At 34.3% G+C, this 108,422-nt stretch overlaps 17 protein-coding genes and 1 long non-coding RNA gene across 29 annotated transcripts; 12 read left to right on the forward strand and 6 right to left on the reverse strand.

Moving 5' to 3' along the window:
* Positions 1 to 3,976: 3,976 nt before the first annotated feature.
* On the reverse strand, positions 3,977 to 5,355 carry LOC140809916 (uncharacterized). Its single transcript, XM_073167700.1, has 3 exons — positions 4,858 to 5,355; positions 4,469 to 4,774; positions 3,977 to 4,305 (listed from the first exon to the last, which is right to left on the reverse strand). The coding sequence occupies exons 1-3, from the start codon at positions 5,246 to 5,248 to the stop codon at positions 4,121 to 4,123; spliced, it is 882 nt and encodes a 293-aa protein (XP_073023801.1). The 5' UTR covers positions 5,249 to 5,355; the 3' UTR covers positions 3,977 to 4,120.
* A 2,456-nt stretch (positions 5,356 to 7,811) lies between these two features.
* Positions 7,812 to 13,052, forward strand: LOC140834463 (KH domain-containing protein At4g18375-like). Its single transcript, XM_073199391.1, has 8 exons — positions 7,812 to 7,930; positions 8,636 to 9,212; positions 9,572 to 10,000; positions 10,084 to 10,341; positions 10,714 to 10,980; positions 11,085 to 11,152; positions 11,505 to 11,574; positions 11,753 to 13,052. Exons 2-7 carry the CDS (start codon positions 8,637 to 8,639, stop codon positions 11,551 to 11,553), a joined length of 1,647 nt encoding a protein of 548 aa, XP_073055492.1. The 5' UTR covers positions 7,812 to 7,930; position 8,636; the 3' UTR covers positions 11,554 to 11,574; positions 11,753 to 13,052.
* Positions 13,053 to 13,378: 326 nt separating this feature from the next.
* On the forward strand, positions 13,379 to 13,898 carry LOC140809926 (uncharacterized). The gene is made up of 2 exons (XR_012113200.1): positions 13,379 to 13,526; positions 13,559 to 13,898. It is a non-coding gene; the product is annotated as an uncharacterized lncRNA (long non-coding RNA).
* A 1,577-nt stretch (positions 13,899 to 15,475) lies between these two features.
* On the forward strand, positions 15,476 to 16,454 carry LOC140809932 (casparian strip membrane protein 1-like). The gene is made up of 3 exons (XM_073167718.1): positions 15,476 to 15,738; positions 15,830 to 15,953; positions 16,081 to 16,454. Exons 1-3 carry the CDS (start codon positions 15,521 to 15,523, stop codon positions 16,312 to 16,314), a joined length of 576 nt encoding a protein of 191 aa, XP_073023819.1. The 5' UTR covers positions 15,476 to 15,520; the 3' UTR covers positions 16,315 to 16,454.
* Positions 16,455 to 31,276: 14,822 nt separating this feature from the next.
* Positions 31,277 to 32,734, forward strand: LOC140809941 (NAC domain-containing protein 92-like). The gene is made up of 3 exons (XM_073167728.1): positions 31,277 to 31,683; positions 31,774 to 32,051; positions 32,139 to 32,734. Exons 1-3 carry the CDS (start codon positions 31,506 to 31,508, stop codon positions 32,634 to 32,636), a joined length of 954 nt encoding a protein of 317 aa, XP_073023829.1. The 5' UTR covers positions 31,277 to 31,505; the 3' UTR covers positions 32,637 to 32,734.
* An 8,354-nt stretch (positions 32,735 to 41,088) lies between these two features.
* LOC140834531 (transcription factor MYB16-like) lies at positions 41,089 to 43,300 on the forward strand. Its single transcript, XM_073199519.1, has 4 exons — positions 41,089 to 41,384; positions 41,465 to 41,594; positions 41,947 to 42,217; positions 42,614 to 43,300. The coding sequence occupies exons 1-4, from the start codon at positions 41,252 to 41,254 to the stop codon at positions 43,214 to 43,216; spliced, it is 1,137 nt and encodes a 378-aa protein (XP_073055620.1). The 5' UTR covers positions 41,089 to 41,251; the 3' UTR covers positions 43,217 to 43,300.
* Positions 43,301 to 44,691: 1,391 nt separating this feature from the next.
* Positions 44,692 to 48,143, forward strand: LOC140809950 (uncharacterized). Its single transcript, XM_073167739.1, has 6 exons — positions 44,692 to 44,893; positions 46,216 to 46,428; positions 46,533 to 46,625; positions 46,771 to 46,869; positions 46,951 to 47,107; positions 47,880 to 48,143. Exons 2-6 carry the CDS (start codon positions 46,270 to 46,272, stop codon positions 47,894 to 47,896), a joined length of 525 nt encoding a protein of 174 aa, XP_073023840.1. The 5' UTR covers positions 44,692 to 44,893; positions 46,216 to 46,269; the 3' UTR covers positions 47,897 to 48,143.
* A 2,240-nt stretch (positions 48,144 to 50,383) lies between these two features.
* On the forward strand, positions 50,384 to 54,832 carry LOC140834597 (cystathionine gamma-synthase 1, chloroplastic). Its single transcript, XM_073199643.1, has 11 exons — positions 50,384 to 50,934; positions 51,268 to 51,371; positions 52,017 to 52,090; positions 52,194 to 52,362; positions 52,706 to 52,765; positions 52,862 to 53,065; positions 53,162 to 53,248; positions 53,438 to 53,545; positions 54,022 to 54,117; positions 54,235 to 54,353; positions 54,541 to 54,832. The coding sequence occupies exons 1-11, from the start codon at positions 50,487 to 50,489 to the stop codon at positions 54,662 to 54,664; spliced, it is 1,593 nt and encodes a 530-aa protein (XP_073055744.1). The 5' UTR covers positions 50,384 to 50,486; the 3' UTR covers positions 54,665 to 54,832.
* A 1,620-nt stretch (positions 54,833 to 56,452) lies between these two features.
* Positions 56,453 to 59,081, forward strand: LOC140834676 (SPX domain-containing protein 4). The gene is made up of 3 exons (XM_073199766.1): positions 56,453 to 56,819; positions 58,116 to 58,281; positions 58,386 to 59,081. Exons 1-3 carry the CDS (start codon positions 56,547 to 56,549, stop codon positions 58,859 to 58,861), a joined length of 915 nt encoding a protein of 304 aa, XP_073055867.1. The 5' UTR covers positions 56,453 to 56,546; the 3' UTR covers positions 58,862 to 59,081.
* A 1,908-nt stretch (positions 59,082 to 60,989) lies between these two features.
* LOC140834749 (ARF guanine-nucleotide exchange factor GNOM-like) lies at positions 60,990 to 67,034 on the reverse strand. 2 transcript variants are annotated; one of them, XM_073199970.1, is made up of 3 exons: positions 66,775 to 67,034; positions 65,473 to 66,341; positions 60,990 to 64,888 (listed from the first exon to the last, which is right to left on the reverse strand). In XM_073199970.1, exons 2-3 carry the CDS (start codon positions 66,196 to 66,198, stop codon positions 61,244 to 61,246), a joined length of 4,371 nt encoding a protein of 1,456 aa, XP_073056071.1. In that variant the 5' UTR covers positions 66,199 to 66,341; positions 66,775 to 67,034; the 3' UTR covers positions 60,990 to 61,243. The 2 variants fall into 2 exon arrangements, with proteins under 2 accessions (XP_073056071.1, XP_073055991.1); XM_073199890.1 differs by having other exon boundaries at positions 65,473 to 66,285; positions 66,775 to 67,033.
* A 578-nt stretch (positions 67,035 to 67,612) lies between these two features.
* Positions 67,613 to 70,431, reverse strand: LOC140834870 (chorismate mutase 1, chloroplastic-like). The gene is made up of 6 exons (XM_073200088.1): positions 70,108 to 70,431; positions 69,051 to 69,270; positions 68,894 to 68,980; positions 68,633 to 68,776; positions 68,068 to 68,160; positions 67,613 to 67,974 (listed from the first exon to the last, which is right to left on the reverse strand). Exons 1-6 carry the CDS (start codon positions 70,269 to 70,271, stop codon positions 67,738 to 67,740), a joined length of 945 nt encoding a protein of 314 aa, XP_073056189.1. The 5' UTR covers positions 70,272 to 70,431; the 3' UTR covers positions 67,613 to 67,737.
* Positions 70,432 to 72,704: 2,273 nt separating this feature from the next.
* On the forward strand, positions 72,705 to 76,145 carry LOC140835060 (uncharacterized). Of its 5 annotated transcripts, XR_012118849.1 has the most exons (8): positions 72,705 to 72,867; positions 72,953 to 73,412; positions 73,664 to 73,802; positions 73,933 to 73,994; positions 74,175 to 74,313; positions 74,449 to 74,658; positions 75,680 to 75,736; positions 75,820 to 76,145. XR_012118849.1 is itself a non-coding variant. In XM_073200421.1 (6 exons), the coding sequence occupies exons 1-6, from the start codon at positions 72,765 to 72,767 to the stop codon at positions 74,584 to 74,586; spliced, it is 1,041 nt and encodes a 346-aa protein (XP_073056522.1). In that variant the 5' UTR covers positions 72,705 to 72,764; the 3' UTR covers positions 74,587 to 74,662. The 5 variants fall into 5 exon arrangements, 1 of the variants encoding a protein (XP_073056522.1); XR_012118846.1 differs by having other exon boundaries at positions 75,680 to 76,145; XR_012118851.1 differs by lacking the exons at positions 75,680 to 75,736; positions 75,820 to 76,145 and adding an exon at positions 74,898 to 75,029.
* Positions 75,013 to 77,519, reverse strand: LOC140834950 (phosphatidylinositol 3,4,5-trisphosphate 3-phosphatase and protein-tyrosine-phosphatase PTEN1-like). 2 transcript variants are annotated; one of them, XM_073200292.1, is made up of 8 exons: positions 77,229 to 77,519; positions 76,812 to 77,125; positions 76,555 to 76,731; positions 76,207 to 76,320; positions 75,824 to 76,012; positions 75,496 to 75,723; positions 75,308 to 75,409; positions 75,013 to 75,231 (listed from the first exon to the last, which is right to left on the reverse strand). In XM_073200292.1, the coding sequence occupies exons 2-8, from the start codon at positions 77,094 to 77,096 to the stop codon at positions 75,103 to 75,105; spliced, it is 1,224 nt and encodes a 407-aa protein (XP_073056393.1). In that variant the 5' UTR covers positions 77,097 to 77,125; positions 77,229 to 77,519; the 3' UTR covers positions 75,013 to 75,102. The 2 variants fall into 2 exon arrangements, with proteins under 2 accessions (XP_073056393.1, XP_073056311.1); XM_073200210.1 differs by having other exon boundaries at positions 77,284 to 77,518.
* Positions 77,520 to 80,261: 2,742 nt separating this feature from the next.
* On the reverse strand, positions 80,262 to 83,682 carry LOC140835207 (cyclic nucleotide-gated ion channel 2-like). Its single transcript, XM_073200696.1, has 8 exons — positions 83,514 to 83,682; positions 82,800 to 83,424; positions 82,169 to 82,384; positions 81,773 to 82,089; positions 81,584 to 81,695; positions 81,270 to 81,506; positions 81,087 to 81,173; positions 80,262 to 80,976 (listed from the first exon to the last, which is right to left on the reverse strand). The coding sequence occupies exons 1-8, from the start codon at positions 83,552 to 83,554 to the stop codon at positions 80,494 to 80,496; spliced, it is 2,118 nt and encodes a 705-aa protein (XP_073056797.1). The 5' UTR covers positions 83,555 to 83,682; the 3' UTR covers positions 80,262 to 80,493.
* Positions 83,683 to 85,676: 1,994 nt separating this feature from the next.
* On the forward strand, positions 85,677 to 88,057 carry LOC140835266 (uncharacterized). Of its 5 annotated transcripts, none has more exons than XM_073200777.1 (2): positions 85,677 to 85,857; positions 86,774 to 88,057. In XM_073200777.1, exons 1-2 carry the CDS (start codon positions 85,755 to 85,757, stop codon positions 87,586 to 87,588), a joined length of 918 nt encoding a protein of 305 aa, XP_073056878.1. In that variant the 5' UTR covers positions 85,677 to 85,754; the 3' UTR covers positions 87,589 to 88,057. The 5 variants fall into 5 exon arrangements, 4 of the variants coding, with proteins under 4 accessions (XP_073056878.1, XP_073056915.1, XP_073056949.1 ...); XM_073200814.1 differs by having other exon boundaries at positions 86,819 to 88,057; XR_012118888.1 differs by having other exon boundaries at positions 85,716 to 85,857; positions 86,811 to 87,043.
* A 385-nt stretch (positions 88,058 to 88,442) lies between these two features.
* On the forward strand, positions 88,443 to 91,257 carry LOC140835456 (uncharacterized). Its single transcript, XM_073200972.1, has 6 exons — positions 88,443 to 88,809; positions 89,652 to 89,801; positions 89,981 to 90,239; positions 90,343 to 90,561; positions 90,649 to 90,791; positions 90,869 to 91,257. The coding sequence occupies exons 1-6, from the start codon at positions 88,534 to 88,536 to the stop codon at positions 91,202 to 91,204; spliced, it is 1,383 nt and encodes a 460-aa protein (XP_073057073.1). The 5' UTR covers positions 88,443 to 88,533; the 3' UTR covers positions 91,205 to 91,257.
* A 7,580-nt stretch (positions 91,258 to 98,837) lies between these two features.
* LOC140835652 (EID1-like F-box protein 2) lies at positions 98,838 to 101,385 on the forward strand. 2 transcript variants are annotated; one of them, XM_073201109.1, is made up of 3 exons: positions 98,838 to 99,349; positions 100,280 to 101,049; positions 101,139 to 101,385. In XM_073201109.1, the coding sequence occupies exon 2, from the start codon at positions 100,289 to 100,291 to the stop codon at positions 101,030 to 101,032; it is 744 nt and encodes a 247-aa protein (XP_073057210.1). In that variant the 5' UTR covers positions 98,838 to 99,349; positions 100,280 to 100,288; the 3' UTR covers positions 101,033 to 101,049; positions 101,139 to 101,385. The 2 variants fall into 2 exon arrangements, with proteins under 2 accessions (XP_073057210.1, XP_073057171.1); XM_073201070.1 differs by having other exon boundaries at positions 98,841 to 99,132.
* On the reverse strand, positions 101,156 to 107,287 carry LOC140835528 (probable galacturonosyltransferase 14). The gene is made up of 6 exons (XM_073201040.1): positions 106,513 to 107,287; positions 104,961 to 105,016; positions 104,685 to 104,840; positions 103,535 to 104,125; positions 102,770 to 103,072; positions 101,156 to 102,352 (listed from the first exon to the last, which is right to left on the reverse strand). The coding sequence occupies exons 1-6, from the start codon at positions 106,742 to 106,744 to the stop codon at positions 102,071 to 102,073; spliced, it is 1,620 nt and encodes a 539-aa protein (XP_073057141.1). The 5' UTR covers positions 106,745 to 107,287; the 3' UTR covers positions 101,156 to 102,070.
* Positions 107,288 to 108,422: the final 1,135 nt, after the last annotated feature.

Raw genomic sequence — 108,422 nt, forward strand, 5'->3', positions numbered from 1 at the left:
AACCAAACCGAGGTCTGTACGAAGTATGTGCTTCGAGGATCGTCTTTGGATGTTTATTTCACAGGTTACAACGGAACAACCAGTAGTGACTTAGCACAAGGCACTACTACAGCGAACTGAAAACGTATTCTCACTTAATCACTAAAATTTAACGAAAAACAAATGGAAAGCTAAGAATATGAAATGCAAGAAAATGCTTGAAAGAGATAAGATTTTCATGTATATAAAACGAGAAAATGAGCGCATTATTTATAGGAACTCAAAATGAACACCAAGAGTTATGCAAGATTAATTGACTCTTCTCATTAACTCAAAAAAATTAAGAGTCAAAAGTTTTTAATTAACTCAAACATATGGAAGTCAAAAGTCACTTCCACTATAATGAGCCACAACTAATTCAAGAATGTAGAGAGCCAAAAGACATTTCCTTATTCATGAGGCATTATTTTTATTCAAATTATAAATTTGATTCAAATTTCCAACAATTCTCCACATGAATGAAAATTGATACAAATCTTTGTGACAGAGTTCGACACTTGAATCCTGCATGAGATATGTATGAGTTACCCTTTGAACCTTCCCTTATGAATTATATTTTCTTTACTAGCTGACTAGTAGACATGATGTCCTTGAACTATTCTGCCGTTTATGTAAATTAAGATATACTTTACATAAGATTCTTACTGATATTATTCGGTTATCATGATCGTATTCGTTTTGGTTATGAACACATGCCTGGTTCTGGGATAGGGTCTAGAATTGAGCAAAACAATTCTTTTGAAGCAGCCTCACTTCTCTCTCACATAGATGATTCAATATTCTTCTCATCAGAATCATTAAAAGCAGTAAGTTTATCCTCAACATTCATTGTTTCATAATAGGAATGAACTAGGAATAACCCCCACAGTGATATACAAAATCAGTACTATTAGGTCATCCCATTGAACCTAGTTCTTGGTATCTCCAGCAGTGTAGATTGAGTTTTCCTTCACACCAGTTTATTCTATAGGCTTGATCCTCATTCCCCTTGATGATTTCGCAACTAATTCTCTGTTTAATCATTTGGTTAGCGGATCCGTTATGTTATCCTTTGACTTTACATAGTCAACATAGATAACTCCAGTTGAGAGTAGTTCTATAATGGTATTGTGTCTATGACGTATATGCCCAGAGTTACTATTATACATATTATTTTGTGCCCTTCCAATCGCAGATTGGCTATCACAATGTATGTTTATCGCCGGCATAGGTTTTTCACATCCTGGCAATAATTGACGGAGCCATTCAGTCTTTTAAGCACATTTTTCGAGAGCTATAAACTCATATTCCATCATGGATTTGGCCATTACAGTCTGTTTAGAAGATTTCAATGTAATTGTTGCACCTCCGAAAGTGAATATAAATTCACTTGTAGATTTTGAGTTTTTCATATCAGATATCCAGTTAGCATCACCTTATCCTTCAATAAAAGTGGGATATCTTGTATAGTACAGTCCAATGTCACGAGTATACCTTAAGTACCTTAGCAATCTGATAATTGATTTCCAGTTTTCAACTCATGGATTACTCGTGAATCTACTCAATTTTCTTACTGCATAAGCTAAGTCTAATCTTGTGCAACTCATTAAGTACATCAGACTTCCAATTACTCGAGAGTATTCTAATTGAGATATACTCTCACCTCGATTCTTTGATAGATGTTGATTGGTGTCTATCGAGGTTCTAGCCAATGCATAGTCATCTTTATTGAATTTCTCAACTATTTTGTCAAGATAATCTGATAGACTTAGAACTAGGCATTCAGATGTTCTAAGAATTTTAATTTCAAGAATCACTCGGCTAAGCCCAATTCTTTCATGTCAAATCTTGAGTTTAACAACTCTTGGTGGATTTAATCATCTTATCATTACTACCAATGATAAGTATGTCATCTACGTATAGACATAAAATGACATATCTATTTTCAGTATTCTTTATGTATTCATGACATGGGTCAAATTCATAAATTTAAATCCATTTTCTATCATGACTTTATCAAATTTTTCGTGTCTCTGCTTTGGTGCTTGTTTTAAGCCATACGAAGACTTCATTAGTTTACAAATCTTATTTTATCGTCCAGTCGTAGAAAATCCCTCAGATTGTTCCATGTAAATTTCATATTATAAATCTCCATTTAAAAAAGCTGTCTTTACGTCCATTTGGTGTACTTCAAAATTTTTGCAAGGCGACAATCGCAAGTATCACACGAATAAAGATTATTTTCGATACAGGAGAATATGTGTCAAAGTAAAGCGCTTCACGTTGATGGTAACCTTTAATTACCAATCTAGCTTTATACTTATATATGGTTCCATCTGATTTCATTTTCCGTTAGAAAATCCATTTACAGTCTAGTGGGTTTCTTTCCAGAAGAAGATCCACTATTCTCATGTATGGTTTTGTAAAATATATTCTATTTCGGAATTGATAGTCTATTTCCATAGGGACTAACTTTTAGCACATTCGAGTCATTCGAATCGGTAGTCACGTCTTCAAGAAACCATGTAATGAGTATAACAAATTATCTTTTAAGTTTGTTGCACAATATATCGAACGATAAAGTACAGTAAACTTTCGTGAAAAAAAAACAGTGAACAAAATGGTGAAGAAATACAGTAGAGCAAAATTTAAAGTAAACCAAACTGATGTCTGTACGAAGTACAATGTCCTTATAACATATTTGGCTCATCACGTATGTGCGTCGATGATCGTCTTGGACATTTGCTTCTCAGGATACAACGGAACAACTAGCAGTAACTTAGCACGAAGTACTACTACGACGAACTGAAAACATACCTTTACTTTATCATGAAAATTTAACGGATGCTAAATGGAAAGCCAACGATATGACATGCAAGAAAATGTTTGAAAAATATAAGATTTACATGTATATGAAATGAGGAAATTAACACACTATTTTATAAGCTCCAAAATGCACACCAAGAGTCACGCAAGATTAATTAACTCAATTAATCTTCTCGTTAACTTAAGAATATGAATAGCCAAAAGTTTTCCATTAACTCAAGAATGTGTAAAGTTAAAAGACACAACAATAATGAGTCACGACTAACTCAAGAATATGGAAAGACGAAAGATACTCTCATATTCATAAGACATAATTTTTATTCAAACTCTAAATTTAATTCAATTTCCAACGGATAATTAATATCAAGCTCCTTATCCACTAATATGCATAATATTAACTTGTATATATTTATTTTTTTCTTAGTCTACATTCGAACATTAACACAACCGAACTCACTTTCTTGATTTGTTTGTATTGAATTTTTTTTAGAGTAGAGTTTATTGTTTGAATTTACGTTACATTTGAAATAACATTCTTCCTATATTTTAATATAATATATTTAAATCATCAAGTCAACATATTATATCATTACATAAAAAATATTGTTACTTTAGATGTGTATAGACTTATCTCATTTAGGGATATTTGGGGAAATAATTTTGATCAAATTTTATTTTAAAAAAATAAAATCTCTAAATATAATCGAGTGTTTTCAAATATATATGGAAAAATCATTTTTTTTAAAAATATTCGAGGAATACTATTTTAATAAAATAAGGCGTGTCCAAATCCAGGATCCAGACAGAGGAAATGCGCGCTATGATAAATTTAGGAGGATTGAATAGACAAAATTTTATATGAGACGGTCTCATGGGTCGTAATTGTGAGACGGATCTCTTATTTGGATCATCCATGAAAAAATATTATTTTTTATGCTAAGAGTATTACTTTTTATTGTGAATATGGGTAGGATTAACCCGTCTCACAGATTAAGATATGTGAGACGGTATCACATTAGACTAACTCGATTTGAAAATCTGTGAGACGGTCTCACATGAGACCCCTTTGATTGAATATTAATATTTTCAAAAATTTAAACTTTTTTCAAGAAGATGGACGCTTTTCCCCCATTCCCACTTAAAATCTACTGCTAGACAAATCAAAAGATAATAACTACAAAAACCATGAACTTGAAACTTGAAATTGCAACTTATCTACCCTCCGGCTCACACGATGTAATAAACAACGTAAATATAGTCGTTATTTTTGGGTTGATTAAGAGACTCCAACTCCAAGAAAATCTATGAAAGTAGGTATTGTTGCACTATTCTGATCACAATGGCTCTGTCCAGCCGATGATGGCTGATCGGTATATGATATTTCAGATGTTGACAAATTCTTCTTTGTTATTGAATCCTGCAACAATATTTCTCTTTTCATACGCCATCTCCCTTCCCGGCCTGCAAATTTATGAACAAGATTTCTTTTATTCATGCTTTGATTTGATTGAACTGAGTACTTATGATATTCTGAATATTATTAGTATCGTATTAATAGAAATCGATATGATAAAGAGGCATGCATGCAATTTATTCAGTGAAAATAGGTGGAAAGATGCAAAACCAGATATTGTTGCAGAATTTTCATCCGTATTGAATCTTCTTCTGTAATAATTTGTAGAATGAGAACTCCCTTTTCCGAGTTTCATGCATGATTTTGATAGCTCCCTGTGACTCCTGGCCATCACAACGTGCCAGTGATTCTTCACTGCATTATCTGTTCTACCTGGAAAAAGCCTGGAAATCAGCGCCCATTTGTTGCCGTGTTGTGTTTGAGCCGCCATTAATCTTTCCTCTTCTTCTTCACTGAAAGCTCCTTTATTGATCTTTGGGTCCAGCTGATTGTGCCATCTTAACCTGCAACTTTTTCCTTCTCAAAATATCAAGTAAAAGATTACAGAGAAAACAAGTGAGTCACATTGTTTTGAAGAAATATCATTAAAAGATCATTACCTGATCTTCCTTTTAGTGTTTCAGCTATGAGGTTCCAGTTCTGCGGGCCGTACATGGCTACAAGTTCTCTCAGTTTGGTGTCTTCTGAAGGTTTCCAGTGCCCTCTACAACATAATTTTGACTGCTTATTTTTGAATTTTTTGCAATTTCCATCTGAGTTTTGCCCATCGATCAGGTAGACGAAACCATTTTTCTTAGATTTCCCGCCGCAGGCTTCCGTTGCAGCATCATCAAACATTCCTAATCCCCCTCCCTTCAAACCGCGTCCACATCTCCTTCGAAAGTCCGCAACTTGTTCAGAATCCTTGAAAGCATCGACAGGAAAGCCCATTTCACAACGTTGGCTGTTGGCGGCGGAGCAACCATTTTCTTTGCAGCGTTGCCGCGGCATGGAGATGAAATTATACGCACACAGGAAAAATGGAAAAGGGTTGAGCTAAAAAAGGCAAGAAAAACCGGCTTATTTAAGAGCATGAAAACAAAGATGGAATTATTTGAGAAAGAGAAGGAGATTTATTCACAGAAATCCACACGAATACTGAGCTCGCAGAGAGGAGGGCCTGCCACCTACCTGGCTCTACCCAGTGGGCAGTAGGTTATAGGTATGACCCCTAGTTTGACTTATTATTACGGACTCCATAAATGCATTGTGTACCAAAAATGGGTGCAGTCTGCTTAAATTTTTGGATTTCACACGATATTGGTTGGTTCCCCTTTTTGAGGTTTTCACCAGTTTTCAAGCGGTCATTTTCCTGTGTGATTAATTTTTTAACGAAGCTGGAACTAGCCATTGTTATCTTTCGGTATATACGAGTAAATTTACGTTAATGTAAAAATTTGCAAATCAATTTAATCAAAATAGACCATATTTAGTCCGACAAAAGAGTAATTCTAAGTATTTTGTGAGGTAGTCTCACGAATCTTTATCTGTGAAACGGATCAATCCTACTTATATTCAAAATAAAAAATAACATTCTTAGCATACAAAGTAATATTTTTTCATAGATAACTAAATAAGAGATCTGTCTCACAAAATGCGACATGTGAGACCGTCTCACACAGATTTTTGTCACGACAAAATTGTTTGCTACGAAGAATCGAAATAATAATAATTGATCAAACACTCACATAATCTACCAAAGCACGAGTCATACATCTCTGAAAGGGTCTGTTTGATTAATTAGTACTAGTGTACCGACGCACGCGTTGCGTGCTTGTATAATATTTTTTATAATTCATTTGATTTATATTTAAATGAGGATCATAATATAACTATAAGAAATAGTGAGGGACTAAACTGTAATTTTGATAGATAAATTAAAAAATAAATGAAAAAATAAAAAAATAAAAAAATGATCTCAATAGGAATTGAACCTTAAACCTAAACCATTAAGAACAAAGACTCTAACCGCTAAACTACATATAACTTACATAAAACTTTTAACATTTTATTAATATATATAATTAATAAAACAGACCATGACACCAAAGTTAGTTACTATAAGTGCCTCACCCTTAATAGATAGTAATAGATGTTGTTTGCTTGATCGAGTTTTTTCTTATTTTTAAGTGATTTTTCTATATATTATTTTGTAGTAGATTATAAGTAAAAATAAGAAGTACTTGTAAATAAAAATGTAAAACTTATATAAGTTGAAATTTGAGTGGTTGGAGAAGAATTACCATCAAATATATTTTTTAGTAAAATGATAATAATATATTTAATCTATACATCATTTATTTTTTTAATTATCTAAATTTTTTTGTCCACATCATCGACAATATATTTATATAATTATTATTACATTTTGAATATTATTACAATTATATCTCTTCATTCGAAGTATTTTATTTAATTTTTAGTATGTATTTTATTGTTTAAAAATTAGATGCCAAAAATGTTAAAATTGCTCGACATGATCCGTCAACTGCGGGTTCGGGTCGGGATGGGACGTTGACCATAACTTATCAATTCTGGGTCTATATTTTAATCCATTACGGGTTTATTTTTTTACTATTGGGCCAGCCCATTTTTGTAGATAGAAAACAGCCTGGCACGGTTCGTTTAAGAATTTAAATTCATTTTATTTATCTTGCACATGGAAAATGCATCTCACTCAAAAACCGCCAAAAATTAAAAACTTCGAATTAGAACTATTTATATTTATAAATCTTAAAACAGATCGAACTGAATCATGAAATTTTGTTATAATTTGTAATTATTATTTGGATAAGTAATTAAACATAATATAATTATGTTATTTATATAGATAATATGCTAATTTTAAAATTGAATTAGATATTGTAGTTATGTGTAAATTATATGAAAAATATTACTATCTAAATGAATATGTTATTTATGTAAAAACTAATAGGTGTTAAAAAATAGAACTACTAAAAGTCCCAACATATATATAAATATACTAATAAAAGATGTACACGTTGTATGTGTTATTATTATTTTTAATTTAATCAAATAATACTGAACAATTAACATGAAATTATTTTTAATTTAGAAGAGTTGTTCGATTTAAAATAGAAGTTTTGTTTAGATTTTTTCTATATAAAATATGGAGTGACTTGACTAAGTTTTTAATAAAGTAAGAAAGATAATTATGAAATTAAATATTTTGGTGTCCTCTAAGTATAGTTAGTCTAAGGATCTTAAATTTAATAATATAGTATATAAGTATATACCGTATATATAATATAAATAGATATTATAGATATAAATATTCATAGAATGACTATAATGCCTCAAATTAAGAATTTTGTTTTGAAATTCTATAAATTCTTAAGTAATAAAAAAATTATGCAACTTTCAATCTATTCTAGTTAATTATAAAATTTTATAACAACCAATTCTAAAATAATTAATTATAAATGTAGAATTATGAGAATTGGCCTAGTTTTTTTGTTTTTTTTTTTGTTTTTGAATATAATAGTAAGTATAATTTTGTTAATGTCTGGTCCGGTCAAAACCCTAGGTACTTTCTCGCACCATTGCTGAACTTGCTGTAATCCCTATCTCGCTCCCGAATTCAACCCTCCAGAATTGTTGTGCGATCCAGAGGTATAATGTTGCAATAGTTTCAATCTACATGTAACTTCGCGTATACATCGATTATTGCTGCGTATTATCATTATTATTAAATTTTGGATGCCTCGTTCACGTCATCCTGTGATTCTTGGATCTTTTCACCCCAGAATTCTTGAGTAATTATCTTTCTGCGATGCTAACAATTGTGCTTCTTCTTTAACTATTCTTCTTTGTTCTATTGTGGGTCATCCGCTTATGACTTTTGGGTAGACCACTAGAGGGCGATGAGTCGATTCGTAGTTTTGTGCTCTCCGAAGTTTGGGCAATGCTCCTTTGTTTTCAGTCGAGAGAAAAGATTGCTGATTTTTTTAATGAATCTATAAATTCTAGTTTCTAGGATTACGTGCCTGTTTTTTCTCTTCCCAATATCCGGCAAGACATGAGCCTTTGCATAGGTAACGCCCCAATACTCTCATGACTTTCTCGATGCAATGGAGATTATTGACTTTTCTGCGCTGGTGAAAAGTTGTGATCTTGGTGGGCTGTTGCTTGTCGTAACAGTTTGGGCTCCTGAAAACCTTAATTTGGTGTTCTTTGGGTTATAAGTAATTCTTGGATTGAGATTCCCTTATTTGGATATGTTATCAACCTTCTCAATGCTTTAATGTTTACATATGGTTATTTTTCTTTATCTGTTAATCATGTGCTTGTTTGAATGTTATTAATATCTAATATCAGGATGACCGGTCAGAGAAATAACTATGGCAAACGACCTCATTCCCATTCTGATTATGCTGAAAATAATGGGAATAAAAGAAGAAATTCTGGAAGCGATAAAGATTCGTTTCATATTGGTTACGATGACACAGTGTATCGCTATTTATGCCCAGGGAAGAAAATTGGAAGTATTATTGGAAGGGGAGGAGAAATTGTTAAACAATTAAGAATTGACACTAAATCAAAGATCCAAATTGGTGAGTCTGTTGCAGGATGCGAGGAACGAGTCATTACCATATACAGTGCTAGCAAGGAGAGTAATGACTCTGATGGATTCGATAGTCATCTTTGTCCCGCTCAAGATGCCCTTTTTAGGGTACATGATAGGATCATTGCTGAGGATGCGATGGTTGAGGACTCAGAAGAGTACCCACAAGTTACAGTTCGACTTCTGGTACCTTCTGATCAGATTGGTTGCATAATTGGGAAGGGTGGACAGATAGTTCAAAACATCCGCAGTGAAACTGGGGCACAGATTCGAATTGTAAAGGATGATCATTTGCCAGCATGTGCATTGCGTTCAGATGAACTTGTCCAGGTACTGTGGAGTGCGGTGGCCTACGTAAAGCCACATATTCTTTTGTTCATATCTTGGTTAAATATTATTTATAGTTAAGAGCGATATGGCCGGGACACTTTTCATATTCTTGGAAGTTACTACGTTACCTTGGGATGATTTGGTGATTTATTTCAGTTTTTCTTTTTTTAGCGTCATGTTGTTTCTTATTCTCGTTTGCAATGCTAATTTTTGGATTGTAGATCGATGATGTTCTGAGTTGCAGTCGAGTATCAATTGGTTCCCGTCATTGTTATTCCTTGTCGTTCTTGATAAATGCTTGCAATTCAAGTCAAACCATTTTTGAGTCCAATTATCCTTCCTCTTTCCTTGCCATGTAGATATCAGGTGATGCTTCTGTGGTGAAGAAAGCTCTGTATGAGATTGCATCTCGCCTACATGACAATCCATCTCGATCTCAGCATTTACTTTCTTCTTCTGCTCGTACTGGGTATCCTTCTGGTGGTTCAGTATTGGGTTCCAGTGCTGGTGCTCCAATCATGGGATTAACTCCACTTGTTGGGCTCTATGGGGGATACAAGGGTGAAAGATCCGAGTGGCCTCAGTCTCTTTACTCAGCTCCTAGGAATGAAACATCTTCAAGAGAATTCTCAATTCGCTTGGTGTGTCCAACTGCTAATATAGGGGGTGTCATTGGCAAGGGAGGCACAGTAATCAACCAAGTAAGGCAAGATTCTGGGGCAACTGTTAAAGTTGATAGCTCTGCTGCTGAGGGAGATGATTGCTTGATATCTATCTCTGCAAAAGAGGTAATTTTTAGTTTAATTATCTGATTCGAGGTTTTGGTATATTAGCTTTTATTTTCACTTATTCTTGTGCTGTGTTGGTTCAGATTTTTGAAGATTCATTTTCTCCGGCAATCGATGCTGCTATACGATTGCAGCCCAGGTGCAGTGAAAAAGTCGAAAGAGACTCTGGTCTTGTTTCTTTTATGACCAGGTTACTTGTTCCTACTTCTCGAATTGGCTGTCTCATTGGAAAAGGAGGGTCCATAATTTCGGAGATGAGGAAAGTGACCAAGGCTAATATTCGTATAGTGTCGAAAGAAAACCTGCCTAAGGTTGCTTCTGAAGATGATGAAATGGTTCAGGTGAACTGATAGGCATTGTTGTGGTTTTTAATAATTAGCATTAAGTGCACTTTCTAGGTTTAAGCGTAATGGGTGTCAGCGTGTACCCTTTCAATTTGTTAAGTAACTGGTATTTTCTTTGGAATATGTTTGATTGCTATTGCATTACTCTATTTTAAGTTTCTTAATATTATCTCAATTGCTAGAGTAATTATGAGAAGATAAATTCGGTGTATGCTTTTAATGTCTCTGGTCTCTCCCCATCCTTAGCAGAACTAGTGTAAAATAAAAATTAGCCATGCAAATGAGGAAGAGGAAGCACAACCAATGGATCATCTAGGACCGTAATAGAAATAATTGAATGTAGCTGATGTTGTGCTTTACCATTCGCAGATTTCTGGAGATCCTGATATTGCCAAGGATGCTCTTATACAAGTAATGTCACGTTTGAGGGCTAATGTTTTTGAGAAGGAGGGCGCTATGTCTACATTGATGCCTTTTGTCCCATATCTTCCAATATCAGCAGATGGTTCAGACAGCTTGAAATATGGAAACAGGGATGCTAAGAACCGTGAGCGAGGGTATTCTTATTCTGGTGTATATGGTCGTGCTGCTGATTTGGCACCAGCGGATAATTATGGTAGTTATGGCGGTTCCCGGGTAAATTATTTTTCACATCATAAATAAAACTAAAGCATGAGCATACAGCTTGTTCATTTATTTTATTGTTCTGCATTGTTATCACATTTTCCCGCCATCTGCAGAGTGGTAGCAGCGGCAATGCATATGGAGCATATGGAAGCTATTCCTCAGGGCGATCTGTTGGTTCTGGGTGAGACTTGTTGCATTCTTTTTTGTTTATTCACTCTATGTCTTTACCTTTTTGGTCTTTGTATCAGAGGTGTAATCAGTTCAAGTATTGATTGTGTTCTCCTTGAAACTTTATAAGGAAAATTATTTACTGGCATGGACTTTATCAAGAGTTTCTGTCCTTGAGTTTGTGCTAGATTAGATTTCCTAAATGACCTGATTATTTCATGTTCTCTGTTGTTGTGGGCTCTGTTTTTTTTTTTATTCTCACTAGGGAAGTTGACTTACAATCATCTTAAAATGCATAACTGCCTTATCTGTCATTTGAAACGTTTAAATGTTCCCAATCCCTGATTTTCCATTTCCTTAACCAGGTTTTCTGCACGTAGTCCTGTTTCACGTGGGAGAACCTACGACTACTAGAGCATTGTAGTAAAATTACAGGTAGACCATGATATCACTTTTCATATTATGTCTCCACTTGCTTCCGTTGCGCTTATCAGTATTTGAAGTAACATTGCAATGAAGCATTTTGACAACTTGCCCCGATTGTCACACCCCTGATCCAGTTGACTGATTCTATTATTTTACCTTTGTTTCATTTCCCTTCGCAATATAACAGCTGAGATATCTGAAGCCTGAAGTCAACCACTTGCCTATATTGATGAAGCCACCTGCCTTAACCCAAAGACCAGTTGATAGAGGGTTTCGATTAACTGATGGCCCACCTTGATGCTTTTTTATATGAGGACCAATACCTGAAGACTCTTCCCTTGAAACACGTATTGGTACCAAACATCACCAAGCTTAATCTGTAGTTCTCCCAAGAACCTGCTGCCACTCTCTATTTTACGTTTTTCAACTGATGTATCAGATGACTTCATTCTTCTCAGCTGTATGTTTAGGATGATACATACTTGTGGTTTCCTGTAGAGTCAATACTAGTTATTTCTCGTGTCATGTGTCGGCTTATATGATTGCATCTTTTATCTTGAGCGTTTTTGCAGATTTTCGAACATTGCAATTTGAAACTAATCATTGGGCATTTGACTCAATTTGAAACTAATCATTATTGTTGTTTATTCTTGGGAAGCTTTTTGTCTATTTTGTTTGAGCGTCAAGGTAATTCTTGTTATGTCAAAAAGGATTTCCAAGATGGATTTGAGAAGAATTAGGCTATGATTGGCTCAGGATCTCATCAACATTCAGTCTTTTAAAAAACAAATCGTTACCTGTTTTCTAAGTACTCAAAATATATATCTGCATTTTGGGGTTAATGGACTGTAGAGACCGGTTGTGATGTCGGCAGGTAAACTTGCCTCAAAATTATCACGCACGCGTCGACAGTTTTGTCTCTTCTAGTGTCCACCATAGGCCTGGTAAGTTGTTAACAACCCCGACTCCCACCCAAATGGGGTTTTGGTACACCATTCCTGCATGTCTGAAGCTGTGGATATATGCATGTATGAGCATATTTTCATTCTAGTAATCTTGTATAATGCATATGTGTGCATATAATATTCGTACGAAGGAGGTTGTATATTTTCGGATTCAAATTGCATACATGGGCTTACCACACTGACGACTTGTATTATCTTGTATATTACATGTGTGTGTGCATATAATACTCGTACGACGGTGGTGGTATATTTTCGGCATCAAATTGCATAATCGGCTGCCACACTGAGGATGTTTACCTTGTATGTTTCTATGAGATTCACGGTGAATATCCTGCTTGTGGATGTTCAGTTAAAGCAAAGAACAATGCAGTGGGAAAAAATAGTTACTGATGACGAGGGAGTGCTTGCAACCTGAGATGATCGATACACTTGTTCTCAGATCAAATTCTTATTGAAGTTGCTTGGCCATATACTCAAATCGCTATATTGATATTTATTTATTTCTCGAGGTATTGATCGATAGTTTTTCCTGTGTTTAGTTTTGTCTTTAGTTTGCTGGGTCGTCGTATTCTTTTGATAGCTCTGAGAGAGTTGAGTGTCGATTATTTTTACATTCAACGGGTGATACTTCTGTAACCGCGGATATTACATAAATTTTGAAAGAGGTGATTGATTAGAAGCAAGCGTGAAAGAGTCTGTCTTAATTATGGTTCTAGTGTTTACTGATTAATTTTTCAAACAATTACTATCAATTTTGGTGAATATAATTCATTATTGCTTGATAATGTGATATCATATCGATCAAAATCGACACCTATAGAAGTAAATCGAATACCTTTTTCTGGGTAACAAATGTGAGCACGAGTTATGATTGAAACCCTACAAATTTTGAAGTACTCATCCTAACAAACGAAGTTAATTCTTGTTTATACTATGTTACACAAACCAAAGACTGGAGAGAATATATGTTACTCTTTCGTGTGATATAACGTGAGGGTCTAAGATAATAGTCGGCGAACTCTCCATAGCGGCTTGTAATATTATTTCGAAACCAAATATACCACAAGTCAGTACTAAGCTTTAGTAAAACGTAAGCATGAACACAACATTTGGTGGTCAAATATCTGGCTTCCAAAAATCTTTAAGTTACAGGCACAAAATGGAGAACAAACGCAATAAAACTAAAATTATTATCTATTTTCGAATGATAGAAAATAAGAACATCCTTCGAGAACAAGCTCATCAAACAGGGAGAATACCTTCTCTAACAAGAAGACCAAAGATCAGAACTAGCAATCCGACCGTGATACACTGTGTGGGAGATACGAAGGTCTGGGAATAAGCAGAAAGCGTGATCACCGCACCTACGATTCCGATCAGAAACGCGCTTTTGTTTTGATCCATCTCTTTCCCTCTGCTCTGGCTCCTGGATTACAATCAAGATCACAAGTAGAAGGGAGGGGAATGAAGAATCGGGACTTAAAAAGTTGTCTGAAAGTCAACTCTTTGGGAGCTATGAATCTCGAATTTAGTCTATTCGATGGTTTGGCTCGGGCGAAATGACTGTTTTCTCCTTGTCATAGTTGACTTTTCCTCTATAGTAGAACTAATTAATCCGTGTGTGGCTAAGCTTTATATTTCCCCATCACAAACCAATGTAATGAAATTGTAAGTTTATTATTTTGGTTAGGCGACAGATTTGATTTAGGAGAAATAAAGCACGATTTGGGCTGGTGCCGTGATAGTCGTAGCAACGTCTAAAATGAAGGTTTAACGAAAAATGTATATCATATACCGTATAAAAATCAAGGTTTTAAAAATATTTATCGTACCGAAAATTTTCTATATGAATAATTGACATATCGATTATATAGAAATCTTGTGGTATGATATCAGTATATATTGTTTTATACCCAAAAATATATTATATTATTTAATTTAACTTTATTATTGAAAAAAGTTATATAGATAATTTAAATTATATATATTATTTTGATATTTTGGTATATATCGAAAATTTCAAATTTCATACCATTAACACTCTAACAAAAATTTTAGTAAATTCGATATTTTTTTATTACTATAACCTTGGTATATTTAAAATGCGATATTTTTTTCCACCTCATACACAATATAATTTAGCGCTTTTCAATACAAATTTCGGACCGGAGGTTTTGATATAATCATTAATTAGAAAACTAAATATACGAAGTTATAAACGAATTTAATTAAAAAAATAAAAGATCGTGGTCTTTTCTCGGCAGATTGATTCACCAACCGACTCGCGATTGGCAAGAAATATATAATGGTTTAAGTACAGATTGTCGATAATAAAATAATAGGAAAGTCATGATACACGGTTCACACACGTATTACGCTTAATCCTTATCAAAGAGAGAAACATCCCCGCAACAATTTATGCATGTTTTCTCCATCATTTTTATGTGTAGCATTAATTTCTTCCTTTATAAATATTGTAAACACTGAATAAATACTTATCATATATACATCAAAATAATAAGATATATAGATAACAAGTATTGTCTCTGTGTGTGCGTGTGTATCTGTGAGAAGATTGGAATTAATTTTTTTTTTTTAGGAAATGAAGATTGGAATTAATAGATATACATAGATGTAACAAATATATAGAAGTAGAAGTGTAGAACCAATTATTTCCATTTTAGGTATTGGACCAAACCTTTTCCTTTTCCTTTTTCAAGGTTAGAACTTCTAATGGAGTTGGAAAAGTACAGCAGGTAGACTTAACTTAATATGGTTCTGTAGCAGCTTTAGCAAGTAAATTATTTACTACTCCACATCTTGTTTCGAGATTCTGCACAAATACTAACCTGCTACGCATTTCTTATCACTCTTCCACGCATATAAATTCTCATATCAGGTAAGGTATTGAATGTTACAGCAATTTTTATTAACTAAAAGGAACCTATTTTTTTTTTCTCAACAACTAGCAACGTTTATACTCGAGAAAGATGAAGGGAGGCGTGCTCGAACTCGGTGTGAAGGAATCTTCAGCTCCAAGAGCTGGGGTGAATCGTGGAGTGGCTGTTATAGATTTTATCCTGAGAATTATTGCGCTTATTGCTACTTTAGCAAGTGCTATTTCCATGGGGACAACTGATGAAACGCTTCCGTTTTTCACTCAGTTCATTCAGTTTCGGGCTGAATACAACGATCTTCCCATGTTCACGTTAGTTATTTATTCATCTTGAAGAATTTATGATGATAATTTATTTATGCATGCATGAATATAATCTTGATTAATGAATTAATTTCTGCAGGTTTTTCGTGGTGGCGAATTCTATAGTAAGTGCGTATCTTGTTCTCTCTTTGGCACTGTCCATCTTCCACATTGTAAGAAGTGGTGCACAAAACAGTAGGGTTTTCTTGATTTTCTTCGACGCAGTAAGATCCCTTTCTTTATTTCATTACATTCATAATTCTTGTCCATATCCAGACTATGTAACTTTAATAACTATATATGATTAAATATTCAAATGAAAAGGGATTTTCTCAAAATGATTTTGTGTAGGGAATGTTGGCACTTCTGAGTTCTGGGGCATCAGCAGCAGTAGCAATAGTATACTTGGCACACAAAGGGAACACAAGGACAAATTGGTTCGCTATTTGCCAACAGTTCAACTCCTTCTGTGAGCGAATTTCGGGGTCGCTGATCGGATCATTTGCAGGCATGGTTGTTCTCGTACTCCTGATCTTGCTGTCCGCTGCTGCTCTCTCGAGACGCGGATTCAAACCAGCCGTGTGATTTTTCTATTGCATGTTGTTTCAGTGTTTTGAAGAATGCATGTTTGTTGTTTGTGGAGTATTATTATATATGGTTTAATATTTTACAGTACTGTATTAAAAACCTCATCGGATGAAGATTGAGTCTGAGCTCTTTTAGCTGTACTTGCATTGTATCCATGCATATATTTTCGTGAAGGTTGTAATGTTGTATGCTAAACCAATACTTCCAACGCTAATATTAGGTCAGTCTCTTGTAAACCTCTACCTTGATGGGCTATTTCCATCATCACGATTGGGTTAAAGTATCAACTTTTTTGCAGCCCAACCCAAGCAATAGTAGTCTACCATATTTTAAGATTTAAATCTATGGGAACATAAATTCATAATCCCTCTTTCCATCGGGTTCATACTATATACAAATTTATTTATCAATTATTTACATCGAATTATTTGCCATGATTTCAAAAGCCAAACCAACAAATTTGCTCCCTGTAATTATATAATATACTCGTGTAATTTTTTTCCGCGGTGATTCACATCATCACTCGATTTTGTTTCAACAAAATATTGTAATCATAATTTACATAGTTGGTGATATCCTCTCCATAAGAGCTCGGGTCATGGATGATCCGTGATATTAAATCGATAACCTAAATCAGGGTCAATCTGCAAGAAGAGTTCATCATAAGCCCGACAGATGAATACCTGGGACAGACATCTTCTCCCCAGGCTACCAAGTGCCTGGGGTCTCATATAAGTTCCCGGGCGGTTTTCAACCCGGGCTACCTCGAGAAACGCATATCACTCGAGTACATCAGTATGAACTACCTCATGGTTGACAATCATTATTGTCAGAACCACAGGAGTTGGCGTGTCAGAACAACTTGTCAGAAGTAGAGTATGGACAGCCATCTTACCCTAAGTAGTAAATTGACACTGAAAACAAGATAATCATGAGATTTTTTTCTATAAATAGCATGTATGTTTCACATTTGAAGAATCTTTCGGATACACACATTATGAATTTTGTGTCTTCGAACACTCACATATATTTTCATTTTCCTTCATCTTCAACCTGATAATTTAAGCATCGGAGTGACTATACCAGACACTCTCTAGCGCCCATTCACAAGTTCATTTCCTTGTTGCAAGTTACGTTTGAAGCCATAGTTTACGGAGATATACCTTCACCATATATAAGATAGATCTTCTTGCTCATCTTCTCAAAAAAAAAACTTTTATCAGATCCAGTAGATTGTCCCGACCCAGCTCACCCAATTCACATGGATCACATGAATAGTTTATATCGGTATTTAATTTTTGCATGATACATGGCCACATTTATCATTTCTGATATATGATCCAGTGCTCCACGATCATGACATACGGTATAGTTTTTAGAAAATAACGTGAAAGTCACAAGTTCAAATTCCAATGAAAAACTGAATGTTACTTAACTTCCAATTTGTATAGATTTTGACCGTGTCCGGATTTATCTGAGAGACGAAGAAAGGAGGTAATTCTTTGAATTATGGTTAAAACAACGTCCTTACGTTAAATTTCTCCACCATTTGTTTTAGTAAGTTTTCCTCTTTTTACGCGCCAAGTTTCAATAAGAGCCTTGTGATAATCAGTTAGTAACATTGGGGATGGGGGCGTAGTTTAGATCGAATTCAAATTTCTTTTTTTTTTTAAGTCACTTTCTTGTTAGGAGAAATTTGTCACCTCACCACAAGTGGCGACTGTGGCGTGATTAATGAATAAGGTTTTGTTCTTTTTTTTTAAATTTTTTTTCTAACTTTTAAAACGGAAAACAACATTACGTTGTATTTTCATTTACTCAGTTTAAATTTTCATTCATCTTGTTTTTTTTTTTTGAAAAAAATCATTCATCTCAGTAAAGTACTTCTTATGGGATTATTTTATGATTCAACAATATTTTTAAAATTTTTAAATATACACATAAATTCATACTAATAAAAGATAATTAACAAACAAACTAGCTAGTCACATGTTATTATTGAATCTTTTTTTAAAAAAAAAAACTTATAAGCTACAAAAATACTGAAAACAAAATCAAATATACAAAATTGAGGACGCCTACGTTACTTTAATTACAAGCGTCAAATTTTGTTTTTGTTACACTGACTTTTAATTTTCGACTATTTTCCCATATATCTTTAATATTGCCACTATCCTCTTGGTCCAATACCACCATGTGCCTCAAAAATAAGACACGTCTCGAGTTTGGAATCTTATAAACCCCCTACCCCAGAATATAAATTATAATCCTAACTCTAGAAATATATCACAACCATGTCTCATTTATATGGTCAAAATCGGAATAATTACAGTTTCTAATTTTGGAAAGACAACAATGGGCTGTCCCTTCACTCGTTTTTTTAGGTGGCTTCGATTAAATGTATCTAATCCCAATATCTATCGCATGTCAAGATTCAATTTGTGTTCATTGAATCCGTAGCATATAATTGTGAGTTGTATATACACCTAAATGTCTGGTTCATTTTACCATCACATCTGTGAATTATTGGAACGATATAAAGCAAACTAGCTACTCTTGTTTTTTTTGTGTGGGAACAGTGCAAGAGAGGAACTCTATCAATATTCTAGGAGAGCATATAGAGTTCCCTTATAAGCCAACATTTTTATTGTAAATTAAATTATACTGAAGAGTAATCATGTTTGAATGCCCGATATTTTTATGTCTTTAAAATTTTAATATTTGCTTATTTTTCGGACATCCTGTGTATGAAATAGGATTGATAAACACATCCGTGGATGTCATATGGTCAGCAATTGATCCGTATTTGATGGAAGTAGTTTAGGTCCACTTTGATAGTTATATTTGATTTGGAGAGATAGGTTTGATAAAATGATTTCAAATGACATTTATTTTTTGCGTATTTGAAATCCACGACTATTATTATTGAAGCTTTATAACTTAATATACAGTAGATTAGAAATTCACTTCAGTTTTCTTCGTTCATTAATCAAAACAAAGAATAGATTTTAATTCTATCAATTCAAACACAACGTTAGATATATCTACGACATCAATCTCTTAAGTTTATGGATGTTTAGATTCTTCGGCAAATTGAGGAGCTATAGTTATTTTTGCTATTTTAAAGGATTTAAATTGCATGCTTAAGTTGTAACTTTACTAACAACTTCAAGTACTACCTCCAACGTTGTTGGTTATAGATATAATTGATAGAAACGTGTTTTTGTTTACTACGTTTTTACTTCTTCTGTACCTCTTTTACGGTTATTAGTTGAGAAGCTTATATCATTGTAAAAAGGATTTTTACTCCACAACAGATAAAAAAAGAACAATTTTGTTCCTTTTTCCTCTCCATTTAACATGGTATCAGAGCGTAGGTATCAATCCTACCTCTTAATGCGATCCAAGATCTAGCTTGTTTTTTTTGCTGAAATTTGTTGCAGAAATTTTGTAATTGTGAGGCGATTTCTCTAGACGGTAATCAGGAAAATTGATCGAAGCATCATTTGCTCGAAATCAGCTGAATTAATCAGTGAATCGAATCATGGCGAATCAAGGTACTTTCAACGATCCTTTATTCTTGCATTCTTCAGACACACCAGGAATGAATTTGGTCAATGATCAGTTGATTGGAGTAGAGAATTACGGAATTTGGAGTCGAGCTATGATAATAGCGTTACGGGCTAAAAATAAGATGGCATTCATAGATGGCTCCTTTCCACGACCTGTGGCCGGACACAATTCGATTCATCAGTGGGAACGGTGCAATGCGCTGGTTCTATCATGGATTATGAATACTGTTTCTAAGGAAATTTATGAAGGAATAGTGTATTCGACGGATGCTTCGATGGTATGGAATGACTTGAAAGAGCAATTTGATAAAGTGAATGGTTCACGGATTTTTTCCCTTCACCGTGATATCAGTCGTTTGACTCAAGGAAGTAGTACAATTTCTGCTTATTATTCTAAACTCAAGCATCTTTGGGATGAGTATGCTTCATTGGTTACACTTCCTTCGTGTGAATGTGATACAGCAAGGAAGTATTTGATTCATGATCAGCAGCAAAAATTGCTCCAATTTCTCATGGGCTTAAATGATAGTTACATGCCAATTCGTAGTCAAATCCTTATGATGATACCACTTCCAAGTGTTGGACAGGCTTTTTCTATTATATCACAAGAGGAATCTCATAGATCATTGATTTCAGTAAATCCTCCACCAGCAACTGTATTTTACTCCACGCAATACAAAGCTGAGGAACCAAAGAAGAATATGCTTTATTGTGACTATTGCAATTGGACTGGACATACGAAAGCCACTTGCTATAAACGGGTGGGATATCCCCCGGGGCATCGTTTACATGGATTACTACCTCGTGGTGATTCTCGTGGTGATTCTCGTGGTGATTTTAGAAGAAACCCGAAAGCCTATGTAAAACCAAATAGACCTACAGTGGCAGTGAACTTAGTAGAAGAGGACAACCTAAAGGGAATGGCAGATAATGCTTCCTCTGCTTCAGTCTTCACTCCAGAACAATATGCTGAGATAGTGAAATTGCTGGGTGGTCATAGTATCCAAAGCTCGAATACTCCAGTCACTAACATGGCAGGTAATGCCCTTCCTCAATCTGGTACTGATTGGATTATAGATACCGGTGCAAATGAACATATGACAGGAAATGCATTATTGATGCAAGGTGCTAAATCAATGGCTGATCCTTCTAATTCTGTCAAATTGCCAAATGGTAATAAGCTCCCTATCAGTCATATAGGTTCAGTTTTCATATCCCCCTCGATTACCTTGCATAATGTGCTTTGTGTTCCACATTTTCAGCACAATCTCCTGTCTGTTTCCAAGTTTACCAAGGCTCATAGATGCTTCATCATTTTTTATCCTCGTTTTTGCCTGTTTCAGGACCAAATGAGTGGGAAGATAGTTGGGATTGGTAAAGAAGCCAATGGATTGTATCACCTTGTCGCTCAACCATTTCAGAACTTCAGTCATTCTCATACTGTAAATTTTTTCCCTTCAGTCAATCCCATTTGTAATACCTTAGATTGTGAGAATTGTTTTGTGTGCCAAAATTCTGTTTTGATAGATTGTAATACTTGGCACAAACGATTAGGACATATGTCCATTTCCAGAATGCATTTGTTACCTTTTTTGACAAAGAATATTTCTTTGAATCATTGTTCTATTTGCCCTATCTCAAAACAATCAAAATTACCATTTCCCAAGATGAGTTTGACAAAAACTAACTCTTCTTTTGAACTTGTTCACATGGCCATTTGGGGTCCCTTTAATACACCTACATATAATGGGGAGAGGTATTTCTTAACTATTGTGGATGATTTTTCGAGAGGAACATGGGTTTTTTTGATGCAATCCAAGCTAGATGTGTTAAGAATTCTTCGGCAATTCTTTGCATTGGTCAACACTCAGTTCTTGACCCAAATCAAGTCCATTCGATCGGACAATGCAGCTGATTTTTTAAAAACAGAGTGCAGCACCTTTTTTGCTTCTCGTGGTGTTGTTCATTTCAGTTCTTGCCCTTATACGCCACAACAAAATGGAGTAGTGGAACGTAAGCATAGACACATCCTTGACATTGCTCGTTCTTTAAGATTTCAAGCTTCTCTTCCACTACGTTTTTGGGGTGATTGTGTATTGACCTCCGTTTATCTTATCAATAGAACACCAAGTCCTATCCTAGGAAACAAAACCCTTTTTGAAATCTTATTTCACAAACCTCCAGCTTATAATCACCTTAAGATTTTGGGATGTCTTTGTTATGTTACGTCCTCAACCATTGCCCATAAGTTTTCTCCTCGTGCCACAGCCTGTGTGTTTTTGGGATATTCTAATGTCCAAAAAGGATATAAAGTCATGAATCTTGAGAGCAGAAAATTTATTGTTGCAAGGAATGTTGTGTTTCATGAGAATTTATTCCCTTTTGCTGACAATGTGTCATTTGTGCCTCCATTTTCACCTTCATCCAATACTGAACTTTTCTTAGAAGATGATTCTATCATTCCACCACCAAATGAGTCTCCTGTTCTTCCATTACAGCCTACTGATATTGTTCCACCATTGAGAAGATCTGATAGAATGAGAACCGTCCCTCGCTGGATGCAAGATTTCTCTTGTTCCACATTACCTCAAAGTCACTCTGCTCACTGTGCATACCCTATTTCTCAACACCTTTCTTATTCTAGATTTTCTATTCCTTATCAAAACTTTGCCGCAGCCATTTCTTCAGTTTCAGAACCTCGCTTTTACCATGAGGCAATCACAGATCCTAGATGGAAAAAGGCCATGGAATTAGAGCTCACTGCCCTGGATTCTAATAATACTTGGGATATCGTTGATCTTCCTCATAATGTTCTTCCCATTGGTTGTCGATGGGTGTACAAAATAAAGCATCATCCTGATGGTACAGTTGATAAATTCAAGGCACGTTTGGTTGCCAAGGGTTATACACAACAGCCCGGAATAGATTTCCATGATACGTTTTCTCCCACGGCCAAAATTGTCACCATCAGATGTTTGCTTACCCTGGCTGCTGCTAATAATTGGCCTTTAACACAAATGGATGTTGCTAATGCCTTTATTCAAGGCGATTTGGATGAGGAAATTTTTATGAAGATTCCCCCTGGCTATCACATCCAAGATCATCATAAAGTGTGTCGTTTACGGAAGTCGTTGTATGGTCTTAAGCAGGCTTCACGGCAATGGAATCATAAATTTGCCGGGATCATGCAAGCTGCGGGTTACACACAGTCTCACCATGATCATTCTCTCTTTACCAAAACCGATTCTCAGCACATCACTATATTATTGGTATATGTGGATGATATTATCATCACAGGGAGTAGTTCGGAATCGATTGCCACCTTGAAACATTTCTTACATTCTCGATTACAAATTCGAGATCTTGGCAAGCTGAAATAGTTCGGAATCGATTGCCACCTTGAAACATTTCTTACATTCTCGATTACAAATTCGAGATCTTGGCAAGTTGAAATATTTTTTGGGTATTGAGATTGCTCGATCTCTTGAGGGCATCTATCTTAATCAACGCAAATATGCCTTGGAACTTATTGCAGATACAGGTGTTGCTGGGAGCAAGCCGTTTGATACCCCTATGGAACAAAATAAGAAATTGACATCTTTGGAGTTGGATCGTATTCTTAAATCAGAGGTACCAGCTGATTCTTCTGATTCTTTACTGCCGAATCCTGAGTCTTATCAGAGATTGGTTGGCCGTTTAATCTACCTTACTATCACACGGCCTGATATATGCTATGTGGTTCAACATTTAAGTCAATTCATGCATTATCCAAAAACATCCCATATGGATGCTGCTATCCGTGTGGTTAAATATCTCAAAGGTTCCCCTGGATTGGGTATTCTTTTGCCGGTGCATAACTCTATGACTCTTTCAGCTTATTGTGATTCGGATTGGGCTTCTTGTCCCATGTCCCGACGCTCCTTAACTGGTTTCTGTATTAAACTTGGTAATTCTTTACTGTCGTGGCGCACCAAGAAACAAAACACCGTATCTAGATCTTCGGCTGAGGCGGAATACCGTGCTATGGCTGTTACTACTTGCGAAATAGTCTGGATCCGAGGCCTTTTACATGATATGGGAGTTACACTTCGTAATCCCACTATCCTTTACTGTGACAATAAGGCAGCCCTCAGTATTGCCGCTAATCCGATGTACCATGAGCGTACCAAACATATTGAGATAGATTGTCATGTCGTACGTGAGAAGATTGCTATGGGAATTCTCCAAACTGCTCATCTTTCCACCACCAATCAACTTGCTGATATTTTTACCAAGAGCTTAGGAAAAGATCAGCATCGTTACCTATTGTCCAAGCTTGGTACTCGAAATTTGTATCAAGCTTGAGGGGGGTGTGTTGGTTATAGATATAATTGATAGAAACGTGTTTTTGTTTACTACGTTTTTACTTCTTCTGTACCTCTTTTACGGTTATTAGTTGAGAAGCTTATATCATTGTAAAAAGGATTTTTACTCCACAACAGATAAAAAAAGAACAATTTTGTTCCTTTTTCCTCTCCATTTAACAAACGTAAGGTTCGATTTTTATTAGTTAATTATTGGTATAATTATTGGTATAATTATTAGGAAGATGGTAACCATCAAAACAAAGTTAATTTTTTTTTTAATTAATATCATTATCATATGTTATAATTTTTCGCGAAACAACAAGGATTCAGATATTCACGTAGGATTAGTAATTCAAGACATATGGTAGGTACGTATATTGTTCCATAATGTTTCAAGACGACATGCTTGACACTAATTTGGAATTAATAATAGGCAGAAACATTCAGTTGGCGGAACCTAATCCATATGCTTAACCATTAATTATATAAAATTAAATGCCCATTTGTGTATGATAATGTTAAATCTTATATTTTGTATTCCATTTTTATCAATGATATCTCACATTTCATGGGCCATAGATCTTGATTAACAAAGATTCCCCACATTATCCCGTGTTTTCAAAATGTTTTGTTCTTGGATGCATATATTTCAAATCAATTATTCCAATTTTTCTGACTTGTTTGATTTAGAAAATTCAAGCGAATTTTTTATCTTGAATTTTCTATAGTAATTGTGACGAATTTCAAATGTTATCTCTCATTTTGAATTCTCTCATTTCAATTTAGATTTATCACTCAATACAGTTCAACCTCGAATAATCCGAAAGACTTAAAAATAGAAAAGTATATCACACATTTTTCAATACTCTACATGCCCAACTCTTTCATACCACTTGCATCTGTTACCATTTCCATTCAAACCTATTAATCAACGCATAACGTTCATTATCAATAATAATAAATGAACTTAATTGCTATGGATGCACACATGAGCATCCTACGAGACAGAATGTGCCGCGTGGATGTCTCCTGTCGTGGCACCCTGTCGGAACAGATGAAACATGGCCCACTGTTAGTGGTGGTTATCCTTAAATTAGCTTAAGGAAAAGTCATTAGTCAAAATTAAGTTTGGTCGATTTTAACATCAAACTCTAATCACGAACCAATCAGAACTAAGACAGCAATTTCATATTATCTTTGTTACTTCCCTTTAGACATCCGTACGATTAGACTTCAGCATTTAAAATATTTGATTGATTCGATACACATTTTAAAAAATATTAATTAATCTTTTTTATTACATTTAATATATTTATTATTTAATTAAGTTTCAAATTATATTATATCTATAGTAGAGTCTGTTTAGTTGGTTGATGGGATTACGTGGATAAAAAAGTTTGTTTATTAAAATATTTGAGTTTGATGTGGAATAATATTAAATAAATAATAATATAATCTGATTAAATTTGGGATAAAATTCTAAATTTCAATTTTTATTGTATTCAATAACTAATAAATGCTATAATTTTTATTTAATTATTTGATTGATACGAGAACAATAGATAATGATTTGATTGATTTTGGATAAATGATCAATATATAATATTGCAACAAGACATTTTATGGTATTAAATTATTAAACATTACCTTAATTAAACTTAAATTAACCCCTTAAGTAGATTAAAAAAACATTATAGAATCTTCTTTTATAAACTTTCGCAAATTTGTAAAAAAAAAATGGTTTCATAATCACTTTTTACTATCTAAATATTTTTATGTTGGTTAAGTTGTAAATAATTCCAAAAATATTTTTAATAACAACCCGACTACATAATCAAAAAAAAAAAGAAGAAAGAAAATTATCTTCTTTCCTATCATTTCAATGTAAAAAATAGATAACTTTCATTTTAATATTTTATTTATAAAAAAATTACTCTCTTCTCCGTGTTTGTTATTGACGTGACAGTACCAAATGAAGTTGGACTTGAATAAATAAAGTAAAAAAATGTATTGGGTATATAAAAAGAGAAACTTTCCAAAAGAAATTTCTCTACCATGTTGACAATTAGGATATTTACACCCAGTAAAAGAAATTAAGTGAAACTGGGGAAATTTCTCAGAACGCGTTCTCCCATTGACTGGCATTTGATTGTTTCATTGATTTTTTTTTCTACTGCGACTCAAAGTTGAAACGGCAAAATATAATTTTTATAACTTTTAATCATCAATAAAAACATCTTTTATGAGTAATTTATTATTATTATTATTATTATTATTATTATTATTATTATTATTATTATTATGTAATAAGAATTTCAAAAACAAAACACACATCATTTTCTATTTTTTAAAAACGTTATGTGTATAGTTAAAATCAGTGAAATTTATCAATAAAAAATTCATAAGAATTACGACAAAGTTAATAATACTATTTCAATCGTACCATGCTCAAAGCGTTTATGTAATTAATTATTAAAATTAGTAAGTATTAGTATTTGAATAAATATTCAAAATTATTGATATAATATAATGTTTATATTTAAATTTCAAATATTATTATAACAATATCTATATATATATATAAAAGCAGAGTTTTGCTAAAAATAGTAATTTCTCGCAAAAATGTCATTTCTAAAAAAGGAAAGATATATCATGAATATTGAAATATGTGTACTGCAATAAATAATAACTTCAATTATTGGTTGCATTGAAACTAATCTCTATTGAAAACATAAACAACATTAAAATTTTTGCATTGATTATATCAATCAATTTAATTTGTAATATGATTTTGTATTACTATGATATATTTATATTTAGATATAAGCAGATTGTTGCCAAAAATAGTAGTGTCCCGCCAAAATGATGTTTCAAAAAAAAGAAAGATATATTATGAATATTGAAATATGTGTACTGCAATAAATGTTCAGTTCAATTATTTTTTTCACGGATTATATTATTTCATTTAATTCAGTTTTGAATTTAATTACTTTTTATATTAATTCGAATGTAATTTATATATTATATGCTTTTTATTTTTTTTAATTCAAACTGAAACTAAACTCTATTAAAACATAAACTATATTTAAAAAATTTGCATTGATTATATAAATCAATTTAATTAAAAACTGTATAAATAAATTTAAAATACAAATGATTGCAATGTTCAATATCACTCATGAGGTAAATCATTCAAAAATATATTTTGTTATTTTAAGTAATTTTCTGTCCAAATTACTTACTAAAAAAATACAATAATTAATTAGTTAATTTAATTTTCTAAAATAAATTTGTTTGAATATTAAAAGTTATCACTACAACGAGGTTTTCCACTGGACATTAAATTATCATTTGATAATCATAATTTTTTTTAATCTCAAATCCATATTATTTCGAGATTACATTAATTTGAAAAAATTAATGTATTGTAGTTTTTTTCAAAAACATATATATATATATATATATATATATATATATATATATATATGTTTTTGAAAAAAACTACAATACATTAATTTTTTCAAATTAATGTAATTCCACTGGACATTAAATTATCATTTAATAATCATAATTTTTTTTATCTCAAATCCATATTATTTCGAGATTACATTAATTTGAAAAAATTAATGTATTGTAGTTTTTTTCAAAAACATATATATATATATATATATATATATATATATATATATATTGTATATCTTGAATTGTCTTCTTAAAAATTCAAATAAGAGAGCCCAAGAAAATTAAAAGATATGGATTCAAAAGTTTTTCAAATGGACATTAAATTACCCTCAATAAACATGTATACGACACTCAAAAATCAGAAATGTTGACACGAAATGAATGCAATTCGAGATTTCCATAATTTCAAAAGGTTAATGTATCATATAATTCTGTCAAAAGCATCCAATATATAATTTTTGTCCAGTTGGATGTCTTACTTGAATTTTAAATTATAAATAATGTAATATTGCATATTATATTTAAAACTAATTTTATTCTATTTATCTTACTAAATTTATCTACTCCAAAATTGAGTTATGAAATGACTCATCTTTTCAGCACTATATCTGAGTTGAATCTTTCTAAGATGTAATGTTCGTTTAAATTTGGTTTTGTTCGTTGTTATGAACTACCTACATATGGAAACAACAAGACATTAAGTTTGAAATCTGATTTTCATGATCGAAAAATAAAAAATATTATTTTTCTATTTGTACAAAATTTTAGTTATTATATATTTACTAATGTGATAATTTTCTTCTGTATTAAAAGTTCACGGATACATGATAGTAAAAAATGTCCCATAATGAAAATGATTAAACCAATTCTAAAGAAAGTACACATTTTATTAGGAGACATATTATAAAATTTATTGGAATTATTTTGGAATATACATAGTAAATATTAATAAAATAACTTTTTTGATTTATACATAATTTATTTCCAATAGCATATTTCATTTTTCTTTAGGAATAATATACTGTTGTTGATATTCTGAAGATATTTTGTAGATAAAATCACAACTCATTTGGATAAAGATATTTATGAAACAATTATTGTTATCATTCAAATGTGTCAAACACGTAACATGTCATAAAATTGTCTTTGAATAAGGATTTAGATGAAATTATTGTATTTTTTAAAAAAGTATTTCGTATTAATTTTATTGAATTTGATTTAAAATTATTTTTAATCGCATCTTAAAAAATAATAATGTATAACTTCTCAAAAATTAAACAATTAAATATATATCAAGGTTAGTGGTAGATATCAATACACTAAACACGAAAAGCATCATGTCATTGACACAGGCTAACACAATCTAAAATTCTGATATATGATAGTGATTATTAGCCAAAAAAATTAATCGACATTCGTTGTATTTAAGAAATTTTTTTAAAATTAGCGAAAAAATAGTTTTATAATTATATTGTTTTTCAATTTAAATATCTATTTATTTTTCATTAATTTTTAATAATATCATCCCGTGCGATGCACGGGTGAAATACTAGTTACATAAAGAAAAAAGTTTGTTTCATTTGAGATAAGGCGTAAATGAGGATAACAGTTTTGTTTGGTTAAGATAATTTCTTTATCTTAGTTGAGTGATACTGTTACTAATATAAATAATAGAATTTTAAAAATCATATATTATTATTATCAAAATTTTGATAATAAATAAATATATTTTAAAAAAATCAATTTTTTTAAATAATTTATTAGATTATTTTTGAGGATATGTTAAAAAAATATTTATATTAAAGTTCTAATTAACTTGTATAATAAGAATAACAATTTATGGACAGTCAGTATACTACAAATTCACGAAGACATTTTTTAAAATATTTGGAAAATATATTATATAAAAAAAGTTATTTTATTTTACATTATGGAGAGCAGTGAGAATTAAATAAATAAAATTAATACAAAACTCAAAATCATAACTGAAATTAAATGATCAATGAATTAAATGTAGTTTATATTTTCAAGAGACATCATATTAATTTTCGATATTAAAAAATAAAATAAAATATATCATATTTAATTAAATATTATTTTTTTTATAAGTGAATAAATTAAAACTGATGAATATTATATTTTATAGCATATTAATTTTTTGCGAGGATTTTCTAAATATGACAAAAAATATATTTTTACATTGATAACATAGATAAGCTTCTCTTCAATCAGGGAGCGACGTGTGTTCCTATCCATGTTAAAACAAAAAACGCGGTAACTCAACTATCAGCATTGATTAATGACATATGTTTGGATTCTGTCATATTGGTTGAGATATACAATTACTACGTATGATACTGATTGTTAGATTTAATGATTTTTCATACTCCATCTATTTCGTCGTGCTTATCTTTTAAATGTGGACTATAATTATAGTAGGTCTTTTGTGAGACGATCTCACGAATCTTTGTCTATAAAACTGGTGAACCATATCGATATTCACAATAAAAAATAATATTCTTAGCATAAAAAGTAATATTTTTTCATGGATGACCTAAATAAAAGTTCTGTATCACAAAATACGACCCATAAAACCGTCTCACACAAGTTTTTGCTTTATAATAATGGATTAAATTGAATTGGTAATTTACGCTAATTCGGTTTTTTGGCTTCGAAAATATATCCGATATATTTAACTATGTGTTGGAATCGAATTATAATTAATTTGTTATATAATTATTTACTTACACACAAAAAGAGAGAGAATAGATTAATCGTTTTTATAGCGAGAAATAAGAAAAAAGGACACGTTGTTTTTGGTAGAATACATGATACAAGAACAAAGTCACAGTGATCAAGAAAGGTAGACGCAGAATCCCTTCTCAATAATTACAAGCGAACAAATGAAAAAAAAAAACGAGTTATATACGTCTAGATTAAAAGAAAAAAGACCCTTACAACATAAAATGAAATAATAAAAAATACTATTATTATTATTATTATTATTATTATTATTATTATTATTATTATTATTATTATTATTATTATTATTATTCTAACAATTGCATCATGCGAACCTAAATCACGAGAATAATGCACCAACCAAGCCCCAACAGAAACTACCCTTTTGTTGTGGTCCTTCTAAGTTGGAAGACAAATCGAAACTCTTGAGTAAGAACGTACTTTGGCCGAAGAAAGACAAGATTGATTTTGTGAACTGAATTTAGCATCCACAATATGAAATATCGCAACATAAAATCTTAAAATACTTGGCATTTCGCGCTACAGATTATTCGATTAATCGTATTCGTAAAATAAAAATTATGATAATTTTAAGTAATTATTGAACTGAACTGGGGGTGTTTGACATATAGCAACTTTGTAAGTAGATAAATATGGTTAAACAAATTGTAACTAACGAGACTTTATAAATTACTTTTCGAAAAACCCAAATATGTTTTGAGCTTATATTTATTTAATATATCAATATTTTAAAGCAAAATAACGGAACAAATTGCTGAATATAAATCCAAGAAACCAACAATTAACATTACATAAGAAAAGTTTTGCTTGCATGATTCCCACGTTTTATATCTCCTCAAAAAACAACTATTTTAGGAGTTGTGTTCTACAAAACCTCTCAATCTTTCTGTTATGAGACCTCACCATGTTTCTTTCCTCCCATATCCTTCTCTCATACACACCCGAATAATCATTTAAAAACTCTATATAAATGCGCATTTGAGTATTCCATCTCTGTTCTTGTAAGAAAAAAAGGAATTGTTTAATCTAAAAAAAGGCAAAAATAATGGAAGATATTTGTGGTTCTGAGGAGCAGATTGAACTGCCACCGGGTTTTCGTTTCCACCCGACGGACGAAGAGCTTATAACTCATTATCTGTCTGCTAAAGTTCTTGATTTTAGCTTCAGCGCCATTGCCATTGGGCAGGTTGATTTGAACAAGGTGGAGCCTTGGGATTTGCCATGTAAGTGTTGTGATAGTTAATAGATAGATACGTTGATGTTTGTTTTTGCGCGTCGTGTTGATTTTTTATCGTTATTATTTTGGGTTAAAGGGAAGGCGAAAATGGGAGAAAAGGAGTGGTATTTTTTCTGTTTGAAGGATATGAAGTACCCGACCGGATTGAGGACAAATAGAGCCACGGAGTCGGGATACTGGAAGGCCACCGGAAAGGATAAGGAGATCTTTCGAGCGGAGACGTTGGTCGGGATGAAGAAGACTCTGGTTTTCTATGGAGGAAGGGCTCCAAGAGGTGAAAAGAGTGACTGGGTTATGCATGAATATAGACTGGAGGGCAAGAATTCCATGTGCAATCTCCCCAAAAGTGCTAAGGTCCAACCTGCCTCGGTTTTCCCCTGTTTTTTGTATGATTCTTGGTTACTTATGTCTAATATTTCTTCTCTAATTGAAATTTTGCAGAATGAATGGGTGATATGCAGAATCTTCAAGAAGAGTTCTGGTGTGAAGAAGATCCACGTATCCGGTCTCGATCACGGTGCAGACTCACAGTCCTCGGCTTTACCTTCACTGATGGAGATATCTTATGATGAGAACCAGGCAAGGAGATTCTCCGAAGCCCAAATGTCGAACTTGCCTTGCTTCTCCACTCAAACGGAGGATCATTCAAACTTTTCGCCACTTGCATCTCATTTCTCACAAGTATCAACTCCAAAATCTTACATTTCGACTCCATTTCATCACAATATGCATTACCCGGATTCGACCATGATCCAAGATCAGTCGATACTAAAGCTTTTGCTGGAGAATAATGGACCCAGCATGAAGGAACATGCTAAGCCAGGATTCTTACAGGAAAGTGGCAATCTTGAGGTTGGATTCATGCCATTTGAGGACCAAGAATTTGCAGATATGTCAACTTGTTCAATAGACCTTGATTGCTTGTGGAACCATTATTAAGTTTTCAATTAGAAATTTTATAAAATTGTATTAGTAGAAATTATTATTTCAACTTGTTTCTGAATTCGATTATGTGACAAGAGTACATCAAATCCCAACCCTTGGTTCCCACTCAAACAGAGTTATTTTCTTCAATAACTAGATTTTTGGAAGTTTATCGTACTTGTCATACTTTAGTTGTTCTCATTTGTAGATTGACGCGTTCATAAACATATACATATATATTGGAAAACACTCAAATAAAATACATTTAGAGACAGTCATTTTTAAAAAAATGAAGTTTGAGCAAAGTTATTTCCTCAAATATCCCAATATTTATCCTATTCAAAGATGAAGATAATGATGCAAAGTTTGGAAGCGGTGAATAAATTTTTAAAATAAAAAAAAATTAACATTTGATGGGGTCAATGAAATTGGTTTCTTCACTCAATAATCCAATCTCATCATATGGGCCCACGGCCCATATCTGTTATCCGCTATACGACAAATAAGCCCACCAAAACAACCAGCTTCGCTTTTCGTTTAGGAGGTTGACCCGCCGTCATTTTCTGCAACGTCAACCATTTAGCGCGTTTCCACGTGCTTTTTATTATAATAATAATAATAATAATTGAAATCGAAGTTTGTTCATTTTCTGATTCCCCAAGTTGAATTGAAAATGAATTTGGTCAATAATTTTAAAAAAAAATTGATTTCTCCAAATGTATTTGAAATACATAGAAAAAACTCAATTTTAAAACTAGTGATTGACTAAGATTAAATAACAAAATACCTCCTAAATTCATGCTTTGAAAAAAAAGATATACACATTTGATTTCATATAAAATTTAAACGGCTTCACACCTGTTTTGTAACCATACAAATATTTATGTGAGTGGTATTATAATTTATTACTTTATTTTTACGTGTACAGAAAATTCTTGATTTGGTCAGTTATCATGATCACGGTAAGAAAGCCGTGTGATGATTTGGCCGAATTTGAGTTTATATATGTCTTATATGTGATGATTTGGCCGAATTTGATTAATGCGATGATTTTTGTCGAGAGGAAACTCGTTATGGTGATCCAAATTTATTATCGAATGAAAAACTGTAACAATAAATTCACAAAATATTAGTTAGTGGTCGAAGACAGTCCAACACATAATGATAAATTGAACTTAAATTCGTGGTTGATATTCAAATCATACATCATACTATTTTCTTCCCTAATAGATGTTTTAAATATGTTGGTTTTATATCGGTAATAATGTGGGGACCCGGACGCTAATCTTTTCTTAATCATCTTTGGGATTTAATTATCAGTTCTGATAAATAGGGTCTAAAAATTTTTCTTTTTAAAATATAACTGCGGAAGGTAATGGAATCTAAATACTATACATGTCTGTATATAAAATACAAATTCAGTATTAGAATACAATAATGTACAACATTCTAATATAAGGTTCACTACTAAAGCTCTAGTAGAAAAATCCAATCTACTGTAAGTCCGGAATCACCACGCTAAACTCGTCTTCTCTCATCATCTTCGTGACCCCGATCCTGCCTCCCCTGATGTCATGCACACATACAAACAAGACACCAGCCGGATAACTCCGGTGAGAATAAATCCCAGTATAAAACATGGTAAGCATGTATATAAACAAACTAATTCATAAACCATGCGATCATGTATAAACACAATATATTTCATAATCTATGAAATTAAGCATGCAACTCAAATCAGATAGACATGCATATAAACAATCTAAATCATAAAAACATGCTAGCACAACTGGAAGCAATAACGATGGGTCCCATGATCTAGGAGCCACATCCATATAAGCATGAAGTCCTAATCAAATCATGTCTAGACTTGACTCGATCTATAACTCTAGGGATCCCGGGGTGAATAAGACGTCACTGGCTGTCACCTACCCTACCAATCGAGGTGCTGTACGTCTTATTCCTAGACTTCGTCCTGATCTGTATCCACATCTACAAAGGGGCGGTGATCTTCCCCAGAGCTGAGATATCGCCGAACGTCTAGAGTCTGCCTGATCTCCAGACTGCCCTATCTTAATGCATGAATAACAATCTATAATCATTGCATAATCATATAAACATAAACAAGAGTATAGTATGTGATTTATTGGGCAACTCAACGCGATCTCAATTGAGTTGTTCTTCCCGAATATCACATGAATTATACCTTTGTCTTCCTGATCTGATGACGACGACGTCTCGAAGTCGAATTTGTCCATATCTGATCTGAAATGACAATAACCAATACACTGTATCAATGTGTAATCCAATTCAAAATCTGTCTGGTCAATATCTGGATAAACTACAATCTGATTCATATCAACAATATCACAAGATAACAGAAACCAATACTGAAACTAATCAATCTGAATCAACTGATGTCTCAACGGTAATATCAATACCATAATATCATTCTTCTAGTCCCAGCATATCAATATCTATCACAGACAACTGTCAAAATTGCTGAAATGCATAACACAGACATACGGTGTTATTTCTTCGATCTGACTTCATATAACTACTGAATAATCTATCCAGACCCATAAGAATAATCATCTATTTATTCTTCAACCAAGAATACTAGAATTTAGTGTGAATTCTCAGTCAATATCTTCTAAAATTCATAACAATTGTATAACCCCTCTATTCTTCAATCTGTCTTCGATTATACAATGTTTACTACAACAGAAACATCATATCTGAATTCTATTCAGTTCTGACAACATCATAAAATCAAATCTTGTCTAAACGAAATAAAACTTACGTCCAGTCGTAGCCTGCGTTGATAGGAACACAGTACCGAAGTCGGATTTCAATTCAGATAAACGATTTGCTCGTAAATCAATTTCTAAAGAAAAGAACAAAGCTTTTCCCTAAACCCTCGATTTTCTCCTTCCAATTCTGAAGAATTGCATGCCAATATATATATATATATATATACATACCTTCCGTGCATGCAAAGCAAACGGCACAACCTTTGTGCAACACGTCTCGCGCATATGCGCGGTCACTACTCGCGCATATGCGCGAGACCTACTGTCTCGGCGAAAGTACTACTCGCGCATATGCGCCATTATTTCCGCGCATATGCGCCACCCCTACTGGCCCTCCCGCGCATATGCGCCATCTCTGTCGCGCATATGCGCCGATGGTACTGGCCTTGCCGCGCATGTGCGCGCATTATCTCGCGCATGTGCGCGTAAGCCTCGGCCAGCTCCGCGCATGTGTGCCAATCCATACAGCGCATGTGCGCGGGGCTCTTTCTTGGCACACACACATTTACACCTTTCTCATGTGTTCTAGTCCGATCCGTTCCGTCTATACTTATCGCAATTAATTCAATAAGTTGTTTCAGATTACTCTCAGATTACGGTAATCGTATCCAAATCATTTCAGATTACGGTAATTAAATTCTCGGGCATTACAAATAATAAATAAATATTCTTTTTTTTTTGTACTCTTGAAAACCATCAACATACGTTTCTTATTGTTTATTAACTGATGCAATAGATTTCAAATTCTCATAAAATGAAGTCATTCGAAATCATTTCTCAATTTTTTTTCTCAGATCCAAATCTTTGAATGCAAATTTATAATTATTTTAAATTTATTTTAAATTTTATGAGGTTTAAGAATCTTGGAGTTCTTGGGCCTGGGCTGCAATTCACACTGGTCTGATGTCCTCTTCAATCTAAGAATAACAATGGGCCGAAACAATGTTCAAAATAATTGTTTAGTAAAGTAGATATATATTTTGTACAATAAATTACCTTTTAAAATGAAATAATTTATGAATAATGAATATATTTGAGATTAAGCACCTATATTTTATTTTAAATTTCATTTTGAAATTTTATTTTTTGAAATTGTATAAGTAACTATTTCGGGAGAAAAATGTCTATCCTCCTCAACGCTTGTTCTCTAAAAAGATATAATTTGAATATTAAAAACTGGCATTTTTATTATTACTGAAAATAATATGGATGGTGTAAAAACGTTTAACAAAAATGCTAAAGTAAAATAAAAAAACAATGAGACAAAATATTTATAAAAGAAAAAAAGAGAGTGACTCAAATAAAATTGGTCTAAAAATTGACGTATGAGATCATTTAACATAAGTTTTTGTGGTGGACTAACGAGTATTTGAATACAATTAAGCATATGTAACTCGAACCGTCATTGTTTGCTAAAAAAAACGTCCAACTCCTCATATGTGATTAAAAGAAAATTATTACAGCTGTTACAAAAGACTTGAAATCTTACGATGATTAATGTACATACCATGATATGAAGATTATTTCTTTCTAAATTTTTGTTTACTGCTTTTAATATTATATTTACTATCTAGATTGAGTTTTATCTAACACAAAACTCATGTGTAACAATTTACATAACAATTTTGTGAAACGAGTATCTAACTTAAACCGACTCATAAAAATATTATTTTATATATATATTTATGGGATTATGGCATATGACAAATCATCCAATGTGAATTATATATATATATATATATATATATATATATATATATATATATATATATATCATAAAGCCGACATGATGGGATGTCTATTATATGATGTAATAACAAATTTATTGCGCATCAAACTGCATAGGGGAATCATATCGTCAAACTAAGAACGAATAGTTTTCACGTGTGGTCAGTAATTTATTGACGTGTGTGAAAAAATATCTAATTTTTAGTATAATGAGCTGATTTATCGAAATTTTTTGTACATTATCATTTTGATATTAAAGTTTACGACATGATTACAATATAAATTTTGAAATTTTTTGGTATATATCGAAATAATATATATAAATTAAAAATTAAATAATATTTTTAAATAATAAAATTATTTTTTTAAAATTTTTTTATGTATAAAATGGTATATACTCATGTCGTACAAAAATCTCGTCGATATAATTGGTATGTTAATTATACACGTCGAAAATGGATAAGTTGTCAATATAAATTTTTTAAATATAATAATTTTTAATACGATATATAATATCTTTTTAGTTACGATACGCTATACTACTCTTACTCTTAGAATTTATCGAATTTAAGTTGGACCATACGAATGGGTGTTAGCTGGCATCATTTCCAGATAATTTATTAAAGCTGGCCCATTCGTCGGCTACTATTAAACATTTTGGGCTTTAAGCAGAATCTTTCAGCCCCTCAAATTTTTTTTAAATTTTTTTGGTCCATGTGGGCCTATTTGTCTTATCTAACCCCATATCAATCATGACCAATATAAGTTGCGAGGCCCACAAAATTAAATGGTCCTTCTGCCTAGTTGAATTTCCGAAAATGCCCTCCACATAGGCATGAACCTTCTACTTTCTTCTTAGTTACGACATTTTTTTTAATCCGTAATTTAAAATTTGTAGAGCAAATGATCCAACATAATTATGATGGGCATACCAAGATAAATATCAAACAATTCAAACCATAGAAATAGATGTACCACTAATCATCATAATATACAATATCAAGAAAGCAACATTAAGAACAAATGGAAACATATATGTTCATTTTTAAAAACAAACTAGAGTCGATGTCCTAAGAAATATTTCGTCGTGTACACTTTGTGTGGAACAAACTGTTAATATAAATAGTATTTGCAAGAGTTTATTTTTAAGTGTTTTCAATTTTTTTGTAAATAAAATGTTGGAAAATTATACGTAAAAATTGATAAGCATGTAAAATAAACTCCTTCGTGACCCAAGTGATGAGCTATGACGATATTCTATATATCTCAAAAAGTCTTTTTACCGAAACGATACGTAGCCAACCCTTAACTCTGTCCCAAAGGCTCGATCTAATGAAAGTGATTTCTTGTCGGCTAGTTATTAAAAATTATAATTTCAAAATAAAATAAAATGAAGTCACAAAATGCAGCAAACGACCTCCAAATTCAAGGAAAATAACTTTTTAAAAAGTGATATCGGCCGCACTTTGAATAAACAATTTAAAATAATAACAGACAAATCAAAGTGTCACGTGGTATTTAAGTCTTGATCGTTTTTTTTTCTCGTAGGCTGATAAATAATGTTTTGCTTTCAAAATTTAGAATTTCCCATCGGAGGATATTGTTGTAAGAAATTATTTGAGGGTTGCCAAAGATAAAACTATTAAAAAAAATAAACATCAATATTTACATTAATTCGACGTTGCTTTTCTCTCATTTTAAAAACAGACATATATGGGTCTGTGAATTTATTGGCTATTATTGATGGTACGCATAAATTATTGATGGCGCTGTTGTTGCTCAACGTTTTTTTTCACTTACTTAATTGACTAGAGAGTTATGTTAGTATGCACCCAACCCCAGACCTCACACGATGTTTACACGTGAACATATCGTGAAACGTCATATTGATCGTCCCTTCACATATTTTTCTGAATTTTGATAAACATGTTGTATGAAATTTTACAAAATTTTAGCACGGACATCTTGCGGCACCGTTGATGTCTAGCAACTATCGACATTTCAAAATTATATATATGTACTCTCCAAAATATCTAAAATTTATTGAAGGAATTAATTCTCATATATACAGTATACTATTTATTTGAGTTATCTTTCCTTAAATTTTTTTTGGAAAATTGTATTTTTATCTTGTAAATTTGTCTATCGGTGATTTTGGTCTTTTTGTTTCAAATTTAAGTCTTAATATGTTTTTTTCCCCCAATTTTAGTCTTTCTTCCCGACTGATTGTATAATGTTACATCAACACTCCTGAGTGTTTTTTTTATGGCTTTGTTGAGTTAGAAAACTAATTTGCTTAGCAAAACACATAATTGGTGCAATTGTTAATTGGAACAGCGAAACATTTCTTTTATGACTTAAAACTAGTTTTTTGTATAGCTAATATATTTGATTCATTGTATTATATCCGACCTTACTTGAGATATATAGAATAAAATCTACTTAACCGAATACATAACATTAGTTCAGCGTGGAACCTAATTGTCTTATATATCCATCGACTACATTTCTTTAGTTTCTTGATGTAACTATGAAAAGTCATCATTTAAGAATTAATCAAGATGAGTGAAGCAAAGAAAACCGAGAAGAAACGTAAAAGGATTGAAAGATGTCATCGTAACTTTGTTACAATCCCTTCGAAGATGAACCAGTGACGAATTTATAACAACTTACAAAATACAAAGTGAGGAAACAAATCGACTAGCTAGCGCCGAACTTACAAATACAAAGTGTTTATCAGCTTGTTAAGATTATGGATTTGTTCTAACTCCATTTCAAATATTAATTCCATGAAGATGATTGTCCAAGTTCATACATACAACTCTCATGAACTTTAATATAATCGATGCGAGATAACTAACACATTCACTCACGTTCATGAATTAACAACGGGAGCGTAAAATTCACAAGACATTAGCGGGTGCTCCACAAAGGCAATTCAACACATAATGATGAGATTGAGCTCTGATATCAGATTAAGATTATGGACTTGAACCTAAATCCTCCTTCCTTGATTGTAAAATATTAAACCTCAACTAAATTAAATTTTGAGAATTGTTTACGTAGACTTAGAAAATCCCAATTTAAACTAGTTTTGGGATGAAGTTATGTACCCAAGTACATATCTTAACACACTTCAATTTGAAACCAGTATTTAATAAGACTCTCTTCACAATTTCACAAATGTTAGAAATCTCACATTGACTTGATTAACTTCTTGACATTTGTAAATATCGACTTAGATAATCTCTTCTCCCGAGCTAGTTTTTTGGATAGAGTTAGACACAAATTTATAATCTTAACATGATATTATATCTCTGTTCTTATGTGTTGAACTACTCTTATGAGCTACCCATTAATGATTGTACTTGATTAAGTTATTGATAGTTATATATATGAACTTGGATAATATATATTGTCATATTAAACTGAGTGAAGCTAGACCAATTTGAAGACAACATTTTTGTATATTCAAACATAAATATTTATAATTTCGCAAGTACGAGTATGTTTGAAAATCAGAAAAGTAACATAGCTAGCTACCAGAGAATAGAAAAGGCACAAATATTAACACGTACAAAACGTACGCAAATTGATATTTTTTTTAAAAAAATTGATATTCACGTTCTATTTTGTGTTATATATACTCAAATGAAGTACTTCGGACCACTATAATACACACACACACACACATATACAAACATATAAATCGAGGCTTTAAATTAACACTTGAAATCAGTATATATATTAAAAACTTGCATATTGTTCCATTAATGAAGTCGAAACTGGTTAAATTATGATGCTATGGCCGGTGAGTGTAAATTGCTTTCTTAAATAATTTTTCCTTGGACAAAATATAAATTTTACGAATAATATATATATATTGTCATCATCAAACCATTAAATACCCTCATCCTATCTTTGTCGCTGACCCAACGCCATTTCCCTCCCTTATTTACTGCTAGCTATGCTCTCTCATCTCATGTATCCAATTCACTTCAGTAATCCCTTCCCCCCTGATCAGTAACTTACCAAGATCAAGAAATTACACTACTGTTTCTTGATCCATTTTTCGTACAGACTCCGCTAATGGGTCGTTCCCCGTGCTGCGATAAAATCGGCTTGAAGAAAGGGCCCTGGACGCCTGAAGAAGATCAGAAGCTTTTGGCTTATATTGACCTACACGGCCATGGAAGCTGGCGAGCATTGCCCATAAAATCTGGTACAGTATCCGTCTTCAAATGAAGTTTGCATGTGTTATGTAGATATCTGGCTTTGAAATTAGGTTTTTCTGTTAAACAGGGTTGCAGAGATGCGGGAAGAGTTGCAGATTGAGGTGGACGAATTATTTAAGGCCTGATATTAAAAGAGGCAAGTTCAGTTTACAGGAAGAGCAAAGCATCATTCAGCTCCATGCCCTTTTAGGAAACAGGTAGAATTCGGTCTACTTTCTACAGTTCCACGATCAATTTCTTCCAACTCCTGTACTGTCAGTCAATTCAACCTTTCCTGAAGTTAAGGTGTGGTGAAAAATAAGTCTTTATGGTTTTATTTCCAGTTGTGATGGGTTTTATGTGCCCAGCAGCATTTACTCTATTATGCCATGCAAGAAAGGGTTGCTGGACAGTCAATTTTCTAAATGAATCTAAAACTTTGTGGAATAGAAAAATTAACATGTTCGGGGTGAATTTACCATTTACAACAAGTTCTCCTGTCATCTTCTGAGACTGATGATTGATTGCCCTGTGTCGTTTTTGTGTCGCCTTTGATTGTCTTCTTCTCAGGTGGTCCGCCATAGCCACTCATCTGCCTAAGAGAACAGACAACGAGATCAAGAATTACTGGAGCACTCATCTGAAGAAAAGATTGGTTAAAATGGGTATCGACCCCGTGACCCACAAGACCAAGAACGATGCTTTGTTATCCAGCGATGGCCAGTCCAAGAATGCGGCCAATCTCAGCCACATGGCTCAGTGGGAAAGCGCTCGTCTCGAAGCTGAAGCAAGATTGGCCCGGCAATCCAAACTCCGGTCAGCCACGGGCATTTCATTTCAGGTGGAGTTTTATGCTCACTGATTTTTACTAGCTAGGATAACACGAGAAAGCAGTCAAATTCGTCCTATATCTTGTCGATTTTAGGTTTTGGTAATAAAAAATACTCAGTTTGATCTCAACAATTTTTTTAAATCATATTTCAATTTTCACCTATGTGCCTATGTGATAATATGGTGCCGAAAATTGCTCACACTAAACCAGATATTGCTGAAACATCGAACATTGTTCACTTATCTTATGCTATGTTAGTATTCAGAGTCTCAGACGAAGTAGAACTGAAAATAAAATGTTACTGCACTGATATCTACTATTGATCGTTACAGTACGAAAATTCAAATTATGATCTTGTTTGAAACTATTTTCAGCATGTTAATGGTTTTAATTAACTGCAAACAGGCCAGGAACTCGGAATTCGCCTCCACTTCATGCCAGAACAAGAATCCGGTTGTCAGTACACTCCGATGTCTCGACGTGTTGAAAGCATGGAAAGGCGACTTTTGGGGTAAAGTAAGTGAAATAGGTGGAGCCAGTGGCGGCACTTCCACGACAGGGATAGGCGGCAGAGAGCTCGAATCCCCAACTTCAACACTCAGCTCCTCCGCCGTAACTGGACAGCACTCCACCGCCTTCATCGAGTCTCTAGGAAACTGCTCGGAGTCGTATTACGCTGGAATCATGAAAGAAACCGGGGAAGAGTGGAAAATTTTCCCCGAACACACGAACGAGGCTGAGAACCCGACTGATCAGTTCCCATCCGAATTACAGGATCCGCCATTTTCAGGGACGGATAACTCTGCAGAGCAAGTTCCTCGTGGGAGTTTCGTGGAAAACTTCACGAACCTTTTGCTCAGTACGTCTTCCGAGAGACGCTTCTCCGATGACGGCGGAGAGTCGGACATGAACGGAGGCGGCGGCGATTACTGTGAAGAGAACAAGAATTACTGGAACAGTATTCTCCATTTGGTGAATTCTTCGCCTTCTGTTTCACCCATGTTTTGAGAGTTTACAGTAATTAATGTGGAGCAAGTATTACGTACACATATTCCATTTCCACCTTCTCCATCAATGTTCATTTAATCGCGCCATTTCTATATCTATTTTTTTCATTCTCCTCTTTTTATAATAATAATAATAATAATAATAATAATAAATACGACTATATTATAGTATAATATGCATAAAATGCGACCATATACAATTATATGTTCTCTAATATATGATGTTGTAATACTTTTTTTAAATCGATTCATTCAATAAAAATTTGATTAAAATGAATGTGGAAATAATTATTTTTTGATTTACAAACTTATTTTATATTTTGTCGTCATTTAATTTTTTCAAAATAATAGTTGATTGTTTCCTAAACATAGTTAATAAGAATATATCATTTAAAAAACCAACTAAATACATAAAGCGAACTATAAATTTGAGCAACCTAAACAAAAAAAAAAAGAAAAAGAAACATATATTAATTGGCGATAAAGTGAGCAATTAGTACATGCATGTGTGGTTAAATGTGAACCATTAAATAGCGTAAGTTTTGGGTACCATCGAATTAAATAGGGAATAATTGAGAGTGAGGACCAATTGCATTTATTTTTTTGCCTTTTCAAATGACGTGTTTCGTCACAAAATTCGTGTCAGATTACTTTTCAACTTCATCCATCAATTAATTAATTCTTGAAAAATCGTTTTGAAATCAAGCTACCTACTCCTAGATGAGCCTGGATCCCTAAAACGAACCACCAAATTTTCGAACAATGAAATATACATTACTAAAAAATCAATTTTGATAACATGACGACGGATCACAATCACAAAAAATGAAACAAAAATAACACAAAAACAATTTTTCCTAAAATAAAATAACAATATATATATATATTCTGCTTACAAGTGGAGAATGAATTACTTTAGCAAAGAATATTTGGTATATTATATGTTTTTTTTTTATAAAAAAATCTAGTTATTATAGGGTTTTATAACTTGATTATATATACAGAGAAAGATTATTAGCATTAATATGTAGTTGACGTCATATAATAGTCACAATTATTTTTCACGTCTGATTTATGCAACACCACGTCGTGAGTAGCACTACAAGAAAATTGATTTATAATGACAAAAATTTAATGAGAGTATGAAAAATTGGTCACTAAAAACATAATTTTTGAAATTTTTATGAGGGTAAAAAAAACCATTATTAAAGATTTAAATTATTAGTGACGAGTTCTCAATTTCGTAGCTATAGATAACTAAATCCGTCATTATATGAATACAAAAAAAATCCCTCTCATAATTGCCTACATATTTTAGGCGCCATGTATAAAAATTTTTCCCTCCAATCACCCCTAAAGATTTTAGGCACCTACATAATCCATTTTTATTTTTCATTATTAAAAGAATAAAAAAACTTTTACCCCAAATACAATTATATTTATCATCTTCACTTAATTATCTGTACGTGTAAACCCTCCCCTCCCCTCCTACTTCGATTTTTTTTTCTCACCAACAGACTTCGATTTTTTTTTCTCACCACCAGATTTTTCTCCCCTCTCATAATCGCTTCTCTCATTCTCGGTGCTCTCTCATACTCAGTGCGACTGAAAGAAGGGGAATCCCAGCGGCGGCGTTTGTGGAAGACATGTAAGGTTGCCTCTCCCAGTGAAAAAAAAGGTGCGAATTCTTTTCAGTTAGATCTGGTATTGATGATGCTTCTGTTATTGATTAGATCTGAACACGTTTCTCATTGATGTGTTAATGAATTTGGTGTTTGTATAATTTTATATTTCTTAATTATATGGTTAATTTAATTATTGGGGACTCTTTTTTATTTTTAGAAGATTTTTTATTTTGATTAGGTTACTTTATTCAGGGTAGTTCCATCGTGAAGATTGCAGAGTGTTCTTTTCTTATTGTTTTAACATCTCTTCCTTTTGTATATTCATTTAAGCCGAAGAAATACATTACGTCCAATTTAATTTGAAAGGTTTATTTGTTTAAGAGGCTCTTAAATAACTCCCACTTTTACAATTAAAAGTTTCTCTTTGTTAAAAATGAGTATAATTCTTCAAATTTACTCTAAAATTGCTCTATGTACGAACGAAAGTAATTTTTTTCTCACTTATCTTTTAGTCTTTCTAATAGTGAAAATATTATATCATTGTAAACATATTTTAAAAAATTTTTAAATATCTCATATATTAGTCAAATAATTAAATATAATTTATGTAATAACACTACTCCAATATTTATATTTGGTCATTTGAAATGACAAAACTATCTAAATATATTTTTTAAGGCGGGCCTAAATTTTAATAAAGGCGGGTTTAAATGACAAAACGATCTAAATACTTTTAATAAATTTAATACTTTTTAAGCCGGGTCTAAATCTTTTATAAGCACAATGAATTGGTGGAATTGGAGATAGTGTGTTTGGAGTTTGGAGAAGAAAGCTTGATCTGAATGAAGTTTTGATTTTGGTATGTAACTTGGGAAAATAATATTCTGCATGATTATCCCCTCAGTGTAGTTTTGGTATGCATCTCCCGATTGTCGGGCTGGATTTGGTGGTTTGCTGATCTACATTGCTTTTATTTGATGATCTAATTGGTGACCTACATTTGTTTTTCACTACTTAATTTTTTCTATTTTAATATCTGACACTGGATGGTTGTATTAATCCTTTAGTGACCAAAACCTGTTTTTGAGAATGGTATGTAGCATCTAATATTAATATCAAATCACTTATGTTAAAACTGTGCTATTAGTGGGGAAAAGCTTGACATTTTACATTTTAGCCGCTGGGGAACAATCTGTTTGCAATTTTTTCTTGGTATATGATTGAGATCTGTAAATTTTTTTTAGGTCTTCAAAACATTACTGTCAAATACAAATACCTGCTTCATTCTCTAGCATTTTTCATACTTGGTGGACGATTGAAATGGCAGAGGTACACTTTAGATAATAACTATTGTTGTATTATGATTATGTTGCAGGAATGTTTTTTCAGTCCTAATATAGAATTATATCGTGAGCATACTTTGGAGCATATGGGGGATTTGTGGACAGCATGGAGGTCATCCTTGAATGTTGATTATGTGAGACCTTGCAAAACTAAAGCTGAAGTTCTAAAAAATGTGCCGAAAGGGTTTAATGCTAAAGAATGGGACTGGCTTGTAACTAATAAGTTCTTAACTGATGAGTTTCAGGTATAATAATACTGGTTCATAGTGTAATCAGAAATATCTTCATTTCGCAGTTAAATTGCACTCATGGAACTGATGATTGTGATTTTGGTTTGTGATTTTTGTAGAAAACCAGTAACCAGAATTCTAATAATCGGGTAAATGGAGTAATGCCTCATCGAACTGGAAGCAAGCTGCACAGACAACTGATATATGAAATGGTCATAAACATCTATATTACTTCTTATATTTATTATTTATGATTTTTTTGCTTAATTAACATATATATATATATATATATATATCTATATATATATATATATATATATATATATATATATCATTAGCCTTTTATATATCTTTCAGGTAGGCAAGGATAATAACCCACCTGATATTGCAAAAATTTTGTATGAGACTCGGCATAAAAATGGAAAGCTTGTTGAGCCAGAAGCGCAAGAAAAATATGTAAATATCAGTACTTAATCTTTTAACATAAATTTGTTGTTTATCATTTATTTAAACGACATGATTGATGGACCTTTGTAGGATGAGATTGTGAAGACTGTTCAATCTAATGCATCACTCTCACATATTGAGGTTGTTGAAAAGTGTTTTGGACCACAGTGCCATAGTCATGTCTTTGGTTTTGGAGGTGGAATGAAAAGAAAACATTTTAATTGTTCACCTACAATGTCTGGTGAAGGTGTGTTGTGCTACCTTGAATTTTTACTACATATATTTTACTTCAGGTTTATACATTATTCTGCATTTATTCCTTTTTTGGAGTTTGCTAGTTGTGTGTATTAGGCGTCTACCCATGATATAATGCCCTTTTAACTTGGCATACATTTCTAGTAAATTACCCAAAATCAAGGTGAGCTAATGATGAAGCAGATTGTTACGGACAAGTGGACTTGTAAGATCAAAGGTTATGGATTTATTAGTTTCTCCCCATGATATAATGCCCCTTTGTGTATCTCCATGTTTTCTTGTAGACATTTTGATCCATTTTAGTGAATCCAACTTCTAATGAGACAACATCGTTTTGTCTTTTATGTGGGTTTTTAGTTGAGGATTGCTGTGTTGAAGAGTTGGAATCAAAGGATCATTTAAGCAAATCAAAATTGTGTTTGTGGCTTCTAAAAATTTTCTCAATAAAACATTGTGCACTTGTTTAACATCAATATTCGAGACTTCACGTGTTTGGTCTATCTGCATAATTTTCTGACATTCGCTTTTTGTATGAGATTAATACCTTTTATAAGAGGTTTTTTTTATTTGCGATTTTGTGTTGACATGTATATAGACTTTATTTTTTTATTATTTAAAAATTCACTTCACATGTGTTTGACACAATATATCATTGTTTTCAGGATATTTTGTTTACAAATTTCGGCATCAAGAAAGTTTTACTCTTACTTTATGTTTGGATTACATCTTTATTTTAATTTATTTTTTCTATTTTTGTTTTACAGATGACACGCTGCAGTAATCTGATGTCGTGCTTCAAAGAAGAATTCAAGCATTGATTAGGAAATTAGTACATGATATTTTGAAGCAGCTACTAAGTGATCACCATTTATGGTCCTCAAATATTTTTGTACTCCAAAGAGTAGATATTAGGAAATACTTCAAGTATCCATCAAAATGGAATTCATGTTTTGGAACAAATTGCAATTCTGTATATTTTGAATATATGAATAGATATGGATGCAGTTGTTTATATAAAATATTTTGTTCAAAAAAATTGCTTGTTTCAGATTTCATATTTTTTTATTAATGTTATCTTTTAATATAATGACAAATTCATATAAAATAATTATTATAAATTTGATCACAATTAAAAATATTTTTTAACGAGGGTAATTAATGATTTAATGAGAGGTAATTTCATAGTTAAATCGATTTTTAGTGAGGGGCTAATAAGTAATAATTATAGTAAATTTCATCAATAAAATAACATATAGTGAGGGTTAAATAATGATATAATGAGGAGATGTGTTGTCATTAAAATATTATTTTATGAGGGGCAAATGGTAGTATAATGACGAAAAATTTCGTCATTTATATTCATTTTAATGACGGTATAATTTCATCATTAAATATGTTATAACAATAATGACGGGATATCTTTGCCGTCATTAATTACTTTTACCTAGGAGGGCAATAATGAAGGTATATGACGAGAAATTTCCCGTCATTAAAATTTATTTATGACAGGTTTTGGACATTTAATGACGATATTTCCCGTCACTATAGATCAATTTTCTTGTAGTGTAGTCACAATCTGGGGCAACGAAATTAAATACATCACACTCTCTATCTTTAAATGGAGTGAGTTTCTACCTAAAATGTAAAAAAAAAAAGAAAAAAAAGAGAGAGTGACGATTCAGTGAATCTGTGTCAAATTTCTCGGCATCAAAACCTGCTGCGTCAAATTTGGTGGGACTTTCTGTTTTTCTATTTTTTCATGTTTATTATTTTTTAGAAATAAAAAATAACAATAAATTTTTTAGTTTAATAAACAGAAAAGAGTTAGTTACATATATTTATCTTGAGGTTTAATAAACAGAAAAGAGTTAGTTACATATAATTAATGAATAATTATCCCAAATACATTAAGAAACTCACCACCAATTATCATTCGATGTGCATCGAATAAATATTCGATATATGATCACACAATTTAAGTAAACCCCTAAAATAATAAAGACAAACTCAAAGATAACTAGCATTTCATGCTGTTGCTTCTTCTTTTTCTTCTTATTTTTGTCTCAAATTAATTAGGAAGGTGAAAGTAAAAAATATACATACAGACATGATTCTCTTGCAAGCTACTAATTTAGGGGAGACGGCAATTGAATATGTATCATGACACAGATTTCAACGTAAAATTTCTCTTCGATAAGTTTGACAGATATTTTGTCTTTATTATTACATTAATGATGCTTATTACATCAAGGAAGTCAAATTAACATTTGTTCACTTACAATATTATTCCTTAATCGTCCTCACAGTAATAAATTCAATATCGACTTAATTATGTATATACCCACAAAAAAATCACTACAAAATTATAGTTACTTTCATTATCCACAATAATATCTCGCTCAATGTGCATTCCCTGATAATTGATAAAAATAATTATATTAATATAATATTCATGCATGTTTGAAGCAAGATAAAAGGATAATCTTTTTTATGCCTGAAACCATTTTAGCCTCTCTTATTTATTTATGACATACTTAAAATATATATCGATTTATAAAATTTCGAAATTCTTTTTTATATCCATAATGTTAAATATTCATTTTAAAAATTACCAAAATTAATTTTGATCCCTATTATATCAAACTAGTTTACAACGATGATTTATTATCGGGAACGTAAAACCTTTAAAATTCATAAATTAAGGAATTTTTTGACACGTCACAGATAAAAGGGACTTAAATCAGTTTTTGCCATTAATAAGAAGGAAAAAGTAATTACCCTTAATTATTAGTACAAAGGAGGATGAAAAGTTCCAACCCGAAAAGGGTATTGTGTGAGACCAATTGGGCTAGAAGCCCAATACCCTTATTATTAGTACAACTGAAGATGAGAAATTCAAACCCGAAAAGGGTAGTGTGTGAGACCAATTGGCCTTAACACAAAGGCATAAGCCATTAAATGAAGTGCATGCACCAAACCAAAATATCTTAAATAAAATATTCAAAACATCTTTTTTGTTTTTTACTAAAATAAATAATAAAAGAAAAAGAACTTCAAAAGTTGATAAGCGTGTTCGGATTAAACATATTCACTTCTGACATTTTTTTTATTTGTTAATTGTTAATAGTAATAATAATAAATATATTTCTTTACATTTTCAGTAAAAATTATGAAAAGAGGTTATTTTAAATATGTTCTGTTATCAAATAAAAAATAATAAAAAATTTATTGTACTTTTATATACAACCGCATCAACCCCAATGAAACCCTGTAATCGCTACTTTTTTCTGCGTATAATAAAGAGGAGGGCGAGATTGGAGTCTCCTCTTCCAAATATTCGATATTCCGCTAACCTTTCATTTCTAGATCTAATGGCCGTTTCCAGCTGCGCAATTGCGTTTCCGGCCTTCGAGTGCCGGTCAGATCCCGATTTCTCGCGAACGGATGGACCGTCCGCCAGGAAGATCAAGCCTCCGATGCTCCACGGCGCGGTGTCGGCCTACGGCCTCTCCTCGATGATTTTGAAGTTCCCACCAAATTTTGTGAGGCAGCTGAGCAACAAGGCGCGACGGAACTGCAGCAACATTGGTGTGGCGCAGGTCGTGGCGGCTTCGTGGTCGAACAACCAAGGCGCGTCGATCCCCAAGCCGGCGGCTAAGGCTGTCGATGCCGCCGCCGCACCGGTTGAGACCGGCGTTGATGAGGTGGTTGTGGCTGAAAATACTACTTTTGATCGGGAAACTGTACAGTTTGAGGTTTCGCCTCCTTTCAAATACGCTTCCTTTTTGAATTCCGATGGCAGCGTCGCGATTCATGCCGGTATATTTTTAATTATTTTAAAATATTATTGTATTTCTGTTTTCTTTTCTTAATTTATCCAGTCATGAAATTTCATTTGTGTGTTTCTTCTTGCATATTCTTATTTTCTCGATTGTTGTGAAACAATTTTGGAAGAAAAGCAGTTTTTATCGATGCCTAATCATTTATAAGAAATTTTCGGTATATTGATTATCGAGGAAAAGTCTACATGGCATTGTAAGAAGTCTCTTGCCTTATTTGTTGAACGTCCGAATCCTAGATGGATTTCGTTGAATCGATTTTGTTTATCGAAGTGGATTATACTCTATTTTATGTTTACATTAATTTGTCCAGGTGAAAGATTGGGTCGTGCTATTGTTACTGACGCAATTACTACCCCAGTAGTTAATACATCTGCCTATTTCTTCAAGAAAACAGCTGATCTCATTGATTTTAAGGTATGTTCAATTATTTTCTGGAGATTGACCTAAGTACCTGATTTGTCAGCTCATTGAAAGGACTCGCTTTTGAAAATTGTTAACTCACCTAAGGTCAATTATTATGATGATTGTGATTAGTCAACCACAGAACTAATATTACTTCTCGAAGTCTACCCTAAATGAATGGAATTAGTTTGAAAAGATAATAAATGGACAGCTCTGCTAGGAGTTAGAATAAAATGAGACCGTCTTGCTCTAAGTTTCATTGTCTGATTTAGTTTTTTGTATGGATTAGAAATAATTTGCCTGTGCCTCTTATACATAGCATATACCTAAGGAAACTTGTTCCATTTTACCCTTAGGTCTGCTTGGATTTATGTGTTTGAAATGATGAGTTTCAAATCCATGATTTCAATTTGCTCGGTTTGTTTGCATTAACAAAACTCAAGTAAATTTCAAATCTACTCTACATGAAGTTGAACAATTTTAATAGTAATTATGTTGGATCTCAAAAACACCCGAGATGAATGTCATTTAAATCCATCTTCAAATCAATTATTTCCTATAGTGAAACATTTCCAAAAAACCTGAAGTGTACCAAAATTTGACCATAAAGATTGAGATGGATTTGACAAAATTAGGCTGTCTTTGTTTGGTTTGCAGGAAAAAAGACGTGCAAGTTTTGAATATGGACGATATGGAAACTACACTACTATTGTTGCCGAGGAAAAGATAAGGTGAAATTGATTCTCATGTTTAATTCTCTTCTAGCGTTCAATTGGAAACAATTGTCTGGTGGATCACATCAACTGCATTCTGTTTATAAAAAAATTGTAACAGTGCACTGGAAGGAGCTGAATCAACCCTTCTGATGGCATCTGGAATGTGTGCTAGCACCGTCCTGTTGATGGCACTGGTTCCTGCTGGAGGGCATTTGGTGACGACCACTGACTGTTATAGGAAGACTCGAATATTCATCGAGACTATTCTTCCCAAAATGGGAATCACTGTATGTCTATCTACCTCAATCATGTAATTATTTCTAATTTTAATGGGAAATAATGTGGGCAACTTTGAGTTTTAACTTTTACTTGACTAAAAAAAAATTGGAGCAAGGCATTCTTACTCATCAAATTCGGGAACAAAATGTTGTAAGTTCATGGCCATTATATGCTAGCATAAGCAAATTATTGATTATGTTGAGATAAAAAGAAAGGAAAAAAAGAGGAAACATGTGGTAAATTAGGTTAGTATTTTGACTCTTTATCATTTTTGTGTGCAGGGCACAATAAATATTTTGGCTCTCATAGGGACCTAAGAGATCTGACGTTTTTTATGCTAATGAAATGCAGGCCACAGTGATTGATCCTGCAGATATTGGAGGTCTGAAATCTGCTTTGGAGAATAATAATGTTAGTATCAGTATAACTTGTCTTCTACTTTCATGTGCTCATTGTGTTTTCTTCTTAGAAGACGTACTGAAAAGAGACTATATTAACTTCATGCAGGTGTCTCTCTTTTTTACTGAGTCTCCGACCAATCCATTTTTGAGATGCGTTGATGTTGAGATGGTTTCAAAGCTTTGCCACGAGAAAGGAGCCTTGGTGTGCATAGATGGGACGTTTGCTACACCCCTTAACCAGAAGGCACTGGCTCTTGGTGCTGATATCGTTTTACACTCTGCAACAAAATTTATCGGGGGTCATAATGATGTATGTTTAGTCTGATATTGCAATTTGATACTTATTGATATCATTAACAATTTTAAAGTTACACATTTGATGTTAAACTGTTGTATTTGCTTGTAGGTTCTTGCTGGGTCCATTAGTGGTCCAGAAAAGTTGATTTCAGCTGCTCGCAACTTGCATCATATTCTGGGGGGTGTTCTCAATCCTGTGAGTTTTGTTGGCTCAATAATTTTGTCTTAGTCAATGTAATTTCTTGCATTTTTTCATGTACTGTTTTCTGTGCTAATAAATCTTGAAGCATTGAGCATGGTTACTGTAAGATTGAGCACTTCTGGCCTTTTGCAGCCTCATCTTTTATTATAATTAAGCAAAGTCTAATGTGCCCCTTTTCTTCAGAATGCTGCATATCTGATCATCAGAGGCATGAAGACGCTGCATCTACGTGTACGGCAACAAAACTCAACAGCACAGAAGATGGCCGAGATTTTAGAGGCACATCCTAAGGTATTGATGCGTAATAAATCAGTTTGACGCCTGAAGAAGCTCATATAAACTTTTTTTGTCACTCAGAGTAGGAATCTTGGTATTCCTATTTGCTGCTGTTCTTTTTACTAATGGTTCCTTTCAGTCTGATTTTACTTACAGCAGAGCAGCAGAGGTCATATTCACTATAAGCACTCTATCGTATTTGTTTGACTAAGTGACTATTTAATCCTTGTTTTCTTGTGTCTCTGGCTAGGTTGTTAGGGCATGATATCTTTATCATGATCTAGTTGATTATTTACGTACTTAGATTTATATTGAACGATTATCATCAATGATTCATATTCTTCGGAACAAGTAGATTTTGAGCTGGATTCCCAAATTAACTGACTGTTAGGTCATGTTTCTGAGGGAATATCCATCATCTTCTTTGCATTGTTTACTACTGTATTGTATACACCCGCACAGAACGAGTGATAACAAAAAATGAATTGCAGGTTAGCCGTGTCTATTATCCAGGCTTGGTTAGTCATCCAGAACATCAGCTTGCTAAGAAACAAATGACTGGTTTCGGTGGCGTCGTCAGTTTTGAGGCTAGTAATTTTACGAAGCCACAGCAAGCTGTTTATCTTTAGAAGTTTATATATATATATATATGTTTATGGTTGATCAGTTCCTGTGATGATATTCATCATTATGCGATTGGTTAGGTTGATGGAGACCTGCACACCACTGCAAAATTTGTTGACGCACTGAAAATCCCTTACATAGCTCCATCTTTTGGAGGCTGCGAAAGCATCGTTGATCAACCTGCCATAATGTCTTACTGGTGCGTTTTTTAAGCATTTTTATAACTTGAAGATTGCTAAATCCTTCAAGTCATTCACTTTTGCAACCATGATAGTTCTATTATACAATATTACCCTTCAGTGTATATATTTGTGATAAAACTTTTTGAATACACGACTCTAATTGATACGAATGCGACAATAACACACTCTGAATTCGATGTGCAGGGATCTTCCTCAGTCCGGGAGGGCCGAGTATGGCATATTGGACAACTTGGTTCGCTTCAGTTTTGGAGTGGAAGACTTTGAAGACCTGAAGGCTGACATTCTTCAGGCCCTGGAGACCATATAAGGCCGCAGCTGACCCGCTGTTTAATTGTTTTTCTTCTCTGTTTTTTAGCACTTCAGTCTAATAATCTGAATCATTTGTGTTCGAAAGCTGTTGTTGATCATGAAACGTCAAGCCAGATCAGAGGCCGAATTTGACATTTGAATTTGAAGTTCAATATCTTTTAAAGTACATGGATTACCAGTCTCGTTAGACGGTCTTAGGTTTTAAGAAAAGAAATTTTCCCAGACACGACTGATGGTATCGAGTTCGAGTCTCAATGCCCAAAACTTAAGATTGTCGAGATGAGTCTCATTATTCTTGGAGCCTACAATTTATTTTTTTTGGATCAGTAAAAAGTAAATTCATTGATAAAAAAACCATGCTACAAATAATTTGGGCATGCCCGTTCGAACAAAATACATAACTTTACCATTGATAGTTTTGAAGTTGACGCCGAAAAAATGTCATAAAAAATAATCATAATTCAATGATTTCAAATTCACAAACTAAAATCTCTGTATAATTATTGGTCCAGCTCTCTTGTCCAATCTAGTTGCATTTCTATAATACAGCTAGTTTTAGACATGGTCTTTTGGTCGTCTGTTTCATGCCAACACAACAAATAAATTATACCAACTTCTCCACTGCAATTTGCAATAGTTAATTTAAAACACACTAAAAACCAAAGCAGAAATCGTAATTTCAGCCTAAATACAATAAATTCGAAATCTTACCTGAAAATATTCCTTCTCATCCTTTATTCCCATCAAGGATATTCTTTAAAATTTCCAGGTTTCTGTCACTTTCGTCGTCATTTTCCTACCTCCATGTCTTTATATTATGGAGTTTGACTCGATTAGTTTCGTACTTCAACAACCAATCTTGAGGAATAGAGAGAGGTGCCACCAGCCAAAGTCTTTGCAACTACTATAGGTACGTATTGGATCACTCGTTTCCCTCAATTTTCAATTTCATTTCAGTGTGTGTCATTTTTTATATGCAACGGATATATTTTGCTCTTTAATGTCAACAAACAAACTAGACTCTTAACTTTTAGAAAGAATAGATGAGATATTCGTTTTACAAAATATTTATTTGTAATTTTTCAATGTTAATTTCACCAAAAACTAAAATGTTGCCATCTTAAAAAAAAAGCAATAAAATATCGCGCAGCTTCATGAAGGAAACAAAATTGCTAGCTAAGTCGACATTCCCAGCGTTTGACGCTAATTTTATATCATAATATGGGTTATTAAGAAAAATTCATAAAGTCCAGAAATGAGATTAATGTGTGATTTTTTTATTCTGTTTAGTTGAATCAATTTTAGTTACATAACTATGTTCTTTTATATTATTATTATCAATTTCGTCATTCTCTCCAAAATAATATAATTAAATAGTCAATTTTATTGTTAAAATTTTGTAAATAGGTGGTTGACAAAATTATCTAGATATATAAATGTTTTTAACAACCTAATTATAAATTTTACAAGATTTATTTATATGATTTTGACGAAAAAATTAAAATTGATTAAAAAAAAACGCATCAATCTAAAGAATATACAAATTTGTTCTATATATGAATATGTACGTATATCTAAAATATTACCAAAAATTGTAAACGTGGCACAAATTCTCTTTTCCTTTTCCACCATTTCAACTTGAAATTCAGAATAAGTTAATTTATTTAAGAAATAATTTATACTACTACCTGATTTAAATTTTTTGGACATTAGATTTAATTTTGAAATTATAAAAATAATTTTAACTAAAGAAAATTATACAAATATTCTCGCATAATCTAAATTGTGACAGAATAATAATAACAGTAGTGCGTGCGACAAAGGTATCAAGCATCAACTTCTGCGTCTAACGATCGGACGTCGGATTCATCGAAAAACATATGAAATTCGGGAAAGAATTTAGGATTCATTTGGAAGAAACCCTACCGGAATGGAGGGACAAGTACCTATGCTACAAGTTGTTGAAGAAGCTCCTCAAGAATATTCCGGAACCCGCCGCCGTGACTCTCCCGCCCCCTGGACCTGATGGGGCGGCTGAGGCTCCGCCGCTGCCGAAGCTTCAGGAATGGTTTGTTGGGATTCTCAACGAGGAACTCGAAAAGTTCAACGATTTCTACGTCGATAAGGAGGAGGATTTCATCATCAGAGTCCAGGTTTTTGTTTTTGATTCTGTATTTGATCTTTGTGGTTGCGTTCTAATTTTTAACAATTTTTTTTTTGATAAGAAACTAGAATTTTTAACATTTAGATTGTTCACAGATACGTGTTGCAAGGAATTTTTTTTTATTGAGAATAAAGTTGGGAAGTTTATGTTTGTGGGAAAAACTTCGTGCTGCCTCTATTCCATTAGTGAAGTATTTTTACTTTGTATGCTTGAATCTGATCCAGTTTGATACAATTTAATATGAAATTGATCATGGCCTGTGAATATCGTGGTGAAATCAAAATAGAAAACTTATGGTGGATAAAAAAAAAGTTATCCTTTTTCACATACTCAGACATTGTTTCTCTGATTCTGAAACTCAGATGGCTCTATCTTGCTTATCAACATAGAAATCGTCGAACTTTTCGTACCTAGAACTTTTAATTCCCAACATAAACTGGTATGAGAAATGCCGTCTTAGGTTCTTGAATTGGAAAACAAAAAGAAAAAGCTAGTTGAAAATGGAAGATGAAGACGGGGTGAGATCTATTTAGATTCGATGCGAAAAATCAAGATTTTTCGAGGTATTTCGCTTGTAAAATGTTGAAGATGTTGCATTGGTGAGTGTATATTAATATCTATGAAGTTGAATGGTTTAAAAGAATCTATATGGTATATTCCAATTTCAATGGATTTGTTTAATCTATCTGAGTGGTATGCTTTTGAGAATATATATTATATAAATGGAAAGAGAAATGTTATCTTGAAATTTGTTTCGCGCCAATTGGGGAGGCTTTTATTCACTTTTGTAAATGCGATTATAGTTCGACTCGAATTAGACCAGAGAGAGACTCACAGTTAGCTAATTTGTCAAGAAACTTTTCTGAGTGCATCAGATGGCCATGTGTACCATTCTGATAGAATACGAGACTTCGTGATACAATGTTGGAATTGGTAATGACCATTGGAAATTTTCAGAATCGAATGAAAGCAGCATCATGGTGACATGCACAATTGCTTGAAATTTGTGTGGTGTTTTGTACTATATGTATAGATCTGCTGCTTGTTTAAGGAAATGAATCGGTTTAGAACTCTCAGATTGTCTTTTCAAATTTACGGCCTTGTTTAACTTCATTGGGCTTACACTCGTGAATGATGAAATTCATAAACTTGCAATTAAGGCAGAAACTTGGAATTCTGCACACAAAAAATTTAAGTTTTGTGGTCCGAATTCCATTCAGACCCCCTGCTTATACCAGAATGATACATTCAAGCGTGTGATTGTCGTCTGATGCTGTTTTCTCAGGCACTTAAGGAAATTATTGAGCGAGTAAAAGAGAAGGAAAGTAGAGACGGAGTCTTTCCTGTAGAGACCGAGTTTGGTGAAGAGATGATGGAGATACGCAGGGATTTTGTTGCTATTCATGGAGAAATGGTTCTTCTCAAGAACTACAGCTCCCTTAATCTTGCAGGTAAAGGAGCCCATTCTTGTTTTCGTTTTTTCCTTATTATTCAAGTCCTTTTGTTCCTAGTACCAGAGGTATAGCTACTTCCATGGAAATGTCTTGCACATCAGGTTTAATTAAAATCTTGAAGAAATACGATAAAAGAACTGGGGAATTGCTGAGTCTGCCTTTCACTCAGCTTGCTGTTCATCAGCCCTTCTTCACAACAGAACCTCTGACAAGATTAGTACGCGAATGTGAGGAAAATCTTGAGGTCCTGTTCCCACTGGAAGCCGAGGTTGTTGAATCCACCGTCATAGCACAAGAACTGATGCCAGGTGATATTTCGAAAGCTCGTTTGGAAACAACATCGCCACTCGGGGAAGAAATGGTAGATATATCTCGAAGCATCTGTGCCGCTAGGAGAGCGCTGCAGGGGCTTAAAAAGGAGAGCTCAACCTATAATCCTCTGTCATTGTCATATCTATTCGGAAACCAGGATCATGGTAGTATGGGTGACATAACGGCAGAAAACTCGCCTTGTGAATCTTTCGTAACCTTACATGATGGGGAAGACGAAAATAAAGACGTTGGTTCCCCTAAATGATCACGGACCTTGTGAATTTTGTTGATACTTTGTCTAAATGTAACATTACTTTTCTTGCAGCTGAGTGACACAATAAAGCTTATGTAATAATCAGTCAACTGAATGTAATTCGTTGCCTACGTCTCAATTACAGTTTTTGTTGTATCGAGTGATACGACGAGTCTTGTACTGTTTTCTTTTGGTATACTTGATGTTTTGGGAAGGTACTTTGTAGTGTTCAGATTGCTTCTTATTTAGTTTTATAAGTTGATTTCTTTTATTTTAGTTTCTTACTCTTTGATCAAGTCACGAAACGATGATATCTCACGAGCTTTGCAATTATGATCGAACTTCAAACAGTAAACCAAAACTTGATTTGTCTCTCCAAAATCGAGATCGATATCATTCTTCGATTTTGGTTCTAAACTCGAAAATCGAAATCAAAAGCTCATCAGAACCAGAGTTGTATAAAATGATAATCGGAAAGCGAACCTATTTCAAGCTTCAAAATGCAAAGTATACACGTATGCTTTGAATTATTTCATTAACATTTGTAATTATTGAAAATTGAACTCGATCAGTTTGCAAATTGTTTATCTATATCTGCACTCTGTTGACACAAACACTTTAGATGCCAAAGTAGAAAAGAATCATCCAGTGTTTTGGACATATAAACATACAAAAAATTCTTTAAAAAAATCTGAGGTTCTGTGTAGTGTTTTGTCACATTATCTTGTCATCTGCATAGTGAAATGGCAACGGAACATGCTTGAAAGTGCGATAACTTTCCGACATTGTTCAAATGCCCATTCTCAATCTGCCACAATCAAACGACAATCCAACATTTATTCTCAGATCAAAACAACATTAAATTAAGGATGATGCAGGATGTTAATGCAAGCATCATCTAACCTGAAAAAGTTCCATATTCCACGACGAAGTATCTCCAAGCAAGCAACAAGAGCAACCATGGCTTTCCTGTGCAGAAATGGTGCTTCTTGGTTTTCGAGAACTAACTGCATCCACACCAGTCTCAGGAGGATGTTCACAACCAGCAAGCACTCGTTACGGTAAGTTTTCTTTTACTGACTATAAAAAACATGAAATAATGCAACTATTACTGAGACTCACTATAGCAACGAAGTACACAGCCTTGTTTGACAGCAAAAGCTTGTCTCCCAACCATCGGTTCTTGGAGTTTCTTTGCAAAAGACCCTACTCGATAACAATATCCCATTACGTGTTATATATCGAGGTAAAACTAGAGCTTGAAGAAACCAAGATTCTCCAAAACGGTCCTCATCTGAGATCATGGATTGTCCTTAAAACGATGAGGCTATTAAAGCCTCGTGATATATCTTTTCCCTCAAATAAAAGGCGTAGGCACTGAGTTTATTCATGAAACCAGAAGGTAGAATATTATATCATTGAGAAGGGCAACATTAAACAGAAGATTCAGATCTATCTTACCTGAAAAACACGTCACCAGAATGGAATTATAGCAACAACAATGTAGAAAATCTCAAAGGTGTTGCTTTCAACAAATGTAGTTGATCTCGTAGTGAAGTCACCCCCACATATAATAGCAGATGTAGAATTGAATACACCGAATGGCCTGAACCTGAAATACATGAATTCTAGTTTATTCAATTGTGTCTCGTTAGCATCAATTGATATTTCGTTATAAAGAGGAAAATTTCGAACCTGGCTTGTTAGCCGAAAGCTCGCAGCATTGGCGCTCGTAACCGTCAAACAAATCACTCATCGTAGCCGTTACCCGATTAAACTTAGAGAAAATGAAAATCCAATCTATAAGTTCTGACGATTATGTACTCTGTAGTCCGTTCTATCATTTCTAATAATTTTATTCATGAGTAAAATAATTTCCGAAGAGACATCGCTTGTATCGCATCTCTAATAAATTATATAATAAAAAATGTTATATGTATCATGAAGTATTAAATATATTTGAAATGAACAAAAATATAATTTTATTTTATTTTGATTTTTTTTTTTCAAAAATACAATTAAGATAATTTTATCATTTTAAATACATTTTATAACTGTTTCAAAAGATATAGTTGCAATCATGGACATTATAATCGTCACGAAATTTGCAAATTGTTCACGGAAAGAAATAAATGAAAACAAGAAAAAAAAATTCGACGATAATAATTATGCTTTGGAAAATATAATCATCGAGTTAATCAACTCTCAACTACGATGCTATGCTATACGCAACACTTGGGAAGTATTATTATACAAATGACATTGTGCAAAGCTATAAAATCCTATATCAGTATCAATGCTGTAAGTGAAGCCAAAAAAAAAAACGAGAGACGCAGGAATCTTAGACCCTCCTTCAACAGAAAGCCTTACCTTTGGATGGAAAAATAACTATCCTCAGGCTGTGGTTTCATTAGGTGAAACGACGACGTTTCCATCGGGGAAAGGACTGCACCCACCTTTGGGTTGTTTTTCTTGCAACTTTTCCATTTCTTCTCTGTGGAAAACTTCAGATTGCATATCTGGGGTGATATTTTTAACGTGCAGCCAAGTAAGTTGCCAAAAGCTGTCTCCTCCGACAGGATCGCTCGGCACAAGAATCCCACTTGTCTTCATGACTAGGAGTACGTTCTTGAGAAGCTCGGGAACTAATTCGTGAATCTTCTCGCTTCGTTTTCCTCTGAATCGCAGCTTCATCTGTCTTTCCATGCAGCTTAGAACCTTCAACCAGAGTTGGCAGAATGATGTTGACTGCGAGATATCTCGCAGGGACTGTAGAAATGCTTTGGCTAAGACCTTGAGCGAAAGAATAATCGATCCTTCTATGCTTCTATAGTCCTTTGGAGAACTTTGTTGGGCCGTTTCCAGTAGCTCATCAAGCAACGTGAAGATCACTGGATCAAAACATTCTAGCCATAGATCAGTCGTTAAACAGATACCATCTGACGCCAAGCATCTTTGTAACAGAAAAATAGCATGATTCCTGACCTCTTCTCTCGGATCCAAACATACTTTTCTCAGCCCCCGAACAAGCCTCATCCACATTTCGAGTATATCCTGAGATATCTTTAAAGCCGTCTCCTGGTTTACAGCTTCCTTGGTGTGGTTAAACCATCTTACCAGACAAACAACTGAACCAGCCATCAGGTCTAAAGATCTCACTGAGCGATCAACTTGACCTACGCGAGACTCAGCAAACTGCCTGGCAGCATTCAAGCAAAGCACATAATTTGTAGGCAACAAGTGAGCCCCCTCAGACATGACAAATGATAGGGTCTCAAACCCAGCTTCGGATGCTTCTGGATGCCGAGCTGTGATGGAAAGTAAAGATATGATTGTCCGCCAGCCCATATGAGATCTTATCTGCATAGCATTTGCTTTCACGAGATGCATCACTTCCTGTGTGATTTGTTCACAGTAAGCATCAGCAACCCGGGCATCCAGTTTCAATACTAGTTGCAGAGACTTGAGAAGCTCATCAGTGAGGTTTTCTTTGTAAGGAAGCAATCGCTGGCAGATACGAAGGAGCCCAAAGACAGCCTTCTCTACAAGAGTACCAGGCATTACAGATGACTGAACAACATCGGCAATGTGCTCATACACGTTTTGCCATAGAAGCATGATTCTGTCCCGGTTGTTTAGAGTGATTGCAATCAGCAAATCCAGACAAAAAACAGCTGTGACTTCATCTTCCAATGAGCTATTACCTTTGAGAGGACGTCCTGCTGCCACAACAAGGGCGCGGACAAGCTGGGATAGAGATTCTGCTTGCAAGAACTTACTCTCAGCAAAAATATTATCAATGTGACAATTTTTCACAGTCTGGAGGGCAACCTGACGAGCAGCAAGCTGTTCTTCCGAGGGCTGGGGTGCAGGTTCTTCTGCATCAAGAGATAGGAGTAGGCTAAACCGGCCCATAATGCCAGATGATTTTCTGGAAGGAATAGTTGCTGGCACCTGAGAAGCAGGTGATTCTGAAGGTTTCACGTGATCATTATCAGGATAAGCCTCCAAATCATCAGCCGCATCCCTGGCAAGACGAGCGGGAAGAAGGCCCATGTTCTGCAAACTCAAAATGCAATCTAACATATTTCTCCAGCCTGAGCGAATATGGTCACCGTAACAGTTAACAATGGTAAAAACTCCCACAGTAGCCATTCTAGCTTTTATATCATTTCCAAAACTAAGAAATGATTTTTCATTAAACAAGGGATTCAACAAGGTTGTAAATTTGCAAAGGGATACAACTAAATCATCCAATACTTTACCAAAACTATAAGTGGCAGAAAGTTTAGCAATGGCCAAAAATCCATTGATACATGACTGCAAAACACCTTCCTGCTCTGCATGATCAAATACCACAGATATAGCAGCAACTGATGGGCCAGACAAAATAGCAAACATGTCATAGTCAAGGTAGGATCCAGGATCACATAAAATAAAAGGTGCTGCGTGCTTTGCTTTGTGCATTAAGCCAATCCAATGACTTCTTGTTAAAACTGCAACACCTCCTTGATCTGGAAGCATACGGATTTCGTTTTCACAGATAGAGTGATAAAGATTAGATAAAAAATCTCGAGGAAGATCATCTCCCCCATTGATTTTCCGGTTGTTGCGAATAAAATCATCTTCACTCATCTTCTTCTTGACCTGTGCATTGTGTTGATCCGTATTAAGCATTATCAAAGAATATGACAACAGGAGAGCAGCATCTTTGTTGGCCAAAATATGGGGTGATTGCTCAAAATAGCTCTCGGAAAATGCTTCTAGCACTCTCTGTATCTTCTGAGACTCACCAGGTAATCTGAAAGCTTCCAAGAAAATGCGCAAAGCAGTGTCCAAATTCATGTCCCGAAATTCAAATATTCTTGCGAATTCATGCAGCACTTGTATGTTAAATTCATCATGACTCCCCAGAAAATCCCCAATAAGATTTTTATCCAATCCAGCTGTATATCTGAAGAAATATGCTACACTGATCGGGTCTAGTTTGCTAGGCAACAAATGTAATTCTTGAAGATATTCCAGGCCTTTTTTGGGATCCCTGTTGAAGTGATCAACGCCAATCGATAACTTCCTCTTTATGTGCTTCATGTTATGTACAAATGGAACCCAGTGATGAGGTCGAACATAGTCATTACATTTAGCTGTCCAAAATGGCTCATAGTCGTTGAGTTCTAGGGAGGGGGAGGCTTCCCCAAAACCTGATGAATCATGACCTATTCTTTCGGCCATACTCTGAACCAAGGCAATCAGACCATCTAGCGCAAGGGTGTTCATTGAAGATAAAGGGCTGTTCACCGGAAAGGCACTCTTTGATAACAGGTTGGCAAGGTCCTCGAACACGTTGCTACAGGATATGTCACAATCATAGTTGACATACAATTCAGTGACAAACATAGGTTGCCTGCAAAAGTCAACAAGAGCCTCCATAGCAACCTCCTGTTGTTGGTAAGAAGCTCCATACTTGCTTTGTGAAATTCTCAACAACACACCAGAAATAAATTCTGCAAGCTGTAGTCTTAACTTTGTTCTAAGATGATGATAAAGATTCAGAACAATGCTACATACTGTCGAAAGAATTAGTGGACTCATTGACAAACCAAAATGCATCAGGTTGTATAGTAACTCCTCCTGTATCAACATCAATAGTTTAGGATGGTTTCCAAAAGAAGCCCCACCTAACTCTATAGTGGAATTAATCAAACCTAGAGCAAACAAAGGAACATCTTCATCATATGCTATAGGATTTGATCTGGGACCAATATCAATATTCTCCATCACATTTAAAAGAGAGCACAAGAAATGGAATATTTCAACCATTGCCGGAATCCCATAAGGATCTGTCATAGAAGAATCAGAACTCATGGAGCTAATTTTTCCATGAACAATCTCTGTTGTTTTATCATTCGTTTGCACTGCTACTGTATCCATTGGAACATCTGAAGAAACTGCAAGAGGCTCATTGCCTGATTCGGCTCTATGGTAACCATTGACATGTTTATTAACCTGCAGAGACTGAGTATGTGCAAACACAGCATCCTGCAAGTAGAATCGCAAACAAATGGAGAAATAAGAAAGTGGACAGAGATCACACTTTTCAAGGAATTACAAAATGGACAGCACCACAGTAACACTTTCACAAGTGAATGGAGGAATAAGAAAGTGGTCGCGGTCACAAATTTAAAAGAATACAGGATGAGGAATCGGTGTACTAAGACCGCTCAACCATGTACAGAGTTGAATTAATCATCTGAATCTTACAGACGATAGTTGAGAGTCTTAAATAATAATCTTTAGGAAAGTAAAAGTTTTCATCAAACATGAAGAGGCCACACAACTTTGAAAAATACTTTGATTTTAACTGCTAACACTACCTTTGAAAGCCAAGATTCCTGCACCTATACGGGTATCGGGTGTCCAAGAAAAAATTATATTCTATTGCATAGTTTAATCTATCCAAGATCTCTCTTCATCCAATATCTTATAGCAGCATATTCCAATTTATGATACAATTAACAAAATATAAATTTGACTTGGGACCAATATTTATCAGAGTGGCAGACACATCCAGCAGATGTAAATCTGATAAAAGATGTCTAATAAAATGAGAACTCCTTTGGTACCTCTGTGTGAGATTGGCTTCCAGGCACCAATCTATGACAATTTCCATCTATAGAAGGAAGGTGTAAAAAAATACACCTGATGAGTTCATGCATCGTATGACGAGATATCCTTTGCAGTAGTTCACTTTTAGAACTTGCCTGATGTACTATCCGAAAGCAAGTAGTCACAATCCCACATACATGATTGTTGTTCAAGCTAACTGATGCTTTAGTTTTCATGCATGCCAAAAGAACTTGAAGAATCTTCATCAGTGCAACTTCCTCAGAGGCAGGATCAGTCACCTCAAAACGGCAGCTTGTCACAGCATCAACAATTGGATGTAAAGCATTATCTATATTACCAGTTTTTGAATCAATTATATCTAAATTTAAGATTTTGTAAACAGATGATAATGCGACACCAGTAATTGGTGCACCAGTTTCATCTGATTTGATGACATCCAAAAACGGCTGAAGGTACAGAACTGGATCAACACGATGCCACTGGTTTTGCCAAGAAAATATCTTTTTTCTGAGTTCCTTAAAAGATATAATGAGAGAATGCTCAATCTGCTCCTCATCGGCAGCATAATGAACACCCCATCTCACATTTCTCCTCATCACAGCCAAAACGGCACCAATTTCTGAATTCAACATACATGCTAAGGTGCCACCGGAAGGATTGGAAAATCCGTTCAGTTTCTCAACCAACACATCAACTTCCTGCTGCCCATTAAGAGAATTCATACTGATCCTGCTTATTTACACTCTCAGAAACTTCTGCGTAATGCGCACATAAAGAAAGCCTGAAAGTCAGGCTAAAGAACTCCCTTCCTGATTTTACAGAGAGATCAGTACGATTGACATACAATGAGATATGGCAGTTATACCTATAAAAGCAGGTTAAACTTCATTTAAGATTGATACAACAAAACTAGTTTGATATAATTCTACTGAATGGATAGTTTAACAAGTACAATAACGACTCTGTGTTAATCAGCCGGTATATGAAATATGAAAAAACCTCGTGAAATCAGCTAGCAAGAGACAAAAACAAATGTTCAAAATGAAATTCAACCACACGGCTGCATTTCTAGAACGAAAACAAAACAAAATAGAAAAAACATGTGTATAGCATCGAGTGGCAGATATACACCAATTGGAACCTAAATCCAGCATTCAAATGAACTCACAGCAAGATCTATAGCATCACAAATCCACAAAGCGAAATGCAATACGATTTAACAACCGTGAGCTTACAGACGAATGATTCATCATCCGAATTGTAGGAACGGATAAAAAAGAAAATGAAGAGACTAGTACCAGATCGATTGAAGATCACAGCGAGGAGTTAAATGGGTGTTTGGTTTTCTTTCTCCGCAGGAAGTCATCTCCAATTCTCCATCGCTGCCACTTCCTGCTTTCAAAGAGGGGGACAGTTTTGGTAATTCGAAAATTTATGTGGGTCAAAATAAATATCTTGGTCATTAGCGCTTGCAAACACGTTTCTATTTTTGCTAATCAATGTTGACTACGTTTTATTTGTTTTGAAAATGAAATACAGTTAAAAATAGGATATTTGACACACTCCATCATTAACGTGTTTTCTTCGATTGATTAACCCTGTGAGTTAATTTTGGACCATATATTGCAAGTTCAAATCTCTTTGTCTCAGCTCAGGCGTAAGAGAGATCGTTTCTATGGCCTTCTGAATCTTTGTGGAAGTGAGAGATTTGAGCAAGTGAATTTGAGAGATTGAAGGGATGATTCTTTCTGCTCTTTTGACTTCAGTTAGAATAGACGTTTCACTTCATTTACTTTTCTTGATCCTCTACTCTATTCTGAGAAACCAGCCAAGAAATGCTCGCCGCGATCAGGTTGTCTGGGGCTAATGAGGATGATGTTATTTAAGTAAGGATACCGGGAGAGTTTGGAATCTCAAATTTACTGAATATCTTTTTTTATTCTTTGAGATGATCGCTACAATTAAGATGCTGGAGTCTTGAGAAAACATCAAACCAAATAAGGCTGTGGTGCCTCGTCATTAAATTAAAAATCTTGTTCTTTTATACAATAAAAATTAATATTTTTGACATAAAAATAACATTTTTTTTGAATTACACAAATAGAATATTTATATCACAAAAACTCTTGTGAGATCGTATAACATCAGGTTTTTTAAAATCGAGAGGATGGAATATACAACTATTTAATCATCACACGACACATTAATAATCAACACTCTCTTGATAACAAATCAAAGGCAATCTCAAATATCGGTTTCATCTAATCAAGCCTTCTCAGTAAATACTCAACCTGGACTTGCTTTGTTAGCGGCATGATCCAATTATCATATAGATCAGAAACTAAACATGGATTTATCTTGTAAACAGGATTGTTGACATCTTCGCCTCCATCCACCGTCAATTCTTGTCCGAATCTTCTGGTTTTTTGTTCTACCCTTCTTTTCACAGTCTCCTCCACTGCAGGATGCGTCAACAAATCCATCAATTGGGCTCGGTCCTACAAATACATATTGAACCAACATCATAAAATTCAACACTAATTTTTAGTGTGCATGACTAATCTTCATATTTAATTTTATTATCGACTTACTTGTGCTATAATGGCAGACTTGTAAGCATCTTGGGATGCTCGAAATTTTGCTTCTGCTACAAACTTACCATAATGAATTCTCTTTGATAGAGCCTGCAAAGAATATCCATGAATCAAAAAAGAAAGAAAAACCATACAACTTTAAACCTTTCAACATGGAATGCCACGTATTCTGCAGTTTTAACAAGTTTCACATAGTTTAAGTGCCAACTTGGTATCTAACATTCAACTTGAAGTGCCTGTCAATCTAGATATCCACCGACAAACTCTAATTTTTGAAAAAAAGTCCGTAAGTAGCTTTTCAAGAGCAAGTAAAAAGTAAATGAAAAATATTCAAACTTTAACCATCAAACACAATTGCCCCAAGATAATGGACCGAAAAATGTAATAAAAGAGGCACATACTCGAATATATGTATGTGCTAACTAGCTTGAACAGCCATGTTAGAAGCTTCTCGTCTAAATATATACGCACGGTAAAAAAAGAAAAGAGAAGTGTAAACTATGCGGGTGGATTTGATTTTACATGAAGGGAATATTTCCCAGTGACTTGACAAATTGTATACCTGCAAGCAAATTATGTCACAAGTCGCTGCCGATCCATGATTACCATCATCGCCTTCTTTAGCTAATATTGGGAGAAGACTTCTAAAGTACATCTCCCATATTTGGACATTAATGTTGATTGCATCGGCTGCAGGTTGCAGAACCTGTAACGCCAAAAGAGAAATCATTTTACTATTTGATGCAGAAAAGGTGGCGGCAAGAAAGAATGGTGAACTTCATGTCAATCAACTCCTAGAAAAGACGAGACCTCTATAGCTCACCTTTGGATACTGCAATGGGGGTAATATTGGCTCTGGTAGATCATCAGGGAAGAAAGGGTGCTCATCGGGGCTTTCATATCTTCCAACCTATAACAAACTAAGTTCAGGAACTGCACGAATTATTACAGCTAAAAGGTTTAAAAAAGATCAAATATACCTTTGCATGAAGTTTTTCAGTTTCTCTGACAATATACTCGACCAGAGAACCTTGGAACCCATTCAAGGAACCATTGGAATCATATGTCTCTTCATTGTAACGGAATTGAGCTCTCTCAACCAGACTAAATATGATGCTATCCTCTTGCTGAATTAAGGAGTTTCTGATACCTTCAAGCGTATAGCTTTGAGTCTCATCTACCCTGGTTTTTGGTGCCAATCTGAAAGGAAATGAAACTGCCCTAAAGACAAGTTCGACTGAATGGGATATGAATGCACGCAAGAGAGTAAAATGTATCACAACCATCGCAAAGGAACCGGAAAGAAACATATGTTTAAAAAAGAAAGTCAACTAATTGATGTCCTTTATAGAAATTTCTATTGCACTCCCATTTATTTTTGCGGCACAAATGTGCTAATTATGCTTTCTCGTGTTAAATCGACTACCAAAACTTCTTGTTTATCATGTCTTCTTGAGATCATTCCATACAAAAATATTTTGAAGGCAATTTGTGACAAATTGAAAAAAAAAAATCTGTCTTTTAGATATGTATCTTCAAATAAAATTTTCGCACACCAGACTAAAAACTTATGGTACACTCCTGAGGGCTTGAATGCACGCAAGAGAGTAAAATGTATCACAGTAATCCAAAATGAACCCCCAAAAAAAAAAGTTTTACAAAGAAAGTAGACCACCAATCGTCCAAAGCATAAAGTTCAAATAATCAGGTTACAAAGAAAGTAGACCACCAATCGTCCAAAGCATAAAGTTCAAATAATCAGGTTCAATTACTTCATCTGATTAACAAGAACAGCCAACTAACACGAACAATATATCAACCACCTCAAAGGCTTCATCCTTATTTTAGGGCCTAAAATAAGGAGCTTTCGACACAAAAAATGTCAAATTTAATAGCAACTACTGCAAATAAATAAACCAATTCAACAACTGAGAAACTGCGCCCTGAAAGCAAAATGACAATATCCATTAAAATAAATAACAATCATGAAAATGGCTAAAAACAAAAAGAAAAAAGAAAATGGAATTCGTTTGTTACCCAACGGGAGTTGCAGAAACTTGTATTGCCAGAATGCCACGCTCCTGAAATATGTAGTTGAGTACTCGAAAGTTGCCATTCTTGCGCCATGTTGGAGGGGCGGCAAATAGAGTATTGGGCAATGAAACCTTCGAACCGACGGTCCTCAACAGCTTCGCCTCCATTTTTCAAGGAAAACGAAGATAATTATTTTAAAGGCAGACAACAATGGTGAAAAGTAGTTGAGTTTCCGTAAAATCAACCACGTTGTTATTGTGGCTTGGGTGGCAGGCAGAGGGGGTGTGGGTGTAGTAGGTGAGAGATGTGACGAGAGAGTCTTCGTTTGGCGGAGATTTGCCCACCGAATATTAAATTCATAAAAGATCTTTAATTTAATACCAATTACGATAACTAATTTTAACTATTTTTTCTCTCGAAAATTTTAAATAACAATTTAAATAGATACCCCTGTTAATTAAAATTTTCAGATATACATTTTACTTTGAGATATATATAATCTTGAATTTATTTAATATAAGATTCTTGTAATTTTAATATCCTTAACTATATTACTAAGAAAGAACACACTGCCAACAAGCCTTTAATCTATTTGATTTATAAATAATATTTTAAACAAAAAATATAATATTCACGTCAGAAACAAATTATTGTAAGAAAACTTATAAAAAAAATTTGTGTCTATTCATTCATGTTAAATGTTGGTTGGTGGCAATTGTCAAGTTATCATTATTTAACTGTGTAAAATAATTTGATTTGATTGGTAGGATATGTGGCCTTTAGTTTATTTATGTGGTTAGGATCCTTTAAATACGGCAGATTAATTGAGAGTTTTAAAATTATTTTGTAGTTTTTGATATGATATTAATAATTCTAAATCCGGCGGATTAAATGAGAGATTTAAGATTATTTCATAGCTTTTGATATGGTATTAATGATTCTAAATCCAATAGGTCATTTTCCTATTTTTGTTTCTCTCAAATATAGTAGGTCTCTTGTGAGATGATCTCACAAATTTTTATTTTTGAGACGGGTCAATCCTAACGATATTCATAATAAAAATTGATATTCTTAGCATAAAAAATAATGCGTTTTCATTTATGACTCAAATAACTGATATTCACAATAAAAAGTAATCTTCTTGCATAAAAAATAATATTTTAATGGATAACCCAAATAAGATATTTGTTTCATAAAATACGACACATGAGACCGTCTCACACAAATTTTTACCTAAAATAAGTTCACATCCCCAATCCCCGTGGCAATCAAGCACTATATTTTTTTATTTGACAATAAGATTTACGCGTGATGTACATATTTTTTTAAGCATAGATTTACACGTTTTGGTTGGTATTAAGCATTGAGATTATTTGATTTATTTCAAAAAATTAAATTTCAAATTTTATATGATATATTTTTAATATAATTTTAAAATTATCTCAAAAGCCAAACTATACTTTAAACTCCGACATTCAATCAATGCTTGAGTTCGATTACAAATGAAAGAAATTATTGCTGATTATAGAAAGTTCCATATGCCGATGTAAAAAAATTCAAACTTTATAGCTAAATTCCATACAAATATTATTCTACATGGTTGAAATCTTTATCGGTACCATGTCTAAATAGTACGAATGTTCTGTCTTAAATTACTTGGACATTGCGAGGAAGTTGACAACTTGTGATTTTATATATAGACAACAGTCACGGTCCACGGGTCGAGCCAAGTCAACCCAAACTAATTTTATATGTATAAAAGAAAGATACATGTATGTAAAAAAAAAAAAACTATAACATCACGTTGATGTTTGTAAATACTTAAAAATAATAATGATGAATTTTTTTTTACAAAATGTGTAAAAAAAAAAAGTCATGATCATTTTTTTAAAAAAAATGATTTATAAACGCTATCTTAGTAGTAAATTATGATAGATTCAAATACAATAGAAATTGATGTCATTTGAAATCATCCTCAAATCTATTCTCGAATTAAATTTTTACTGTAAATCAAATCCATCCATTCAAATAAAATATAAGATTTCGAGCTACAAAAATCTCAGCCACATTCACCTGCACTTATTTTTTTGTTGACGAGTCACACATTATCATGGGGTTATGACCTTATGCAGTTATCCTGAACCCTATGCTCTAAGGTCATGGACTCGTGGCTGCTTGGAGCCCAAGTGTTAATGGGTTTAGTGGGAAATTCTTGGGCTTTTTCACTCAATACGTGACACGTGAGTAGAGCGGATAAATCAAGTTCACTCATTCAATTATAATTCATAACTCATCATATGTATCATGTGTTGAGTAGATTAGAGCACAAGTACATTATCATCTACACGAGTAATATCCACGTAGCCTTGGTCCAAATTTTGGATCTTGTGTAACAAGCCATCAACTACAGGGACATGACTTTTACCTGTCAATTTCTAGGAAATGTTTCGACAAATCAAATGAAAAAGAAAAAAATAAGTCTTTAGTTGAAACATCAAAGTCCCACTTATTTAAAAGAATTATTTGATTTTTTTTGGAGGAAGAATTATTTGATATTTTGGTAAATTTATTTATATTTTGCATAATTTAATTAAAGAAAACCTCTACACTCCCACTTCACTCGACTGCGACCTGGTTCCTCTGTGTGTTTCTCAAGACAAATGAGCAGCTGCAAAACCCTAATCCGTTCTTCGGTATCATTCGTGGAATACAGAGCATTTATACCCAATTCAACTTTCCTTCGCTATCTTCCACTTCATTCCGGTAACATCCATTGAATGTCTGTGTTTTTTAGGTTTCAAATTTGTGCTGTTGGAACCAAGTTTTGATTTTTTCCTCGTTAATGTAGGGCTTAGGTTCAAATCTCACAAGACCTTTTCAATTTCCAGAAGCTTTTGTTGTGTGAGTTGCGCTAGTTCATTACAGACCCCGGAACTGCCTCAATTTTCGAACAAGGATAATGTGGAGGAGTTGCTTTCGAAAAACAAGGACGATGTTTTAAGATTGATGAAACTGGAACGACGGTCCGAAAATGATCATGAACATGGGAGTCGTTGGTTTCCGTATTTGAATAGATTCAAAACAGGAGATGGATATTTAAGCAGTACTGAAGTGTTGGAAGCGATGGATCCGTATATAATGGACGTGAGAAAGGAGAAGTTTAGGAATGCGGTGATAAACCGCACCTATTCCGTGTGTTTGGTGGTCGAAGGATTAACCGATTTTGGCAATGTTTCAGCTGCTTTTCGTTCTGCTGATGCCCTTGGTTTTCAGTCTGTCCATGTTGTGTCCTGTGGCAACTCAAGAAGGTGCACCACTGCTTGAAGCAAAAAACTCTTTTTTTATTATTAAGCAGATGGTTTACTTGGTCTTTCTCATGCTTGGATTGCTATATCTTTTTTTATAGTACTCGAACTCAAGTCGTGCGTCTCCACCCCATATCTTGAGAACATTCATTCAATAATTTACCATTGACTTCATCTTTGCATAATAAAACGTTGTCCTTGATTCATTGTGGCTGCTTCCTCTTATAATAAATACTCTCTTGTCTACAATGCAGATATAGAGACAACCGACATGTTAGCATGGGAGCTGAAAAATGGTTGGATATCGAACTTTGGGGTTCTGTCAAAGAGTGTTTTGGAATTCTAAAATCACGCGGTTATAGAATTGCCACAACTCATTTGGGGATCGATGCGGTATAAGTAAACGTGTACAATAAATTGATAAATGTCAATTAGTCTTTTACTCCAATATTGATATTGCTTTTGGTGGAAAGAAATTCTTTAAATTTCCGTAACATAGTATAACAGCTGGAACTTTCTCCAGGTATCTGTCTATGACATTGACTGGTCATGGCCTACTGCAATAATCGTTGGAAATGAACTCAAGTATTTCTCTTCTACCCTCCAGCTTTGTGGCATTTATATATGTGTAATCGGTTTTTTTCTTTATAATGAGAATAAAGTGCTTCACCTAATAAACTCTTAATTTTTTTATTGAACATCACACCATTTTTGGGGTCAGAAACCTTAGGTAGAAAGTTTGCGTGTTGATGTTATTAATTTCAGGGGCATAAGCGCTGAGGCTCTGGAGCTATCAGATTTGCACTGCAGTATTCCTATGAGAGGCATGGTAGATTCATTCAATGTCTCTGTAGCTGCTGGACTTGTTATGCACCAAGCTGTACTTGACAGGACTTTACGCATGGTAATGTCACCTTCTCCCACAACCGATTTACTTGGATAAAATTATTACTGTAAAATATGTCGAGCTGTCTTACAAACACTTTTATATTGTAATATCTCGAATGTCTTTCATTTTATTTTTAAATTTATGGTGTAGGGTTGTCATGGGGATCTAACGGAAGAAGAACGACAGATCCTACTAGCCGAGTTTTATCTGCGCCACAGTAATAGCGCTTTGAGCATTGCAAATGAATTTGCCGCAAGGAAGTTAACGAGGACAATGTCAAAACTTTAAGGCCTTTTATCGGCTCATTGCACTGATGTTGTATTGTACAAGTGTCGAATAATTACTGCAGGCTTCAAACAGGTACTTTTTCAATTTCTACTATTGATCCCCATAGCAAATACACTTTCACTGTGGTTCTTGTTTTGTAACCATCCATTAATGCAACGTGTCACACTTATTTAGCTGTCAGGATTTGTTCAACTCTACATGAAAATGGGGCCAAATAGTCCTAAGAAACTGTGTTGAATTTTATAATTAAAGTTTCAGTATGTAACTTGTGGATAAGACAAGTGTGTTGAATTCTTGGATATGATTCCCAGGTATATCTTTCCAACATTTCTAGCCATTCCGCGAGTCTTTCTATCTCAAAAAACTTGACAAAAAGACGGGTCAATTTACAGGAATGGACTCTCATAATTCCAACAAATTCTGATGACTACTTCTGATTATTAACCTCTAAGCAGGAAGGGCGCCTAAAAAAATCAGTTACAATTATATTATCTGATATATTGAATCAAATCTAAGTCAGGCGTTTGATGAAGGCACAAGCAAGCAGTTGGCGTTTGATGGACCGAAGAAGAGCTCCAAGCAGAATGAAGAACCACAGATTGATCTGCCTTTTTTTCCAACTTTGTCTAAATCTCTAAGAGAGAACTGAAACAAAAACATCACAAACTTTTAGTGAAATTAGAGTCTGTTGGGAATGTAAGAAGTACCTGTGAAGAAGTACCTGCAACAAACTGCTAGTAATGAAAGCTGTGTTGAAGCAAGCATAGAAGAGACGCCCCCCAATTAGTTTTTCATAGAAAATTATTCGAATATCTCCTCTAATCTGCCAGAATCTCAAAATGAATCAGTTTTTCTGGGGTTGAAGTGCCAAAACAGTAGACCATGTTAAAAAATAGCAGGAAATCGTACGTGTACTGGTTTCTCATAATCATAGCCAAGACAATTCTTTTGGTAAATTATGGACCTTTCAGTGTCCATTTGAGCTACCAACCGAGGCTTTACTGCTTCTTCCTGTCCTTCACACTTGAGAAATGAGTAATAATATAGTGGAATATTTGGTCTTTCGTAACTTTTTCTAATTTTTCTGCAACAGCTCTTGGAGACTTCTGCTGGAGGGCAATACCGCTTCCCAGGATTCTGCACGACGAAGGTTGAATAGATAAAAAAAAATAAGAGAACATCATAAGAGCTTAGGTCCGGCCAAAATGATAGTTTTTTTTTTTTTGGGAATGCGTACCTCTTGCAACTCAGAGACCACGACAAAGATCTGATCAATGTCAACTGTGTCATATAATCGAATACGTAGCAGCTCTCTTCCACATGGTTTAGGTAAATTGACATGAAGATGACCAAGGTTAACTCCTCTGGGAAAAGAAAGCAACTTTTCCCAGTATCCAACATACCGACGTTGGCTTGGTATTGAGACCTACAATGCTTAAAGAATCAAAAATATCCAATGAAGTAGGATTTACTTTGTCCGTAGTGGTTATTTGTAACTATATTTTTGTTCAAACAAAAATCAATTATTCCGCAATAGAATTGCCAAGCTCTTTCTTTTTGTTCCTTTTAAACTTTCATGAAGAATTCGACTACTTAAATACATATGCCTATGAAACTTACTCCTTCGTTATTTGTGGTTCGTCTCTCTGCATATACTTCCATAGCTTTCTCTGCTGACATGCCAGTGTAAACTAGATAAGAAGATACCATTAGCCCAGTTCGTCCCTTTCCTGCCTGCACATAAGTTAGCCGAAAATGGATAAAGAAAACTTCCACCTGATTTTTTCTGTAACTGTTTCGTTTCAAAATGACACAAACTAGTGAATACCCAACCCAGCATCCGAAAAACTAGTGTTTTAGACAAGGAAATATTACAGATTTAGGAGTCTTTCCACAAACCTCTTATGCAGCTGATATGGAATCATGTCGCATTTCTATGATTGAAAAGTACTAGAGGTTTCTACTTACCATGCAGTGCACAACTGCAATGTTCTTTAGATCACTAGATAACCAAGAATGGACATCTTCACAGAAGGCCTTGATCATTGAAATCGGTGGAACATGGTTATCATCAAAGGGGTATCTCTCCACACGGCCGTCAAAATGGGATGCATCGTAATTTTCTTCTATGCACAAGTTATACACCTTAATATATCAAACATCAGACTAACGTGAACGACAGTTTCGAAATTTTGAAGAACCGATTCTGAACATATAATGCATACCTTATAATGACCAGAATGTCTCGTTTCCAGCACAGACTTGACCTGCCATAGGGGATTACGATACATGGCTCGCATATGTTCTGCGGGGAACGACATTGCTAATAATCTATCAGTTATGTAGGTCATGTCAAGATCATACCCCGCAACTAGCATTCTCCTCCTTTTCTTCGACACCAAATTTCGTATGTAATTCCTCCATAGACAACTCACCAGTCGATTCTGAACATGCTTCAGATTCACAATTTCAGCCCTTTGTTGCTCTTTTCTTGAAAACTTTAACCCCATCTGGCCGCTACAGGAATTGAGCGAGAGACCTACACAGATCACGAGACCAGTCTAACGTCGCAATATATATTATGATGAGAACCGAACGTGGAATATTTGGCAGAAACAATAAAGAAAATCACAAGAACATACACAAACGCTCCAATAGTGCCAACCAAATAAAAGTAGCACAAAATATTTGCCTTACAGTTTGATTCAGGAATCCTTGTTGAATCAACCAAAGTGAATCAAAAGCCAATAAATTTGGTCCAAGAATCAAGCAAATGCAGAAATGGGGGGCCCTTTTGAAAATCTGAGGCTGTTTCTTAAGGGGGACACAATGAGGAGATTAACGGGCTCATGACCAGATGTGGTGAGGGGAACAAATATTTAGTGCTATATTTGGTGTTTCTGTCCACAATCCAGGCGGCCTTAAACTTGGGAGAAAATGAAGCCGCATCACCGGGTATGTATGTATATATACGTGCGTGCACATTTATTTATTTATTGATGATTATTGATTACTGGAACACTTTTCTGTGTTGGGATTATATTAAACATGCAGAATTATTTGATCACGTCACTAGGCACTAATTGATGATCGACAATAGAACAGTTTTAACAGAATATCTAAAAAAAAATGTCATATTATTCTAGCTAAAAACAGGATGCACTCATTGTGTTAAACTGAAAATTTGGAATCTATGCATCTAATTCATCGAGCTCAAAATTATCTTTATCTGTTATAGAAAATCTTTGATCAACTCGAATCTAGAAGTGTCAATTCGGGTGGTTGGGTGAGTTGGGTCGGGTTGGACATTAGTACTATTCAAAAATTGCTCAACCCGAAAACTCTCGATCCGAACCTGAATCAACCCGATCAACCCGATTTTGAATTTTTTAAAACTTTTTTTTAAAAGAAATTAAAAAAAATTTAAAAAAAATTAAACACATACTAACAAAATCTCCCTTGTATATGTGATTTAAATTTGATAATCTAATTGTAGAAAAATAAAGTATATTTACTAAATCATATAAACAATTATTTAAAAAAATAAAAAATGTTCAAAATAAATATTAAATTATGAAAATTTATGATATAAATATACCATAAATATTTTTCAGACATACACTATATAAAAATGTAGTCCAATATTTATTAATTATATTTTTTTAAAAAAAATTAAAATTTTCGGGTCAACTCGAATCCAACACAACTCGATCATTTTTTTCGGGCCAGCTATCAGGTCCAATCCGATCTAACCCGAACCCGAAAACCCTAAACTCAAACCTGATTTTTTTCGGGTTGAACTATATCAGGTTGATGGTTCGTGTCTGATTTTGACACCTCTACTTGAATCCCGTTCTTCTTCCAAAAAATACTCTTCGACTTCATTCAATATTATCATTTGGCCTTGGCGACATGAACATAGAAGTGCCCGGTGGTAGGCTTGCGTCACTGCCACCGCATCATCCTTTAATACACCGGGATTCCCAGATTTTCTCCACCGGCAAGCCAACATACATGGCGGTTCTCTTGAGGGCATTGCTCGCAAACGACGACGGAAGTGATCCATGAGGTGAGTAAATCGTCAGGATCAATGTCAAGTGCATGCTTCTGCCGGGTGAGTGCATGTGAATGTTGGCCGGTCGCGGAGTAATTAGGGTGACGGATGCACCACGAGATCAGTCCACCTCATCAAACGCTTCAGGGTTGGAGCACGTTCAGTTACTTGCGATCAGGGACGGATCCAAGAATAAAAGTTTGAGGAGCTTGAACTCAATATGATAAGTTATATATTATTAAAAAAAATTATATTATATCGTTCAACGAAGTTGTGCCCTACGAGATTTTAAAACATAAAATTCATCAATAATAGATTTTACATCAATATGTTTAGCTAAATCTCGTTCAATATAGAGTGTCAAACAATCGGCAAGAAAGTCATCCTCCATTTTATTGCGAAGTGTCGTCTTCACATGCTTCATTGCTGAAAAAGCCCGCTCAGTAGTGGCAGTAGACACAGGTAATGTCAAAACAAGATGAATCAATCTAGTCAACATAACATAAACACTTGACCGTCCACTCTCGGTCAATTGCTGACACAATTCAACAAGTGTAGAAACCTTTAAATTCTGCATCACATCAAGTTTATAATGTATCAATTCATACTCCAAAGCAACAATTTCTTGAGTTGTGAAATCTCCAGGATAAAACTTCTTCGCAAGCTTGCAAATATCATCACTGTTAAATGAGTCAAATGAATTTTTAGGATCTAAAGCTGTACTAAGATAAAGAAGTTCCACCGATTACTCATTGAACCGAGTATTTAACTCCATCAAAATGAAATCTATTGCTGCATTAAAAACATCAAAGTGGTAATGATGTTCTATTGATGTTCCATTTTGAAATAGTTCAAGTTATAATCCTAAACAAGAATAAAATAATTATTAAACAAATAAACAAGTAATAGTCAATCAACAACTCAACAACAAACAATCAAGAAACCACAAATCACGCACAGAGAAGCTATAAAAAAACAAAATAAAAAATGTATAACCGATTCTTACCTGGATTGTTGCCTTGCCGATGAGCAATTCGATTTCTTCGGGATTCCGCAATTCTATTCTGTCGCTAAAGGGCTTGGGACTTGGGAGAGAAATTTTGTAGAATTGAGGTGGGGCGGATCAGAGGATATGGGATGAATTTGGTCTCATCCTTGTAAATGGACGGGACTTGATTGGACTAAGACATTGATGTACGACGGTTTTGAAACAACCGTCGCTATTAGCAACGGTTTTTCAAAAAACCGGTCGTCGATCCACATCGGCGACGGTTTTACTAAAACTGTCGCAAATATTAGCACGGTTGCTGAAAAACCGTCGCTAAAAAAAAAGTGGGCTGTACCCCTAGGATAAATCCGTCTCTGCTTGCGATGGAAATTGTTATGTGGTATCATGCATTTTAACATCATACAAATTTCATGTTTAACATCCCATAACTTTCATATAATGTTTGTGTGTGCACTCCATTGTACGAGAAACATACAATGTGATTCACATGCTTCATGAATTAAAATATGGCTTATTTTTAGAATTTTATTTTACTAAAACAACGTTGTAAAATTATCATTCAACGTTGGGGATCAGGCAATGCATTTAAATGGGATTTAAAGTTTTGTGACAAAGCAAATTAAATGAGATTTCATAACTGAAAACTTCATGCAAAAAAGAAGCGCCCACAACTGCTTCCATAAGCAGCACAGCCTTACACAAACAAATTATTGGGAAAGATTGACGCCATCACATTCACGACATATATTACAACACATCTCCTTAAACTAAACTTATGAATCATTTAATCAATGTAGACAGATGAAAAAATACTGAAAGTCCCTGAGCCTTGAACAAGTTGCTCTCATTCAAGATGATCATGTGGTCGAATTGACATAAAGATTGCAGCATACCGCCGAAGCAGCCTGTCACCATCACCACTGCCTGGACTGAGCGCATAATGGTTGGTTCTCTGCATGTAACGCTTCCAGGCCAACTGGATATTAACAGCAGCCCATGTCCTCCAATTAGAGGAATAGTACCTCGCGGTTCGCTTGAGCCTCTCATTGGCGAATTTGTAACGAAAATGATCCGTGATGTAGCGAAGATCTTTGGAGTATAGAGCAAATGCTTCAGCGGATTCAATGCAGGTAAATGTTGAAGAAGAAGCAGGAAGTCTGTCCATAAAAGGTCGTCGAAGGCACCAATGTAAAAGCTCGTCCCCAAAGAATCCACCGGGCTCTAGCAGGCTCGTAGCCACCATCCCCCTGCTGAGATTTTGGCTGCTTTTTACACGGCCATGCACGATGAACACCATCCGTTGCACAGGGTCTCCCTCTCGTATTATCTGTTGATGGTTCATAAGACCGTGAATGAGACTTTGCACCACATAAATAGTATCGAACAATTCCCATAAATCGACATGGTACATAGGTATCACAAGCAATCTCTTCATACCGTTTCGTCTTTGGAGAAAACAAGTGGCTTAACACGGTCGCATATGTTGTCCAAAATGAGATCGTCCAAGCTATCAAACAAGGGCACCTAAAGATCGCCAAAACTCTTCTTTATCTAGGAACTTAACAAGATCTTATATTTTTCCGAATATATAAAAACTAAAAAGTAGAACCTTTACAATACCTTTTTAACCAGATCAAGACAGAGAAATCGTTTAATGTCCCTCCTAAGTCCATCTGGTAAGTGGGAAATTAAATCCATCTCATCGTCACCGTCCAGAGCCGTCAATCTCTGTCTTTCATAACGTCTAACTCTTTGCCTAAGTAGCGCAGGCAATTGCCTTCTCTTCATCCACCATTCCATGTCTCGGCATCTCAGTTGCATCTTTTTCTTCTTTGCCATAACCGCGTGCAGAAACACCTGACACAATCCCAACACGGCACGATGATTTAGTGAAATATCCATCATGGCCAAATCAATGATTAAAACGAAATAACCTGAATATTTCCTATCAACAGAGTGAATAACATCAACCCACTAAGCACATTGCATATACTGAACATTACTTCCAACCTGTTGCTCGTCGGTTCTAAGTCATTCCCAAAAGTGCTGCAAACAAATAGCAATGAGTCACGAGTACACATAGGATAGCGGAACGAATTAATTCTCAAGCTATCTTGGTATACCTAAGAGTCATCAATCCCCAGAAAATGGGATAAAGAATCTTGACAGAAACAGAGTTGCTGGATACCACAGGAAGAGCCCATTCATATATCCCATAACGATAAGGCCCATTTACATCCAAGCACAACGGCTTTCTGACCAACACGGTGGTGTTACTCCCACAAGGATTCGCCACAGTACCCGACGACAGTAGAAACTGGTAACAAACCTCCTTAGAGCACGATAGAGGTAGATTGCACGAATTGGTTTGGACACAATGATGTTGCAGGCAAGATGCTACACGCTGTATTGCAAGAACATACCAACATCCACCCGCAACCTGTAAATAGATTGAATTAACCACGAGAGATGCCATATATTTCAAGAAATTGAGCATGAATGAGTATAGCAGTACTCACATGGGAAGCGATGAAATATGCTAAAAGATTAAGGCCGAAACCCCACCAAATCGTGCCGAAGATGAAGCCTGTCACCTTTTGCATTCTTCTCATTAGATATATGCTGTGATAGACCTTAGGGAGGAACTGGAACAAGAAGATCAGCAAGAGAATTGTCATTATAAGCTTTATCCTCTCCTCTTTGATTAATCTTGGCACCACTAACCAAAAAACAGCCTGCAATAGCACCATGAATATATTAACATCAATGGACGCAGAATTTTGTTGATACATATGCAAAAAAAAAACTTTTTTAAAAAATATTTGATTTAAGACAACATAAATTTTGGGGAAAAAATTATCTAAGGATGTATTTACAATGACACATTTGAAATACATGGATTTTGAATTTATTTTTATTGTTAAATAAATTAAATAAACATTCGAAACTCAAATACATCATCTTTATAATTAGCATATATATCGTAATAGATTTAAAATGAAATCCATATCCTAATAAATGATTGTAATTTGTATAATGAATAGTATGAATAAGTCAGAGATTGATTTGACTTTTTTATGTTTTAAATCCATGGATTTACAGTTAAAGTAATAAATTAATAATTTATTTGGTTGAACTGATCTCTCTCACCTGAGGAATGGGAAGAATCACAAAAACATCAAGCCAGAAACCCCGGAAGGACCGCACGTAGTGAGTGGCGATGGCGCGTGCATCCCAGACTAGCTTCCCGCATCCGACAACCAACGACTCCCTGGAGATGTAAGCCAGCCGAAACTGCAGCCACAGGTGGAACAAGTGAACCCCATCGACGCAGGTACGCAGCAACGTCACGATAACCGCCATACCGCCGTTCATGTACAGACACGGCGATTCGCCGCGTCCAATGGACAGCGTGTAGAAGAACAGAGGGTCCACCGCCAGCGACACCCCACGCGCCAACAGGATCACTCGGTTCCATCGCTGCACGCCTTTGCTCCGGGGGTCCAACACTCTTCCGACTGCTCTCAGTCGGCCTGCGTCGGGCAGGGTGTTTTTGGCTTTTCTCGGCCGGTTTCTTATCGGGATTAAGGAAGAACCGGCGCAAGCTTCCCACTCCGGCTTGTCCGCTCTGTCGCAGCTGGTGGAGTGGAAAACAGGGGCTCCCAGTTGGGTACTACATGCGTAACATTCACCTGCGCCACCCGATATTTGATTGTCTTCACCGTCGTCACTGATTCCAGGTTGAACCGAATCTCGCCGGAATATTCCAAACCATCTGCATCCCGAGGAAGACAATTCACTAAATAATTAATTGATCACAAAAAACCCAAATTGGGAAGTCTGTAAAAGAAGAAATGAACAAACCTTGAGAGGAAGAAACGTGGGTCTGGATTGTGAGAAGCCATGTTCCGGGGACCGACACCATGGGAGATCAAAGAAAGGTCGTGGGTGTTGCAGAAAGATTGTGAAAAGAAAGTGATAGTACGAGAACTGACGTGGAATATGTATCAGCTTTATCGTACGGCTGGCCCCTTACCACCTCTTTGATTGATAAAAATCACATGCAAATCGCAGTAATAAAAAAACATTATTAGTCACATGTATAATAATTTAATATGTTATATAATATAAGAATATATATATTTCATAAATATATATTTAGTCGAAGTTTCCAATCACTCCAAAAATAGACAAAAACTGATGTAATAGATAATTTCATTCGTACTCGTATTAACCTGTTATCACTATGTGATTTTTTTAAAAAAAACAATAATCTTCCTAGTATTTCAATACACATGAGAATATTATTTTTAAAAACAAAACACAAAATTCGTCATAATTTTATTATTCTATTTTTTTTAAAAAACAAAAATCAAATTTTCATAACCTACATAGAATCATAACTTTTAGTATTCAGACGTCTACTGTTATTATTATTAACCGTATGTCTCTTATAATTAATTGTGACAAATCGAAGAGCCACTCAATGTCTTTCCACTTGATCGGGCAAGTGATTGCAATATTTGTACCCTACTGATTGCGATATATTCATGTGGCTTGGCTACGCTCATTAATTCCTCGTGATATTCAAAGATTCTCCAACTTAATTATGAAGCATATAATACAATCTTTGCAATCAATAAAATGCTTGATTTGTAAAAAAAGTTCTCCTCAGCCTAATTTCTTTTTTCTTAAAAAAATATATTTATATATGCAATTAGTACAAAATCCTTCTAAATCAGAAGATTTAAAATCACGAGCTTCACAGTAATGAACGGGGCAAGAGAGATCCAAAGAGATTCGATGAATTTATCAAGTTGGGAGGAAGTATGGCACAAGTGGGTTTCAAATGTGCGTAAACCATGTATGTGGTCCTCCTCCGGGTTCCGTACACCCTTTTTTGTTTTCTTTTGCTGTAATAATATGTCAGTTACTGTTTTCGGACAACGTTATTGGTCCCTATGAACGATGGTTGTTGGCTGGCGAGCTTATTGTTTTCGGTTAAAATGCGCTAACGAACAAAACACACGTGGATATGCACATGTAATAATTTTTTGAAAATATATTTTTTTATATAGTTATTTAATAATTTAGTATAAAATCAATGAACATCTGCGTCATAAATTATTTTGTGATATAATCATAAACAATTTGCGAAGGTTATTTTCAAATACATATATTATCATAAATAAATAAAGATATAAACGGTGTCAATACTAAACTTCTTCTAGGCCCCGTTAGCATAAAAGTTTGGACTACTAGTTCACTAGCGTGACAATCTCAATTTCACTATTCAAACAACAATAAAAACTATTGACAGATGACAAAATGTGAATAGTTGTGAGCAATGCCCACCAAAGTAGCGATGAATATTCCGTCTCTCATGTGAACGGTTTAAATATTTTTGTAATAACTGTATTATTTTAACATTTAATTAATATTTTAGATAAGAGAAATTTGATATTTTTTTAAATCAATCAAAAAATAAATTTACCTTCCCTTTTTTATTTTCTAATTTATTTTTTTCTTCTAGTCTATGCTTTTCATTAATAAATTTTATCTTAATGGATTTTAATATGTTCAAATATTATATCAAATCATACTTCATCTAATATTTCAAACACCTTAAAAATTTATTTGAAACTTTCTTACGAATCAATTTTGTGAGCAAATCGCTGACTCGACCCAACTCATAAAAAATATTATTTTTTGATAAAAATATTATTTTCAATACAAATATAAACGAGATTAACATATATTACGGATATGGATCCGTGAGACTGCCTCATCGGAGACCTATTCCTTAAGCATACAATGTGTTGTTGGTGTAACATAATGAAAGAGTTATTTTGAAAAATAAAGAGTTATGAAGAAAATAATAATTTTAAAGAAGATTATTAAAAATTATACTCGAATGAAGAAAATTTAATGTTTCCAAATTACTGAACATTAAAAAAGGAGTTGAATTTAAAATTTTACCCTGGCAAACATAGTTAGATGTCAAATAGCTAATTGGGTAAAAGAATAAGAGTAAAACCAGAATTTTAGTGAGAAAGCGATCTGTCGATATTCGATCCAATAATACGGGAGTGAGCGTAGGTAAAAATGCGGGTGACCTTTGGTTACATCTCAGCCTCCTACCGGCGACTGCACACCGATAGAAATTATTGTAGCTATTCACCTTCTCGATCTCACCCCCAATTGATCGGTAAATCAATCTGATTTTCAGTCCCTTTGGATTCATAGTCTCTGTGATAGTTCAGATGTATGTATGTATGTATGTATATGTGTGTGATATATTCTCGTTCTTTTGTTTATTCAGTGTCTGGTAAGGTTTGGTTTGTTATGGGGGCTGAGAAGTTCAGCGATTGGTTTTATGTACTTGTGATCATTGCTAACTTAATCAGTTGTTTTCAAGTCGAAATTTTGTTTTTGATGTTTTCTGTATCTTTGTTACTGATACTATTGCTTGTCTCCTCTGGATATGTAAGCTTTGAGTGATATCAGTTGTTGAGATCAGAGTTTTGTTTAAACAAGAAAGAGAATGGATCAAGGTTTAAGATCGGTCTGGATACAGCTAAATCAGATTTAATGTTGCATTTGTGAAGAATTTGATCATGTGGGGAGGATCAGGGATGGATATCTTGAAAGGGTAGTGAAAAATAATATATATTCTATTTCAACAGATCATAAGAGTCGGATGATTGAAATGTTGTTATCTGTTAAAAGATGAACAAGTAGTATGGTTGAGAATTTTTGTAAATGGGAAACTTTCTCGGTATATTCTGCTGTTATCTTCGTGCGAGGGTATTTCACTTGTTTGAAATTGAAATCAAACACTTTCTGTAAGTTGAAATCGAACACTTTGTGTCCGAGAATGTTGAAATGCACTTGAATATTGTCGAAGGCAGTGGAAAATACTTGGTTTTCACTCTTCTTATATTTTAAAAATTAATTAAGTTCTCTCTTTCTTTTGTCAAGAAATATATGATCGGAGAAGCTCATAGCTTGTTGGTTGCACTTGGAGTTTATGTCTAATGACCACTCTTATGTCTTGTTATATTAAATTTTTAATTTTTTCTCTTACGTACTGGAGTATCTTCTATGAAATGTTCATCTTATAGTGGTCCTGGTTTACATGATGTGGAATTTCACATCCAGTTGTGTAGCTGGAAGTGTAGGGTTGAAGGATTCACCAAATCCCGGACAAGACTCAACAGTTTACTCAGATGCTGAAGTTACTTCAATGACCAGCGAGGAGGAGGGGCTAGAATGCCCAATATGCTGGGAATTCTTTAATCTTGTCGAAAACATTCCATATGTTTTGTGGTGTGGACATACATTGTGTAAGAACTGCATCCTAGAACTACAATGGGCTGTTGTGAAATGTCCTACTTTACCTCTTCAGCTGCCACTCTTTATTACTTGCCCCTGGTGCAATCTTTTATCACTGCGCCTGGTTTATCTGGGGAACCTGAAATTTCCTCGTAAAAACTTCTTTCTTCTTTCGCTGCTCGAGAGCATGAATGGCGACAGAGTGAAATCTCATTCCACCGTCCGTTGGGATCATCAAGTAGTTTGGCCGTTAAACACAAAACACCCAAGAGGCCAAACGGTCAATAACCTTAGGAGGGTCCCACTCATTCATCATTCTCACTTATCAGAATCAAATGATGACGACCATCAAGTCAACAATTATCTCGCCACTGAGAGAGTGCATTCCACTCTTAGAAAATCCCTCGTCTTCTTCGTTCATTTGACATCCAAGTTTCCATTGGTCTTCATTTTTCTTCTCATCAGTTTCTATGCAATACCTGCCAGTGCAGCCATCTTGGCCCTGTACATACTCATCACAATTACTTTTGCGCTCCCATCTTTTCTCATTCTGTACTTTGCTTATCCCAGTTTGGACTGGTTAGTGAGGGAGATCATCACATGATATTCTGCCTCTCTGCATTTGTCACCAATATGTGTACCTTCAGTGTAATGTGCCCTACACAATTTGACTATTTAACTGCTACATCATCTGCAAGAAGCCGACAAATTCAAAGTACAAGTCGAGAATCTATGTAAGGTTTAGCATCCGTCTCCGGATTGTAGTACTAGTTGGAATCACTTTGTTGTTACTTTAGTTTTGGTGCTCTGCCAATGAGTGTTGTTTCCTGTATATCTTGGTGTCTGTAGCGAAAAAGTGTTGGCTGAGCACTAACGTTAGAAGTCGATCGTGGTGGGATTTAATGAAGAACAATTCATCATATCTAACTCACTCTAGAAGGGTAAATAATAATATGATGTGTTTGAATAAAATTGAAGAAAGTTATTTTTAAGAAATGAAGTTTGATCAAAGATCATTTGTCCAAATGTCCAAAACTTTCTTTTCTTTTAATAACCTAATAAAAAGAAATTTCATTTTTTTCATAATATATTTCGTAATTTTTTTTTAAATAATAAAAATGCATCTACCTATAACGACAAAGGTTCGAGTCCTCCAGATTTCCGATGATTGTATTACATCTAACCTCTCAAGTTTGAGATAAAATCTTCAATTCGAAATTAAAATATGACAAAACTCTTCCCTAAATCAACGAAAAAAATAAAACAAAGCAAAAAACACAAGAGACGGAGGTTATATATATATATATATATATATATATATATATATATATATATATATATATATATATATATATATATATAATTAAGGACTTTAGATTGCCCACAAAAATTAACGAGGAGGCTCATAATAAAATTTTAATAATAAGAAAAATCACATTCAACCAGGACAGTCCACGTGTAATGACATACACCTCGGATCTATGGAGTATACATTTCAATTTCGTATCTTCGACTCGGACTGTCAAGTGGTTTTTGTTCGGTCGGTGAGATGGCAGCGGCCATTGTCGTTCCTTTACCAAAATCTTCCATTTTGCAGAACCCATCTGTTTCTAGGAAGCTAGATTCTTGTGTCCTAAGTGGGTCTCCGTTGAAGGGTATCTGCTATCAAGTGAAACCCAAAAGGAGGAGGAGTCGAGTGAGTTCGGTGGTTGCCGCCGCCGAAAGCGGTGGTGATGCTGGTGGCGGAGGAAGGTTTTATTTCAACATCACCGGGTTTCCATTCCCCCTTGGTCCTTTTCTTAACCGCAGTACTGTTAGATATGAGGTCAGTATAAACGTCAGTATTACTTTGTGTCGTTATCTTGACAAGGCTTTTTTTCCCCTCTGTTTTTTGGGTTATTTTTATCCTGGTTTGATAGAGTATACTTCTTGTAAAATATTTGCTACCATTTTCTGAATACATATTGACCCATAGTTTAAAATACTTGGTTATTAGTAAGCATGGGGATTCTTGGCTTTGGACTGAAATAGCAATGATGCCCCTTAAGTTGGGATTACCCGGCAAAATTTCCGAATTTGGTGGAAATTAGGCTTGTCGAGGCTATCTATTAGTCAAAAAGGATCTTACGCGTAGTAAATCATGAAAATATTCGGAATTGTGGATCAAAATTGATTGCATTTATACCAAGATGTCATGTAAATAATTCCCCATCCCAACCTGTGAGAATTTACTTGTTGCATCTTATAAGGACAGGGACGAACCAAACGGAGGCTGAAAGATTCTGCAGTTTCATGCGTGATTGTCCGAGAACTTCATATTTCACAATATATTTGATCGTCTTTCTTGGTTCATTTAACCCCCCTCTCTATCAGTATCCTACGTCCGCCTCGGCATAAAGATCACTCATATCTTTTTTTTTTTGTTACTGCAAAAGGTGTTAAATCTTATGCCGAGCAGGATAAGAGGTGTTTCTTTCAGATTTACATATCTTCACCATGAATAACGGTGGAGAACTATGATTTGGAAATGCCCACGTCCTTGACATTCTCAATGAATGAAAAAACAACAAAACTTTTGTAGAGTTATGACTTATGAGGCTTAGCTGCAAGGCTGCATTATCAGTTTGTAAATGTATTATTGAACTTACACAATTGTTAGAATTTCAGGCAGTGAAAGATAGCATATGGCTTTTCGAACAAGAGCAAGCACTTGGTTTCAGCAGTGTCTCAACAAATATTCGAATGACTGTTATAAAGTTGAAGTCTGGGGGATTGTGGGTGCATGCCCCGATTGCTCCAACCAAAGAATGCATCCAGGTCATTAGTGTTTGCTCGATTGACTATTTTTGAAAAACTAAATGTATGTTCGGTCATGTTGGTGTATTTTGATATCAATTTACTTGACCTTTTTTTAATGTGTTGTGTAAATGAACCTTTTCTTGCAAATTTTCCTCAGGCAAGTAAAGATCAATAACCTTTTTCTGTCGTTTATGCAGCTTGTAAAAGAATTAGGGGCTCCTGTTGAGTATATAGTTCTGCCTACATTTGCTTATGAGCACAAAATATTTGTTGGCCCATTTTCTAGAAAGTTCCCTCGGGCTCAGGTATGGGTAGCTCCCAGGCAATGGAGCTGGCCTCTTAACTTGCCCCTTGAGTTTTTTGGGATTTTTGGTTCCAAAACATTATTAGACGAGGACTTATCAACCCCATGGGCTGATGATATTGAACAAAAAACACTGAGCTCTCCTGAAGTTGGTATGCATTTTCTCCTATGTATACTAGAATTCAAAGTCGTGCTTTACATTTGCTCGACTTTACAAAACAGAAGCTTAGTTAACTTGTTTATGAAATATTTCAGGAATTGGACCTTATGTTGAGGTGGCATTCTATCACAAGCGCACACGTACACTTCTAGTGACGGATGCCGTGATTTATGTCCCTAGGCAGCCTCCTGAATGTATCAGCAAGGAGTCGTTATTGTCATCTGCAAAGAATGGTTTGGCCGTAAAACTTCTTAGTAAAGGGAAAGAAGTCCCTGAAGAACCAGTAATTGATAACAAAATGAACCAACAAAAGGGTGAGTGATTATATGCTGATATTTATAAACATGAACCGAATAGCATATTATGATACTCTTGGTGGAACACTTCGTTTTTGGACACAGGTTGGGAGAGAATGGTTCTGCAGATCTTGTTTCTCGGTCCCTCGAATCTGTTGGAGCCAAAAGCTAGCTTTACTCAAATGTCACAGAAGCTAATCGTCTCTCCCATTGTAAAAACTTTGGTCTTCAACAAAGTTCCCGAAAAGGCAAGTCAATTATCGGTCTATAATAAGCTGGAATGTACTCATCCCTCTCACATGCCTGTTATTTTCTCAAATTTCAGGTGAGAGATTGGATCAACCGAATCGTGCGGGACTGGAGGTTCAAGAGAATAATCCCTGCACATTTTGCTGCTCCAATCAACGCAACCAGATCAGATTTGTTAGCTGCGTTTGCATTTCTTGACGAACTTTTAGGTGAACGCAAAGTTACACTTCCTTCACTATCCCTCCTTTTCACTTCTCTTTTGGGAAAGGCAGCTAGCTATTTCCCTCCAGATGACATGAGAACCTTATCATCACTTGATCAGTTCTTGGTCTCCGTAGGAGTTGTTAAGAAGACTGTATCGGGCCGTAAGCAACGATCAAATACCCGTCCCAATCCCTGGTATATCTCTTAGTTATACTTCATAGGACAATAAATAATGGTTTATAATATATGATTCTTGTGTTACATGGTCTTTTGTTTTTACCTTTTTTCAGCTAATTCGAACTCTCATGCTTATTTTAGTATGTTGCCAACAATCACATGCACACGTTAGAACTTTATCTTGTGAGATCTGATCAAATGCTTATTTTTACATCTTGATCAATCTTCTTTCAAAATAAATATCGATATACCAATATTAAATCAAGAAGGTGGCTACCCACTAATCCTAACCTTTACAATTCTCACCCACCAGGTCTAATTTCTTCTTCAAAATAAATATTAATATACTAAATGGTGAATTTGGTGGGTCCAATTACATTTTTCGACCTACTAATCCAATCATAATAATTGAAAGATTATTTAAATTGGAGACTCAAATGGATTCTATAAATATTGGGTGATCAAATCAAGTGAATAAAATTAAATCAAATATATCGTGGGATAATTAATACTGTTTTTGAGTGATAAACTAATAATGAGGTGACTCTTTAAAGATAAACAATATGATTTGTTGGCTTGATTAACTATCAAATTTGACTATTGGTTCTTTATTGTTGCAACTAATGCTGTAAAATATTTACACCCGGCCCCTAGAGAATTTAATATTTACAATTCAAGTTCAACAAATCCCAGGCCATACCATACGGCGCGTGATATCACGCCCCAGAAGGAGATTGTTAAAATAACAATACAATATGTGGAAATATGAAACTAATTGTTCAACAATTATAGTATAAATAATATTAGTATTTAGTTTTTATTTTTAAGAAAAAGGGGTTAAATTTAATCTATATATCAAATGTCTTTATTGCATAATTTTTTGTGTTTAGATATATTAAAAAATCTAAAAAATCTACGGTTCTGGTTTCGATCCGTTTGCAAACCAGAGCCAATTGTTAAGTCCAAAAAATTTATTTTTGATTCAAAATTTTAAGATTCGGTTCCTATTTTGGTTTTATGGTTACCAAGAACCATGATCGGTATAGTTTATTATCACAAAAATTTTTGTAAGACGCTATTACTAATCAATTTTGTAAGAATGATCTTCTATTTAGTTCATCTATATAATTTTTTATGTTAAAAATATTAATTATTATTGTAAATATGGATAGAGTTGACCGTAAGAGACCTATTGATTTATTATTATATATATTATCTTTCCACTTTCATGTGTCATGATTTTGATATTTAAAGCAATCTTCTTTAATAGTTGGTTTTGAGCTTTTTTACTTTGATACATATTTCAGTATATGTTGTATAACTTTACTAGTTGTTTTTCAAATTAAATTTACCATCCAATTGATAAAGATCCAAAGGTCACTCACAAGTCCACATTTTAGAAATCTATCATTAATATAATATTTTTCCGGGAAAAAACCCTTTCTTATTATAAAACAGATATTTGAAATCGGAAAAATCTTCAAAAGAAATCGAGAAAATATTTTTAGAATTTAGAAAATATGGTTTTTTGATTTTATTTTTAATTTTTTATTAAACCAAAAAACAAAAACATATCCACTAAAAAGGGTCAAATCACAGGGGCCGCCGCCAACCTTACTCTCCACCGAAGATTTTTTAACTAACAAAACGCGCAAACTTTCGTATAAAGCTTTCCCTTTCAAATTCCCACAATTCTTCAAAACTACAAGCGTTGCTTGCACGATCTCTCGATCTCTCTCTCTCTCTCTCTTTAAGAAACTTTGAAGAATGGAAAATAAAGATTATAAAATATTAAAGTAACTGAATTCCGAGGTGGGCTTCTCTTCATGTTTCTGATTCTAAGGCTTTATGTTGTATATATTAACCCCTTTCTTTAATATCTTTCAGACAGATTCATTAATTCTTGACGCTTTTGTTGTTGGCTTTGTGGGGAAGCGGTGAGGAAAAAAAGGCTTTCAAAAGAAGGGAAGGGGAAAGGTATGCGTAATTTGAAAGAATCGTTTTTTGGTGTAAATTGTGGGTTGTTTCTTTTGGGACAGGGATGGTGGGCTTTTTCTTTCACTTTTTGACGCGTTTTTAGTTTTTGCGCCTTGATCTGTAAATGATGTGTTCATAGACTTGCTTTTGATTTATTGAGGAAAAAGGTATGGTTTTTGTTATGTTTCGACTTATTCGAGTGCATATTTAGATTGGATCATCAAAAGGTCGTGAAATACTTGTGACTGGTGAGGTTGAATATGGTGAATGTGAAGATTCTTTTTATGGGATAAAGAATTTCTTGCAATACAGATCAGACTCTTGATTTGGTGTTTATTGAAGCCTGTAAAAAAAATCCTTTTTTCTTTCATTATACTTTGACTGAATAAAGTTTTTTGACATGGCTGGAAGAATTATGGGAAGAAGAAGGAATTTACGAATCATTTCATTCGGATACTGTTTCTTACATTTGCGAGAATGATCTTTTGTGGCTGGGAAGGGTATAATTAGGAACGGGCATGTACTGTAACTTTGTTGTTCACCTTCTCTTTGAATTGAGATAGAGTTATGGGTATTGTGTTTTATTTATTCTGTGTTTGCCTGATGATTTGTTGCAAGTATTGATATCCTGTATGGAACTTTTGTGTTCAGGATATTGGATTTTCTTTTTTTCATTCGTCATCCATTTTCATGGCTGAACAAAGAACTGATCCATCGGTAACTCCTAAAAAGAATGAAGTGGTTCCTCGTTATCTCAGACCTTCCTCTGGTTCTTGCCATGATCTCTGTAAATACGGCAGAAAGCACGTCTTTGAAGAGAAGCCTTGGAAATCTTCACGAAAAAGAATGCCAAAACCTTCACATAGTGAGCTTGCTCCTGTAGAGATTATCATTTCGGGCGAGCCAAAGAAGGAAAAGCTTTTGAAACACAGAGCTGTCTATTGATACTAACAAGCTTTCACTTAACCTGAAGCTTTCTCCTGGTATCAAATCCATATCTCCAAAACCCAAGATATCCTTGGTTGCTAAAACTCATTCCCCAAGGCAAAATGCTTCATCTGGAGATAATAAAAAGTTGCCGAAATTTAAATCTTCATTTGTTAGAAAATCATTTTCACCTGATCCCCCTGAAGTTATCAAGCGGGAAATATTACCTCCATCGAAACAAGTTGAACTTCCAGTTCAAGAAGTTTCCTTGACTGATACGAAACCATCAAGAACTGAGAAGAGGACAGCTTATCAATCTGATAAGCGGTCCCCTTCTCTGAGGTCAAAACTAGTTAAGGTTAAGGTACCATTATCTTCTGGCGAGAATTCGGATGGGAAGGGGAGAAGGAATGGTGATGTCGAAACTGGCAGAAAGATGACAGACTTGAAAGCTTCAGCTAAAAAAGCTTTAAAATCTTCGGCTGCTCCTTTCTCTCCTAAAGTTACTCGTAATAAGAAAGCGTCCGTTATAACCAGAAAAACCAGAAGCTCAAAGTTGGCGTCTCCTATGAAGGATCAAAATAGGTTACTCAGGGTTGAGACAGAGACATCTGACAATGAGAATGTGCCTGAGAAAACCTTGCATGTCATTGAAACAGGAACTCGGAGTGATTCCTTGGATTCCATCTCAGATGACCTGTCTCGTGGAAAGTCTCCATCTTTGTTGTCTCGTGAGAAACATGACGATGAGAGTGATCACAATGGCGGTGACGCATATGAACTTGTCTTGTCTGACAATGGACCTGCGAAGAATGAAAAAGTGGAATCTGTGTACAGAAAATGGCAAGAAGACTTTGACAAAGAATAGGGTGATACTTTCAGAAGATAAATATCGCTCACCAGTGAAGCTGAAGTTCCGAAGTGGAAAGGTAGTGGACCTTATGTCAGACAACAACAATCCCAGGAGACTTAAATTTCGAAAACGGAACATTGTGGGGGCAGCAAACAGCAAGGCTGATGTTAGCACAAGAACTTATAAAAAGACTGGAGACGATGGTGCGACTGATGCAAAGCTGTCCTCTGAGAAGGTTGTCTTAAAGCACCAAGATGTGCAGGGCAAGAAAGATGATCAACTTTTATTCAATAATGTCATCGAAGAAACCTGCGAGCAAACTTGTTAAAAGCAGGAAAAGCAAAGTTAAGGCCTTGGTGGGCGCTTTTGAAACTGTGATCTCTCTCCAAGAGAGGATACCTTCTTCACACCCTGTGAGTTAAAAGTGGCGAATAACAATAACTTTCATTGTGTTTCGGGCTGTATAGACTAGTTTTGGGAGAACAATAAGACGGGGGGAACTGCTTTTGCAGGACTCTAGCACTGTAAATATACACGAGTATATTTGTCGAAGCGAGGTTAGAAATAGGAAAATCGGGGAGGTCTGATTCCTTCTTGTGCTCGCTTCGTACCCGGTGCTTAGAAGGTTTGTTTGTTGTTTGTGTTTTCTTGAATTTTAGAGTGATGGAAGAGAGCATGAGAACAACAAAATTTGTATGTATTCATGCTGTGTTACATTCTTTGTAAAATTGGTGTATACTTGTTTTGGTATTGACAATGTTGGTTTTCCAGATGATTTAGAATGTGTTCCAGTCTTCAATTCATTGATATGTACTTGTCTTTTTACATGTATTATTGCGATTTTTTTTAATGCACAATAACCTGATAATTCTCAAACCTTTTTGTTGTTAAATCACTCCCTAGCTTTATATTCTTTATTTTTCTTTTGATGACTTAAAGATCTCATAGCCGCTACTTTTTTGTGCATATTAAGTAAACCCTCGAAATATCATAAGACCATGCAAATCACGTTAATCAGGTAAACTCTACTATAGACAAATCGTATGCAATCGACTCACCCGATAATGTATTAATAAAGAGAATCGAACTCATAACAATTATTCAATTAATCATTTATATCATCAACTTGGACACTATTTGACATTCATTCTCAGTCTTGAGTGACAATATGTTACATTTAGTATATAAAATTTGAGTTTGGTCAATGAAAATGATGATACTGGTTTTAAAAATAGATAAAATACATTGTTGTTTGATAATTATATTTATATATTAACCTTACATTATAATGTAAATGCTGGGCTAAAAAGATCATCGAACAAATTTTCATTTCTTAAAAGTTCCATAAACAAACTTGTGTAGAAGGTTCAAATAGTGAGTCTCATGTAAGACCGTTTTACGGATCATAATTTGTGAGATAAGTCAGCTCTACCCATATTCACAATAAAAAGTAATACTCTTAGCATAAAAAGTAATTTTTTTTCATGGGTGACCCAAATAAGATATTTGTCTCACAAATACGATCCGTGAGACCGTCTCACACAAGTTTTTGACATGTTTAAATTCAGAGATAAACTCAGGTTATGAACTTGTTATGGGTTTTTCGAGTATCCAAGAATTTTCAATTTTAATTTAAAATAAATAGTAGAAATTAAGATGTGCTTGAGATTTTAAGAGAAACTTTAACCACTTTGAAATCAATAGGGAAACTTCGTAATTGCCCACAAAATTAATACCAAAACTTAAGTCAATAAGCGAGGAAAAGAAACTTTAATACTTGTACGATATTATATATGAAAAGAAAACGGTAATAATTACTCATTTAACAAATGAAGAAAATCGAAATACGGCAAAAAGATATTAGCAAATGAATATGGGTTAATAATTGCTGTTTAGACACAATTCTTAACCAAATTAAATTAACATAAAATTCATAGCTACAGTGGTCTCGTATGTTAATTTTGTCAAAGATCTCCCATTTGACTTAATTTATAAAAAATAATATTTTTTATATTAAAACTATTATTTTTCATTATAAATAGATTATGTTTGTGAGATAATTTCACAAAAATTACATAAAATATAATGAATTTTAAATGTATCAATTATATATGAAGTTAACATTAATCTTAATTAACATTAAACACTATACAAACCTTCAAATTATAGATTTAAAATTTATTATCTTATTTCTCTGAAACAACAAAAATATTTTTAATATATTAGAAATCCATAAATTTAAAATTACTGTATAAAAATACAACTTGAAAGTCTCAATTATCAGTTGTTGGGTTAATTTCGATATTGGCTTAAGGCAGTGCTCTAAGCCAGCCAATGAGCGACATGTAAGAAACCATGTTTGGTCTACTAACCTGGTCAGATCTCAAATTCAAAACACGCTCCAATATGAAAAAAACCTGGGATATTTTCGTTGGCGTTTTCATTTTTTATGTGGTTAACTTGTGCATACATGCAATAATTTTATTTTTGATTTGTAGTTCTTGTTACAAATAATTTGTAGTTTTTGCTTCCAACAACTCGAGTGTAGCGCGCAATGATACTTCAATTCAGTCCTCACCATGACAAGATGCCCAAAATTATTACCCTTACTCTAAATATATTCTGTGTAGGGCTGTAAATGAATCGAGTTGGCTCGATAAATATTTGATTCGTATTCGAATTTATCGAACTCGAACATGTTTGAACTTTTTTCGAGTCGAACTTAAGCCCAAGTTATTTTGTTTTATAATTTACGAGCATCTCGCGAACATTAATAATATATATTTCGAGCTTTCGAACTTTAATTCTCGAACCTTACTATCCGAACAATAGTTTGAATAGCTCATGAATAGGTTTGAAGATTTTGAGCCGAATTTGAATTTCTTTTCGAGTTGAACTTGAGCCAAAAAATTAAAAAAATTGAACTTCGAATCGAGTTCGAATTCGAAGATACTTATATCGACCCCAAATTCAAACCTAAAAATTGAATTCTTGATTCAATTTGTTTTACACCCTGGATTACGAAGCTAAGCTGATAGCATAGGTCATCCAAGACCTACTCAATAGAAATTATGTGTATCATGTGATTGAGCTTGATTGTTTTACAATATTTAATTTGATTCATGAAATCGGGTGGCATTGATGATTGACCATTATTCTTATGAAACATATACGACATTGATGATTGATATTTTCTATGTAAATATCATGTTCTAATATATATATATATATGAGAGCATGTTGTATTTTTTAGTATTTGAGTTTGAAACCTAAATCGATTAGTCGCCACGATATGTCTAACCATCATCATACAGGCTAAATGTTGTTTTATCTCATCCATTATCCCATCAACCTTTAATACATTATTTTGATTTTCATTTGCATCTTGCAACTTACCAACTTGCCTAAAAATTCTAAGTGAATTTGTTCCATGTTAGACTGAGAATTTGTGCCATGTTAGAAGACGATGCACATTGCTGCATCATATATGCCTCATAAGCTCTTAATGTTTTCTCTAGTGTTAATCGATATGTGGGAAAGATAGTATCTTAACTTGAGCTATTTTGTTATGGTTGTTTAATAAAAAATTAAAAATATATTATAAATATAATCAAATCTTGAATGTTTTTTTTTTTATTACAACACACGCGAAGAGATTCGAACTCAAGGAACCAACTAATCTGACAAGAAATGAGATCACTAGACTACAAGTCTGATTCCCAAATCCAGTATGTTCAATTTATTAAATTTTTTATTAATGGGTTGCATGGGATATGGATTTGAAAATTTAACGGTTGGACCCCGTAGCCATTCCAAACGTAGGAGATTTAAAATTATTCGCTTGTGTTTCACTCTAAGTGACAGCCGTTGAGGATATCATTTACCACCAAATTGAGGAGTATTTTATATTTTCTTGTGTTTCCAGATCGTTACTTCAAAGAAGCCCCTTTCTTGACGCAATACTCTACTTGGCAAAATCTCTACGCCCACTTTCGACCACAAATTTGATATAATTTTTTTTCCCATTATTGGCTGAAATCGTTTCTTCGAAATGGTTAAAATATCGATCGTTTCGTGAATCTTGCGTGTGGATTGGTGATGTCTCAGATTCCATTACATGCAAATCCCTAAAATCTTGGTTTCTTGTCCATGCAGCTGAGATTTGGGGACAGTTGCTGAAAGTAGTTTGATTTCGAACTGAGGTTTGGATTTGTGGTCGTGATTGTACGATCTAGTTAATTAATTGACTAAATTTTCTTGACAAGGTCTTGTTTTCAGGAAAACAAGTTCTGCAATTTTATACTTAGGGATGATTTTTAGTGATGGTTCATCGTGATTTTCCGAAACTCGAAGAGGGGTTTAGTTTTTTGTAGCTTAGGTTTGTGATTGGGAGCTGAATCGTACTGCAATATATGGGAGGTTCTCTTAAATCTTTCGCTTTAGTTTGATGAAATATATTATTTCTCAACTTTTACAAATCCACTTGATTATGTTGTATTAGAGTTTTCATGGATGCCTTGTACAAATTACAAAATTTCATATGTTAAGTTTCTCACCATTTTGTTGTCCCGTATTTTGTAACCAATATTTCTTAACTGCTGGTTGCACGTTGTGGAGTGTGATTTGATGTTATTTTCTGGTTTGTGGTTGGTTATGTATTTAGTAGCATTGTGACTCTTGCGAGAAATTTCCAATTCTTATATTTTTGCCGTTATATATACGAATTTGGTGTCAATCAATATAAAAATTGTTATGTCCACTTTCCACTTTGTTCCTTGAATATGTTTGCCGGCATGTTTGGGACTGACTGACTCTAAAGATTGGTTGTGTCACCTTCATCGGAGATAAATTCTGAAGAGATGGGACTTTCACTGGTGTTGGATCTTGCTTCATGATTTACTTGCAGTCGTTCTTATGTGTTATGGTTCGAGGAATTCTTTTTTCCCATCCCGAATGTTTATTTATTAGTCGTGCATAAGTTCAAGGGAGAACTCGGGATTTCTTGGGGTCGGAGCTAGACAGGGAGAGGGAAACGGCTCATTAAAATTTTGAGGGTGGAACTTGAATTTTTAGAAAATAAACTTTTAACATTTTAATTTTCGTCGTGGTTCGCCCTTCACCTGTTATATTCTCCAACTCATTCGTTTGCATTTAAGGATGTCTCTGCTGTTAGTTGTTGTCAGTTGTATTAAACTTTATTAATCATCTTCTCTTGTTTTATACTTGTGGGATGATGTAAACCTACCAATGGAAGTTTGTATGTTTTACCACTTACAAAGTTATCTGTATGGGTTACATTCCGATTTGCTGTGTTGAGATATCTGTTATTCTTTCTGTCCCTATTACCAGGAGAGGATTATGTATCTCACAAAACAATTGCGCTGCTTACATTCATCATCTTGTGCTTGCACGAAAGGGCATCTTAGCGAAGAAGTCATATTCCTAGTTTTCAATCAGTTGAATTGGAACCCAAAATTGATTGCAGCACTTTCTTGTGCTTGCAAATGGTTCGATGATCTAGCTAAACGTGTTCTTTGGAAAGAGTTCTGTAAGACACGAGCCCCGAAGATGATGATTGATTTGCAGTCTAGGGGAAGTCATAGTGTGGATGGTAACTGGAGGGCACTTGGAAAGCTTCTTGTGTACTGTTTCGGGTGTGAAAAAGATGGTTTGTTCAATAATATTCAAATACCTGGCCATTTTGTCTACAGAACACGATTCTCGAGGACATCTGGAAAGAGCTTCCTATTACCACAATGTCGGACGGATGTTTTATATGTCTCTGATCCTTGCGAACATCTAGACCAAGGGGACGAAGGGGACATTGGTTTTTTTCGTGGGATATTTAAATCTTTTGCATTATCGAAGGTTAGGAAAATGCTGATTCAGAGGGTCGCTCCTCTTCATCCAACTGAGGTGTGTCCCTATTGTAAGGCTAAGCTGTGGAACATGCTGGCGGCTAATATGATACCACCGAGTGCTACTTGTCGATTGGGCGCATATGAAGACAGCATTGAGTATTATGTGTGCCTTAATGGGCATGTTCTTGGGATTTGTACCCTCTTGCCCTTATCGGATACAGATGAACCGTCGGAGGAATGAATGCTGCCATAAACCAGGTATTTAGTACCATTGTTTGATCCACTCAACTGAATTGGTTTTATTCTTTTCCGCCTATTGGCTTGATGTGATGTATTTTATTTGCTAGGAACATGTTGATTAATCCTGTATTCTTGAAACTTGGCCAATGCTATGAAGAGTTGTGTGATCCAGATATTGGAGCCCATTCATCGAAACTAACTGTGTCGATTAAGTTCCGAACACCATCAATGTTACTGCCTTGTAATCTTTTCCTTCCCATCAGTGGTGTTTAAATTTCTACAAACCTTTACCTTTTTGTAACATTACGTGATCTTCCAAAATGTATCAGATTTGAGGAATGATTTGGGGCATTATTTTAAGTTCTGCTAACATAGATGAATGTTTATCTAATGAACTTGTAAATCACTACTAATTAAGAGACCAACCCAGAACAAAAGCCAGAGTGAATATCAAATCATAGAATTTGACTAAAGAATCATCTGCATATCTATTTTGTTTTGCACGAATGATACATAACAAATAGCCTATCATATTCCCTAACTCTTAATGACAACCTGATGACCCACTATAATCACCGCAATAATGAAATGTCGTAAAAATTGGGAACCGGCAACAAAATCTGAATGGAAAACAAATACAAAATTAAAAGAAAAGAGTCGTATCCACGGCCAATGGGGCCAGATTGGGAACCTCACATAGGATCTGCACACTAGCTATGTCCTTCCATGCATCAATCATCATGTGCTGTTATTCCCTTCCGAGCAGGTGCAGGGGTTTCGCCATCATGGAGGTCAAACTAATGTACTTGTCTAATAAAAACTAGAAGGAATGAGAATCCAAGATCGCTGAACAGTTTCCCTTTTCATAGGCCTTCGAGCACGAAATGCAAATCAAGATTATGTTCTCCGCTAGACAGACACATGTTTTCCATTCTTGCTCAACCGAATAGCAACAAATTTATATACGTCACGAACGCCAACAATGATCCATACATATCATCGAGCCGTTTTCACTGGTGCACACTTCATTGGTTGATAGCTACTCCAATATGTGGCAATTTCTAACAAATTCGTTTGAGTAGTTAACATACTTGGTCCAAAATGGGCGCAGATGCTCAAAACCAATCTCCAACCATGGTTTTGACTGGCCGTTGTAGTGAATAACTGCCGCCTTTTTCACCTTTTCAACGTCAGTCTTGTTCTGATAACCCAACCCAAGCATGTGCCAGGAAGCATCAATTGGGTGAACATGACCCCTAAACGCAATCAAAGCAGGAGGAAGAGTTCCAAGTTTCCATAATGTCAGGTTTGACTTCAGATTCTGCAATAACAGCGAACCCATTGAAGAAAAATACAACCATAATATCAAAAATGTCATATGATCCCTTCATAAAGCATAATACATTAACGAAACCTAAAGAAAGCATGCATGTACAACGGAGGTGAAATGGCACAAAATAAAAACATATGAAACCAACAACATAGCTTGTTACGAGCTTTATTTACGAAACATGGCAAAAACCCCGGCCAAACTCAATAGTAGAACACACAGACAAATTTGTAGTCAGTTATGGAGTAATGACATTAAAGTTAAGAGATGAACACAAAATCTAAAATTATGGCCAATAATGATGAACCTTCCATTCATATAGTAAAACATAAAGTTCATTATTCAAACCTACAATACATAATAAGGCAAATGTCGCGATAAATAAATGAAAAGGAAATTTTACTGTACCTCCTTGAGCCAGGTATGATAAACATCTCTTATATTTGTCTTCCGCCATGCACGCAAGTCAAATATATTCATTCCATATGCCCATGCGCATTCATCAGGATTCAAATTCCTAGCAATTAGTGGATGAGAGAAGTTGAAATAGTTCCTAAAATGCTTGGACATGACCCACTCATCTTCACCTTTACAGGTTTCAACAGCTCCGTTAACTTTTCCATTGAGGTTGATGTTCCAGAGCGGAGATAAATCAAGTTGAACCACAACATCATCATCTAAGAACACCACCTTGTCAAGGTTTGGGAATAGCTGCAAGATACAAGGAAGCATTATCTCAGCCTTGAAACAGAAAAACCAAATCTCAGCCTTGAAACAGAAAAACCAAATGAAAGGTGAAAAGTAATGCCGAAGAAACAATGATTATAATTTATACCAATTTCCAGTTCAAGCTGTAAAGAATATGAATTGATTACTAAAATTGGTTATGATCAGATTAAATTTGGTGACTAAGTTAATTGCCTCTATCTGCTTATATATGACTAATTTGCAACACTTTTGCATTCCTCTGCACCCACATAAGGACCAGATTAAATGTCACTTTCAGCACACGTATGCAGATAGTAATTTTTGTGAGGGAATGGTATAAATGCAAGCCATCAGCCATGTTCTATGGTGGCATGCCATACTTCCCCTTCTCAATGTCACAAGATTTTCTTGTCCTGATTTTATTATACGTAAAGAGTTATACATATTCAATAGCCAAATTATCACCTCTGGAAGGTATATGCGAAGATGGTTCAGCAATGAAATGTACTTTGGACTTCTAGCTTGTAATTTAGAGGCAAATGTTCGTGGGGTGGTGTCACTTAGATTGGCCCCAGCAATGTGATTCCCATGATAGTAATTCCGAATCCCGTAATGGTTCTCCACAGCTTCAAGAACTGGGACATTCTCTCTTGTTAACCAATCAAATTGATGAACACCTTTTACTTCAACTAAAGCTGGAGACACAGGATTTAAGGCAAACCATGAATGCATGCCTGCATATGTTTTTTTGTCAGTTATGACATGGAAAACAATCCTTTCTGGGTTCACAGATGATTGGACAGCAGACGTGACAACAACCGCAGCGGCAAGAATGTTGTCTGTGGATAACACAAAGTGATGATAGGAGTTGTCAGATAGCAAAGGAAGTAACTCTGGAGAAGGTAACTGTTTTCGTGCATGAGCATTAGAAGAATATTCATCAGTCAGCCTCAACGAAAGGCAGTGAATACCCTTCGGAATTGCACTGGCTGCAAAGTGTTTATGCATTAGCTCTGCAAACTTGGACTCTCTTATCTCCCTTTCATATCTCTCCATCTGTTGGTGGATAACACAAATTCCACTTTAAAAGGTTAGCCTCACCTAGGAAAATCCATAAAATGTGCACTTAAAATGCAGCATGTGAAGATTGTAATCATCTCAGATTCTCAGTAAATCGTCACATTTTATTGGTACCACATACGATTATAGCTCAAAATATGTGGAAAAAATATGTCCCTCTATGGGGTCGATTAAACAGGAAGAATGAATAAAAGTAAACCAGAGATCTTAAGAGCTAGTATAGTGAATACAAACTTCTATCTCAACAAAAACGTGAAGCATCATTAATATTGTTTTTTTATGTGAAGCACCATTAAATGAATTATTTTTACGTAAAGCAAAACCTAAAAGGAGATTAACATAGAGTATGGGTGGATGGAGATAAAAACACATAAAGAGAGGCATTATTAGGTAACATGATTAGGAATTTGTAATCTGGTATTGTATAGCAAAAAACATCATGTTCCATAATAATTTAGGACATGAGGGTGATGAAAACAGACACAGCAATATGAAAGTTGGCAAATTAAGATAGACAGCAGTCCGAAACACCTACCATTCCTTTCAAAATCAAAGCAAACTCTTTCGAACTGTGCTTGTTGTTCTTCATTTCAGAAACAAGTTGACTAAAAGAGTCTGGAATCTTCAAACTGTCAGGGACTTTCTCAGAGTTCACTTGATTAAGGATCTTAACAAAGTCCTTGACCATCCTCTTCCATAACAACAACAAAATTTCAGCAACACCATAAAAAATGTATCATAGTCAAACCGTGATATATCAAAATTAAAATAACTATGCATACGAATTCAAAGAAAGAAAAAAGATGTTTACCCCATAATCATCATTTCTACCAAGAAGCTTTGGGCCCAAACGCCGTCCTAAACAATCTGAAACAGAGAAACCGTATTAAACCAAATTTGAAACCATAACTTTAATTTGAAACAGTATATATACATACACAAATATTAAAACTTTGACATCTTAAAAAGTCCCAGATTATAAAGAAAGAAGACGAAAAAGGTAAGATTAAGGATTGACACATGCTAATAATATAATGATCCTCGCGACTAGATTTATACCCAGCCAGTCAATATTTTCTTTCATCTTCCTTACTGTCACCAATTTAATAAACAACATTATAGTAGAAAACTACACCACAATGCTGGACCAATACTTAAAGGCCCAAAGTGGAAACAAAACTAAAAACAACGGAAGAAGTTTCATCAAAGGGGAATCCAAAAGATCAAGTAAAGTTTTGAAATGGTCACAGCATGGAAGTTAAGTACCACTTATTTCTATCCAAAGCATACAACATTTCCAGTTCAGTGACATATTGAGAAAGACTGAGGAGAGGTATGTGGCATCAGTTTCTCAGTCACTTAAGAGAGCAATTAGAAGCAGTAGATATGGACAGAAAGAATTCCATAAGGTGACGAGGTGTGATGACCCGTTGGAGAAAATAAAGACCACATAGCACAGATAGATATGAAAAGAAGACAAAATTTATGCACAGTTTGAAGAACACAGAAGAATAAATCACGGTTCCAAATGGAAGAATGGGGAGAACATACAGAAGCCTTGCTGTAAAAAGATCTTCCTGGTGAGTTCTGCGTGAGAGATTTTGTTTACATAATTTATACAGAATGAACAGAGAATTACCAATCCAGTAAGTATCATTTCATGGTATAATGACCATCGCCATAAAGGGCCAAGTGAAGTTTCTTGTATATCGGTCATGGTCAGCTAGGTACTTTTATGCAATTAATAAGTTGTATAAACCATGAAAGATCTACTACAGGCATGGGACTAACATTTATGCACCGAGATCTACATGCCAAAAACATACTTTTTGATAATTTAGTGATCACTTCCAATTTTAACTATAAGCCGACTCCGAAACTTACACTTTACACAAAGTCTTCAATTATATATCACCAATCATAGCAGACAAAAACGTGATAGAGACGGCAGTGCACAGAGAACATGAAAAGAGAACTACATAAATAGGGATATCACAAGCCATCAGCACAACCTTTAGTGCCAAAATAAAATCACAATCTTCAGAGAGAAAAGCATGCCTGATGCTGTTAACGTTGAATTTGAACATTTTCAACAGTTGTTTATTTTTTTTATAGGTATTTGAGTTTAATAATGAAAGGGGCAAAAAAACCATATAGTGAACACCCATAAATCATATAAAAGCTAAAAATCAGAGAGAACCAAAATTAAAAAAAAAAAAAATCAGTCGCCCTAAAGAAATCCTCAAATCCAATCAGCAGAGTATATGGAAACAAATGTCTGAAGATCTAACAAACATCATCGCATAAATAATCATTAAAGCACGGTTTCCATCGGGGTTTATAGGCAAGATGCAGAATAGTACCGATTGAGGAGCACTTGTTGACACCTTCAAGGGTGACGACCGCGGTGAGAATGAAGACAAAAGGCAACAAAAAAGCAAGAATCAAAATCGTATGGAAGAGAGTGCGGTACGGAATGTGGCGAGCTGCGACCTTGATCTTCATCAAATCTCCGACTCCTCCATTGACATTTCCTCCGCTGCTGCTCGATGATATTGTTATACTTCTCATGCTAGGTGAGAAGTGCAGCTGCATCTTCCTCCGCCGCCACTCTCCTCCTTTTTTCCCCTTCTGCCCTCCTATTCTTCAACAAAATAATCTCTTCCACCACCACCACCGCCACCACTATTACAGCTAATAATCACCTTCCTAAAACGAAAACACAGCTCCAATCAATCCTCCGAAAACGATAATGAACTCCTCACCATCAGATCTGCCGCAGCAGCTATTCAACGATCTTGTTCCTCTCCGGCGGTGCATCCATCGCATTGGAATCCACGATTATCCGTATAAATCACAATCCAGCAGCCCTTTGATTGTCCCTCCGCAACTCGATTTGATTTCTCAATCAATATGCACACAATAACAACTTTTCTGCGAACACACACACACACACAAGAATGAATGCGAACGATTTATAAATTACACGAACCAAATCATCGTCAAGGCAAATCAAGCAATAAATTCTGCCCCAAATTTTCGCCTCTCTATTAATTGCAGAGACTTGATTTCCTTCTGAATTCTCTGGATCGGAAAGGTAAATGGAGAGAGAGAATAAATTCATGTATATTGTAAACTCTTAAATTTGATTGGCTGATCGGCCCCCTATCTATACTATTCCAATTTTTTGACCGTTTTTACATTCGGAATATTATTATTACTAAATAAATTTACCATAAAAGCATAAAAAAATAGAAATAAATAATTAATTAATTAAATAGGTAATGATTAATGCCGAATTGCTGATATATTATTATCTTTGGTCAACATGGGCTTGGCTCGTTACCTGTAAAAAAACAATTATATACTATAAAAATATATGGGAAAAAAAAAAGATGACTTCAATATTTTTTTAATATTGATTAGATGATTGAGAAAGGCTTTTTCCTAGCAAACACACGCAATCAAGAAATTGATTAAATGTTGATTATTGTAGCTAAGAAGATATTTAAGCCCATTTTCAATTAATTCAACAAATGATTTTCAACAATGATACCAAATCTAATCAATAATGGACCAGATATTCAATGAAAATATCGGAAAAATTTTGTGGTTTATTGAGGTTGGAAATGATTTGATTTAGAAGGAAAGTGTTTAAAATACTCTCAAAATTATCATTTTATGATGAAAACTGTTGATTTGAAATTCATCTAAATAATTAATTGGACGTGAAATTCGTGATTTTATGACCCTCGACCCAAGTTCATCATCGAAAAGAAATTGAGGAATGTAATTCCAATACATCTTGAGTGTATTTGAAATACATTATGATTATTATTGAAATTATTCAACTTGAGATGAAGTAAATTTGAAATTCAGTGAAATTTTGTCATTTCAAACAAGACAAGAAATCTGAAATCTAATCAATACAAGCGCAACATAAGAACTCCATAAGATTTGTGTTTAGATTGGAGGATTTGGATTTGAAGGAGTTTCAAAACAACTATATATTACGATGAGTTTGAAATACACAACAATTACTAAAAAAATATAACTAGTTGATGATTTGAATAATTGTCAATTAGATTGACTCAAATAAATCAAATTATTTATTATTACAGAATTGAAATTCTTAGCTCAAAATTGATCAATCAATCCAAATACAAGCTGAGTATAACTACGGCCAATTATATCCTACTCCGGGAGATTTACTTCCTGTCACTAAATAATATATATGTCTAGCATTTAAAAATAGCTACAATAATTTTATTAG

The sequence above is a fragment of the Primulina eburnea genome, chromosome 1 (genome assembly GCF_022965805.1).
Source record: "Primulina eburnea isolate SZY01 chromosome 1, ASM2296580v1, whole genome shotgun sequence".
NCBI lineage: Eukaryota > Viridiplantae > Streptophyta > Magnoliopsida > Lamiales > Gesneriaceae > Primulina > Primulina eburnea.

Excerpts from the sequence above, each read along its gene's own strand:
- LOC140835060 (XM_073200421.1), top strand. The coding sequence starts at position 72,765 with ATGAGCAGCTGCAAAACCCTAATCCGTTCTTCGGTATCATTCGTGGAA. Across the intron at positions 73,995-74,174 it reads ATCGTTGGAAATGAACTCAA|GGGCATAAGCGCTGAGGCTC; the intron begins GTATTTCTCTTC and ends TATTAATTTCAG. Across the intron at positions 74,314-74,448 it reads TTGACAGGACTTTACGCATG|GGTTGTCATGGGGATCTAAC; the intron begins GTAATGTCACCT and ends TTTATGGTGTAG.
- LOC140834870 (XM_073200088.1), bottom strand. The coding sequence starts at position 70,271 with ATGGAGGCGAAGCTGTTGAGGACCGTCGGTTCGAAGGTTTCATTGCCC. Across the intron at positions 68,981-69,050 it reads CTGAAAAACTTCATGCAAAG|GTTGGAAGATATGAAAGCCC; the intron begins GTATATTTGATC and ends AGTTTGTTATAG. Across the intron at positions 68,777-68,893 it reads CCCCATTGCAGTATCCAAAG|GTTCTGCAACCTGCAGCCGA; the intron begins GTGAGCTATAGA and ends TTGGCGTTACAG.
- LOC140834676 (XM_073199766.1), top strand. The coding sequence starts at position 56,547 with ATGAAATTCGGGAAAGAATTTAGGATTCATTTGGAAGAAACCCTACCG. Across the intron at positions 56,820-58,115 it reads ATTTCATCATCAGAGTCCAG|GCACTTAAGGAAATTATTGA; the intron begins GTTTTTGTTTTT and ends CTGTTTTCTCAG. Across the intron at positions 58,282-58,385 it reads CAGCTCCCTTAATCTTGCAG|GTTTAATTAAAATCTTGAAG; the intron begins GTAAAGGAGCCC and ends CTTGCACATCAG.
- LOC140809932 (XM_073167718.1), top strand. The coding sequence starts at position 15,521 with ATGAAGGGAGGCGTGCTCGAACTCGGTGTGAAGGAATCTTCAGCTCCA. Across the intron at positions 15,739-15,829 it reads AACGATCTTCCCATGTTCAC|GTTTTTCGTGGTGGCGAATT; the intron begins GTTAGTTATTTA and ends TAATTTCTGCAG. Across the intron at positions 15,954-16,080 it reads TCTTGATTTTCTTCGACGCA|GGAATGTTGGCACTTCTGAG; the intron begins GTAAGATCCCTT and ends GATTTTGTGTAG.
- LOC140834597 (XM_073199643.1), top strand. The coding sequence starts at position 50,487 with ATGGCCGTTTCCAGCTGCGCAATTGCGTTTCCGGCCTTCGAGTGCCGG. Across the intron at positions 52,766-52,861 it reads CTGCTTTGGAGAATAATAAT|GTGTCTCTCTTTTTTACTGA; the intron begins GTTAGTATCAGT and ends AACTTCATGCAG. Across the intron at positions 53,249-53,437 it reads TGGGGGGTGTTCTCAATCCT|AATGCTGCATATCTGATCAT; the intron begins GTGAGTTTTGTT and ends CCTTTTCTTCAG.
- LOC140835266 (XM_073200777.1), top strand. The coding sequence starts at position 85,755 with ATGCGGGTGACCTTTGGTTACATCTCAGCCTCCTACCGGCGACTGCAC. Across the intron at positions 85,858-86,773 it reads ATCTCACCCCCAATTGATCG|TGGTCCTGGTTTACATGATG; the intron begins GTAAATCAATCT and ends TTCATCTTATAG.
- LOC140834463 (XM_073199391.1), top strand. The coding sequence starts at position 8,637 with ATGACCGGTCAGAGAAATAACTATGGCAAACGACCTCATTCCCATTCT. Across the intron at positions 9,213-9,571 it reads GTTCAGATGAACTTGTCCAG|ATATCAGGTGATGCTTCTGT; the intron begins GTACTGTGGAGT and ends CTTGCCATGTAG. Across the intron at positions 11,153-11,504 it reads GGGCGATCTGTTGGTTCTGG|GTTTTCTGCACGTAGTCCTG; the intron begins GTGAGACTTGTT and ends TTCCTTAACCAG.
- LOC140809916 (XM_073167700.1), bottom strand. The coding sequence starts at position 5,248 with ATGCCGCGGCAACGCTGCAAAGAAAATGGTTGCTCCGCCGCCAACAGC. Across the intron at positions 4,775-4,857 it reads AACACTAAAAGGAAGATCAG|GAAAAAGTTGCAGGTTAAGA; the intron begins GTAATGATCTTT and ends TATTTTGAGAAG. Across the intron at positions 4,306-4,468 it reads AAATTCTGCAACAATATCTG|GCCGGGAAGGGAGATGGCGT; the intron begins GTTTTGCATCTT and ends ATAAATTTGCAG.
- LOC140835528 (XM_073201040.1), bottom strand. The coding sequence starts at position 106,744 with ATGCAGCTGCACTTCTCACCTAGCATGAGAAGTATAACAATATCATCG. Across the intron at positions 103,073-103,534 it reads TTCGCATATACCTTCCAGAG|CTATTCCCAAACCTTGACAA; the intron begins GTGATAATTTGG and ends TGTATCTTGCAG. Across the intron at positions 102,353-102,769 it reads ATCATACCTGGCTCAAGGAG|AATCTGAAGTCAAACCTGAC; the intron begins GTACAGTAAAAT and ends CTGTTATTGCAG.
- LOC140809941 (XM_073167728.1), top strand. The coding sequence starts at position 31,506 with ATGGAAGATATTTGTGGTTCTGAGGAGCAGATTGAACTGCCACCGGGT. Across the intron at positions 31,684-31,773 it reads GGAGCCTTGGGATTTGCCAT|GGAAGGCGAAAATGGGAGAA; the intron begins GTAAGTGTTGTG and ends TTTGGGTTAAAG. Across the intron at positions 32,052-32,138 it reads ATCTCCCCAAAAGTGCTAAG|AATGAATGGGTGATATGCAG; the intron begins GTCCAACCTGCC and ends GAAATTTTGCAG.
- LOC140835456 (XM_073200972.1), top strand. The coding sequence starts at position 88,534 with ATGGCAGCGGCCATTGTCGTTCCTTTACCAAAATCTTCCATTTTGCAG. Across the intron at positions 89,802-89,980 it reads CAACCAAAGAATGCATCCAG|CTTGTAAAAGAATTAGGGGC; the intron begins GTCATTAGTGTT and ends TCGTTTATGCAG. Across the intron at positions 90,240-90,342 it reads ACTGAGCTCTCCTGAAGTTG|GAATTGGACCTTATGTTGAG; the intron begins GTATGCATTTTC and ends GAAATATTTCAG.
- LOC140835207 (XM_073200696.1), bottom strand. The coding sequence starts at position 83,554 with ATGGCTTCTCACAATCCAGACCCACGTTTCTTCCTCTCAAG. Across the intron at positions 81,696-81,772 it reads TGGGGATTGATGACTCTTAG|CACTTTTGGGAATGACTTAG; the intron begins GTATACCAAGAT and ends ATTTGTTTGCAG. Across the intron at positions 80,977-81,086 it reads TTTTCTCCAAAGACGAAACG|ATAATACGAGAGGGAGACCC; the intron begins GTATGAAGAGAT and ends AACCATCAACAG.
- LOC140834531 (XM_073199519.1), top strand. The coding sequence starts at position 41,252 with ATGGGTCGTTCCCCGTGCTGCGATAAAATCGGCTTGAAGAAAGGGCCC. Across the intron at positions 41,385-41,464 it reads AGCATTGCCCATAAAATCTG|GGTTGCAGAGATGCGGGAAG; the intron begins GTACAGTATCCG and ends TCTGTTAAACAG. Across the intron at positions 41,595-41,946 it reads CATGCCCTTTTAGGAAACAG|GTGGTCCGCCATAGCCACTC; the intron begins GTAGAATTCGGT and ends TCTTCTTCTCAG.
- LOC140834950 (XM_073200292.1), bottom strand. The coding sequence starts at position 77,096 with ATGGGGTTAAAGTTTTCAAGAAAAGAGCAACAAAGGGCTGAAATTGTG. Across the intron at positions 76,013-76,206 it reads GAACCACAAATAACGAAGGA|GTCTCAATACCAAGCCAACG; the intron begins GTAAGTTTCATA and ends TAAGCATTGTAG. Across the intron at positions 75,410-75,495 it reads ATTATGAGAAACCAGTACAC|ATTAGAGGAGATATTCGAAT; the intron begins GTACGATTTCCT and ends AGATTCTGGCAG.
- LOC140834749 (XM_073199970.1), bottom strand. The coding sequence starts at position 66,198 with ATGAATTCTCTTAATGGGCAGCAGGAAGTTGATGTGTTGGTTGAGAAA. Across the intron at positions 64,889-65,472 it reads GAAGCCAATCTCACACAGAG|GATGCTGTGTTTGCACATAC; the intron begins GTACCAAAGGAG and ends TTCTACTTGCAG.
- LOC140835652 (XM_073201109.1), top strand. The coding sequence starts at position 100,289 with ATGTATCTCACAAAACAATTGCGCTGCTTACATTCATCATCTTGTGCT.
- LOC140809950 (XM_073167739.1), top strand. The coding sequence starts at position 46,270 with ATGGGGGATTTGTGGACAGCATGGAGGTCATCCTTGAATGTTGATTAT. Across the intron at positions 46,429-46,532 it reads TCTTAACTGATGAGTTTCAG|AAAACCAGTAACCAGAATTC; the intron begins GTATAATAATAC and ends TGATTTTTGTAG. Across the intron at positions 46,870-46,950 it reads CAGAAGCGCAAGAAAAATAT|GATGAGATTGTGAAGACTGT; the intron begins GTAAATATCAGT and ends GGACCTTTGTAG.